Raw genomic sequence first — 121,027 nt, forward strand, 5'->3', positions numbered from 1 at the left:
TGTGCACATGCTTTAGTACTGAGCCTTGGTTCCATGGGTTTTTATTACCATGTAGATGTACCCCTAGTCACTTTGGGTTTGTCTACACATGGACATTCATGAAAATTAATCCGAATTAGTTAAAAGGTGTGAATTTGAAAATGGATTTATTAAACTACATTAATTCTGAATGAGAGTGTTTTCACAGGGACTTAAAGTGGCCTCAATTTGGTTTATTTTAATTCACTTTTGAATTCTAAATGAGGGTGTTTGCACAAGACCTAATGCGGTTGAACAAATCCACTTCAAACATTCACACCTTTCGTTAATTCAGATTAACTTTCCTGAATGTCCACATGTAGAAAAGACTCGTTTCTAATAGAGTGCATTGAAAAATCATCCCATTTAGAAATTAGCATTGAAATCCCATTTAGAAACAATTCACATAGATAAGACTACGTAATAGTAATGGGTATTTTTAGTAAAAGTCAAGAATAGGTCACAGGCAGTAAACAAAAATTCATGGCCCATGACCCGTGCGTGACTTGTACTATATACCCCTGACTAAATCTTGGGAGTGCTGCAGGTGCTAGTGGGGAAGCTGCGAGTGCTGCAGGGGGGACAGCCCAGGAGGTTCTGTGGGTGCTGGGGGGCTGTGGGTGCTTGAGGGGGACAGCATGGGGGGCACTGTGGATGCCATGGGTGCTGGGGGGGGGAAGTGCTCAGGGGGGTGGCCCAGAGGGCAGCATGAGTGCTAGGGGGAGCTGCAGGTGCTGAGGAGGTGGTCTGAGGGGCATCGTGAGTGCTTGGGTGGGAGCAGCCCGGGACCCCCACTGGTGCTGGGCAGGGGGGGAGAGTTGGCAGGGCTGGCAGGCTGCCTACCCAGCTCCTCAGAAGCGGCAACGTGTCCCTCCCTAAGCTCCTAGCTCCGCACGCTGCCAGCTCCGCAGCTCCTATTGGCTGGGAACCGTGGCCAATGGGAGCTGCGAAGGCAGTGCCTGCGAGCAGAGGCAGTGCACGGAACTGAGGGAGGAAGGGACATGTTTCTGCTTCCAGGAAGCCTCCCCCTCAAGTTAAGCATTGCCCATAGCCCTTAACCCCTCCTGCATCCCAACCCCCAGGCCTGAGCCCCCCCACACACACCCAAATGCCTCCTCCTGCTATTGGGGGGGGGAGGATGAGGGCAGTGGCCTGAGATTGTCCCAGCAGCAGCTGGTGTAACTGGCCCAGGGGCTGCCTGAGCTGTTCGGGCAGCCCCGGAGCCAGACGCACTGACCACTGCAAAAGTCACAGAATCCGTGACCTCTCTGACAGACTCGCAGCTTTACACAGAATGCCCTCCCTCTCTGCTGTGAAGGCTATGGGAGTGCCTGGGAAAGTGCATTGCCTCTAGATTCTAGGGCGTTGAGAGCTCTAGAAATACACTATTGAAGGTAACTATGCCCAGTAAAAGACACTCCGAAGGGGAGAAGCATTTCCTGGTCCTGAACCCTTTTAAGGCACTAAACCAACTCTGCAGCCTTGGAGTCAAATACCTGCATCATCTGTCCCAAGGGATACTCTGGCACCAATTCCTTCACAGAGCTTGATGCAGTCAGTTTTCTTGAGGCAGGAACCTGTCCTGCCTGCACACTAGGCCTTATGTCAAGGATACTTTGAAGCCTAAATCTAACACCCAGCCTGGGGTGGGCTTTGTAAGTGCTAGCCAGACAGAGTGTCATGCTGGCAAAGGGGGCTGCTCAGGGCAACTAAAACGCTCCGCTTGTCCCAGAACCTGAGCACAACAATGCTAAAGCCTCCATAGCTGCTGCAGGGAAGTCACCCCGGTTTAGAGGGAACCTCCACAGGCCTTAAGCAGGTGTAGCAGTTTCTCCCTCTTCCTGCTGCTAGTGGAGGGAGCATGGCTGAGGGAGAGAGAGAATGGTCAAGGCTTCCCTGAGCGCCTTGTAGCTGTCGGAAGCTGGCACAAGTTAGAGCAGCCTTCAGGGGATGATCCTGGGATAGCAGCGGGGTTGGAAGTGAGTGAAGAGGGATTGTAGAAGCATATTGTCAGAGACAAAGACATTACAAACAAAAAATCTGTGGGTTGCTACCCCTTGCCTACCCTTCGGGGACACTACCACGTGAGGGCAACTGTTCTGCCCATACACGGAGGCGGGGGACAATAGAATGAGGGTAGGCAAAACTAACACAGAGATAAGCTGATTGACACCAGGGAGCAGAGATCCTACTGGATCAGCCTCCAGTCAGCATAGGCAAAGCCTGACATGAGCCGCCTTAACAACATCTTGTGCAGATGCAGATTAAAAACCCTTTTAAGTGATCGTCCACAGTTCAGCTCCCAGGCAAATAAATGGGAAAGAGGGCATGACTTAGGTGTGCTGTATCAACGCCTGACTGCTACGCTGCTGATCACTTCAGCCTTGTGGGATGGAAGCCCCTTAAACTGTGGATGCTGCTAAGCAGAGCTCAATCTGCCTTTTGACACTTCAAAGCCCTTTGCAATGCTGAAGAACAAGCTATCTATTAAAAAACAGTTGCATTTATGGAAAGCAGTTTTTAAACAACAAACCCCAGACGTACAGCTCCTAATAAAGGCAACAAATCCTACTCACTCCAATGAGAGCAGGAAGGTGCCCTTTTTATGAGCAAGGAAAATGATTTTTAAAAAGCTTTGGATCAAATGTTACTTTAAAAAGAAGAAAAAAGGTTAGTCTTATCCCATCCAGTACGAGGCAGCACACAGCATTACACAATAGGTACCAGTCAAAAAACCAATTTCGTGGGAAGCAACATCAATTCAGCATGGTTCCCCCCACCCCCACAATTTAGAAGGTTCTCATTAAGTTTTAACGTTGGTAGAGATGAGCAGAAACAAAATGGGGCAGAGACCCAAGACACAATCCGGTTATCGATGCAAAAATAGCCAGCAGAACACTAATATTCATTCTGAGCCAATACTCAACTTGAAGACGGAATTGACTTTTAACAATAATTCTGGTTTGGAGGCCAATAAGCTGGCTGGTTTAGTCCCGTCCTTACTAGATGCAATCTATTAAAACATTCACCAGTGCATTTATTCATTCCTCTTGAATAACGTTAGTTCTGAACAGCATTGTTATTACTTTAACGTAGTGCCTTCTGCATGCGAGGTGATCTCTAAACAATCATAAAGGGAAATAGAGAAATCAGCAGTAGCTCCCAGAATGGGAAATCCACTCACAGCTTCTGCCCCCCCCCAGCCATGCTTCCCCAGAGCTCTGACAGAGAGGGGATGTCCCTGTGGTCTGGAGTTGAAATGCAGTGGACCAGCTCTTTTCTCTCCCCAAAATAGAAATTTGGAGGCTTCCTGAGTACATTGTTGTACCTTCTGCACTGTGCAGCCCGTGACCCAAGGTTAGTGAGTTGCTGCTGCAGTATAGTGGTCTCTGCTGTATGTTTAACTCCTCCTAATTATCCTCATTATAGCAACCCTTTATCACAGATATGGGCAGGAAGGTGCTCCAGCTAATGTATTTTATGTACAGAGATGAGCTCCCTGGCCAGTGTTAAACACCAAGTGAATTATAGAGCTGTCTCACCAAAAAGCCATTTATTGTAATGCTAATGGTCTCTGTCACTCACTGCCATTGAAGTGGATCATGCGCCCCTCCACCCCCTTTGTAATATGCAATTTGCTGGATAATGGATTTTTTTCAAAGAGTGTTTAGTGCCTGGTGGAAGGTACTGCACTGTCAGAGGAATTCAGGCTGCAGGGTTATATAGCAACAGGCCCCGTACAGCAATGCAAACCTCCACACCCCGCCCCACCAGTGCAATAAGTAACATTAAAACCTAATGCTTATTATCTCAAAGCACTTTACAAAGGAAAGTCAGTGTCATTATTCCTGATTTACAGATGGACAAACTGAGGCACAGAGAGCTGAAACAACTTGCCCAAGGTCTCCCACCAAGCCAATGACAGAAACAGGAACAGAACCCAAATCTTCTAAATCCCAGTCCGGTGGTCTGTCCACTGGCCACATTACATTATGCTGGAAGGCAATCTCCAAGGCCTCTTCAGTCTCTTCACAGAGACAGCCAACCAGGAGCCCAGCTGGCAGTAACAATTACAATATTTTTGAGGGTATGGACACTTGTCTACTAGTTACTAGACTAACACCAACAATTCATTTTCCATGCAGCAGTGACCAGCTACTAAGTGCTAACTGCTGGCTACTACTGGCCTGAACTAGCTTTAAACCTGTGACCTAGAGGTGAAAAGCCACCTAGCCCAGTATTAGCATGGTGAGCAACCTAGCCCTAGTCCTCCAGTGCTGGCTGGAATGGCTTTGGAAGCTCCTGGCTCACGCTCATTTCTTTCAGGGTCTCCTGGTGCCTGCATCATGTTTTGATAAAAACTAGACTAAGAATGAAACGCAGCAGAAAGCAACCAGGAAAACCCAGTCCAACCAACAGCTAGAGACTATTTGGGGTTGAAACAGCCAAGATATGGGCTGGAAATTAGAACTGGTTTCACTCCAAGCCTCCGAGTGCCTCAGGGCTGGATTTAGGCAAGTACCTGCAACTCACACGGACTTCAAATAGTTGTGGGTGCTCAGCCGTCCTCAAAACCCAACCTAAAGTGTTTCAAGTGAGCCCCCAAATAGAGTGGCCATTTTGAAAACCACAGGAGTAAGTCACTTAGAAACAGCCAAGTTACCTAACTATTTGGACCTATAATAGATTCTGTACTTTGCTGAGCTGTCTGCTGGACTGTTTGGAGAGGGAGGAATTCTAATTGCAGTATTACGTTTACAGTGTTTAGAATACATTTGTACAAGGCCTGTTGGCTCTTACTCTATGGGGTTTCTTGGTCACAATTCTGGCAAGGGTTGAGGAGAGGAAAGAAAAGAGAGGGACACAGGTCATCTGAATGCTGCATGGATTCTAGACACTTGGTTTTTGGGAAACTGGAGCTGAGGTGAAGTGACGTGCCCACATAGCTCTCAAGCGTGACTAAGGAGTTAATGTTTATAACGTGCTTTAAGGACGTAACAGACAGTGTATGCAACACGCAAGGCATCTTATGAGGTAAGAAAGAGAGGACGCTGCGAAGGAGTCAGAGATCTGGTCATCATTAAATACGGACGTGGGCTAAGCTGGCCTGTGGGGGTGTTTTAGCTGACTTGCAGGTTTCCTTTGATGTGATAAATTAGAACAATTTGTCATGTAGGTTTGTTTTTTCCCCCCTATTAAGTAAAGTGTTATGGGTGCATTATTGTTACAGCTTAGACAGCAACAAAAATACTTCGCCTCTGAAGGATACAAATGAGTGGGATAATAAACACTGCCCATTCATCTGCGGAAGGTGCCGCAGGTGAACAACAGAGCAGGGAAACAGCAACAAAAGTAGACAGAGATGCACATGGATCTCTTCACCAGCCAAGGCAGAGACATATGCCACGGGCTCCTGTCATGGAGAAGGATCACTGTTTACACCAGGGGTCAGCGACCTTTCAGAAGTGGTGTGCCGAGTCTTCTTTTATTCACTCTGATTTAAGGTTTCGTGTGCCAGTCATACATTTTAACGTTTTTAGAAGGTCTCTTTCTATAAGTCTATAATATATAACTAAACTTTTGTTGTATGTAAAGTAAATAAGGTTTGTAAAATGTTTAAGTAGCTTCATTTAAAATTAAATTAAAATGCAGAATCCCTGGACTGGAGGCCAGGACCCAGGCAGCGTGAGTGCTACTGAAAAATCAGCTTGTGTGCTGCCTTCGGCACACATGCCACAGGTTGCCTACCCCTGGTTTACACAAACAGCTGAATTCTTGTTTGCAAAGTTCAATTATAGCACAAGCTGCAGCCAAACAACAGGAGGCTCAGCTCCAAGGGAGACATGGGCAATGGCTCAAGGTGTTTCCATTCAGTCGAGCAGAGTCTCCTGGCCTTTTCAGTCCTGCTGTAATTGGAGCACGGTACTAATAAAGGGCTCCCAAGAGAGGAGGTAACCAACGTACTCGGCTATTTTGCCTCTTTGTGGTTTGATCCTTCTCGTGCAGATTTCTGTAGGAGTAGGATCTGGCTCAAATATCCAATCTTGGCTCACACAGTATCAAATACACCAGCCTCAAGGAGGAAGAAATGTTTTTTCCAGATAGAATCAGGGTTATTTATAAATAATCATGAATGAGACAGAGAGGCAATCCAGCAGTTAAAGAACATGGCAGTTCTTTGTATTGAGAGCTGTTTAGACCAGGGTGCTGAAGGGACATTTGCAATAGCTTTTCAAGTTCTCTTACAATTATTCCTAACATCACAATAATAATAATTATGACAATGGAACACTAAAATGAAGAATTTTAGTGGGTATTGGAGCAGGGCTGTATAGCAACTTCCAGTGAAGGATCTCAAAGCGCTCTACCAACACTGAATTGTCACAGATCTGCGCAACTTCATTCTAAGAGAGGGAGGATGATCTTCTGTTAAAGATCTAGGGGAAGGGAGTCAGAACCCATGGGTTCTTTCCCTAGCTCTGCTAGAGAATTCATGTGTCAAGTCACTTAACCTTTCTCTGCCTCAGTTTCCTCATCTATAAAATGGGACTAATATCACCTATCTCACAGGAGGTTGTGAAAAGTGATGGTATCTCCCAAATGTCACCCTATTTGTGGCACCAGAATGCAACTCCATAAATTGTTTAGGTCTGTGACAATTCATTAGTGTGTTTGTAAAGTGCTTTGAGATCCTTCATTGGAAGTCGATATACAGGCCTGATCCCATTCCCATTGAAAAATCACTAAGAGTCTTTCCATTGACTTCAAATGAGAGTTGGATGGACCATTAAGCGCAAAGAATTACTATAATCAGATTTGCAATGCACTGAAACAACTCAAGACTGTCACTACATCACTTCGCTATATCGGAGTTCCACTTTATTCATTTAACTCAGTAGACAGATGTAGTTTCTTTACAGGAGCTTGATGGTTTAAAACCCATAAAAGAAAGCAACTGATTAGGGAAACTGAACTTCATTTCTGGGACCACACATATGGAGTTTGCATTTTTATACCAGAATAGACCTATGGTAAGATTGGGTCTAAATGGATATCAAAGTTTTAGCGCCAGTGAATTGCATCCATGAAGTAATAATTAAAAACTCTCCAAATGCTTATTGTCTCATTGGAGAATCTAATTCTGGCAATATTAGCCCTAAAATTAGTAGTGACTTCTTAACAAACCCAGTGGGGGACAAATGCCAAGTGCTCCTCAGATCCAGGGACAGGATGAGATTCAGAAAGAACATTCACAGTCTTAGTTTCGATCATGTAAAGACGCCCTACACGCATGTGTAAGTCTTTGCAGGATCAGGACTTTAGACAGTAAGGTACTTATTGGCATTAATCACCAGAGCCATACTTGGACCAGTTAACAACGATGCTGTGATCAAATAAAATTAAGATGTAAAGAACTTCAAACCTATCCTAGAGAACTGCTTCAGTACAGAAATAAAGCCCTCTCAAACTGCAACCCTCTAGTTGTCACCTACCATTCCACATTGGAACCCACATAGAGTATCATTCTGTAATTACAACCCATGCTCAATGGGGATCACATACTGAAAGAAATCTGTTCTGAATCCCTTCTTCAAGCCTTCAAACAACAACAACAACAACAACCCCCCAACCTCTCCAAGCTCATCATCAGAAGCAAACTCCTCACAGTCCAGGGCACACCAACCCCAAAGCTGCACCAGACCTTGCCAGATCAGTAGATGCAAAAACTGCAGACATATCTCCACTGCTATGATGATCAACACCTCCACAACACACCTTTCAAGATCCGTGGGTCCTACACATGCCTATCAAAATGTATGGTGTACATCCAGTGAGTCAAATGCCTCAACAACAGCTATGTGGGTGAAACCAGACAATCACTACACTCTCAAAATGAACTCACAAAGGAAAAAGACAAAAACACCCTATCACCTGTAGGTGAACACTTTTCACAAAGTGATCATTCCATGTCTGACCTCTCAGTCTTCATCCTCACAGGAAGCCTGCACAACACCTTCAAAAGACAAGCCTGGGAGCTTAAATTCATAACTTTGCTAGACCCAAACTCATGGACTGAATAGAGACATTGAATTGATGGCTTATTACAACAATCTGTAACCCACCAACAGGCCACTTCACCTTGAATGGCCCTTTGAAATATGTGTTAACTACTTATGCTAAACAATCTGTTCCACCTTATATTTAGCTGTGACATTCTGAGTCTCTTTCCCAGACCTGAAGAAGAGGAGTTCTATGTAAGCTCGTAAGCTTGTCTCTTTCACCAACAGAAGCTGGTCCTATCAAATATATTACCTTGCCAAACTTGTCTCTCCAATGTTCTGGGACAAAGACAGCTACAATAACACTGCGTGCTATCTAATAAAGACACCTCAGAGAAAGGATCACTAATGAAGGATCCCATCACTTGAGAGAGAAAAGTGAGGACTACCCAACAATGTTGGCTCTCTTATTAATGTTACAGATTTTACAAAGATCAGAGGTTGGATTGGGATCTGGGAAAGGTGGTGGTCGGTCTACTTAAATTGCCAAAATGAGACACTATCTCCATGGCATATTGCACAGAAATTCAAAGTGTGATCATGTGGCCCAGTGAGCTCTACTTGGCTCCCCTTCATTGGGTTTGACTGCCCACGGGCTCTGCTAGGCTCCTGGAGTTGGTCTCCTTCTTGACTGGGGGGAAGAGTGGTGGTGCATCCTCAGACGCCACCCATTTGTGGCACAAGAATGGTGTTTGCTCCAGTGGTGCAAATAAGCTGGTATGGTCAGGTATGCTGTAACGGAAAGACACATTTTCAAGAATGAATTGTAGAGCCCTGCACGGATACAAATTTATACCTGTGGATGTGGATATCCATGGATAGAAATCAGTATCTGCTGAACCACAGGGCTCTCCTGGGAACTGCAGGGGTGAAAAGTGCAGAACGTGGGGCCACCACTCTGTGCTGTCAGCTCCTCCAGCACGGCTGTATCGCCCCAGCCCTTCCATGCAGCTACGTCTCCTGTCTGGGGTCTGTACAGCCCTGCCAGAGGACAGGGTTGGAGTGGTACAGCCACACCGGAGGAGCTGCGGGCGCAGAGCGCTGGCTCCTGAGAGTGGCGGCCCCACGTTCTGCTCCTTTTGCTGCTGTGGTTCCCGGGAGAGCCCTCAGGTTCAGTAGATGCTGATTTCTATCCACGGATATCCACATTCACAGGTATAAATTTGTAGCCGCACAGGGCTCTAGTCAAAGAACATTTTTTGTGAGAGGAGGCAGGGATCAGGGGGTCGATACCGTACCGGTAAGAGTTAAAATCTACTTGCACCACTGGTTCACTCATAGTAAATTGTGTAGTTCTGTGATGATCCTCCCTGTTTCCGAACATGAGGAAGGAAGTAGTTAACAACGTTGACATTTAAATTATCTTTCCTGGGCATTTGGGGTTTCACCTCCCTGAAGTGACTGAGTCAGTTCCTTCCCACTTGGAGCGATTGGTCCAGGTTCTCTGTAGATTCAAGAAACATAAGAACATATGAACAGCTAAAATGAGTTACACCAATGGGTTCATCTAGCCCAGTATCCTTTCTTCTGACAATTGGCCATATGCTTCAGAGAGAATGTAAAGAACAGGGTAATTCTAGACACTCATTCGGTGGCTTTGGTGAAACTGGAGCTGAGATGAGGTGATGTGTCCACCTAGTTCTCAAGCATGACTAAGGAGTTAATGTTCATAACTACTCTTTGGAACAGTTTTACAAGCAGTTATCAGTGGTTCATAGTCAAGCTGGAAGGGCATATCAAGTGGAGTCCCACAGAGATTGGTCCGGGTCTGGTTCTGTTCAATAATCTTCATACATGATTTGGATAATGGCATAGAAAGTACACTTATAAAGTTTGGGCATGATCACCAAACTGGGAGGGGTTGCAAGTGCTTTGGAGGATAGGATTAAAATTCACAGTGATCTGGACAAACTGGAGAAACAGCCTGAAGTAAATAGGATGAAATTCAATAAGGATAAATGCAAAGTACTCCACTGAGAAAGGAAAAATTAATTGCACACATACAAAATGGGAAATGATGGCCTAGAGAGGAGTACTGCAGAAAGGGATCTGGAGGTCATAGTGGATCATAAGCCAAATATGAGTCAGTGTTATACTGTTGCAAAAAAAAAGCAAACATCAAGTGTTGTAAGTAAGACACAAGAACTAATTCTTCCATTCTACTCCACACTAATAAAGCCTCAACCGGAGTATCGTGTCCAGTTCTAGGCACCGCATTTCAGAAAAAATGTGGAAAAATTGGAGAAAGACCAGAGGAGAGCAAACAAAAATGATTAAAAGGTCTAGAAAACATGACCTATGAGGGAAGATTGAAAAAAAATGGGCTTGTTTAGTTTGGAGAAGAGAAGACTGGGGGAGGGGGGCACGATAACAGTTTTCAAGTACATAAAAGGCTGTTACAAGGAGGAGAATAAAAATTGTTCTCCTTAACCTCTGACTCAGGATAGGACAAGAAGCAATGGGCTTAAATTGCAGCCAGGGCAGTTTAGGTTGGACATTAGGAAAAACTTCCTAACTGTCAGGGTGGTTAAGCACTGGAACAAATTGCCTAGGGAGGTTCTAGAATCTCCATCCTTGGAGATTTTTAAGAACAGGTTAGATAAACACCTGTCAGGGATGGTCTAGTTATTACATAATCTTGCCTTGAGTGCAGGGGACTGGGCCAGATGAACTCTGGAGGTCCCTTCCAGTCCTACAGTTCTATGATTATCTGCGGTGAAGACCAGTGCAAAGAATTTATTTAGCTTCTCAGAAACAGCCTTGTCTTCCTTGAGTGTGGCAAATTTCCAGCTTGTCATGTACTTAAAAACAAACAGCAATTTTGTTGTTGTGTCTATTGCTAATTGGTCTTCAAATTCTTTTTTGGCCTGCCTCATTGTACTTTTACACTTGACTTGCCAGAGTTTATGTTCCTGTCTATTTTCCTCAGTAGGATTTGACTTCCAATTTTTATTAAAGATGTTTTTTGTCTCCAACTACCTCTTTTACTCTATTGTTTAGCCATGGCGACATATTTTTCATCCTCTTCCTGTTTTTTATTAATTTTATTATTATTTGGGGTATACATATAGTTGAGCCTCTACTATGTGTTTTTTTTTATAGTTTCCATGCAGTCTGCAGACATTTCACTATCATGACTGTTCCTTCTACTTTCCATTTAACTAGCTTCGTCATTTTTGTGTAGTTCCCCTTTTTGAAGTTAAATGCTACTGTGGTGGGTTTCTTTGGTATTTTCCTTCCTCCAAGGAAGAGTTAGCAATTCCTCTTGGTTGGGAATTGTCCTGCAGTTCTGGGAGTATGAAACAGACCTATGAAAATTGAGAGTTGCTGGCAAATGTGGAGTGAGTGTCCACATTACCCAATATATTGGGCCAGGGGAGTTCTGTGGCGTTTTTCTTGCTAAGGAAAGGAGAACTTGAATTATTCAACAATTAATTTCTTCTGTTCACACACACGTAACTCTAGCAACAGAAACCAGGGCTGCCTTTACCTGCAGCTTGCAGCTTCCTGTTCTACCCTGCAGTCCAAACCTCTGCCTTCTAGTACGGAGGGTAGAACAGGCATGAGAGTGTGACAAGAATGAAATCACTTGGTTACTTGGTAACATGGGAGAGGAGGAAACCCCCGGCTATGTTTTTTTCTGTACCATTAATAGGCTTCTTAATGAAAGGAGAGTAGCTGAGGGGTAGTTTTACTCCTTTACATAATGATCTTTATTGGGGCTCAGACTGGCTTGTACCCAATGTCACAACAGAGCAGCATCTCTCTCAAGGAGCTATGTTCTTCTCAGCTTTCATTTAAAATCAAAACCAAAAAATCTTTCTAGCCATTATGGTTGGAGGTGGGAGGGGACACTACAAATGTGAACTAAGCATAGCAGTTACAGAGATGTCTACAAAGTGATGGGGTCTAAATAAGAAAGATTTTGGAGTCATCATGGACAGCTCCCCGAAAACATCTGCGCAGTGTGCAGCAGCAGTAAAACGGCTAACAGAATGTTAGGAACCATTAGACAAAGGACAGATAAGAAGACAGAAAAAATAGCATGATGTCACTATATAAATGCATGGTACACCCATCCCTTGAATGCTGTATGCAGTTCTGGTTGCCCCATCTCAAAAAAAGATATGAGAACTGGAAAAGCAATAAATATGATTTTGGGTATGGCACAGCTTCCATCTGAGGAGAGATTAAAAAGACTGGCACTTGTTAGCTAAGAAAAGAGACAACTAACAGAGGATGTGATGGAGTCTGTAGAAGCATGAATGGTGTTGAGACAAAGTTTATTTACCCCATCACATAACACAAGAATCAGGAGTCAACCAATGAAATTAATAGGCAGCAGGTTTAGAAGAAACATAAGGAAGAACTTCTTCACGAAAAGCACAGTCAACCTGTGGAACTGGTTGCCATGGGAAGTTGTGAAGGCCAAATGTATAACTGGGTTTAAAAAATAATTAGATAAGTTCATGGAAGATTGCCATAAGGTCTATCAGTGGCTATAACTGTAGCTTGTGTGTAGCCCATTACTTCATTACAAAGACATATGAAATCCTTGTCCATTTTTATACTCCTGTGATCTGCTCAGTCTACTTATCCCAGTCTCCAAATTTCCCTGCTCCAGCCAGTACAACCCCGTTTCCTCTCAATGTGCCACCACCAAAGAACCTGCAAGTTCCTTGTTGAGATGTTAGCTTGCAAATACATCTTGCCAATTGCCAGTTTGTGAATTGCATGCTTATCCCATTACGATATACCCAACTGTTGCCAAGGCAATGTCCAGCATTTGATATATAAGTCAACTAGACAAATCTCAGGGAAACCACATGCTCCAAACAGCCAACCCCACCTTTGTTGTCTCCGTCTCCTTCCCCTTCTGAGGATGCATGCAGGAGACTCCCATGGCATCAGGATTAAGCTTATCACTTTCTTGGCCCTCCACAGTTCTGCTCCTATCAGCCCATCTCTCTTACCCCACCTGCCACCCTGCCTGTGCTGCCAGCCTCAATGTCTCATTCCCCCATAGCCATCGCCTGTCCATGTCCATCCCCTACATGTGGAACTTGGCATGGGGTCACAACCCTTTAAACAATCAAATCCTGCCCTGACTCAGCTCAGCCATGGTGCCTATAAGCAGGGCCAGCTGTAGGCCTATTCCACCAATTCCCCCGAATTGGGCCCCAAGCCTAAAACGGCCCCGCACCCAGTGAGAATCCCTTCCCTGGCTAGAGGCGACTTTTTAATTTTTACTCACCCGGCGGCGCTCCGGGTCTTCGGCAGCACTTCGGTGGCGGGTCCTTCACTCGCTCCGGGTCTTCGGCAGCACTTCGGTGGCGGATCCTTCAGTGCCACCGAAGACCTGGAGTGAGTGAAGGACCCGCCGCCAAAGTAGCACCGAAGACTCGAGCACCGCCCAGTGAGTAAAAGTCCCATGTGTTTTTTTACGTTTTTTTTTCTTAGGTCATCCTTGCTGGGGCCCTGTCAAAACTGTTTGAATTGGGCCCCGCACTTCCTAAAGCCGGCCCTGCCTATAAGGGGGCATCTAAATAAGGCCAGGTAGAAAGCAACAGTGGGCGACAGGTCTACACACACACAAGCCCTGGCACTGATAAGCCACGTGCCTCGCATCCCAGGGTCACTTCCCTTAGATGCTGTGTCCATCCCCCCATCCTGGCCCTTTAGGCTGCAAGCTCTCCAGGGCAGGCTCTGTGCCTCTGTAGTGCCTCGCTTCGTGGGTGCTACGGGAACATAAGCAGCAGCGGCAGAAGCAGCAGCAAAGCTTTAATTCTGCCCGGGATCCCTGCAGGAACCGGCCTCCCCTCAGCTCGCTGAGCCGCTGCCTGGCCCAGCTGCTCCCCGCGCCGGGCTGCAGCCGCAGGCAGCTCAGCTCTGCCCATGAAAGGGCCGCCCCCCCCTCATCCCCCCCTGACAGAGGCGCCTGCTACCCAATCAGCTCTGCACGCGCCGCTCTCGCGCCCCACTTGCCCGGGGTTGCCGTGGCGACGCACTAAACCAGGGGCTGGCTACCGCTTGCAAAAGCCCAGTGAGGGTGGGGGGGATGCATCAGGCAAGGGACGGCGGTGGTGCTGCTGCTGGAGCCGCGCACAACAAAGGCACAAGGCGAAGCATCCCAGGGAGACACTGCAGCCGCCAGGTAAATAAAGCCTGGGCGCCGCAGGAGGGGAGGGGAACAAAGCAGCATGTACAAAGGAGGGAGGAGAGGGAAAAGCGGGTTTGCAAAAGCTGACGGGGTCTTGCAGTGGACGGTTGCAAGCGGTGGAGGGGGGTGTCACTTCGGTTTCCTTTCTGGGTTCAGTGAGGAAAGCAGCCGCTTTGTGCGCAAGCCACGCCAGTGAGCTATCCCCCACCCCAGCCACTGCCCGAGACCTGCCGTGTGTGCCTCCGGAGCAGGGCTGGGGGCCAGGAGCGTGCAGAGAAGCGGCCAAAGGCACAAAGTTGGGATTGAGTTTCTCCCGAGCGTGGCGGGGAAAGCGGAGAAGGGGGCTGGGTTGGAAGGAAAAGCGCAGGGGGGTTGTTTGGGAGTGAAAATGCCCCAGAGGCTGGACGCCTCTCCTGGGTTTCCCCGAAGGTGGCTGGGGGCTTTGCCAGGGTGGAAGGACTGGATGCGCCTTTCCTGGACGCCTTGATTACGAAGTTGCGATGCTAGTTTCCGTTAAATGCGTGAGCTCACCATGCTGTGAGCGAGGGGAGAAAACTGACAGCTGCCCACAGCAGACAATTAGTGACCAAAGCATGAATCCACTTAGTCTGTCACTTGCAAGTCTGTTTCCTCGCTGCTGGGTAAGTCATCCTCCTCCCACGGTGTGTTCTCCTTGCCTGCCTGAGAGGACTTGCAGCTAGGGTGAGCAGATGTCCGATTTACAGGGACAGTCCCGATTTTTGGGTCTTTTTCTTGTAGAGATTCCTATTACCCCCCACCCCCTCCTGATTTTTCACACTTGCTGTCTAGTCAGAGTACTTGCAGCAGGGGCGGATGGGTTAATGCCTTGTAACCCCCCTTCTTTTTCTGGGGTCTCTTCTCTTCAACCCCAGGGGGCTGATGTAGAAAGGATTGTTAAGAGCCTCTAGATTTGTACAGATTCTGGTTTAAAATTGTCTGGTTTGAAAGACATCCAGTACTTTATAGATAATCCATCTTCCCTATTCAGCACTGTTTTATTGACCATGCCTTGCTTGATGGTTGAGCCAGACAAATGCACCTTGCTCGGAGGAGGTCTGCAACAAAGGCGAATGGCTGCAAGAGGTGATACAGGGAGCTACAAGAGGTTTATAAGCAGACACGAGCATCCTTCACTGCCCTAGTCATTTGTCTGGCTTGAAATAGCAATTGGTAGGAGGTGTGTTGGCTTTTTCAAACATCAATTTAAATTTCTGCTTTCCATTGCCACTAGCTGTGCTTCCCCCTTCTCCGTTTTGGTCTCTCTCAGTTGCTCTTGGATGAAATAGCCATTACCAGCTACTTCTGCAGCCATCTCCTGGATTGTTTCACTGCTGGGGGGTGGGTACCTCTTCCAAAATACATTCACCTCTTTGCTGGCAAGCGTCTGATGCTCAAGTAGCTGTCTCATACCTGGGGAACCTGCATGCCAATTATGTACTTACTAGCTTTTTGTTACTGACAGTTAATAACAGTTCCCGTTGATGAATTAAAATGCATTGGTCTGGGGAGACTTTTCTCACACCACTCCTTTTCTGAAAGCTGATGCTGCACAACGATTTAAATGAACCCTCATCACCATTTTCTGCTTGTATGGATTGTTTAATAGCAGTAGTGGAGACAACTTTAAGAATTCACACATCAGCAGGGTAGAGAACACATCCAATTATAGAGGAATTGGTTCTATATGGAATAGATTATTTCTGCCATGTATGTGTACTAGTATTATTGTCAAAAAAGATTGAATAGCTTCCATCTAGCTCTTTAAATCTGCAGGATGCAAGTGAGTCATTTTTAATGAAATTTGCCATTCTGATTCATAACATCCTCATCTCCAGAATGCTTTATTTAATGTGTAGTGATGTCACACCCAAGAACTCTTGGCAAGGTTGTGCATTTGAGTCCATTCTGGTAGAAGTTTCAATGGATTATTGAAAAATGTCAGGTGCAACAAAATTCCCAAGAGGTTCTGTCAACAAAACAGGCAAAACCAGTCCTACCCCTGTTAGTTACACTGCAGCAATTCACAGGACTTGCTCCATTTCTCAGTTATACTTTCTCCCAAAAGCGTTACAAATAATAGCACAAAATATTCTTTAGTTGTATTACAATAGAGTCTGTAGGCCCATAGAGTGATTTCTTCCATTGACTGCTTTCAGAGTGCTTTACAAACACTAAAGCTCAGAGCACCCACATGCACCAGGAAAGTATTATTATTCCCATTCTACAGATAGAAAAACAGAAGTACAGGCAGCTTAACTGACTTGCAGAGAGAGAAAGAGAGGGAGGCAGACCAGAAATAGAGCCCAGAGGACTAGGCTCCTGAAGTCTGTGGTTTAGTCACTTGCCCCACTCCCTGCCATTGTTTCCAAAAGTAACTTGCCACAGTGATATTGTTGCTTGCTATCAGTGCCGTATGCCTGGAGCATTTGGGGGAAATGTTGCCGCACACATAGAGGACAGGGTTTTGTTGTTGTTGTGGTTTTAGTGTGATGATTAAGTGAGAAGGATGTTTTTGCAATTAAGACAGGACTGGGGCTCAGGAGATTAGTATTGTTGTCTGATCTTGGACAAGGCTCTAGAGTTCTCTGTTCAGTTTACCCAGCTCTAAAATGGTGATAGCAAATCTCTACTTGCCTGTGTAGCCTGCTTGGAGATCAGTGGTTATGTGCAAATGAGCACGATACAAGTGTTTGCCGGCAGTGGAATGCTATTTTATCAGCAGCAGTATCGCAGTAGCACCCGAGTGCCAGTCGTGGGCCACAGCCCCATTGTGCTAGGTGCTGGACAAACAAAACAAGGGGATGTTTGCCTCAAAGATAAGAGACAACAGGTGGAGACAGATGAGGGAGCCCCACAAAGAAATGAGACAGAATTGGTCAGGCAGTATTGGAACACTGACCAAATTCTCTCCTTGACATTGGAGAAAATCCAGAGTGACCTCATTGACTACAGCAGAATTGCATCATTATAATTGAGGAGAGAATTGGCCCCTACTTGAGATGAAAGGAATGTGTTTGCTTCCCTTCCCTAGGAAGTACTGAATGACATTTGGCACTTAGGCTACGTCTACACTACAGGATAAATTCGAATTAGCTTAAACCGATTTTATAAAACAGATATTATAAAGTCGATTGTGCGTGTCCACACTAGGCACATTAATTCGGTGGTGTGCATCCATGGTCCAAGGCTAGCGTCGATTTCTAGAGCGGTGCACTGTGGGTAGCTACTGTAAAATAATGAGGCCAATAACGTCGATTTGCGTCCACACTAACCCTAATCTGATATAGTAATATCGATTTTAGCGTTACTCCTCTCGTTTTGTAGGAGTACAGAAATCGATTTAAAGAGCCCTTTAAATCGATATAAAGAGCAGTGTAGTGTGGATGGGTGCAGCGTTAAATCGATTTAACGCTGTTAAAATCGGTTTAACAGCGTAGTGTAGACCAGGCCTACGTGAAAGGTTTCCTGCTTGTTGATCCTGCTCACTAGCCTCTCTGCATGATCAGGCTGGTGCTTTCCCTTAAGAGGCTCGTTTTCCTAATATCTGGGGGGCTTTTCAGCTAGTTTGACAGAAAGTTCATATTTTGCAGCTGTCTTACTGGAACAACCCACTCTCCCCTGCATGACTAATGGGGCCCCAGTTCTTGACCCTCCCAAGCTTCTGCGCAAAGAGAAAACAAGAGCAGATCATGCAGCCTTACACCAGCAGAGCACCACTGAGGACCTGACCTACTGGGTGAGGAGAAGATTGCTATGAGCTGCTAAGTGTAACTTGGGAGAAGAATGTTTGGCAGTCCTGTGATCATGTGTTGCCTGAGCCAGCGGGCAAGCAGGGGGAAGAGAGAGTGGGTTGGCCAGTGGTGGGTATATTAGGAAAACTGACCACTGTATAGAGAGCAGCATAAAGTACCACTTCAGTGGCATATAGCTCTTGTTCCAAACCTTTGCATGGGGTGGGGGTGAATTTAACCCATTTTGCATTAAACCATCATAAGTGAACCCTGACAGATGCATCAGCATCTCTCACATTGTCAAACATTTCACTGTTAGCAGGATAACTATATAACACTAGGGAGATACCACTGAGCTAGAGATCACAGGGATCCTGCAGGAATACACCTCTACCTCGATATAACATGACCCAATCTAACACGAATTCAGATATAATGCAGTAAAGCAGCGCTCCGGGGGGGCGGGGCTGCGCACTCCACAGATCAAAGCAAGTTCGACATAACATGGTTTCACCTATAACGCAGTAAGATTTTTTGGCTCCCGAGGACAGCGTTATATCGGGGTAGAGGTGTACTCTAGCTGCTAGCAAGAGTGATGTGTACAACAAGCAGCTTCTAAGAGGATAGTTTAGAGATGCCCAACACATAGCGGAGAAGGACATGTGGTTTAATCAATGTACATTTGGAAAATTACACCTTGTGAATTACAGTATTTTGGTAGGATCAGGAATAAGTCTGTTTTAAAATCTGCGTCATTGCACAAGTCATGAGGTTGTGTCCCTGCTTTGGAGTATGGGTTAGTTGCCAAGTGGCTTGGGGCTACCCAGAATTCACGTGTTATCTCATGCTCCTCTTCCATGCAGTAGTCAGTCTCTCTCTCTCTTTTCTAGGCTGTATTATTTTCATCTCTGCAACACAACATTGAACCACTGGATCAGCATCGAGTCCATCAGAATAGAAACAGGTCATTTTCCATAAAACCTTTAGCAGTCCCCTGTGAAGGCGGTTGGCACCAAAGATTAATTATACAGATACTAGGAGGAATTATAGGTGGAAAGCAATAAAACTAAAGGAAAGTTGAGGCTGAATCTGTCAAAACTTCCTGAAAGTGCAGTGTATTTGGCTACAGAAGTCCCTCCAGGAAAGTGGTGGAACCCCAGAGCTTAGCGCTTTCAAAGTTAGACTGAACAAAGAGTGATAAGTGTAGGGTAGGGTAGCATCCTGCCCTTGCAGAAGGGTTTCATAAATTACTTCTGGTTCCTATGAATCCAAGGAGCATGTGTCCCCTAAAAATGAGCTGCTGGGCCCTAGGAGTTCAAAGCATCAGTCATTGCTATCTTTTCTCAGCTCAAGCCATCTTCTCCACCGTGCTGAAAGCTGTTCTGGAAAAGTACAGAGCAAGCTTAGCTGTAGGGCTTCTACCATTGAGCGTTAGCCAATTGCTGTCATATCAGATTAGTTCAGTGTCACATTAGCACTCATTTATGTTAATGCAAATACAGCATGACTGCCCCGTAACACGATTGAATTACTGTATTTACAGCCTCATGATCGGGATAATTTAAAGGGAGGTTCTGATTATGAAACCATGGACTTCCCCAAGGTGACTCCTCTTGCTCTGGCTGCTGCTTCTGAAGAGTCTAACTAGGAATTTTTTGTCCATTTGGAGTTTGGGCAGCAGGGAAGAAAGATGGAGGGTGTTTGGTTTTAGTACAGTTATATGTAGTAAGCACTGATGCAGCTACGCAATTGTCCTTTATTGCACCACAGATTGTGTACAGTATGGGTAGCAACAGTGCAAGCTTCCCACACTTTGCCCCCCCAATGCACTCCAACCCCAGCCAGAATAGCTCTCTACATAGAGAGTTCTTGGCCTCTGAGGAGACTTCACACAAGGGTATCATTTCTGTGGACATTAGTCGAGTAAGGAGCTGGACTGAGACTCACCCAACCCATTCCACAGATACAGGGGAGGTTAAAAATTTTTTTTGCAGAGAATCTTATATACACATGGCCCAATGTATGACATGAATGTATTGATGACACTAAGATGGCATGATGCAGCCCAAAATGCTTATGCAAGCTAACAAACAAGTTCTGTTCAACAGCTCCATGCTGCCTGTTTTTCCTTAGGGTATCTGCAGATTTGAGGAGGAAAGTGTCTGTGTGGCCAGGATTCAAAAGTTACATTGGTCCAAGGGCCGTGATGTGTTAGAACAGGTCTTTGCTTAGGGTCAAGACAGCTCTGCTGCTCAGAGGAATCCCCGACTGTTGTAAGGTCTGATGGTTCATGAGCCAGTAATGGAAAGCTAGGAACCTCAGAAGTTTTGTGTAGCGGACATTCAGCACCCTTGAAACGTTAGGCAGCAGCCATGCTTTAGGACCTGTAGTCAGTGAGCAGTCATTGCTGGAGTCACTTTGACAGAACAGGGTTACACTTCCAAGGCCAGGAAAGGTTTCTGTCCCTAAGCCTGGAGCGGTGATCAGAAACAAGCACCATTTCGCCCAAGTGCATCACTACCAAGCTGAACTTAAAAAGGGGCGGGGGGGCAGAGAAAGGAGGGAGGTGTTTTCTCATGACTAACTCAAGTCATGGCTGGAATATTAATTGGCTATTTGATGAATCTAACAAATTAGAGATAGAAGAGACCAACTGGCTAGATGACCTCATTGTGGGGACAGTATATTTAGTCCAGTCCAGGTTTGATTCCGCTATAGAGCTTTATTCCAATAAACTACTAAACTTGTTTCTCTTTCCCCTTATCCTCTCCTCAAAGGTAACCCAAAGCCCTTTAGTCGCACGTCATGTATTTACATTTTGCAAATGAATCTTTCAGGGATTGAAAATGTGTCTAGCACCTAGATTTCTGTGCTCCCTGCATGCTTACGGAGCTGTCTGCCCTTCAGGAGACACATGCAACTGCAGCAGATGCTAGTGGGAGTTCCACATATGTATTGAGGGAAGAACCTGACCCTCTGGAACTGCCTTTTGAAGTGAATAGCAGTGGTGCCAATATGCAGAACACATTGTTAGAGCCATGCCAGGGAATGACACACTCATCTCTTGGCTTTTCAAGGATCCATGAGCAATTTTGGCAGTGCATCACATCAGGAGCCATTTGTTCACCAAACATTGACAAAGTGGAGTCGCTTTGTAATATAAAAAGACATTTAGCAATCCAAATAGTCAGTCATTAGGCAAAAGCTGACAATAGTTTTGACTGCAAGCGATTCATGTGATCATCAAGGCAGAACTCTTGCATTTCCATTCAGGGTGCCAGGTTCTTCCTTCAAGGAGAGAGGATGGTCCGGAGAAGGTTATTTGTGTAACTTAGTGTCTTTGAGCCAAGGTATCAATCACTCAGTAGAGGTGAGAGAACATAGCAGAAGACCCTCTGGCATAGCTCCTGTTTCCTAGACACTGGTTGTAAGTTTGCAGTGGTGTTGGACCCTGGACATCAGATAGACAAGGTGGTGAGGTAATGAAGAGCTCTGTGTAAGCTCGAAAGCTTGTCTCTTTCATCAACAGAAATTGGTCCAATAAAAGGGATTACTTCACTTATTGTCTCATTAGTTGAGAGTGTCATATCCAATCAGCAGATCTGTTGTGACAGATTTAGTCACAGAATTCGTAGTCTGATTAATTAAAGACAAGGTGAGTGAGGTAATATCGTCTTCTATTGGACCAACTTCTGTTGATGAAACAAGCTCTCTCTCTCTCACCAACGGAAGTTGGTCCAAGTTGGCCTCACTCACCTTGTCTCTCTAATAGCCTAGGACCAGTACAGCTATAGCTACACTGAATAGCCTGATTTATGAAAAACCAACAGCCAGAACTTGGTGGGGGAGGTTATGAATCACCGCAGGTTACAGCATGGCTTTGTAGAGAGGCATGCCCGAGAAATGGCACATGGGTAAGATGGCTGGGTTTAGAAGTGTGAGAAAAGTACTGATTGAGGAATATCTTCAACCAGACTTATGCAGATGGCCCAGAGCTGAGCTCGCCCCATCCCAGATGGGGAAGGCAAACTCATAGGAGTTATATATAGTAAATGGAACAGCTGGATTTTGTAGCAAGATTAAGGCTGGGTCCTTGGAATCCAGATGGCAGTGAATCAGTGACCAGACATCACAGCACATGGCTGATTGATAGTGTTCCCCTCATACTTGGCTTAGGCACTCCTCTGAAGAGGTCTCCTCATCCTCTCCCAACTGGCACTTGGTAAAATGTTGGTCTTGACCCTCAAAATATGTTAAGTTCTTGGTTTGATAGTGCCAGAGTTATGTCAGGGGGCAAAGGAGGAGTACAAATGCTTTTCCAACAGAAAAACAAACAAGTAGGTGAGCAACTACTTTACACGCACCACTTGAATCACTAATTACGTCTGGTGGTTAATCAGGGTATGGGAAGAACACAGCAGCGTCAGATTTGTTCTCAAATTGTATATCTCTAGATAATTTTTTTTCATAGGCACCAAGTACGCATGCTGTACAAAAACCAGGTGTAGACCAGGGAAGATTGGCCTGGCTCATTCCCTCTGCTTCTGCAAATGGAGGGGACTGAGATCTGGCAGATTGCCCTGCGGGAACAGGGAGTGGAGTAGAACGTCTGTAGCATCATCTCCTTCCCTTCCCCTAGGAGCCTGCAGAAATCCCTCCTCCTGGGCTCTGAATGAAGCAAAGTGGCTCCACAGAGTGTGAGGGAGGGTGCAGCCATGGACCATCCATTCTCTGCGGCATCATTCTCTGCTCAACTCCCAGATTTGCCAATGCTACTCTGGCTCCAAGGAAAGGGGCCACAGAATGGTGCAGAGGGGCTGATCTTTCACTATAGACATCCCCATGATTCTTTGGCTTTTCCCTACGGATCTGCAACACTGGGAGGCCTCACCCCCAGCTCACCCACCTGAGGAGACTATGAGGTGAGAATTGTTAGGCTCTGTTCCAGCAGATTATCCTTCCTAAATCCCTGTGTCACTCAGAGCTCTGCTGCATACAGACCTTCTGCTATTTCCCTGTTCCATCAACTCAAGGAGAAAGCATCAGCCTTCTGATGCAGAGTTCAAACCTTCTGCACACATGTGCAGGGTGCTGCCTGCAACAGGGAGATTTTTCCATGGCTATTAGCAGATAGCTGTCAGTATGATAGTACCATTGGGGCCGTGTTTGTTTTTGTCCCAGGACACAATCCGAATGCTTGGCATGTCAAGATGCCAAAAAAACAATGTAATGTATCTCCACTGTTATTCTTTTCTGTTGTAGTTTTAACCTTAATTGGCATGACCATGAATTGAACCACAGTCCTGATTGCAAACGAATCTGGAAGATAGCTTTTAGCTTTCCATACTGCTCCAGGAGATCCACACTGGAATCTTCATTGCTCATTTTGCATGAATCTGCTCTGGTTATGTCCGCAACCATGTTGCGACAGTTCAGTTGTACGCTGCTAGAGTGTGGTCACGGGGTTTTTTGATAGAGCAGCACTAGTCATAGAAGCTGTGTACTAGAACCCAGCGTTGCTTGTGGAAGCCATTTAAGGCTGGACCATATTTTTGGAAATAGTTGCTTTATGCTCTGAGGAGTTAGGTGCCCTCACAGCTTTCTTTATATCTGAAAGATTAGGATAGTGTCTTTAGGCAGACTGATGCACGTAAGCAAATATACAGGAGGCAGGGATGCTGGAACAATTTGTACAGTGGGGGTGCTGAGAGCCATTGAACCAAACTGTAAACCCTGTATATAATGGAAACCAGTTCAAGCCAGGGGGTGCAGCGGCTCCCCCAGCAGGGGCGGCTCCAGGCCCCAGCACATCAAGTGCGGGCTTGGGGCGGCAAGCCGCAGGGGGCGCTCTGCTGGCGCCGCGAGGGTGACAGGTAGACTGCCTTTCATGGCTTACCTGCAGAGAGTCCGCTGGTCCTGTGGCTCCGGCTGACCTCCTACAGGCGTCTGCCAGAGCCGCGGGACCAGCGGACCCTCCGCAGGCAAGCTGCCGAAAGCAGCCTGCCTGCCGTGCTTGGGGCGGCAAAATGCCTAGAGCTGCCCCTGTCCCCCAGCACCCTTAGTTCTTGCACCTATGCAGAAAGGGTTGGATTAACTGAGGGACATTCAAGTTTTTTTGCAGGGTGTGTGGAGGGGACGGGCGGGGAAGGACGGGCAACAGGACAGTGGAAGCCTTGCCAGTTAATAACACCTTTGATGATGATAAACAATTTTAAAAGTATAACTATGCAGTCTGCATTAAAGAGCTCAGAACACTTTTCATGTATAAAGGGGACTATTGAGAGGTCAGTTTAGGTTGCATGAAAACAACCCTATTAATCTAAAAAGTTTTCCATTACACTGGGGTTTTAGATTCAATGTAGTTTGACTTTTTGAATAGTTAACACTCACCCAGCCCTCTTGGTTTGCCCTACTTGCCCAGTTGTTTACTCTTTGTTTCTCATTAAGAGACTCACCGCCATGCTGTCCTTAGGAGGAGTCTGGAGCAGTATTGCCAGCTCTTGTGGCTTTATCACAAGTCTTAAACCCCAGCTCCTGGAATCAAGTGATGAGAGAATCTCTGCTTTCATTTTCAAATGAATGAAAGGTTCTAGTGCAGGGGTTCTCAGACTTTTGTACTGGTGACCCCTTTCACATAGCAAGCCTCTGAGTGTGACCCTCGCTTATACATTAAAAACACTTTTTTATATATTTAACACTATTATAAATGCTGGAGGCAAAGCAGGGTTTGGGGTGGAGGCAGACAGCTCGTGACCCCCCCATGTTATAACCTCGCAACCCCCGAGGGGTCCCAACCCCCAGTTTGAGAACCCCTGTTCTAGTGGTAGTGGAGAAAGCTTGAAAACCCAAATCCCAGTGGCTCAAAAAGCAGGAGGCAAATAGAAAACTTGGAATGTATTGTTATTTAAACATTTGTGAATTTTGAATACTTGAGGATAGTGATATCATTGGAGTCTCAGGCTGATTTACATTTGGACTCTAAAAACCCTCCCTTTTCAGAATGTCTGCCTCTTTCTCACCTCCCCACCACATGCAGCTGAGCCACCATTTTACAGGTTACTACTTTATGTTTAAAAAAAATATAAATAGAACACACACTATACAATGAAACCTTACAAAGTAAGGCAACCCTATGATATTGGCTACCAGACCCCTAACTGCACAGAGCATTTGTCATAGACGTAAATGTTTGTGACACAAAGTGGAATTCTTGTCAGATGGCATTTGGTGTTATGCTTAGCCAACTAGAATCACAACTGGACCTGAATAAAATTTTGCCACAGAAAACAGCCTTATATGAGGGTCAGCATAGATCAGGATTCCCTTTCATGAAGTGCATGGACTCACCGCTGATTTACAGGGTACACTTGTAACCTATTGGAGAGTGGGTTGTACGGGGTCTACCAGTGGCACAGGATAGCAATTTGTTACAACCCTACTTAGAGGGTGTTAACAGCTTGCATGTTTAACTCTGGAGATCTCCACTTTGATCCCAGGCATGTCAGCCCAGATGGTGACTGCCACACCGCCAAAAGAAAGGTTAACATCCAGCACCCGACCTTTTGTCTAGGGTTGGTAGCAGGATGACTTTCTAAAGCCAACTTCATCTTCACCAGAGTTCCACCGAGCTGTGTTCAGAAATATGAGTAGCAGCTCGAGGGCACTCCACGTTTATATAGGTGTAACAGCAGGGGTAGGCAACCTAAGGCATGTGTGCCAAAGGCAGGACGCGAGCTGATTTTCAGTGGCACTCATACTGCCTGGGTCCTGGCCACCAGTCCAGGGGGCTCTGCATTTTAATTTAATTGTAAATGAAGCTTCTTAAAACGTTTTAAAAACCTTATTTACTTTACATACAAAATAGTTTAGTTATATATTAGTTATATATTATAGACCTATAGAAAGAGACCTTCTAAAAACATTAAAATGTATTGCTGGCACAGGAAACTTTAAATTAAGAGTGAATAAATGTAGACTCGACACACCACTCCTGAAAGGTTGCCGACCCCTGTGTAACAGCAATGGCTCACCAGTAGCCAATGGAGTCCCTCCAGATTTACAGCAGTGTAACAGAGCAGAAGGTAGCTCGTGACTTTAGGAGGGTTATAAGGGAGAAATTTAGGTCCCTGGGGTTCATTTGGGTGTTCCTGGGCAGAGATGGGCCCAGAGAAGGCTTGTTCAGCAATCGGCTCCTTATTACACTCCTTGGGGTGGAATGGGGGAGGGAAAGCTCTTACTCAAGACAGTTTAGTAATAAGGATGAACTCCACTATGAGCACATGCAGAGTTGTGAATAATGACACCAAATGGCAGGTGCTACAGAAAGCTTGTGTATTAAGAGGGTCTCTTTGGCAGGACAGCAGGAAGGGGACATGAAGGTTTCAGCACCTCTATATAGGTGTCTGGGCAAAACACACAGATTATTTATTTGGGAGTGTGGGGGAGGGGAAGAGAGGGACACTTAAAGCCTTGGTGCAAGACATCAACCAGGGCTGGTTTTAACTGATGAGGGGCAGGTAGGACTCTTGTGAGGAAGCCACTCTCAAAGTTACTGATTATTTACCTGTCTGAGACAAGGCCGTATTGTGTAAAAGAAAATAAAGACACACTAACCCTCATTATACCCACAGCAGCCTGTACAGGTAAATAATCCCACACCTTGGTGTTGTTACCATCTGCCAATTTGTTTCCAGAGCTTTCAGTGGGAGAATCCTGCTCACTTCCAGAAAGGGTCTCACTCAGCATTGTCAAACAGCCTCCTCATTGACTGCCATGAGTCTGACCTCTCAGATGCAGTTAGCCAGGTTAAATCTTACTCTTAGGAAGTCATTTGGACACCTGGATCTCAAAGCTGCCTATGTAACACCTCTCCTGGCAGATGTGAGAGCAGCATACAGCATTAGGGCTGGTCTTCAGTACAGCAGCTATTGCTAGTTAGCACCTAAGCTAGCCTAGTGTGAGTGAGTGCCCTCATCAGCACCCCTCCCCTGGGCCAGCTAGCTCAAGTTGAAAGCACCACATAACTCCAGCTGGGGAATTGCATGCAGCTAGCAGTCAGGTTAGGGGAAACACTCCCATAAACACAGCAGCAAATACCAGCACTATAAAATAATCACTCACTGTAGCAGTTTCATCTGTAGATCCCAAAATGCTGTAGAAAGGAGGACAAAGTATATACAAAATAACACAATGCTGTATGCAGATAGTCTCCCCACCCTGCTCTGAGCATCCACACACAGAACATAGAGCCAAACTTACCCCCTTCCTAGGATGCAGATTTATCAGCTACTAAAACAACCATCACACCCAGCTGGCTATTTCTAGAGTGTCCCACAGCCCTGCCTTCATATTTGTTCTTCATAGTCTCCTAAAGGCTCCAAGCCCGTCTTATTCTCCCGTTGGTGTTAAGTGAATACACCTGCTTGTGTAAGTAAGCAGCAGTTTACCTTGCACCTTCATGTGGAGTTCAGGCAGCTGGTAAAGGGGTTTCACAGCAGACTCCTGCCTGTCTCTTCAGGGACCCAGTCTGCTGCCCTGTGATATCTGCATACAGGTTATCTCTTGGTGTGCTGGAGGATGGGCCTTGCTTGTACCACCAGACTCAGAAACTTCCTGGACTATGATCAGAAGAACTGGGTAACCCCACAGGGCTCAGCCAGAGCATGGGGCTGCCTGCCCTGCACGTCCTCTGTTGTGTGTTCCAAGCAGTAAGGGCAGCCTTCCCTCCTGCTTCTCTTGCTGTCCTCAGGTGGGTCCTGCAGGAGGGTGCACCCCATCCATCCCTCAACCCTGGCCCTCTAGTCACTGGATCCCTGTCCCAGGAGCCTTCCTGGCTACCTGTCATGCTGCCTGAGCCTGCACCACAACATCCACCTCAGAACCATGCCCTCATGTATGTGCTCGTGTTTCATATCATCCACTTCTTCACCCTCATGTCGTGCACCAACACCAAATGGTAGGACCTGTGACCACCTGAGGAGGGCAAGGAACCCCAATGGGCCAGCCCATACTCCACTCTGGTTCCAAGGCTGGCTGTGGATATTAGCTGGTGGCTCCTGCACAGAGCCATGAGTACAGGTGTGTACCTAGTGCAGTTCACAAACCCCTGCAAACACCAGGCTGCAGCCCCTCTTCCCGCTTCTCTAGAACCTCTTACTGAGGGTCTGGCTGCACTTCTCCCTGCACCTCCTGATTTATGCACACCCCATTCATGGCCCACAGAGTCACAGGACCTCCTCATCAACCTCCTCCTGGCACTGGTCAAGATGGCTGTCTATCACTCCAGGAGGAAGAAGCTGGAATGAGGGATGGGTGTGTGTGTCCTCTGCAGCTGTGTGCCTATTTCTGGTCCCTTGTCCGCTCACGTCTCCAGGCAAAGTTCTTCATGGCAGTGTCCGCTTACTTCTTAGATGCCTCTGAGGAGCCATAGGTGCTGTCTGGGGTTCTCTGCTCAGTGTCCTCCCCGGGTTCCCTCATTTTTAACCTTTGACTTCACTCCCAATCTTTTTTCTTTTTTGTTATCCCAAGTATCAACTTGTGTCCTGGGTTTAGTGGGTCCTCCCCATTAGTTGAGGGAGTGGGCCTTTTGTTTTGGGTGGGCCTAGACCTGCCTGTCCCAGTACTTGCAAATAGTAGGAAGGGGTCAGCGTTCCAAGTGCATCGCCCCCATAATGGGTCAGAGTATCAAAAGAGCTCAGCTGCCATATGGACACCAAAACAGGAGCCAGGTTTCCAAAGCCCCAAACACACTGAGCTGGTTTGAAAATTTGGCCTCTTATTTTGGTGTTGAAATAGGAGCAGAGCTTTTCTGAAAACGTGACCCCAGTTGTGGGTGCTGAGCCCTTTTAAAAATCCAGCTCATGTTGCTATTTGTTGGAGGATCTCAAAGTGCTTTGGAGAGGTATTATTAGACGTTGGTCCGTCAAGAGAAACTGAGGCACAGTGAAGTCGAGTGACTGCCAAATGCTACAGAGCATGACAGGGGCAGAACCAGAACCCAGGTCTGCTGACTCCCAGTCCTAGGTTCTATCCACTGGGCTCTGTCTCCTCTCATATATAATTATGCAGTAAAAATAACATAGATAATCTTCATTAGATTACCGACATATGAAAACATAGACATTGTGTTATAAATTATGCTAATGTGTAAAAATTCCCAGTAACAAAGTACATCCATGCACTGGCGTTTGCCACATACACAATTTAACAGCTGTCTAATTCCATTGACGTCAGTAGGAGTGCCACAGATGGAAGGAGTGCAGAATGTGTAATAAGAGAGGCACAGGATGGATTAGAGAGAATTGAGTACAGAGAATGGCTGGAACCTAAACTCATCCTTAAAAAAGAAGAACCTTATTTTACCCATGTGCAATTTACAGATGTCCAGCAACTCTGACCTATGTAAAAACAGCCAGTTGTAACCTGAAAGTTGAGAAAAGGATGGGTCCTAAAAGACTGTGGGCACTTAAAGGGCTGCTGTCACCACACTACTGGAGCATGTCAGACTTTTAAACATGTTTTCCCCACAGCCCTGGGAGTTAGGGCTATGCTACCATCCCCATTTTATAGATGGGAAACTGAGGTACAGAGAGACTTGCTAAAGGTCATATGGAAATCCATAGCAGAGCAGGGATTTGAACCCACACCTCCCCAATCCTAGGCTAGGCACATAATCACTGAACTGGACTGGACTGTCTTTCCACTTGTTGATGGGGGGAGATGCATCCCTACCTGGCTTTTTGTGGGGAGGGTTGGGCAATGTAATCACCCAGGGGAGGTGGGACTCCCCAGCACTGCCACATTCCCGCTGAAGTCTATGGCCAGATCTGCTTTGATTTCCCAGAGGGCTGGATCAGACCCTATATTACTATAGTAAGACACAGCATCTCCCAGTGCCTCCATTCACCCCTCTGTAAGCAACATTGGAAATCCCCCCTGAAGCTGCCACGGGGTGGGGATTACAGGCTAGGGGGCCCACCCCCAACAAGACAACTGCAGGGAGGGGAGGGGGCCTTCCTGAGTTCTGGTGGCTCAGCTGCATACTTCTTGAGGCCAGTTATTCCCATTAAGATCACGTAAAATCACCCAGGGTGCACATGCATTTTCCACCTCTTCCACTGTTGAGGCGGCTCCCAGTCTTTGCAGTACTGGGCCAGGCAGGAACATGGAGCTGGTGGCAGGTTGGGGTGGGGACGAGAGGTGAGCCCCTAGGTCCTGCCTGCTGATATGGCTCCAGGTGGAGGCATCTGAAATAGAAAACTTGCCCCTCCTCTCCTCCTTCACCTCCCAGAGCCATTTGTTTGTAACACACACACACTCTCTCTCTCTCTCTCTCTCTCTGCTGTGGTGGGCCCTGGAGGCAGCTCCTCCATCTCACTTGCCCCTGTCTTATCTGCAGTGCTGTCCTGCCCTCTCGCCGTCTGCTGTACCCTTCGCCCTTCAGCGCAGGCCTCTACATTCCTCTCACCAGAAGCGACTTGTGGGGAGGCATGTGAGCTCATGTGACTGCACCCCCCCCCCAATTTCTACCTTCCATTTAGCACAGAGGTTTTCAAACTGTGGGGCGCACCCCCCTTGTTTGAAAACCATCACCTCCTGCCAGGAGCTGGCAGATCAGAAGCTGGGTGGAGCTGTCCGGCCCAGTCGGGGCCCTGGCTCTTCGTGCTGTGGGAGCTGGAGTGCTGGCTGGCTGCCCAGCAGCCCTCCCTGTCCTGCTCCCCAAGCCGGGCCACCTCTGCATGGCCGGGCACTCCCCAGGCAGGGCGGGCAGCACAGCTCTGAGCTGCACCCCTCCCAGATGTGCTCTTGCCTCTCCCCTGAAGGAGCCCAGTGCTTGCTGGCGATGCCCCCGCAGCTGGCCCTGCCTGCCGAGACCAGCTGCCATGAGATGCTCCCTGAGGTGCTCACTCGCCACTGCCCTGGCGCTCCTGGCTCTGCTGCTGCTCCTCAGCCCAGAGGCGACACGTGGGGCAGTCACGTGCGCCCCTTTAAATTGTGCCCCCTCATCAAGAGTTACTCATCGTCTCTGCCTCTCACCTCCTCTCTGTGCCTGTGTTTGCTCATTAATCACCTCCCCAGGTACCCGTCCTACGGCTCCGCTCTCATCCCATGCTGGCGTGGCTGATTAGCTGGACACGGGGCCCCCGCAGTGAAGAAGGATGTGCTGTCTCTGTGCTTGACACAGCACTTCTTCCGTTTGATTGGAGGGCACCTCTGAGCCCAGCTGAGCTGCTTCAGAGTGCGGTGTTGGCACCTCAGAGGAAGGCCTGGCATGGAGGCAGGTGGTTCTGAACAAAGATTGTTCCTGAAAGAGGTGCCCAAGTCCAGCCATACTTTGAATCAGGTATCACACCTAAACAGTCAGACCCCTGCGAGGTTACTCTCCAGGAGTGTCTGTGGGAGCAATGGAGACTAACCCTTACCCACCCACTGTGTTTTTGGCAGGCTCTGGTCTTTTCGTGGTCTGTTCCCTTGCGGGTGTGTAGCAGGGTCTGGGGGTAGGTGCGTTTGTAGGAGCACAGCAGAGAGCATGCTGAAGGGGTGGGTGTGTAGCACAGAGGGGAAGGTGAGTGCATAGCAGAGGTGGGTGGGAGGCGCATTGTGGGGTTTGTAGCAGAGAGGGGAGCTGGCAGAGGTCCAGCAGCCCCAAAGAACGGGGCAATGGCAAGAGCGTGTGCTTTGCTCAGAAAGGGCAAATGGATTCCACAAGTGCTCCTGGGTGACTGGCGGAGGGGCCCTGCATAGAAATGCCGGGAGCTTTTGAGACTGGCAGCAGGCCAGCGGCACCATTCCATGTGACAAAGAGTCAGGAAGAAAAAGCCTCACTCCTAAATAGATTTTTCCCCTCTTTGTTATTGCTGCGGCTATTCGTTGCCATGGCACCACAATTATTAGAAGGGGCCAATGGGTTTAACTGCCCTGGCTTCAGTGGAGTTATGCCTGGGTTGAATTTGGCCCATAGATTTTAATTACCATCCACTAAGGACAAGATCCGATGGGGCTGCACTGATTTTATTTTCTCTTAATTTATTACAATGCTCTGGGTGTAGACTAATTTTTCCAGCTCAATGTTTATTATTGATTCACTCTGCCTTGCAACAGGAAGAGCGAGCGCCATGATAAACAGACTGCGGGGGTGGCAGGTGTCAGTGCAACTGGTGTCCTACGCTGGAACGTTGGGTCTGATTCTCCTCTCGCTCATGCTAGGGTGACTCCATTGACTTCAGCAGTTATTTACACCCGGGGAAGTGAGAGGAGAATCCAGGCCCATTGTGCTGCAGCTGCTTATGGAAGCTTCCCACTGTTATCCCTAGATGCCTTGCAGCAGCAGCAATACACACTGCCTTTCCTCCCTCTCCATTATCCCTGGGCGCAAAGCTGTGATGCGTGCCGGCAAGATAGAGGCTCATGCGGCCATAATTCCAGCAGCTCCTGAACCAGATGTGGAGCCTCAGCAATAAAAGGAACCAGAGGGTTTGGTGAGTATCCCATCTGTTATGGGATACTTGCCGTGCAGCTAGGGTCAAAGAGCTTCAGTTCCTGCATGTTGCTTTGGAGCGTTATAGAGAGCAACAGGCCAGCTGCCAGGTCCGGACCTGCACACCCACAAGGCCTGGGCACGCTCTGATCTGGAGGCTTTGGCCCCACCTTTAATTCATACACTTACTAGGATCCAGGGGCCCCCTTCACCTTCTCACATCTGCAGCAGGAATTCTGTTGGCCCATGGGACTGGCTTTTAGCCAGCTGAGTGGGGTGGCCACTTGATGATCGTACTTGCCTTCTCCCCTGCCCAGCCCCAGACTTGGTTTGCTAGAGCAGAGGCAGCTGGGAAAGCAATTTATTTTCAGTCATTACCTTAAGCCAGCTCTGAGCTGGAGCAGCCATGGCCCTGAGCCTAGCCCTTTTAATTACAGGCGTGGGAGCTAAGGAGACTAAGAAAGATGAAATGGAGCATCCCAGCAGAACTGCAGGGCAGTTCTGCACAAGGACCATTAATGAAACATCTTGGTTGCTGTGTCATGCTCTGTTGTGGGGCCACAACACTCAAGAAAATCGGTTGCTATGTTTCTGTGCCACTCACACGGATCAGGTGCTGATGTTATACCAGTTTACACTGGCCGTTGGTGCATCACTGTTAAAACAATGGGCTCTCCACCAGCAGAGCCATGGGCCTCTCTGTTTCTCTTGCCAGTCATATGCCAAACTAGGACGCCTCAGCAGCAGGGGAGAGAGATGACAACCATAAACCCTTCTGATAGACAAAGGGTCACCTTTACTCCTGGTGCAAAAGGGTAACACTCCATTGAAATCAATATCAGTGTCCATTTGCCTCAATAGAGAATTTGGCCCCAAAGGCGCACGCTCTGTTGGTAGTGGTAAAGCGGGAACTCTGCTAAGAGCCAGGACTCCCACTAAATGGCTTGCAGGGCAGAGAATTGAACTGTAGCGCTAGCAGTAATGTGCAGCGCACATTTCATCATGAAGAATCACAGAACGGATCATTCCCCCACCACCAAAAAGCAGCTGCCTCCGTGGAATAGGAACAGGCACCAGCAGAGAACTGGAGATGACAGAGCTGAGTTCTCATTATTTGGGACTGCAAATAATCCCGCCTCACATTCTCCCCCACTTTCTTCTTTCAAATAGGCCCTAGACTGCAGAGAGGCCTTTCGTATCTTTCACCAATACTATTTCATGGGCCCCCTTCTCTTGAAGGCCAAGGAAGATTGGATGGAAGACCAACCAACTGAATTGGAGACCATCAATGCTGTTCCTTTAGGGTCCAGAGAGGTCGCTGTTTCATGACCGAGCACTTTCTACTCCGTCCACTCCACTCCTGCATATCAGGGCAGAGCTTTCACAGCCCCTGGGCCAGCCCTTTCAGCATATGACGCACGGGTTACTTTCGTAACCGACGTGGGTTCCTTCTAACTAATGTGATTACAGGGCAGAATGTAGTTTGTGGGGAAATGGGGGAGGTTACAGCCCTCTTGCTGAGCAGAAGTTTTTCCACGGTTGCCTGTCCTCATCATCGCAGGGCTTGCTGTCTTAGGAACCGAGACAGGAGAAAGCAGGGAGTGCAGGTCACTGAAACTCTCTGGGTCTCTCAAGCAATTGCTATAAAATGGGCTTACATACAACAGGGCTTTCCCACCCTTGTGAGGTGCCTTAAGATTCTTGAATGAACATTGCTGTAGTATGCAAAATAGCATGGGGGGGGGGCGTTCCCAGCTGGGTCTAACTGCTTTGTTAGGGAGGGAAGTGAAGAATTGTAATAAGGGAAAGCATTGCTACATTACCCTTTCTTAGAGGGCTCTGGAGAGCTGTGATGTTGCTCCAGCTGGGCCAGTGGCAGACTCTCGCTGTGAAAACCCTTTTTTGCTTCCTTGAACTCTGACTGCGAGTGGCCCTTTTGGTTTGGGATTTGGGCTCTGGAAGGCTTTGGGGTTCAACCCGGATCAATAAGAGGCTGCATCACTTCCTGCCCTGCAACTCTCAATGCTTTAAATGCTGTGCTGCTGTGGTTCCAGCCCTGACACCAATGGCCACCATGCAAACATGCAGGTCACACCTGGCTTCCACAGCCCAGTTACTCTTTGCAGGGGTCACCCAACACCCTGCCGTCCTGAATTTCCCCCAAACTGCTTGCCCTGTCGTGTCCAGCCCTCTCACTGAACACTTACAGAAGTTATTAAGTTCCCTGCTCCTTTCAAGGGACAGTACCCACCAGCTTATTACCTTAACTGGGGTTAACAAACCCTCTGTTTTAATCAAAGCACTGAATTGGTTTATAGTAAAAGTAAAACAAGTTTATTAAACAAGAAGTCTTAGGTATAAATAATACCAAGTATAAGGAATAAAGAGAGAAGGGGTTGCAAGCAAAGAAAAGTAAGAATAGGCATCTAAGACTAAAACCTGATTTAACAAACTAGAGTCTCTTGTTCAAAGGAGTGTTTCTCACCAAGTCTCTTTTCCAGCATGGATGACCAGACTCTCTACCTTCACAGATCCTAAAGTGCTCAGTTCCTTTGTCTCCTCAAGTGAAGAAAACCAAAATGATTTTCTCTCTCGCCTTATGTCTTTCTAAGTTCATTGATTCTGCTTCAAGAGGCAGGAAGGCTTCCTGGGGTACAGTCTCCATCCCCCATTGAGATGGTTAAGTGATCACCTTTCCCCACTTGCTCTCCTGACGGTTCTGTTTACCTTGCATGTTTGTCTTCGGGCACGCTTTGCGTAATTTACATTGGAGACACACAGAAGCAGAGGGAACCACGTTGCTTTGTCTGGAACAGGCCTGACTTATGCACCGCTTTCCAAATACATTTTAAGAATATATTTCTAGCATGTATCTATGAAGTCCTTTGTACATACATCACACATGAATATTAATGCTTGGTGAGTTTTCCAGTGATATATTACATGCCACCTTTTGAGTACATATCATGACAACAGTGTGCCAGGCAGCACTGGGGTGCTCTTACGCTCACAACAGCCCTCTGTTCCTACATTCGTGGGCTATTCCTCATTTGCTTGGCTCTGCCCAGCCTCAAATTCTCATCTTTTCAGTGCATTTTATTACTTTGCTGAAAGCTGTTATTGAATACATCCGGGTGATCACTGCAAGCTTACTTGGCGGGTTATCTCTGAAAAAAAGACTCATTTCTAAATGGTGAGACATGAGAAGTGATGAGTCCATTGCAACCGTCTGGCTAGCAGAGGTGCCGGCACTTCATACCTCATTGACTGGGAAATCTTTCTTTGGCACCAGAGTTGTAAACAAAGAGACAGGGAGAAGACTGAATCGTCAGGGTTTGCAGGGAGAAATATACAGGAGTATGACTCTCAGAGCTCCAAATGACTGAGGATTAGGGAGGGGCCGATGCAGAGCCTACTGAAATCAGTGGAAAGACTCGTGTTCACTTCAGTGGGGTTTGGATCACATCCTAAAAGCCGTTGCAGCCACCTGTGCAGTGAGAAAGGAAACCAAAGACAAGAAAAAGGAGAAATACTAGCAAAGCCCTTAAAAATACATTGAGTTTCTGAGCATGGAAGGAGGCAGGGATGGGGGGAATTAATCCCAAAGGCAGCTCAGATCTAACCTACTCATTTGAATCTCAGGTCTTCTTTGAAGAAGATAAAAGATTTGCAGTTGAGATTTATGCAGCGGAGATAATGCTGTAATTCAGACACTATAATCAGTTCTATATCAAAACCCAGCATATTGAATCCTACCTTTCGGGTACCCTAATATTTCCATCCCACACGATCCTGCCTTATAAGACGTGTCAGTTAAGCAAACCTGCTCTGCATAGGTTCCTTCTGAACATTAGATAAACACCCACAGATACTTTGTAATGAAGAGGCTTGTTGCTGAGCCCCCTTGCCTGGAGCTAGAGCAGCCCATACCAGCGCTGTCACATGCCAGCTGGCTGCCAACCTCAGACCTCTGTTTCAGCCGGCTTGCAGGATGGCTGGGGAAACGCTTCCCAGCCTGGATTCAGTGAACCATTCCTATTTGATGCAGCACTTCAGCATGTGCTTAAAGCTAAGCACATCTGCCTACATGCTGTGCTGAACTGGTGCCTCTGTGCTGAAGGCCAAACTGTGCCCATCCTCCCTTTGTGCCGCACAGCTCCCGTTGACACCCACTGAATTTGTGCACGCCAATCGGGGGAGGGGTGTGTGTGTCAGTTTAAGGCTGGTGAAGGAATATACCCGGCTTGACAGACAGCCTTAAAGCCTGAAGGTCTCTAACCACAAAACACAGACCGGATGAGCAGTGCTAACAGAATTTTCCCCTCAGTGCCGTGCCAGTGGGCCTGATTCACCATTCCAGTTTTACTCCATGGCTTCATTAGCGTTACTCCTGATTTACACCAGTGCAAAAACATTGAATGATGACATAATAGCCATTAGATAGTCATATAATTTGCATTCTCCTAGCAAAAGCCCTTTGCAAACATTAGCTACTCCTCCCTTTACCCCTCAGAGGTCAGGAAGTGTGATTATCCCTGCCAGATAAGCAGGCAGAGGGAAGGTTTGCCGAAGCCGCAGAAGGAGTCAGTGGCGGAGCTGGGATTAGATCTCAGGAGTTCTTGACTTGCACTTTTGTGCTGCCAACTCCTTAGCAAAAGGCTGTTTGACCTGTCACAGCCGCCTGTCCCCTCCCCCCAGCCAGCCAGAGCAAGAGAGGATGGAAGCAGTAGTTGCTTCCTTTTGTTAATAAATTGTCTAGTCAATTGCTTGACCACATTCTGGTTCATTATGAAATCTATTCAAGAGACCAAATAATGTCAGGTCCGATTTATTGCTATAAGCCAATAATAACATAGTTCTGTACCAGTGATACTCAGATCTCAGGAGCCAAATTAGCAAACAACATTACTCAACAGAGCCATAGTAGTCTGAATTCAGTGTTTCATGACTGTAGTATTATATAGTCATATTTAAACAGTATGACGGGAAATAGTTTTCATATATATATTTATTATTCTCACTGCAAAGTGATTGGCCAGTGTTATTATTTTATAAACTGCAATTGGTTAATAACATAGTAAAAGCATCCTGATTGGTTAATAACTATCACACAGTGTTTTAATGTGCTGCAAAGAGCCGCAGGAGAAACATTAAAGAGCCTCTTGTGGCTTGTGAGTCTGAGTATGACTGGTCTGTATGGTAGTAGTCTCTGGGAAGCCATCTCATGCAGCGTTGTTCCATTCACCTTACACAGAAGGGGAGCTCCCCAAAGGTATGCCCCTAAAGCCATCTGTTAAAACCCTCATCTGAAACTAGGTTTAGCCAATCAGCTTTCTACCTTGTTTTTCTGGTACCATAGGGTACCTCTTATTTCTTGGTTCTGCATTTCAGGTACCAAAGGGCATGAAGACACCACCTAGGTTGGTACTAGGGTAGAACGATCATACACGTTGTCCTCTTCCTATGTGACATTCCAGTACGGGCCCTTGAGAGTAACTCCCTTTCTGTTGCTATGCTAAAGCACTCATCTGTCCTGATCTTGACAGCTTCCCTATTTGCAAGGGGTTATGGGATACTTAGCATAAGTGAGCAGGATTATATAAAAATCATAGGCCAATTTAGGCTGTATAACTGCTATAATATTTGTGCTTAAAGCAGACTAACATCTATTGTGGGGATAATACATATTATTAATATGATATATATATATATGCTAGCCAGCATATATTAGTCAGCACTTTTCTGTGATGGGAGCCTGTACCTGTCCCTTCCTCACAATCCTAGCAGGGGAGCAGCGATCTCAGAGGTGCAATGGGCCAGCAAGCTCTATCCATTCACATACAAGAAGGGCTGCAAGATTTCTTGGTAGCATGTGGGAGCACCAGATTTATTTCTAGCAGGTCCTCCCTCTCTCCTGGCACTGATGAGCTGGGGTTGGTGGTGTGTTAGTGGGGGGAAGGGCTTGGAGCCAGCCAGCGTGGGGCTGACCGCCCTCAAACCTCCTGTGATAATCTATAGCAAGAGGAGACGGCATGGTTGCTCCCACTGGATCTCTGCACAACAGCACAGGGCAGAGTCAAGATGGAGGCTTCTTCAACAAAAAGACTGGAATTAGATTCTGCTTTTGCTAGACCATCTGAGCTGGAATGTAAGGGCCAGATCCTCAATGGGAGTTAGGCACCAAAGTACCTTTGAGGGTCTGAACCTAAATGCTTCTGCTGAGAGCAAAGCAAGCTCCTGCCTTGACTTCATTTGAGCAGATGGCACTTATGAGTATCAGTAACGATGAGGTCATTAACAATACGCCTTGGGATCAGGCAGTGTAATCCTGACATTTACTAAATTATACTTCATTGTAAACCTCCAAAATGAACCCACGAGGCGGTGGCCTGTGTTTTAATAAAATACCAGTGGAACTGCAGCGTTCCAGCTGCATCTTTTGTAGATATCCCATCATTTAGGAACTGCCAGACTGGATCAGAACAATTGTCCAGTCCTGGTCACTGATAGTGGCCAGAACCAGATGCTACAGAGAAAAGGGTAAGAACCCCACAGGAGGCAAATGTGGGAGAATTTGCCTCTAACCTAGCTCTCATTCTGCTCTCTTGTAGTTAGAGATTGGCTCAAGCCCCAAAACTCAAGGTTTAATATCCCATCTGAAGTGTCTCTCGTTATTAGAGGTGATAACTCTGGCTGCTCTTGACAGCCATATAAATATCCAGTCTCTCTTGACTGGAAACTGCTCTTAACACAAACCCCATTGAGGTCACTTAGCGTAAGTGAAAGTTGCCTCGATTTTCAGTCACCTCAGAAATGTCAGTTTGGCTCACCACCTCCCAGGAGCTGGGCTGTAGGATTGCCATGGGTTGTGGAAACATAAGATTGAAATGCTTCATAAAACACAGATGAGGCATCGTCTGCTCTACATAGCTGAGTGATGTAAGTATCACTCAGCTGCCCACTGGTGTGTCTGAGTCCCTTTATTATAATGATTTTTAACCCCACAGCCTCAGTGATTACTATCCAGTTACTGCTGTTGCTCACTGATGCCTTGGAGGCAGAGGCAGTCATTGGATCAGAGGATAAAGCGAGTCAGTAGTCACGTCTCTTCACTTTACTTCGTGTCTCTTCATTTTACTTCGCAAAGGGCCAGAGCTGTTATTTAAAACTTAAAATATTGCTTATGGCACACAAGCTCAACAGACAAATCTGACGTGCGGACGCCAGGTACGTCATGTCACAAAATTGTTGGGGTGTACAAAGCTGTCTCAGCATGTAGAACATTATACATGATCATATTATATCCTGCAAAGTCAGGGGTGGGGGAAATGGAAAACATGAAGACCTATGAAAAGTCAGATGTAAACCAAGGTCTGGCAGTGGCGGTGGCGGGGGGGAAGCAGGGCATAACTGTCCCCCTTGCCCCACATCAAAACAGTCCCCTGGAAGACATGGTCAATATGTTCCTGAGCTGGCTGAGATAAAGGAGGTGAAGTGTAAATAATATTGGCTTCTCGTGTTTAGCTTGTTGACTCCATTGCACAATTGACTTTAGGGCTTCGAGTTCTTTATCTAATTAAATCAGCCTTGGCAATTACTGAATTTAAAATTAAAACAGTTGGGTCAGATCTTCAGCTTGGCATAGGTATACGGACTTCAATGAAGCTAAGCAGATTGACACCAACTGAGGATCTGGCCCAGTTATGTTCAGGTCCTTCTCACCCTTTGTCTTTCAAGTTCTTGTTACCAAGCCCAGCAGCCACTTTTATTTCTTTAACTTCTTTTGCTAAGACAGTTAGCCATTTACAGGTCTGATTATCCTCTGACTTAGCAGTATCTACATAGCAACACAGTGGTGGAGATCTTCCACCTCCTCCAAAGCCTCCGGCTTGCATGACTGCCAGGACATCTAGAGCATCCCATTCATATGGTGAGGGCCAGGACTGCAGTCCTCAGCTGTGCTTCCTCCATGCTACCTTTGAAACTGAAACAAAGTAGTGCATGCTATAGAAAACCAGACGAGTTATGGAATCCGGCGGAAAGAATCACGGGAATTTGACCTCAAGGCCCAGAATTCTGGTAGGTTCCATTAGGTGTCTCACAGTCCACCACTATAAACAACCCATAATGCACTGAGCTAAGTGGCAGAACATTGCATCCTGTCATACCTGCCCAGAAGTCGGTGTGCTTATTTCAGAAAAGCACTTTAATGTGTGGATGTAGTGATTGACAAGGAAAATAGCTGCTGTAGATGGAGCCATGTAGCTTTGTTCTATCTGTATAATTATAGGGGGGAAACTTTCCTGGGTAGACAAGGCCTTCCCCAGGTTTCATATTCTTTTGGGCTCCATTCTCAGGGTATGTCTACACTACGGGATTATTCCAATTTTACATAAACCGGTTTTGTAAAACAGATTGTATAAAGTCGAGTGCACACGGCCACACTAAGCACATTAATTCGGCGGTGTGTGTCCATGTACCGAGGCTAGCGTCGATTTCTGGAGCGTTGCACCGTGGGTAGCTATCCCGTAGCTATCCCATAGTTCCCACAGTCTCCCCCGCCCCTTGGAATTCTGGGTTGAGATCCCAGTGCCTGATGGGGCAAAAAACATTGTCGCAGGTGGTTCTGGGTACAGCCTCACCGCTCCCTCCGTGAAAGCAGCAGACAATCGTTTCGCGCCTTTTTTCCTGGGTGAACTGTGAAAACGCCATAGCACAGCAAGCATGGACCCTGCTCAGATCAAGACCACAATTGTGGACATTGTAAACACCTTGCACATTCTCGTGCAGTCTATGCTGAACCAGGACCTGCAAAACCAGGCGAGGAGGAGGCGGCTATGGCAGAGCGGCGACGAGAGTGATGAGGACATGGACATGGAATTCTCTCAAACCACGGACCTCTGCGCTTTGGAGATCCTGCTGGTAATGGGGCAGGTTCTAGCCATTGAACGCCGATTTTGGGCCCGGGAAACAAGCACAGACTGGTGGGACCACATAGTTTTGCAGATTTGAGATGATTCGCAGTGGCTGCGAAACTTTCGCATGCGTAAGGGCATGTTCATGGAACTTTGTGACTTGCTTTCCCCTGCCCTGAAACGCCATAATACCAAGATGAGAGCAGCCCTCACAGTTGAGAAATGAGTGGCAATAGCCCTGTGGAAGCTTGCAATGCCAGATAGCTACCGGTCAGTCAGGAATCAATTTGAAGTGGGAAAATCTACTGTGGGGGCTGCTGTGATGCAAGTAGCCAAAGCAATCATTAAGCTGCTGCTACGAAAGGTTGTGACTCTGGGAAAAGTGCAGGTCATAGTGGATGGCTTTGCTGCAATGGGATTCCCTAACTGTGGGGGGGCGATAGACGGAACCCATATCCCTATCTTGGCACCGGAGCACCAGGGCACCCAGTACGTAAACCGCAAGGGGTACTTTTCAATGGTGCTGCAAGCACTGGTGGATCACAAGGGACGTTTCACCAACATCCACGTGGGATGGCCAGGCTGGGTTCATGACGCTCGCATCTTCAGGAACACTACTCTGTTTAAACGGCTGCAGCAAGGGAATTACTTCCCAGACCAGAAAATAACAGTTGGGGATGTTGAAATGCCTGTAGTTATCCTGGGGGACCCAGCCTATCCCTTGATGCCATGGCTTATGAAGCCATACACAGGCAGCCTGGACAATAGTCAGGAGCTGTTCAACTACAGGCCGTTTAAAGGCGCGCTGGCGCACATTACTGACTCGCTCAGACCTCAGCCAAACCAATGTCCCCATTGTCATTGCTGCTTGCTGTGTGCTCCACAATCTCTGTGAGAGTAAGGGGGAGACCTTTATGGCGGGGTGGGAGGCTGAGGCAAATCACCTGGCCGCTGATTACGCGCAGCCAGACACCAGGGTGATTAGAAGAGCACACCACAAAGTGGTGCTCATCAGAGAAGCTTTGAAAACGAGTTTCATCACGGGCCAGGGTACAGTGTGACTGTTGTGTTTGTTTTCCCTTGATGACCCCGCCCCCCGATTGACTCATTCCCTGTAAGCAACCCACCCTCCCCCTTCGATTACAGCTCGCTTAAGGAAATAAAGTCACTATAGTTTAAAAATCATGTATTCTTTATTAAAAAGTCATTATAAAAAGAGGGAGAGAACTGACAAGGTATCCTGGGTGTGGTTTGGGAGGAGGATAGGAAGGAAGGAAAAGGCCACTAAAAATATTTCAAAGTAATGACAGCCTTTTGGTTGGGCTGTCCACGGGGGTGGAGTGGGCGGGTGCACAAAGCCTTCCCCCACGCATTGTTACACGTCTGGGTGAGGAAGATGTGGAACATGGTGAGTGGAGAGGGTGGTTACCCAGGGGCTGCAGCGGCACTCTGTGACCCTGCTGCTGTTCCTGAAGCTCCACCAGACGTCGGAGGATGTCAGTTTGATCATGCAGCAGCCCCAGCGTTGCATCCTGCCACCGCTGATCTTCCTGCCTACACCTCTGATCTTCCTGGCGCCACCTCTCATCTCGAGCGTCCCTCCTGTCCTCACGTTCACTGGCATCTTTCCTGTAATTTGATACCACGTCCTTCCACTCATTCAGATGAGCTCTTTCATTGTGGGTTACTTCCATGATTTCCGAGAACATTTCGTCTCGCGTCTTTTTTTTCCTCCACCTTATCTGAGATAGCCTTCGGGATGGAGTAGGGAGGCTTGAAAAATGTGCAGCTGCATGAAGGAGGTAAAAAAGGGAGAGAAGTATTTAAAAAGATACATTTTACAGAACAATGGTTATACTCTTTCACAGTGAACAACACTATTCACCTTACATAGCACATGTGATTTCACTACAAGGTCGCATTTTGCATCTTAATATTGAGTGCCTGTGGCTCTGGTGTTAGAGATCTCACAGACGCAGGTCCGGGCAGCAGAATTCAGCTTGCATATGGCCATGGTAAGCCATTGTCTTTCGGCTTCTGCAGCCTTCATATATACAGTGCCCTCCTTTCCCAAATACGAAGCAACTCCCATTCAGTGCTGCTTCTTTCCTGTTAACATGCAGCAGCAGAAACCACCCCCCCCATCCAATTCTCTGGGATGATCGCTTTACCCCTCCCCCCACTGCGTGGCTGGTAGCAGGGAAGATCACTGCTAATCACCCCCCTTGCCCCCCACCGCGTGGCTGGTAGCAGGGAAGATCCCTGCTAGCCAAATGCGAAAAAGCTCAGCGCCATTCCCCCTCCCTCCCCTCCCCCCGCTTGGCTACCTGCAAGGAAGGATTTCTTTTAAGCAACAGGCAAACAGCCTGGTAGGAATGGCCATCTCTGTCCCCTTAATTAAATTCCTGAATTTCAACCAGGTTACCATGAATGATATCATTCTCCTGAGGATAACACAGCGAGATAAAGAACGGATGTTACTTGAATGTCAGCAATCACTGGGACTATACGCAGCTAGGCTTTGTCATGCAATGATACCAGATTACTTGCTACATGCATAGCGTGGTCAAGTGTCCTACCATGGTGGACGGAATAAGGCTGCCTTGCCCAGAAACCTTCTGCAAAGGCTTTTGGAGTACCTCCAGGAGAACTTCATGGAGATGTCCCTGGAAGATTTCCGCTCCATCCCCAGACATGTTAACAAACTTTTCCGATAACTGTACTGGCCGCGAATGCATCCCAAGTCCTCAGGGCAAATCAATCATTAAAAAACGCTTGCTTTTAAACCATGTTTTATATTTACAAAGGTACACTCACCAGAGGTTGCTTCCATGGTTTCATTGTCTGGGCTAGTGGCTTGGGAGGGCTGGGAGGGTAATTCCATCTGGGTGAGAAAAAGCTCCTGGCTGTTGGGGAGAACGGAGTGCTGTGTGCTCTCTGCAAGCTCGTCCTCCTCCTCATCTTCCCCGTCCGCAGAATCCTCAGCCATGGCTGAGACTACCACCCCCACCTCGGAATCCATGGACAGGGGTGGGGTAGTGGTGGCGGACCCCCCTAGAATTGCATGCAGCTCAGCGTAGAAGCGGCATGTTTTCGGCCTTGCCCCAGACCTTCCGTTTGCTTCTTTGGTTTTCTGGTAGGCTTGTCTGAGCTACTTAACTTTCACTCTGCACTGCACTGAGTCCCTGGTGTGGCCTCTCTCCATCACGGCCTTGGAAATTTTTTCAAATGTTTTTTCATTTCGTTTTTTGGAATGGAGTTCTGTTAGCACTGAATCCTCTCCCCATACAGCGATCAGATCCAGTACCTCCCGTGCGGTCCATGCTGGAGCTCTTTTTCGATTCTCAGGAGACTGCATTGTTACCTGTGCTGATGAGCTCTGCGTGGCCACCTGTGCTGGTAAGCTCTCCACGCTGGCCAAACAGGAAATGAAATTCCAAAGTTCATGGGGCTTTTCCTGTCTACCTGGCCAGTGCATCTGAGTTCAGATAGCTGTCCAGAGCGGTCACAGTGGTGCACTGTGGGATACCGTCTGGAGGCCAATACCATCGATTTGTGGCCACACTAACCCTAATCCGATATGGTAATACCGATTTCAGCGCTACTCCTCTCGTCGGGGAGTACAGAAACCAGTTTAAAGAGCCCTTTATATCGATATAAAGGGCCTCGTGTGGACGGGTGTGGCATTAAATCGGTTTAACTCTGCTAAAATCGGTATAAACGCGTAGTGTAGACCAGGCCTCAGATGCACAGAGTTTATGCTTCGCACAGCTCTGCAGAGGGGAGTGGGAGGTTGTTGAGGAAAGTCTGTAGCTCCTGGTCAGGGGGAATCCGTATTTGCTCCTTTGGCACAACACTCTGTTTGCTTTGTGGTTGTGATGCAGTACAGAACAACCAGATCTGGACCCTGGGAACCCTGTACATTTCATTTTTTAAAAAGTCTTTACCTATTTTTCTTAGATTAATAAAACTGAACATAGAAATCTGATTATTATTATTTTTTTTTACTATTCACTGCTACTGTTAATTCACAATGTTTAGCATTTCTCTCAGCTAGAAATACAGGAAAACATATTAGTCAGTGTTGCCTTTGTTTCTAGTCAGTGTCCCATTTTAACTCTGATGCAATGAGAATTATGAAAGGAGAAATATGCAATCTCATGCAAGTGTTCTCTAGAACAATGTTTGGGCTGGAAAAACCACAGGGTGAACATTTAAATCCAACCTTCTCCCAAAAAACGGTTTTTATTCTGTTTTAAAAAAAAATAATGAAAAAAAATTCTATTACTATTAGTTTTTGCAAAACTCTTCCCCCCTGCTTTAAATGGAGGTCCTAAACTACCTTTTAAAGTAATAGCTTCTAACCCATTTGGGGTGAGGTGTGTGTCAAGATTTGTTTTTTGTATGATCAAATCCTTTGTTGTCTTCCCCAAACTCTAATTCCCATGAGTGTTGCATCATGCCCACGATTCGAGGGATGATGCCATATCACTCACAGGAAGTGCAGTAAATATTTGATGACTTCCTACTGGAACAAAAAAATTAAACCATGTAACTGGTAGCATTACAGCCTCGCAGGATTGATGGGCTCAGTCCCTTATAAAAATGGTACGGTCATAGTGCAGATCACTATTGGCCAAGTTTACCTTTGATCCTTACTATAAAGCACCTTTGGACTTACTATCAACCACCATCATTGCTTTAAAAAATAAAATAGATGAAGACCAGAAAACAAACCTTAAAAAACTTCCCAGAAGCAGCTGACCTGGTTACTATGAGCAAGTTTGGTTTCTTGGGAGCTGATCCTGCAAATACTCACTCACACAACCAGACCTTATACGCATGATTGGCCCCACTGGCTTTCAATAGGACTGCTCCTGTAAGGACTGTTACTCATGTAAGCAGGAGTTGCAGAATTAGGTCTTTACTATGCGTGAATGTAAATTCCTGGGGCAAATATCATTCTTGTGTGTCTTGAAATTCAAATTTCAGTTGATCCTAAATAATAATACTTAGCTCTTCTAGGGCCTAATCCAGCTTCCACTAAAACCTGAAGCAAGAATTAATACAGGGAATGTCTACGGCCTGTGATATTCAGGAGGTTAGACTAGATCATCCCAATAGTCCCTTCTGGCCTTAAAATCTGTGAAGATATTGGAAAGTCCCCTTTGACTACAAAGGGGGCTGGATACAGCCCTTATAACCCTTTTCTATCCATAAATGTGAAAGCCCTTTATAAAAGAGGGTAAGTATTAATGTCTCTATTTTACAGAGGGGGAAACTGAGGCACACAGCAGCAAAGTGACTTGTCTAAGATCATCTAGCAAGTGAGCAGCAGAGCTAGGACAAGAACATGTCTTTCCACATCTCAGTCTAATGTTCTACCTACTGGACCATGCTGTCCAGCACATTGGGTGGAGTTGTCCAAATGTGTTCCCCTAGGTGCCATAAGATTTGTTTAATTCATATATTTCCAATTTAGAAATCGTAAAATCAGTCAGAGGCTTTTTCAAATATTCTAAAGCCAGGCTTTGGTGCAGAATTTGCTAAAGTGTATTTCAGAGCTTTGCAATCCCACTTAGAATCCTGTCAGGGTGGCCTGGATAAAATCATCACCTCAGTTCTGTGCTTCAAGAAGGGCTTGGATTTAATTTTTAAAACCGTGGAACAAGTGATTGATGAAGCGTTATTTTTGGAAAGGAGCAGAACAAGAGGAAATTGACTTACTTCTCTCACAACCTAGCTCAAATGCCCCTTGAGGCAAATTTGCTATGTCAGTATATCTTGCCGATCCTTTTTGAACAGACCCTTTCAGCCTGGCTTGCTTTTGAAGCAGGTTCAAAAAAGGCTGCTCTTTGTGAAATCAGGATTGGATCTGAAAATAAAGGTAGAGTTTGGAGGCAATCTGGGAGGAGGGGGAATCCTGCTCCCTAGTCAGGTACTTGAGCTGAAGCCCACCCAGTTTGTGTAACGTTGCCTGAGGTCAGTCTATCCTACTGTTAATTGAATTGTCTCGTTAGGCTGACCTCCTACTTGGTAAGGCAACTCTCATCTTTTCATGTGCTGTGTATTTACACCTGCCACTGTATTTTCCACTCCATGCATCTGATGAAGTGGATTCTAGCCCACAAAAGCTTATGCTCAAATAAATGTGTTAGTCTCTAAGGAGCCACAAGGACTCCTCGTTGTTTTAGTCTGTGTTGTGTGTGTGTGTGAGGGGTGTGTGCCTCCAGGCAGAGCTGTGTCACAGTTATGGCTTGTTTGCACAGCCACTGCTATGCGTTACCTGTCCTCTGGCTAACCAGAGAGCTTCCATCTCCACGGTTGCTAATCTAGCACCATATTCTCCTACTTTAAACTGTTTGGATAAATTCTTACCAAAGCTGTATGGGCCTAGAGACAGAAAGAGCATGTTGTGTAGCTACTGGGCCAAACCCTGAACTAGTGTAAATGAGCCTGGAAGCGCCATTGAGGATCCATGCCCACTGAACACACAGAACACACCCACCACAAAGTGTTTCAGGATCTAGCCAGCATCGTTCTTAGTTCTGTTTAAAGATTTTTAGACTTAGGGTATGTCTACACTACCTGCCAGATTGGCAGGTAGTGATTGATCTGTTGGGGATCGATTTATTGGGTCTAGTGTAGACACGATAAAATCAATCCCCGATTGCTCTGCCATCGACTCCGGAACGCACCATGTGCGAGAGGCGGAAGCGGAGTCGATGAGGGAGTGGCAGCGGTTTACTCGCCGCCATCCTTGCGGCCAGGTAAATCGACCTAAGATACGCTGACTTGCGTATCTTAGGTCGACTCCCTCCCCAGTGTAGACCTAGCCTTAGTGCAACACTGAATCATGTCTTGACGTGATGTCTTGCTGAGCTCTTATTACCTCAGCAGCAGCTGATAGGCAATGAATTATTTAGGAACAGCTGGCTCCTTCATTAATTTTAATAAACCTAGTGTTTTCCATAGTGGCCTCTTAGACAGGGCAGTGCCACTTGCTGAAGTATAAGGTGGGCCTGTTATTTGATGGATCTTCTAGGTGGTTTTTGCTCTCTTCTTTTGGATTCAGTTTTAGTTATGTAGTTGGAGCCCAGGCCAGTGAGGACAGTCACTGTTGGATCAGTTCTTCACACAGATTAACAAACAGTGTTCTCTGAGATTGGTAATAAACAAGACTTTGGGCCAGGACCTCAGATGGTGTAAATCGATGTAGCTCTGTTGAAGCCACTGTTGCAATGTGGATTTATACTAGATGAGACTCGAGCCCTTTTCCTTTATTTTAGGCCTTTCATCCCAAAGGATCCCAAAGCACTGTATGAATTGTGGGTCACTTTCTGCTCTCACTGATGTAAGGCAGGAGAAAGTAGCTCCACTGGCATCAGTGTACCCTGATGTGAGATCACAATCAGGCTCTGCACATACAGGAATTGCTTGGTTCACTAAAAAAACATGGGTTCTGCAGGATGGAGGGAGGACCCCAGCAGCCAATCTGCACATCACACACTCCACAGCAGCTGTGGTAGGGAACACTCAACCATTGACACACACCTTCTCTTATGAAAACTGCTATTGGATCTTTAATACCCATCCAGAGCAGTGGGGACTGTGGCATTTGAGATCCCACCCCTCGTGGTGCATATATATTGGGTGATATATACACACACCTTTTCATGTAGTATTGCTAATGCATATGTGTGCCAATGCTGCACAGACATTCTACCCAATCATCCTCTTTATATCATGATGGTAAACTTCTTCATATTGTACAGTAGTTCACACCATAACCTGAAAGCTGATACACATTTACAATCCTCTGGAGCAGCTTTTGGTCAAACTTAGTGATGGAGAGTATTTTCTGACCCCAGAGCAATATGAGCCGGTTCTAAGCTTTCAGAATACACTGAGAATCCATAATCTATATTAATTCCCTTTAACAGCATCAGAATCACTCGGGGCTGATTTCTATGTCCCTGCTTCAGCCATATTTGCCATGTTACAAATGATTCCATAATGTAGCCAAATGGCCTCTTTTGTATGTTTCCCCTAATTTTATCACATTGTGCCAGGCACTATAGATCATATTCATTTCTCTGTGCCCCTTTCCCCTCTCACCCTATTTAGACTGTAAGTTCTTCAGGGCAGGGACTGTCTCTCCCATAGGGTTTGGACAGTGTCAGAGCCTAATCTTGGTTACTACGTGCTACTTATTACCACTACTAAGAATGCTAAAACCTAGCTTTCATATAGCATTCTTCCTAAGTAGATCTCAAAGAGCTTTACAAAAGGTCAGTATTTTGATCTGAAACTGAGGCCTGGTCTACACTACACGTTTATACCGATTTTAGCAGCGTTAAACCGATTTAACGCTGCACCCGTCCACACAACGAGGCCCTTTATATCAATATAAAGGGCTCTTTAAATCGGTTTCTGTACTCTTACCCAACGAGAGTAGTAGCGCCGAAATCGGTATTACCATACCGGATTAGGGTTAGTGTGGCCGCAAATCCGACGGTATTGGCCTCCAGGCGGTATCCCACAGTGCACCACTGTGACCGCTCTGGAAAGCAATCTGAACTCATATGCACTGGCCAGGTAGACAGGAAAAGCCCCGTGAACTTTTGAATTGCATTTCCTGTTTGCCCAGTGTGGAGCTCTGATCAGCATGGGTGGCGATGCAGTCCCAAATCCAAAAAGAGCTCCAGCATGGACCGTACGGGAGATACTGGATCTGATCGCTGTATGGGGAGACAAATCTGTTCTATCAGAGCTCTGTTACAGAAGATGAAATGCCAAAGCATTTGAAAAAAATCTCCAGGCTATGATACAGAGTCCACAGCACAGTGCTGTGTGACAAGTGTAACGGAAAGCCAAAGAATCAAATGGACGCTCATGGAGGAAGGGAGGGGGGGGCTGAGGACTCCAGCTATCCCACAGTCCCCGCAGTCTCCGAAAAGCATTTGCATTCTTGGCTGAGCTCCCAATGCCTGTAGGGTCAAACACATTGTCCAGGGTGGTTCAGGATATATCTCGTCAATTTATTCCCCCTCCCCTGCCCGTGAAAGAAAAGGGAAAAAAATCATTTCTTGACTTTTTTCAATGTCACTGTATGTCTACTGCATGCTGCTGGTAGACGCGGTGCTGGGGCACTGAACAGCAGCATCCTTTCCCCTCCCTTCCCCGGTGGCAGACAGTACAGTGCAGTAGGACTGGTAGCTGTCCTCGTCATCATGCCATGAGTGCTCCTGGCTGGCCTCAGGTGAGGTCGGCTGGCGGCGCCTGGGTAAAAATAGGAATGATTCCCGGTTATTCCCAGCAGATGGTACAGAACGGCTGGTAACTGTCCTCATCATAGCAACTGAGGGCTGAACTCCATCAGCCCCCACCCTTTCATGTCTAAAGAAAAGATTCTGTACTGCCTGGACTATCAAAGCAGTGGGATGCTGGGCTCCTCTCCCCCCCACCGTTTAATGTCCTGCCTGGACTATCATAGCAGCTGGAGACTGCCTCCCTCTCATTTTATCTCACTAAAAAGTCAGTGTTTCTTATTCCTGCATTCTTTATTACTTCATCACACAAATGAGGGGACACTGCAGCGGTAGCCCAGAAGGGTTGGGGAAGGAGGGAAGCAACAGGTGGAGTTGTTGCAGGGGCACCCCCTAGAATGGCATGCAGCTCATCATTTCTGTGGGATCTGACACGGAGCAGCTGTGCTCTCTGGTTCTCTGGTACACTAGTTCTCTAGTACACTTGCCCCATATTCTAGGCAGGACTGACTCTATTTTTAGATACAACATAAAGGAGGGAATGACCCAGGAGGTCATTCCCATTTTTGTCTTTGCGCTCCCAGCTGACCTCAGCAAGGCCAGCTGGGAGCACTCATGACAGCAGCAGATGGTACAGAACGACTGATGACTGTCATCTCATTACCAATTTACAATGGCATGGCAGACGGTACAATAGGGATGGTAACCATCTCTGCTACCTTGCAAAGGCCAATGAATGTTGCTGTGTAGCACTGAAGTACCGCCTCTGTCAGCATCATCCAGTACACATACGGTGACAATGACAAAAGGCAAAATGGGCTCCATGGTTGCCACGCTATGGCGTCTGCCAGGGCAATCCAGGGAAAAAGAGCATGAAATGATTGTCTGCCGTTGCTTTCGCGGAGGAAGGAATGAGTGATGACATTTACCCAGAATCACCCGCGACACTGTTTTTGCACCATCAGGCATTGGGATCTCAACCCAGAATGCCAATGGGCGGGGGAGACTGCGGGAACTATGGGATAGCTACGGGATAGCTACCCACAGTGCAACGCTCCAGAAATCGACGCTAGCCTTGGTACATGGACGCACACCACCGAATTATTGTGCTTAGTGTGGCTGCGTGCACTCGACTTTATACAATCTGTTTTACAAAACTGGTTTATGTAAAATCGGAATAATCCTGTAGTGTAGACGTACCCTGAGGCACCAACTGTGACAGAAGTGACCTGATCAAGCTCACCCAACTGGTCAAAAGCAGAACCAGGAATAGAACCCACTTCTTGTAAGTCTCAGGCCACTGCTCTATCCACTAGACTACACAAAATACCTACCATGCCTACACTTAAGTTATTCAGATATACCACAGCCATGGTGTAGTCACACTAGTAAGCACAAATCTTCTAGTGGAGGATAATAATTTGCTACATTTTCCATAAGTATCGGGGTGCAGAAATGAACTACTGCTGAGGTTCAGGGAATAGAGACTCTGGATGTAAAACATTTAGGGAGATTTAAGCCCTATTAATAGAAGCTTTCAAATCCAGTCTGCAAATTTCCATATGAATATTTAACCCGCAGGCATGTAAGTGGTGTGGGGCCTAATGAATATGTCATCAATAAGCTACCCAAAGCAGAGCAGCTCATCCGTAGATCTGCCACTGACAGTCTGTTTGATTGATAGATCAAAGACAGACTTTGCTAAAGGGAATTCTGGCCAAAGGACTTTCTCTCAAAGCACCTAATGGAGAGAAATAGCAATCTCCTATAGTCAATTAAGTAGATATGTAAAGAATAAGGAAGAGTCACAGATTGTAAAGCCAGAAGAGACCATTTTGCACACCTAGTACGACGTCCTGCATAGCACAGGTCATAGAAGTTCCCTGAATTAATTCCTGTTCGAACTAGAGCAGATCTTTCAGAAAAACATTCAATCAATTAAAAAATGTCCAGCGCTGGATAATCCATCACAACCCTTGGTAAATTGTTCCAGTGTTTAATTACTCACAGTTACAAGTTCGGGTATCATTTAGGTTTGTCTACATTTAAACTGCTATAGCAGCGCAGCTGTAGCACTTCCACATAGTCACTCATTACAGCGACCAAGAGGTGGTAGATAAATTGACGGAAGAATTATTTCAGCGACCTAGCGCTGTCTACACCAGAGATTAGGTCGGCTTAATTACATTGCTCAGGGGTGTGGATTCTTAGCTGGGTTGACTCAATTTTTTAGTACAGACCTAGCCTTAGAGTCTACCTTCAGCTTCTAATCATTAGGTCTTGCTGGACCTTTATCTGCTAGATTAAAGAGCCCTCTTCTGTTTCCCATGTAGGTACATATAGATTGTGATCATTTCACCTCTTAACCTTCTCTTTTAGAAATTAAATAGATTGAGCTCTTTGAGTCTATAACTCTAAGGCAGGAGTGGCCAACCTGTGGCTCCAGAACCACATGCGGCTCTTCAGAAGTTAATATGCAGCTCCTTGCATAGGTGCTGGCTCTGGGACTGGAGCTGTAGGTGCCAACTTTCACTGCTCAACCCCCGACTTCGCCCCCACTCCATCCCTTACCCCAAAGCCCCTGCCCCTTCCCACCTCCTCCCCTGAGCCTGCTGCGCCCTTCCTCCTCCGCCCTCCACCCCAGAGCCTCCTGTACACTGTAAAACAGCTGATCACGGCAGGCAGGAGGCAGAGGGAGGGAGGGGGAAGCCCTGATCGGCAGGGCTGCCAGTGGGCAGGAGGTGCTGGGGGAGGGCAGGCTGATGGGGGCTGCTGACGTGTCTCTTTGGCAATGTACTTTGGTAAATTCTGGCTCCTTCTCAGGTTAAGATTGGCCACCCCTGCTCTAAGGCATGTTTTCTATTCCTTTAATCATTGTCATGACTCTTCTCTGAACCCTCTTCAATTTATCAATATCCTTCTTGTATTGTGAACACCAGACCTGGACACAGTATTCTAGCAGTAGTCACACCAGTGCCAAATACAGAGGTAAAATAACGACTCTACTGTTACTCAATATGACCTTGTTTGTGCATCCAAGCATGGCACTGGGAACTCATGTTCAGCTGATGATCTATCATGACCCTTAATTCTTTTCAGAGGCACTGGGCCCCAGGATGGGGTCCCTTATCCTGTAACTATGGCCTATATTCTTTGTTCTTAGATGTATGACTTTACATTTAGCTGTATTAAAACACATATTGCACCCAGTTTACCAAAGGATCCAGATCTCTCTGTGGCAGCAACCCGTCCTCTTCATGATTTACGACTTCCACAATCTTTGTGTCATCCACAAACTTTATCAGTGATGATTTTACGTTCTCTTCCAGGTCATTGATAAAAATGTTATATAGCATAGGGACAAGAACCGATGCCTGCAGGACTCCAGCAGAGCCACACCTGCTTGATGATGATTTCCCATTTATAATTACATATCCATCAGCCAGTTTTTAAACCGTTCAATGTGTGTCATGTTGATTTTGTATCATTCTAGTTTGTTAATTAAAATATTGTGTGGTACCTAGTCAAATGCTTTAAAGATGTCTATTACATCAAAACTACAGTAGAACCTCAGAGTTACTAACATCAGAGTTACGAACTCACCAGTCAACCACACATTTCATTTGGAACGAGAAGTACGCAATCAGGCAACAGCAGAGACACACAAAAAAGCAAATACAGTACAGGACTGTGTTAAACATATACAGCTAAAAAAATAAAAGGAACACAGCATTTTTCTTCTGCACAGTAAAGTTTCAAAGCTGTATTAAGTCAATGTTCAGTTGTAAACTTTTGTAAGAACAACCATAATGTTTTGTTCAGAGTTACGAACATTTCAGAGTTAAGAACAACCTCCATTCCCAAGATGTTTGTAACTCTGAGGTTCTACTGTAGTTCTAAATGAGTGCTCATTAGTTGCTCCTTTTATCCCACTCTTCTTGTTAGTTTAACATCCTCCTGACTACTCTAGCCAGCCTGTTCCCTAGAAGATTGGTTCCCCTTCAGCTGAGATGGCCATCCAAACTTTACACACACACCTTGCCACCATAGAAGGTGGACCAATGTTCCACCTAACCAAAACCCTCTACTTTACACCCTTTACCTAACCAATGGTTCATTTCCAGAATCTTCTACCTTCTATCTTCCTTTGTTTGTGGGACAGGAATGCCCCCTGAGAAGATCACTTGGACATTCGTTCAGCACCCTTCCGAGTTCCGTGAAATTATCAATAATATGTGAGGTATCCTGTGAAGCAGTGTCTCAGTGTCCAATCATAGAGTGACATCTCATGTTTTGGCTCCAGGAACCAGGGCCGGCTCCAGGGTTTTTGCTGCCCTAGGCGGCGGGGAAAAGAAAAAGAAGCCACGATCGCGATCGGCGGTAGCTCCACCGCGCCACTTTCTTCTTCAGCGGCAATTCGGTGGCAGGTCCTTCCCTCCAAGAGGGACTGAGGGACCTGCCGCCGAATTCGCGCCGAAGAGCCGGATGTGCCACTCCTTCCCCTTGGCCACCCCAAGCACCTGCTTGCTGAGCTGGTGCCTGGAGCCAGCCCTGCTAGGAACACAGCCCTGTTTTCCACCTGTCCTTTGCAGAATGTTCTTTCCATTCTTCTTGGTATGGAATCCCCAAGAAGGACTGTCTGTCTTCACTGGACATTTGAAGATCTCTTTGTGGGCACACTTGATTGTTTTGTGGGGTGGGCTGGGCAGCCATCCACAGGCACATCTCATATAGCTCTGTGTTTCACTCGGCCTCTGTGGCCCCAGCCCTGCCCCATCTCTTCCCCCTAGGCTCCGCCCCCCAGCCAAGCTGGAAGCCAGAGACCAGCTGGGTAGCCACAGACCCCCCACCTGCCTGGGGGCGAGGGGGTCAAGAGCAGCCGCCACCCCTTGTCCCCACCCCCCAGGCCCTCTGGTGGAGGGTCTGTGGCTCCCCAGAGCTGCCTGTGCAGAACTTATCATGACACAGATCCAGCCTGGCCTGGGAGCGGGGATAAGGGGGCCAAGGAGCTGTAGCTGGGTCATGGTAAGAGCTGCCAAGTGGACCCTCCATCTGCCCCAGGGTGGGGGGCCTAGGAGGTTGGGTCACAGGCCAGGGACTGCTCTCATGTCCCCCCCACTCCAGGTAGGTGGAGGGTCCGCGGCTCTCCACACCTGCCTGGGCTCCCTGGGCCAGCCTCCAGCTTCTGGCCTGGCCAGGGAGTGGGGCCTTGGGGGGAAAAGGAGGAGCAGGGGGCTGAGCCCGTGGCGAAAAGTGGACAGGACAGGCCCATCCACGTTCAACAGTGGGAGGGCCATGGCCCCTTGCCCCCCCGTTCTGGCGTCCCTGTCTTCAGAGCTATTTTCTGTAGTTTCCATAATGAGAACATGCTAACGACTGAAAACTTCTAGCTGTGTGGAATTCTTCCTGGTGGTTACAACCTGTCCATCCTCTTCTGCCTGCAGCCATATAGAATGCCTCCTGGTCCTCTTGTCTCTCATGGTGATGAACTGCCAAGCCTCTGTTCTAGTAATTGGGACTGCAAATTTATCCTGGTTGTAAGTCTAACTGTGGGATAGTGGATAAACGTCAATTAAATGTCACAATAACCTGTAACAATAAATGTTGATGGGAAAAAGATAAAAAAGGAGACAGGAAGACTAAATTAGTCTAAACAAAAAATACTCCTGATATAACTTGAGAACTGTGTTAAAGTCATGCCCGGTAAACGAGAAGAGTGTGGGACTGGAAATCAATGAACCACAGTTGGTTTGTTGGAAATGAGGCCTAATTGGTGGACAAAATAATGAGGGGATGGGTTATTCCACCCAGCATTCCCACCAGGGGTCCTCAAAAAGAGGCGTTGGGGGGGAAATTAGCAGATGCAAATGCAACGATTGCTGGCTGAGAGAAGGGGAAAGAATGAGCTCCACAATCATGGCTGTCACCCCTATAGTCTCTGGGGACACCAGGAGCCGCTGTAACACCATTGGGCCTTCATTATCCTAATTGTGAAGGATGTCCTGACCAGACCAAGCCAGAGAGAGGGAGCCAGGTGACATCACTGTCTCCAATGGCGCCAGCTGAATTCCAAATACCAGTTGGGATGTGAGACTTTGTTACCCTCCTCTTGTGTGTCCTTTTCCTTCCTCACTATTTCTTCTCTTTCCTATTGCTCTCTTTTTAACCTTCTGTTTAAGAAGACTCTGGCTTAGCTGACCAAGATTATATTTTGCAACACTGCTGTGAGCACGTACTAGAAAAGCAGCTAAAAGCAACCCCCCTAAATAGGCCAACACTCGTACAGGTTTGCAGGTCTCAGAGCAGCTGACAGGGTCATGTGTTCCTCTAGCAGCGAGGTTGCAAGTGAGCGTCAACACCCGAGAGAGAAGCTGCATTTTCCATCTGTGCTGTTCTTTTCTCTCTCCTTTGCATGTGTTTGTCTTGGCATCTAAGAAACAGGATTGGACGTGAGCAACAGCAACAACAGCAGGTTCAGCCCATCTCAGTGAACCTTTTCTCTTCCCTCCTACAAAAGGACAGTTATTACTGGGAGGGGTCTTGGGGTATCCAAGATTGTGAGTCACCATTGTTACTCCTCTGCTTCAAGAGAGTGAGTCTTTCTTGCGGTAACTGACTGTCATCTCCCAGGCACTGCCCACTCTCACCAGTCAAGCACTCTCCTTATGCCAGCCCTTCCTTCACCTGGCAGGTTAACAGTAGATTCACCCCAATCTCTGAATCCTTTTGAATCATACCCCTCTGATATCCAGCCTCAGACACTGGCTACTCACAGAAATTCCAGATCCTCTGCACTCAAAGGTGCAGAGTACCCCAGTTTAACCTTAAATCACCGCTCCTGTAAACCGCACAGCGCTGTGAGCATTTATAATAAAACAAAAGAAGGCTTATTTAAGAAAGAATGAAGATTTAACTAGAAACAAGAGAGAGTGTAAAGCAAAATCATAAAATGCAAACTAGGTCTATGCTTATCAATAGTTACCTTTCCTAGCTAATGAAGTACATTTCCCACCCCCCAAAGTTCAGACCATTGCAGAGCTGACTGGTTCCTCAGGAATCAGGATCCAAATGTTCATGAAAGCACCCCCCTCTGCCAGGGGTTCCCCTCAGGGAATGGCTCCAGAGTGCCTTTCCTGACTCTCTGTTATACTGGAAGCAGTCTCGTTTCTATTCACAGGCAGGGCGAACCCCAACCTTCTTGCAGACTTTCTTTTCTACCTTTAAGTGGTTTCAATTGTTTACCGTTATCTCTGATGGTTTTCCATTGACTGTGGCAAGGGTAGACATAAGAGCCTTGCATTACCTTGCTGGCTGACTAGAAAGGCCTCTTGCTTGAATGGGTCCTCACTGAGACACATCACATTCTAGTGACTAATTTCTACCCCAAGTCCATAACGCATACTTTTAAAATACATATATTATTTAATATTACCCATTCATACATCTCACAATGATCATGAGTCTTGACAAATTATGAGCTTTCCATAGATATCTTACATGTTACTCTGTATGTATAAATACCCTGTAAGACATGTTTGGTGTAATAAGTTTGTTGGGTCTGAGGTGAGAGCTGTTTGCAAAGAACAGGGGGCCCTTTGCCACAGGGATCTCTGTGTCACAATTCCCATCTTCTACAAACAACTGTTAAACAGAGGGTTTCCTTCAAAAAACTCTCTCTGACTGAGGGAAGAGGGAGAAAAAGGGATGTTGTTAAAATAAAAGCCTTACTTAATACCTTACATTTCAAATGCTTTAACTGTTTTTCTGTCTCTTTAATGGAGGGTTTAAAGGATTTTTAATTATATGCATGCCATGATGCCTGGCTGCCCCAGAACACCCTCTACTGGTCAAGTGAGGCACTGCCAGCACCTGCTGCCTCAGTTTCCTTCCCCAACGTTGGTCTCCTTGGCTCTCCACACACCAGTCTGTGCTGGAGATGTGGCTTATCCCTCCAGCCAAGTCACAAACAAATCTAATCCCTTCCAGGGTGGTGAACACATTAACTAAAACGTACCAACAAACAAAAAAGTTCTTCTGCCCTTCGTGGGGTTTTTCTTCAACCCACACTCGGAACTCTTTCTGAGCTACCTCTGGCTCTGAGGTAAAGCACTCAGCCTTATAAACTGGCTCACCTGAAGTACCATTCTCAGCCCCTTCTGGGCTTTATTCCTTGCCTCCTTCCCTGCTCCAGTATAGATCACTGATTCCCCTGGAGTACCCAACCTCCTGCAGACCTTGGCTCATGACCTTACACAGGGGACTATCCACTTCTTGTGGTTCCACTCCTCAGACTGGTGTCTCCCAACTCTTTTATAAGGTCCAGGTGTCCATTAAGCGATGACTTCACCCCCTTAGGTCCCATCCCCTCAGGCTGGGAATGAAGTAATTAATTATGGCACAGGTGTGACTGGCCCCATCTCCCCTTAAAGGGGCCAGTCCTCCTGTGACAGTTGGACAGTGATGGGGTCATGTTAATAGCTTTCTTGTGCCCATTTATTCCACTGCAATTAATTCCTCACCTCCTCTTTGGTTTCCAGTCTCTCTGGTTCTTTGTCACCAGCTCCTTTCTTTCTTCAATCAGGGTGGTGCTGCTTCCCAAACCCGGTTGTCCCAAAGCTCTTCAGTCTCTCTGAGGCACCGTACAGTCTGTACTTGCCCTTCTAGATCATGAATCTTTTCTCTCAGCACAGCCATTGGCTTGCTGATGGGGAAGAAGGGAAGCTTCCGAGTTTGGGCAGGAATAAAAACATGACACATCCATTGCCGATCACAACCACCGTTCCATCACTGGCCACCACACCAGTGAGCGTAGAAGTGTACCGAGAGCGACAGCCTCACAAATTCCCTTTCCAAACTATCTCTGAAACTTCCCCGTTTGTTGAAAGGAGCCAGAGAAATGTTATTACATAAATGCTAGTACTTTTGAATATTGAGAAGTGATATACAGGAACTAGGACGTGATTGTTGTTCAGGTCACATAAGGAAGCTTAGTGGAGTCAGGTGCTTTAGTGGATTAGTGAACGAGCTTCATGCATCTAGAGCCCTGGGTTTAAATTATGACTGGGCTGCTAATGCCTGTACTTAGGTACTGTGGTGATGAGTGCTTTATTAACACCACTGGGCAGATGTGAAAAGGAGCCTGGCCGTTTCAGCCTTACCCTTAGTACAGAACAGCCTAAAAAAAGGTGACATGGTTGGTGGTGGTGTGCTGCTGAAGGTTGGGCAATCACACCACTCCATAGAAGCTGCTGGGCATGAGAGTCATGCTAAATGATGGAACGACAGGATGTCCGTTTGCTAGTGATGGCTGAAACAATGGAAAACCACTACCCAAGGTCTAGACTGTATTCAAGCCTGGGCATTACTGGGCCATGCGGTCCAAGGCATTTCCCTGGAGTCTGATAACAAAACGCAGATTGTGTGTATAAGTGGGTGGGAATTGATTTGATTGCAGCCGTGTTTCTGTGCTGGTGAGAGAAAAGAAGAAGCAGAAGAAACACCACAGAAGCAGCCAGAGAAAGCAGCAAGAAAGCTCCAGAGACAGCCAGAGACGTACTTGTAGCATGATCTGAGAAAAAACTGAGAGAGAGATTTTGGGTAGAGTACTGGCTGGGAATAGGCTTAGAATGGTGAGCAAAGAAACTGGCTCCTGCTGTTTGATTCCTCCAGTGTTCAGGGAAAGAGAAGTTTATGTACATCTTTTGTAAATAGCCAGGACTGAGTCAAAGAAATACTTGACCCCATCATCACTTTATCCTAATGGAAAACAACCCACAGGACCCCCAAATCAGCTAACCTCTTGGGTAACAGTGTTCTGTGCTTGAGAGGCCCAGTACTGAATTAGCAATAGGGGTTGCAATTCAGATCTGAGAGATTAAACCAGCTGTGATCTTGTCTGATCTCAGCCTTAAGAGATGTGAGGTCTGGTCGGTGATGAACAGGAAGCCTCCAAGGAGAAACCAGAAAGCTGTTGGTGATTCAGCAGGTGGCATCTTCCGTCAGCACTGAAGCAGTGCCCCAGACATGTTGCTGGGAGCCACTGTACTACTGGAGCTGCCACCTTTAGGCCGCAAACCAAGGCCCTGACCAATGGTAATCATGAAAATATTTTTATTCTCCAGTTTTCACAGAAGAAGGGATGTTTGTCTCTGAGTCCTGGTCAAATTCCAATTTGCCTGCTTAAAAATCCCCTTGCAGCTGCAATTGGATATGGTATTCTTCCTCACCTCTCATCCTAAACAGTTGCAGTGTTGTTGTGTACCCCTAGGCAGAGGCCATGTGGCTGCATTTCAGTAGGTGATATGATGTCTAATGTTTACATAGGGCCAAACCAGTGGGGGGATGCAGATGCTCATGGGGCTTGGCCTGTGATGCAGAAGGTGCTCTGAGATCTTTCAGGATGAGAGGTGGTGTAGACACGTAAATGGCTGGTAGAGTTGTGGTTGAGAGACTACAACGCCGGCTCACGCAATATGTCAGATTCCTCGTATTGTCTGAAGCCTTGCCAACTGCTTGACGACACTTGCAATTCAGTATTAAAACATTCAAGAGACCAAATACCCAAGCTTAGCCAATGTATTGTCTGAGCAGTACAATATGCAAAGGAGGCACATGTACTGCTCTGTACAGGCAGTGCTTCTCCACCGTGCAGTGCACCTCACACAGATGTGCTCCCAAGTAGGCGTTCACATTAGCCATATTTCTAGTATGGCCATTTACAAGCTAAAAGCACTTGCTGCATCACCCATAGAACCCACTAGTCAGCTTTTTACTTTGTTCTCCTGTATCAACTTTTTCCTTCTTTGTTTGCTTGGGGCACCACGTTCCAAGTGGTAAGGGCCAGGAAGACAGTCCTTATCTGTACCAACACACAGCACAGATGCACCTTGCCTTTGACAGGTTTCATATTTGCCAGTGTCAAAGCTGACTTCAGCTTTGCAGAGTGTTGTGGGATACTTGGCATAGGTGAACAGCATTATGGGAAGAACATGCTATAAGTCAGTTAGCATAACTACCCAACTTTCATATTTAACCTAATATATACAATATTAGTACCATGCGCATAATACCTGTTAATATGGTGTGTCTGCATATACCATATATGGGTTGGCTAGCACCCTCTAGCGGCTATTCCACAGTGAATAGCAACCTACTACTGCTACCAACTAATAGCATGTCTCTTTCAAGTCAAGATCTGTCCTGTGATGCAGAAGGTCCTGGGCTCAAACCCTGCTGATGAGAGCTGTGGGGAGTTAGTACAATATTGGCATTTGAATAGGGACTTTAATAGCTAGAGAGTTCAGCCACTCATAAAGAGCTTCCTCTGTCAGGGACAGTATGTACAGCACTTTGTCACTTCCTCCTCCAGTGGCTGGTTCTGGTGGAGGCAGAGCTGTCAGCTACCACCTCAGAGTTATTCCTTTAGCTCAAGTGATAGATATTTGTGCTCTGCCCTTGAAGACCTGTATTCAATCCCTTGCATGGGTTTACAGCTGCACAGAACCTGGTCATATTAAACATTCTCCCACTTAAGTGAACTTTATTATTATTTTTAAGACATTAGGGAATTTAATCTTAAAAGCCTAGAAGATGGGAGAAACTCAGGAGACAGGCATGGAGATTGGAATCTCTTCCACAGCTGAAAATGATGCATCTCATTTGGTGGCAATACCCTAATTTCATCTGCACCAATTAAAAGCTCAACTTGATTTAAAGTATTTATACATGAAGGTAAAACAGACAGCGGCTTGACAGATTTTCCTAACCGCCCAGGGATCGGTTGCCAGCAAACCCATTGTGGTCATTACTTTCCTTGCCTCTTTAACAGACGCCTCTTGTTTATAACTGCAACATTAAATTGCAGCCATAAAGCATTTCACTATGGGCCCGGCCAGCTGATGAGCCAATTTAAAAGCATGCGGACTCCTTTGCATGCATTTCTGCCTGCATAGGGAAGTAGAGGGGTTTGAATGTCACCTAGCCCTACAGAGGGGAAGCAGGAAGATGGATTATGCTGGCAGCAATCCAGCCATCTGTTCATTTGCCAGAACTAATGTTTAGTTTCTCAGCCTCTCACTTGTCTTAAATAATGCCGACCTACAGCATACGGGATGAGAGAGGTCATGCGGCTCATTCTTCCCGCCATTCCTCAAGCTGAAATTAAGCTCTCCGAGGTGTTATAACTACATGTAGTTAGTGGTGATAGGAAATATGTACAAACTCTAGGCAGAATCCTTCCCTGATGTGCAAGAAGATGCTCTGGGGGGAAACTTCTTTCCTCCCCACAAGCAGCAGCAGCAGCAGCACAATCTCTCTGCAGCTACCAGTGAGGGAGCACCCCAGCCCCAACAGGGTCTGAAGCACGTGGCCAGTTAGTGCATGTGTTACCATCAGCAGTGAGCCTTGGCTAGGAGCCACATGCTCCTCTCATCCAGAGAAACAGCAAATGTCACCCCCACAGCACTTCTAGCAAGGAGGCCCGGGGTAATAGCTCTCCTTCCCACCACTGTGCTCAGTGAAGGCAGGGTATTCCTTCCCTTGTTAGGTTTGGGAAAGCTCAACCAGTGGATAAGGCAGTTGGTTGGGTTTCTCCGTGTGGAGCTCTATTGCTGTGCTATATTCCTTTTCAGGGCAGAGGACAGGTATATATAGGGTGACCAGATAGTAAGTGTGAAAAATCAGGACAGGGGATGGGGGGTAATTGGCACCTATATAAGAAAAAGCCCCAAATATCAGGACTGTCCCTATAAAATTGGGACATCTGGTCACCCTAGGTATATAGCAAGTCCAAGTGCATTGAGGCAGTGCCTGGTGACAAAGTCAGCAGACTTTCAGGGCTCTGGAGAAGCCCCAGTAGGGTTATTAGAAGAAGGGTGGCTGTTGTGCGTGAAGCACAGTGGTGGGAACCAGGTGAGGTGGCTTCTATTCCCAGTGCTATCTCCAGTTTGACTAAGTCAGTTTCCTTAATTTCTGTGCTTCAGTTTCCACATTTGTAAAAGAGGGTTACCAATAATACTTAGCTCCTGTTAGGAGCTCAAACCACTTTACCAAAGGGATAAGTAATGTTATCCCTATTTTACTGTTAGCACTTGAGGAGGGGTGTGTTAAGTGATTCACCCAAGGCCATGCAGCAAGTTGGTGTCAGAGGCAGAAACAATATGGGTCTCTTGAGTCCCATTCCAGTGGCATATCCAGGGAATCCCTCTGCTTTACTCAAAGCTAACACTTCCTTAGCTCACAGAGAGATTCTGAGGCTTAATTAATATCCAGGAAGTGCTGGGAGATCCTTGGACAGAAGGAGCTATAGAAATGCTGGGTTTTATTATTTCTTTTCTTTCATTCAGTGGCTGTATTAGTCCCAGTCTGCACTGGAGCCCCAGGAAGGTGGCCGTTACAGTTTGCCTGCATGAGGCATCATTTGTATTTGAGAAAACAAGCCTTCCAGTCGCAACCGACCCCACCTACAAGAACCGATCCTATGATCTGAGCCTCTTGTGGTGCATACTGGGAGCTGTCTGATCACCAAAAACAGCTCGGTGCTAGCTCAGTCTCCCTGCAATATTTATATGCTGAAATATTCAGGCTATGGAGATGAGCATCCCTGGGGCCTATTCTCTGCAATTAGCTAATTGAGTGCTTTGACAAGAGTCATCTTTGCTGTTTCCTGGATCTCCTTTTTAATAATCCAACTTTACATTAACATCAAATTGTGGGGGAGGGAGGAACAGGGAGTTTAATCAAAGATGTTCCTATCTGGCCCTGGTCATGCAGTGGACTTGCCTTTTGGTGCCCCAGGCATACCCTGTGGCCTTCCTAGGGGCTAATGCCCAACCACAGTTCAGAGGCAGTTCAGGGGGAAACTTCCAGCCCTGGACACTGGAGTTTACTTAGGCTCGGTACCTTGACAGAAGGGAGCTGCCCTTGGGAGGGCGACACAGGGGGGACAGGACCTGTGGTGACCAGTTCAGGGCAGCGAGCTCCGGGGAAGTCGTCCTTTGTGGGTCCTGCTTTTTGTTCGGCATTTTGGGGCTTGCTGTATGTATGGAACATGCAGCTAGAGACATTCGCCAAAAAGAGGCCAGTCGGAACATATGCAGAATCTCTACCACAGAAGTCAACCCAGAGAGGGCACCTTGTGTTAAGCCCTGAGCCTCTGGTGAGCTGCTCTCTGGCCCTGGGGCATCTCTGTGTTAGATTTCAGTCTCCTGTGATAGAGCTGCTGGCTGACAAAAATAGCTAGCGGGGGCCTCCTCCCCTGAAAGAAGAGCACAGCTTCTTTGATGGGAATGAAGCAACACGTGGGGGCTTCCAGCAAACAGCTGGCGTAGTAGTGGCTTGGGTTGACTTAGCTCTCCAGCATGTAGTTTTCCTCCTTGGGCTAGATAGTTGAGCCCACATCCCATTGCCTGCTAATTCCCCACTTTCTAGGGGGAAGTCCAAAGTCTCCCATCAGTGCAGGGCTCACCCCTTTGTCTAGGAGCTCACAAGGCTTTTTCCTCAGTCCTTTAGCAGAAACCCACATGCAGCTCCCGGTTTTCCCCTCCAGTGTCTGGCTTTCTAGAGCAAAACACCACCATCTCCCTGGGATACTTTCCCCAGCTGTTTGGCTGACTCTTCAGACTTCTTCCCAGGCACTTGCAATGCCCCTTCTGAACTGTTTGCCCGGAGAGTCTCAACAGCAGGCCCCGTTCTCTTCCAATAAAGGAATCCACACTAGATCTTATGTCTTCCATACATGGATGGTCACTCTCTTACAGGGAAAAAGAAGCTATTTTATCTCTCTTTCATTTTCCCCAGCATGTATTTCAGCCAGCCTAGACCTCCCAAATCCCTCTGGACTACAGAAGGTTTAGTTCTGGGCTGAACTGGGAACAGGACCAGAGCTGGGCCTTGAACCCCTCTTACAGGGCCGGCACTTCCATTTAGGCAGCCTAGGCAATCGCCTAGGGTGCCAGGATTATTGGTGGGCGGCATTTTGCCGGAGGGGGCAGCAGGCAGCTCCGGTGGACCTGCCTCAGTCGTGCCTGTGGAGGATCAGCTGATCCCACGTCTCTGGTGGACCTCCCGCAGGCACCACTGTGGCAGCTCCACCGGAGCCGCGGACCAGCGGACCCTCTGCAGGCACGACTGCGGCAGCTCGACCGGAGCCGCGGGACCAGGGCGCGGGGCGGCGAAATTGCCGTGCGTTTAGGGTGCTAAAACCATAGCACCAGTCCTGCCCTCTTACCCACTTACCCTTTAACAGACGGGAGAAGAAATATCCTGCTTCTCCTACCCCCACTTCAGGAAGGAGAGAGACAAATCCTGGTCCCAGCTGCTAATCCATGCAAGAGTAACCATGCTCATTAAGATTTTACACTGGATTAAAAATAGCTCAGTTTTAAACTTCCACTTTGTGAACTCTGGAACTGCAGGAAAATCATAGAATATCAGGGTTGGAAGGGACCTCAGGAGGTCAGTTAGTCCAACCCCCTGCTCAATGCAGGACCAATCCCCAACTAAATTATCCCAGCCAGGGCTTCGTCAAGCCGGGCCACCTCTAAGGAAGGAGATTCCACCACCTCCCTAGGTAACCCATTCCAGTGCTTCACCACCCTCCTAGTGAAAAAGTTTTTCCTAATATCCAACCTAGACCTCCCCCACTGCAACTTGAGACCATTACTCCTTGTTCTGTCATCTGGTACCACTGAGAACAGTCTAGATCCATCCTCTTTGGAACCCCCTTTCAGGTAGTTGAAAGCAGTTATCAAATCCCTCCTCATTCTCCTCTTCTGCAGACTAAACAATCCCAATTCCTCAGCCTCTTCTCATAAGTCATGTGCTCCAGCCCCCTAATAATTTTTCCTGCTCTCCGCTGGACTCTTTCCAATTTTTCTACATCCTTTTTGTAGTGTGTGGCCCAAAACTGGACACAGTACTCCAGATGAGGCCTCACCAATGTCAAATATAGGTGCATGAATTAAATAAGGGTAACCCAGGGCTACTTACCTATTTATAGAGCGACTAATCTCCTTTCTTGCTTCATGAATCCTGGTATGCCCCTTCTGTTAGAGTCCTACAGAATATTATGGTTCTATGATAACAAACACTAATACAGTTAATAGCAATTCAACTCCCAGTAGGGTTCTACAGAAACCACTCTGAAAGCCTGTAAAATCTGAGACAGTAAAATCCTCTCTAGCTTTTTTTTTTTAATGTCCTATAGGTTTTAATAAAGACCAAATCCCTGATATTGACATCTGTAGGATGGTCCAGAAAACCTACAGAAATTATCTTATGCTCTGCTAAGTTCACTAGTTCAAAGTTCAAGCAATACCAATGGCGTTGGATTGGAAGTGAGGAGGGACAGGCTGAGGAGGGATCAGGGAGGGGCATAGTGCATTACAGAGCATCTTGGAGGAAAAAAGATCAGATTGTTTAATTTTAAAATGAAAAGATCAAACTGAACCCTGCCCCAATTCTGCCATAATCAGTGGAGTGGCCCCTGCTAACACTAGACCGACAGTGTCCATTCTGTGAAATGCAGCAAAGATGGAACACGTGGTAAATTGACAGTGGACCACCCCCATCTCTAATTATCAGGAAAATTGTAGCCAGAGCAATCATTCTGTGCTGCAGATCATGGCACAAAGCAACAGTGGCCTGGTATGGTAGGGAAAGGGCCTCTGGCCTTTCTATTCCATTCAGTGTACATTCTTATTCCGTGCTTATCACTATCGTACCTGAATGGCTTCCAGGAGTGCAAGGTGACTAACATCTGTAACATTTGCCTGAGCAGGTACCAGGATAATAGTCTTGGGGTGACTCCCTCCCAGTCACAGACCCTGCAGAAAGAGCCCTTCATGGCCTAACATGCTGTACAGAATAACTTGCTAATGTCTCTGACTCTGAGCAATAACCACATTGATATTCTCCTCACTCTGTATTAACCAGGAGGTTGGTGGGCTGCTTGCTGGGGTGATGCAACCAGACACCAAGAGTGTGTCTACACAGCAATTAAACATCTATGGCTAGCCTGGGTCAGCAGATTCAGGCTGTTGGACTGTAAAATTGGGGTCTAGGATGAAGCCTGGGCTCTGGGATCCCCACCAGTGGAGACGGTCCAAGAGCCCAGGCTCCAGACCAAGCCTTAACGTCTACACTGCAATTTAAAACCTCTGCTGCCCGAGCCCCATGAGCCCGAGCCAGCTGACCTGGTCTCGCCGTGGCTGTTCAGTTGCTGTGTAGACGTACCCAAAGAGCATTGGGAAACTGAGGCTGAAGTGCTGCTGAAGAGAGGCAGGATTGGGAATCACTTCATTTTCTGCCCTTATTCCACATCATCATGGCAGCCCTGGGTCATGGCAACTCCCCCTCCAGCCACCCATTCTGCTTTTCAAAGGGTCTCATCAAGTAAGGGCTGCAAACAGGCCCCTCTAGAGCCCATGGCACCAGGGGCCAAAATTGCCGGTTTTCCCTAACAGTGGTGCCCTCCCCTTCCCTTCTTCACTGCCACCTCTGTTCACCGGGGGTGGTGACTCACTTCACATCTGGAGAAGAGCTAGGAGCAAAGAGATGATATTACGCAAAGTAAAATTTAGGCTGCATTAAACCAGTGAGCCCTACTGCCAGGGAGACCTCTGAGGCTGGGGGATTGTCCCTAGCCCAGGAAAGCGGTGGAAGCACTGAACTGTGGGACTTCGAACCCAGACTGGACAAAACACTGGAGAACATACTGTAAGGAGCATCCTGCACTGGCAGGGGGATGGACAGGGGCCCTAGCAGGTCTCTTCCATCTCTTAACTTCTGTATCCAACCACGCTGGATGTTCCTGCTGAAATAAGCACTGAAATAGTTAGCCATGTTCAGATTTAAATAGCTGTTCGGCTTCAGGGTTAACACCCAGTGAGGTGAATGAGGATAGCTCACACGCCTCCTAGCACTATTGCTTCAGGCTGTGTGTCTGCAGACTCACTCAGGAGCACCACATCTCTTCCTCCTTTGCAAGGGTTCCTTCACAGGTAAGGACTGAAAACTCAAGTTGTACAGAAAGCCAGGGCGCTGCTGGAGAAGTGCCAGAACCTGGCCTATTCCTCCTTGCATGGAGTCCTGAACATCACTCAGAACAGTAGATGTCCTCCCCCCTCAGCCTGCATGGCCTGATGTCATGAAAGAGGAGGACAGAGCTGCCTAACAGCTCAAAGGACTTCCAACCAACTCTCTCATCCTGAGCCTTGTCTCACTTTGGCCCAGGTCTTTTTGGGTTCCGTTAGCCTGGTGAGCAGGGAATGCTCAGGAAGGAGAATATGGCTGACAGGCGGTGGTTACAGCAGATTGAAACAGGAGGAGGCATTCTCCTGCTTTTAGCTATGCTTCCCCTTACTGTAATCCTTGCAGCTGTGAGGGAATTGATAAGATCCAGGCTTCCAGCTCCTTGGATAGTCAAGCAGTTGCCCTTGCAAGAGGCAGGAGAGTCAAGTGGTTAGGACTCTAACCTAGGATTTGGAAGAGCCGGGTTCAACTTGCTGCTCTGTCACAGACTTCCTGTATGACCTTGGGAAGGCATGTAGCTTTTCTGTGCCTCAATTTCCCATCTGTAAAATGGGGAGAATAGCACTGCCCAACCTCACATGGGTGGTAGGAGAGCAAAAACGTTAAAGATTGCGAAGGGCTGTATAAGTCCCATGTATCGATAGTGCAGAGTGGTGGCATGGCAAATGCCTTCTAAAATCCCCTCTCTTTGTTCTGTGGTTCTTCCAAGGCTGATTTGTACATTTGCTCTCTAGGGTTTGGGTGGAATCTGAGCTTTGTCCTGCTGGCCCCTGCCTTACAAATCCTCTTCATTTCGAGCTAGAGTCCACACCTCCAAAGACAATGAGAGTTTTGCCATTGACTTCCCTTGGTGCAGAATTAGGCTCTTTCTGTCCACAGAGCCCCATTGATTATCATCTTAACCAGACAGCGTGAGACCAATAGCTTGGCTTGACCATCCCTTTGACTGGAATAGAAGTGGAGGGAGCTCAGCATCATGTTTTCCCCTCCCAATCATAGGACGTAGCCGTACCTTAACCTTACATGCCTACGGTAGTCTGTGGTGGGGAATGATTGAACTCTTGGCCTCAACAAAATGTAACGAAGTCTGGTTACATTTCATCTATGTATTTGTTACATTCGGTAGCATCTATTACCATGGCAGCTAGGCACAGATTGACTGTTTCCTGACTTAATGAGATACACACATCTACACATGTCCTGGCTCCTTCCACCTCTATGCACCAGCCCTTCTCTCCAACCACATTGATATTGACTCTGTCCGCCAGCACCTAGCGCAGCCCAGAAATGTACGCAAACAACACCATTCTCTCCCCCTGGCTCAAAGGAGAGCTCTGCCCCTGGGAAGGCTCCACTCCCTTCCTCTCTTCCACGAGGGTCTAGCAGTCAAATTCAGACACTTTCCTGCACAGGATACTCATTTGACGTGTTCATTTTATGAACATACCCATTGCATGAAAATGAACATTGTATGAAACATGCCTCATTGCAGGCTGGGGCCACCCCGTGGAGACAGTGGGGAAAGGCCAAACCTAGTCAGTGTGACCAAAGAGTGGGATCCCGAGCCCTCAGGCTGCATTACTCCCCATCACAGACCCATGCATTGAAATGACCCCAATTTCACATTCTGAGTCGACCCTGCTTTTCCCCAGCCTCTTGGGGATTTGATGCAAGAGGAGAGTGTGTGACCAATTTAAATGGCTTTGCCTCCTATTTCTCCTCCTCGGGCTATTTTCCACACTGACTGAGTTTCTTTATTTCTTTCTTTATTTCTTTCTCTCTGAGGCTGTCCCTGATTCCACAGCCTTTGTTATTGACTTAAAAGAAAATTAAGATTTCCCTGCTGCAGGTGAGAGTTTACAGATAAAAAAGGGGAGGCTATTTAAGACCTATATTAAGGAATAGGATTTGAAACACAATACCTGCCCCATGTGCTCCTGTTAGCCACTGGGAACACGCCACCTTTCTGGGGAGGACCATGCAGACTCAGTACATGCACAAAATAAACCCTTTGAACCCCAAAGATAAACCCCCCAGGATTGTAAGGGATGGGAGTTAAGAGAGGAAAGAGGCAGATCCCAAGTTATCAGACTTTTTGTCCTACTTTTCACTCTGAAGGCATCAGCTTTAGGAAGAAATCCTGGCCCTAGTGAAATCAATGTCAGAACTTGCATTGACTTCAGAAGGGCCAAGATTTCACCCTTAGGGTGCTTATGGGGCCCAATCCTGCAAAGTTCTGAGCAAACTCTTAATATTTAATAATAAGATAGCACCTAAGGGGCCCTGAACCCATGGGGGGCTCCATTGCAATGTGCAAACAGAGAAAAGAGACAAGATTGTGGTCCTGAAGGTCTTGCAATCTAACGACACAGCCAGATGGAGGGCAGGGAATGGGGTTAGAGCATACAGGGAAGTGGCTCTGTGAAAAAATGGGCCTGATTTGGTTAATTATATAGTGGTAGGGTTTTTTAAGTGGCATTAGAAGTAGGGAGGGGGGACAAAAAAGAGGGTGAAGAGAAACAGTCAGAGTTCATCACCTGTCTGGCCATAACCAGCAAGGTGGGAGTTGTAGGGCTCCTGAGAGGTGAGTCTTAAGAAGGGATTGGATGGGCAGGAAGAGAAGGTAGTGGATGTTTGGGTTTTCTCAGGGAGTTTTTCCAGGCAGCAGGAGCAGAAGGAGAGAAGGCTCTTCTCCCACTGATTTCAGGATCTCATAGCTCAAGGTTAAGGCTACAATGTTGTCAGGGAGGTCACAGAATCTGTGACTTCCAAAGACCTCGGTGACTTCAGCCCCAGGGGCTGGGAGCTGCAGGGTCCTGCCACCTCACACAGCGGCAGGGAGCTCTGAGGTACCCACGCCACCTGAGGCAGTGGGCCTCCAAGCTCCGGGCTGCCATGGGCAGCAGGGGGACCCCGCAGCTCCCAGCCGCTGTGGGTGACAGGGAGACCCCAGCAGCTCCCCGCCTCCAGGGAAGGGGGACCCTGGTAGCTCTCACTATCGTTGCAGCACGGGGTATCCCCACAGCTCCCCACCTCTGGGAAGGGGGCAGGGGGACCCTGGAGCTTCCTGCCACCATGGGGAGCTCTGAGCCCACATGGGTGGTGGGGGCCCTGGAGCTCCCAGCCACTCCGTAGCTGCCCAGTCCCTTCCCATTTTATCATGGATATTTTTAGTAGAAGTCAGGGACAGGTCACGGGCTTCTGTGAATGTTTCTTTATTGCCCGTGACCTGTCCGTGGCTTTTTCTAAAAATATCCATGCCAAAATCTTAGCCGTTCTCATGGTTAGTAAAGCGACTGTAAAACATTGCACCTTCCGATTGTGCAGATCAGCCTCCTGATTGTAGTCAGAGTCACATCTGCTGACTTAGGTCATTCAATATACATTGTTACTTCTTTTATGCCCATTTGCCCTGCAGAGTCAGCTCAGCTAATGAATCTGGTCCGGAACTGAATTCTAGTTTGGCTAACATATCAATGCAACTGTTAAATAAATGTGAACTGCAAAATCTTTCTGACTAGTGAAGATGCTTCTGCCCAACATGACTTTCAGATCCCTGAGAATTTGCAGGGCTGGCAGTAAAAACCCATCTTTTTACTTATAAAGTGATTGGCTTTGATGTTGGGTATGTCTATACTGCAGTCAGGACAGTAAGAGCTCGTTTTGATTGAGCTAACTCCCTAAAACCAGCAGCATCGCTGCACAGACATGAGCGGTAGCTTGGACTAGCCACCTGAGTACGTACGTAGGGCCCAGGGTGGGACTGTACTTGTGCATCTAGCCTGTGCTGCCATGACAACGTTGCTATTTTTAAACGAGCTAGCTTGACCAGCCTTACGTGAACATGGAGGTCTGCCTACTTGTACTGCAGTCATGCCTCTTGACTGCTGAATGGACACAGCCTTCTCAGAGAGAAGAGGAAAGATAAAAGCCCATAGGTACAGGAGGATGCAAGTTATTCTAAAATTGTTTTTGTCCCTTGATTTTTTGCATTTTGTTAATTAAAGGCTGTACAACCTGTTCTCCTGCTAATTATGGCAGTTCCACCTAGCAAACACCATTTTTTTCCCCTGTCTGAGCCCTGTGTTTCGAACAGGACTCAAATGCTTATAGAGGTTTTTTTTGCAGCAACTTAAACTGCACCTTACCTCAGACCCTTTCCCCTTGCGAGCCAGCATCAGCCTGCGTCTGCAGAGAGAAATCTGCCAGTGAACTGATGCTCTGGGACCCTTGTCTGTGTAGTTTGGGTGCTTGTCTGTGCACCTTTTTAAAATGTGGGAATGCCATCACACACCTTAAATCCTCACCCCAAGCTCACAGACCCAGCAGGCACTTTGAGCATAGCTAGGAACAGGCCTGAACTGCACACCAGACCAAAACCCTGCCATATGTTGGGGAACTCCACACCTGGTCTGAATCCCAGGGCTCAGGCCCGTCTCTAAGGTGGAGCAGAGTCAGAATATCTCACCCCAGCCCCCAGCTTAGCTTTGGGGCTGTTTGGCTCCAGAGCTGAACTCAGCCACCCAGCCCCATTCCACAGCATGACATATCTGTAAACGTGGGACAACCGTCCTCCCCGCGCACACATCAGCTGCATTCCCAGACAATAAAACTTGCCTCTGTACTAATGACAACAAATGGCCAAGCAATAGATACGAGCAGATTTATTAGTCCCTTAGGGTGGCCATAAAGGGCTAGATTGTCACTTCAGGCAAGCCCTGAGCAAACTACAACAGCCCAAGGAGTAGCCCTAGACACAACTCCTCCCCTGCTTCCCCTTGGCCCGTACTGCCAATGAAGGACCACTTGCCCCATCCCCTGTGCTCGGTTAGCTATGCAGGCTAGTGCGTAGCGGTTTGGGCAATCAAGGCTTTCCCGCTCTCTGCCCCTTCTCGCCTACCCCCTGCCCACCTGCTCCAGGACGAAAGCAAATAATCTAGCTTATGCTCACAAACCTGGATCAGAGTGTAGCCCCTGTAAGGGCATCGGGGAGCTTCTTACTCCCTTGTGTGAGCGTCTAGCCCTTTGCAAACACACCATGCCAGTGAGTGGGTGAGATTAGAGAGCTGGTAAATTATTTTAACTGGATAAAAATCCAGATCAGAGGTTCCCGTTTTCCTCTGCTGCTCCAGTGGGAAATCTGTGCTGTGTGTTTGTAAATCTCTAGCCCAGGGGCTAGGTGGATAGCGGGTTACTGTACTTGTTCTTCTGGAGAAAGCGACATGGGGCCTGATTCTGATCTCACCGGTTGTGGGAGGGACCCCATGTGACTTTGCATTAGGGATCTGATCTACTGCCCACTGAAGCTAACAGGAGAATCTCTGGTGACATTAGTTGTGTTGGATCAGGCCCTAAGTGAGACGGAGGCTGGGCCCGCGGAGGGAGTCGCAGGTCACAGGGTGAGTGACTGGACGATTTCTTCCCAAACCCTGTTTGGTCACATCACAAAGCCATCACACTCATTGGCATATTGATCATGCTGGCAGCCTCTGTTCTCGGCGGCCAGGGTCCCAACAGTAGCAGTGCTACAGGTTAGGAGGGAGGTGCCTGGGCTGAGGCTCGCAGGGGAAGGAGTGAACTGCAAGAGTGTGCTCTGTGTCCCTGATTCTCATGAGCACCAAAGTCACTTAACGATGCTTTTAAAGAAAACTTGCTGCAGTGTTATATGTAAATTGTATTACATCTACGTAGCTGATTTATCAAAATGTGCAACCCCAAAGAACCTGATAATGGCGACATCTTTTGGGTCCCTAGTTGCCTGCCAAAGGCAGTAGAAGGAAAATCCTGATATATACAAATGTGGGCCTGCTCCCACTTCCTTTGTCTTGGCCCTAAATACATTATAAATCCCAAGCCCTGTGTCCATGATTAATACCAGTTTTTTCAGTCATGTGGAACAATATCAGAAACAACAGAGCGAGAGTGGCTAGGCCATCTTATCCAACCCTCCTCCTAATGCAGGATCGATTCCCCACGCTGCTGAAACAGCCAGAGTATGCTAGCTTTAAATGACTCAAGCGATGAGAATTTCCACCACGTCCCTTGGGAGAGAATACGTCACGGTCAAACTGAGGTTAGGAAATTTTTCTTGCTGTTAAGCCTGAAATTTCCTTTGCTCCATTTCCTCTCCGTTCCCCCTCGTTAAGTCCTCAATGGCCACTCTAAATAGCTCTCCTCCCTTCCTGATACATTTGCCTTTCCAGTGCTTACCCTTTGGGCCTGATCCTCAGCCTGGTGTCAATCGGTGTAGCTCCATGGATGTCGATTTACACCAGCTGAGGATTTGCCCATTATCGTATCGTCCTCAGATGTCATTTAGTCCAGTTACACATAGCTAGTTCTCAGAAGTTAGCCCTGCGTCCTCTCCCTGCCGTCTCAGTCCTAAATGATTTCTGTTGCTCTGCTTTGAATCCCCTCCACTTTGCTGGCTAAATCAGTTATTTACAATGTGACATGTCTCTTGGTGCCAGGCCCTACTGTAAAAAACCACGTTGGTGGAACAGTGTAACATTTATTCCCTCTGAGGAAAAAATACTGCCCTGGCAATTGCTAGTGGCATCCCCTCATTAGCACGCATGCTCCTGTGTTACACATGCTTGCCTTGCTTGGGGGGTTTCTTTATTACTGCTGAGTGATGCAGGGTCGTGGGGCCTGATCCTGCTGAGGTTCTGAGCCTGCTCCGCTTTCCCTGAAGCCAGTCAGAGTGGAAGGCGCTCAGCATTTTGCAGGATGTACTGAGCATCTCACAGGATCTGGCTCTCAGTGGGCAAAAGCCCATTAAATGACTCCTTGTTGCCATGACAATATTGACTGAGAGCCCCTGGAGTTGTGGGAATTCAAGGGAAGCCAGCAAAAATAAAATCAGAACAGCAGATCCCTTGGGGAAGTGTGAGTTTGCCCATAAGTGAGCAGTGTGTGACATTCTGAACGCCTCTGATGGCACTTGGAACTTTCCAACCCATTATCCCTTCAAAGGAATACTACGGTATTCTACAGGAATGGTCCAAACATTTCATCTGACAGAAGGGGGAGTTCAGAGACATGGGATTGATTGTTACTAGGTTCTCTTTCTAGAATGGATTTATTTCTTTTTGTGGATTCACTTTGACAATTCTTTTCACATGGAGGGTGAGATCCTGGCCCCTATGAAGTCTCTAGAAGTTTTGGCATTTACTTCAAGAGGGCCAGAATTTCACCCATGCTCTCCAGCTGCTTGTGTTGCTAGGGCCAATTGAAAATGGCCACTAATGTGTCAGCTGGAAAGTCCCTGCCTTCCCAGATCCACTTCAAGGCTGGAGAAGCTGCTGTTATATATAATCTGTCACTTCAGTTTCCAGAGACTTTGATTTTTTAATACATGTGAAAACTACAAACTATCTTGTCTTCATGAGGATTTTACTTCATGGTAGTTAACATGAGTTAACTACCTTTTTTCATAGCAAAGATGCACCCTTTGTTCATCCTTGTGGGTGTCAGGGGGAGGTGTCAGTGTGGGTAAGGTCTCGTTTACTTGGGGAAATCTATCTTCAGAACTATACTGATAAGTTATACTGCTGTTCCCAAATAAGAAATTCTGCTTGGGAGTTATACAATACAACTAGGGCACTATAATTATACCGATACAGTTCTGTCAGTAAATTTTCCTGTGTAGACAAGCCCTAGCTGATGTGTTTGCTTTACTATCACTATATATTTTCAGACCGTTCTGTACCCCGTGGACATAGACACAGGGAGTTTTTGTCTCCAGTTCCTATCTTATACGGATCTTGCAGCCAGAGATAAATGTGTTCTTAATGTACTATTGAGTCTGAAAGCACTGTACATTAAGGGCAAATCCCAGGAGCAAAATTAGTCAGTTTCTGCTACATTACATGTGGTTATTAATCAAATTTATTGCGTAATCAATGTCCAGAGTTCCCAAAGGTGAGTATTCTCCCTCAGGTGTGGAAGAGACTGCCTTGCTCATTGCATCCTTTCCAACAGCTGGTCAGTTTTTATCTCTTTGCTCTAGTTTAAAACCCTGCACCAATCAAGTTAGTTACTTTTCCTAGTTGATCACCAGCTGAGGAAACTGCTCTTCTAATCCAGAGGCTTTGCATCCTCTTCCTGCATCTCTATCCCAATTAGCCATAAAGTTGGTTTTTCCTTCATAGCTGCTATAATCAGGACCTCATGGATAGTTTAAAGTGGTCCTTTGCTGTGCGGGAGGTCTATTAATTGCTTTCTTTTTGACAGCCTGTAAGCCGTAATGTCTAATTTGTAGGTATTGATAAAATGGGAATGTTGGATACTTATATTTAATTTTAGCCACTAGCATGTCTTGGAGTCAGCTGTTTTTATAGCCTGAAACCTGGAAAAACTAAACACATCCTCCATGGGTGCCCTTAGCAGGTTGAACTTCCCCACTCACAAGCACTCCAGGACTGTGTACAAACAAGGACAAAGGGAACACAGTCATGAATCTGGGAAAACCCACCAGCTGAACAGATATGCATATAAGGAGTCAAACACCCTCCGCCCCACTTTCCTGTAACTTTGGCAACAGTCCATCCAACTGTCTGCCCACCCACTGGTGAGAATGTCCCACAGTCCCTTGGCTGCACCACCTCACCCATCCACCAAACTCCACTCATGGTTAGGATCAGCAAGTACTAGTCATCCAAGTGTCTCTTTGCAGGTCTGTCTCCAGTCCCTGGGGAGCTGCTTGCCTGGTCCTGCCTGGAGAGACCACCACCTAACCCAGTCTAATGAGGTAGCTCATTAAGGTGCTAGATAAGCAGAACTCTGGGTCATTTTTCACAACAAAGTCCCCACAGAAAAGGAGACAAAACACTTAGGACCCTTCAGCAGAATCCTGACTGCTGAGAAATAAACTCTTTAAACTGATTTAGGAGCCAACTTCTCCCAAAATCCATGGTGACTCCTTATGTGTCACAAGAGGAATTGTGGGTGGGTAGTCTATGCAAAGGAAGACCTCTGTGGCAGCACTTTTTCCTTTTCACCAGCAGAGGCAGTAGAGAATTTCCCTCTGGAGCTTCTGGCGTACATTGGTTGTATCCTTCCAGCCTTGGACTCTAGGAAGCAATGGCAATAGGAGGGGAAGGATTGTGGCTCTGATCTGGAATGTGTTCCTGTTACCATCTGACACCACAACTGGATAATTGAGCTGTATATGGAAAGATAGTGAAGGGGAGAGACAGAGGAATGAAGAAAGGAAAGAGATGGAGCAAGAGATGGAAAAGGAGACAAACAGACAAGGAGAAGTAGCTAAGAAAGCAACTTGTTTCTGGATCTGGGGAGCGTGCTCGGGACATTTCTGCGGAGTCTAGTACCTAATGTTCACCGTCTTTCTGGGCTCCTGGATGCTGTCAAATTGAGTTAACTAGCTTGGGGATGTCAGCATCAAAGGGGAATGCATGCAAAGAGAGCCAGAAGAGTGTCTGTAGAGGAGGTGTGGGAGCCAGTGGATGGGAGCTCCAGCAAATGAAAAGAGCTAGGGAAGCTCAGCTGGAAGTTTTGCAGTGTAGCCTGTGCCTCCAGACAGGACCCTCCTGGTCACAGATGCACAAAGCTTAAAGCAGACATAATTCTAGGGGCAGCTGAGGATGAGTTGATGATGCTGTTGGCAAAGGCTACATTTTCCCATCGGATCCGTGGCACAAATCTCAGATAAACAGCTTAAGGGGAAACCGCAGTGGTTAGTACAATATATAATAATGTGCCCACTGATGTACAAAGTCTCCTGGTAATTTTCAGAAATACCTGTCACCGTTTCACTATCTCCACTAGGACGAATGGTCTCTGTGGAAGCAGCCTAGCAAGAGCTGCATGCTGACAGCATACAGTAAGATGCAGAGACCCCAGCTCTCATTGGAATACATGGGAAATCGGGGCCTTCCATTGCTGTTGTAAGATTTTTTATTTCTTCTGAGCGCTTATTTTCACTTTGGTAAACCTCTATGAAAATGAACTTTAAAAGTAGTATTTGCTCTGTAGCAACTCTAAACATCCCCCATTTCTCATGTATCCGCATGGCTGGATGCCTTCCCTGATTCTTACTCTAGTGTACATCATCAGACTGTAAAAGGGATGGGTGAATAGATTCTGTGCTTGGACTGGCTTATGTAGTGAGATGTTTGCTTGCAGCATATTATTCACCCACTAGTGCTGCATAAGGTTTCAGAGAGGGTGTCTCCCACGGTAAACCAAGGAGACAAAGTTGGAATGCAAGCTGTGTGAAAGCCTGTTTGTGTCTGTTGCTGTAGTTATTTTCTTTGATAAATGCATGCTATTTAAGAAGATCCATAATTCTACATATCATGACATTTTATAGACCGTATAGATTATTAAGATGATGAGGCCCCTGCTGTAATGTAGAGAGGTGGTGCAACAAAATATTGACTAGGGACTGTGGTGGGTATGGTTTTCTCTGCATTGTCTGATTTAGAGATCAGTTTAATAACTGTTCTACTACATGTAAGCAATCCTTATTCATGAGAATGATCCCATTGAAGTGAGAGCTTGGAGAAGTTAAGGGATTGCTCACGTGTGCAAGTGTTACACAGATTCATAGATTCATAGACTCCAGGACTGGAAGGGAGGTCATCGAGTCCAGTCCCCTGCCCTCATGGCAGGACCAAATACTGTCTAGACCATCCCTGATAGACATTTATCTAACCTACTCTTAAATATCTCCAGAGATGGAGATTCCACAACCTCCCTAGGCAATTTATTCCAGGGTTTAACTACCCTGACAGTTAGGAACTTTTTCCTAATGTCCAACCTAAATCTCACTTGCTGCAGTTTAAGCCCACTGCTTCTTGTTCTATCATTAGAGGCTAAGGTGAACAAGTTTTCTCCCTCCTCCCGATGACACCCTTTTAGATACCTGAAAACTGCTATCATGTCCTCTCTCAGTCTTCTCTTTTCCAAACTAAATAAACCCAATTCTTTCAGCCTTCCTTTGTAGGTCATGTTCTCAAGACCTTTAATCATTCTTGTTGCTCTTCTCTGGACCCTCTCCAATTTCTCCACATCTTTCTTGAAATGTGGTGCCCAGAACTGGACACAATACTCCAGTTGAGGCCTAACCAGTGCAGAGTAGAGCAGAAGAATGACTTCTCGTGTCTTGTTTACAATACACCTGTTAATGCATCCCAGAATCACATTTGCTTTTTTTGCAACAGTATCACACTGTTGACTCATATTTAGCTTGTGGTCCACTATGACCCCTAGATCTCTTTCTGACATACTCCTTCCTAGACAGTCTCTTCCCATTCTGTATGTGTGAAAGTGATTGTTCCTTCCTAAGTGGAGCACTTTGCATTTGTCTTTATTGAACTTCATCCGGTTTACCTCAGACCATTTCTCCAATTTGTCCAGATCGTTTTGAATTTTGACCCTGTCCTCCAAAGCAGTTGCAATCCCTCCCAGTTTGGTATCGTCTGCAAACTTAATAAGCGTACTTTCTATGCCAACATCTAAGTCGTTGATGAAGATATTGAACAGAGCTGGTCCCAAAACAGACCCCTGCGGAACCCCACTTGTTATACCTTTCCAGCAGGATTGGGAGCCATTAATAACTACTCTCTGAGTATGGTTATCCAGCCAGTTATGCACCTGCCTTATAGTAGCCCCATCTAAATTGTATTTGCCTAGTTTATCGATAAGGATATTGTGCGAGACTGTATCAAATGCCTTACTAAAGTCTAGGTATACCACATCCACCGCTTCTCCCTTATCCACAAGACTTGTTATCCTATCAAAGAAAGCTATCAGATTGGTTTGACATGATTTGTTCTTTACAAATCCATGCTGGCTATTCCCTATCACCTTACCACCTTCCAAGTGTTTGCAGATGATTTCTTTAATTACTTGCTTCATTATCTTCCCTGGCACAGAAGTTAAACTAACATCTGTAGTTTCCTGGTTTGTTTTTATTTCCCTTTTTATAGATGGGCACTATATTTGCCCTTTTCCAGTCTTCTGGAATCTCTCCCGTCTCCCATGACTTTCCAAAGATAATAACTAGAGGCTCAGATACCTCCTCTATTAACTCCTTGAGTATTCTAGATGAGTTAAGGGTTGCAGGATTAGGCTCATCAATGGTAATATGTTTGTGGCAGGGACTAGATCTGCTTGTATGGCTGTAAAAGCCCCTAATACCACACTCTGCTGAGATAACCACAGCAATAAAGTACAGTAGAAACAATAAATTCACAATTGCTGCCTGTTACCCATAAAGCCTGAAAGTCAATGAAGCTTTTATAAAATACAAACAAGTCTGGGATACACACCTTAACACACTCTAAACTGCCTTCACTGAACAAGGACACTCTGCCAGAGAAGTAGATCAACTAATGCAATGGGCCATTCAAATATCCCAAGAGAACCTGGACCCACTGACTGCACACCACTAGCTGTCACCTACCACCCCACACTAGAACCCCTACCAGCTATCAAACAATTACAAGCCACACTTGATGGGCACCTGTTAGAACCTTACAGGGCTGGGGTTCTGGGCTGCTGACACCTCTGTATCATCACAGGAGGCTTAGGCTAAGCACCTATCGGAGGAGACTGAGAAGCTGAGCTCGGCAGGAAGTACTGCCCAGCAGGACCCAAGTGGCAGCCCCTTACAGCCCCCTATTGGTCTATACCTACCAGCACTTAACCCAGGAAGCCACAAAGGGGAGCTGTCTGAGTAACAGCACAGACTGCTTTGCCCGTCTCTGCTCCAGACCCTGCTTGCAATAGACCCTAGACTCTGGCTTCCAATTCTGGTTTGTCCTCAATGTCCCTATTCAATTGCTGTCTGTAACCTGGTACCCGATCCTGGTCTCCTGGTAACCTGACTCTGCCTGCCTCCTAAGGCCTGACTCTCCGTTCACCCTCTGGCCTGCCTTGGACTCTGACCTCACAGCATCTGACTTAGCCTGACTCCCAACTCCTGTTCCGACCTCTAGGTTTGACTGTCCTCATCCCGGTCATGACAGGACTTCATCTTGAAAGTAATCTTTCCCAAACCCCCTCTTCTGGCCTTCAGACAACCCCCAGCCTCTCCACGCTCATCAGCAGAAGCAAGCTCTCCACAGACCAGGACACAACAACTCAAAGCGGCACCAGATCCTGCCAGAACAACAGATGCAAAACCTACTGACATATCTCCACTGCAACAATGAACAATACCCCCCACAACAACCTTTCAAGAGCCATGGGTCCTATACATGCCTGTATTAACATGTGGTGTATCTCCTCCAGTGCACGAAATGCCACAGTAACAACTATGTGGGTGAAACCAGATAATCACTATGCTCTCAAACGGACTCACACAGGAAAATGATAAAAGACAAAAACCCCATATCACCTATGAGTGAATCCATTTCATAAAATGGTCACTCCATATCTGACCTCTCAGTCCTCATTCTCAAAGGAAACCTGTGTGACACCTTCAAATGATGAGCCTGAGAGCTTAAATTGATAACTTTGCTAGACACCAAAAATCATGACTCAATAGAGATTCATTACATGAATCTATAACACATTAACTCTCCTTTGTCCAATGACTGCAGAGGTATTAATTGCCCACATCGTTTTGAATGGTTTCTTGCAACATGTGTTACCTCCATATATTTAACAATCGGTTCCACTTTGTATTCAGCTGTGACACTCTGATTATCTTTCCCAGACCTGAAAAAGCACTGTGAATCTTGAAAGCTTGTCTCTTTCACCAACAGAAGTTGGTCCAATAAAATATATTACTTCCTCCACCTTGTCTCTCTCATAAAATAAATCTACCTTTTGAAAATTGGTTGCTTTAGTTGTGCTGATTTTGAAGCTTGTTGTTAATATACGAGGCTTCTGTTGCCTGTTTGCATTGCAGAATTAGATTGCTCTGTGTGTTTGTTTCATTCAGATCTTTTTTGATGAAGACTACATACACATTTTCAAAAACTAATTGAAACATTTGAAAGTACAAAGGGACACAGAGCAGGCACAAGCAACAGTGTTGACAGTACAAACTCAGAAACTTTCACCTCATCAATTTCCTCTCAGAACAAAAGGAAACCCATAGAGCAGTGCTGGATTAGCTGCAACAGCTGAACCTCATCTTCTATAATTAAAAAAACACCAGTGAGGCGCTACTGCTCTTTCAGTTATCTTAGGAGGAAAATCCACCAGAAATCTCACAAGCAGTACAAGAAATATATCTGCATCTACCTATCCCTACTCCAGTATCAAACTGGCTCTCACAGCTCGGCTCTGGCTAAGCAAATACAGTCAAGGCATCTCTATTTTTTGTTACCTTTTACATGAAAAATAGAGATACATGACATTTCCTCCCCGATATCTCTGGTTATCAACTAAGCAACCAAAACATACTTGACAGAAGAAGATTTCAGATGCACAAGAGCAATCCATGTTGACAGTGGAGTGACAGATAGTGCTGTCGGTAAGGGGATGTGTTGTCTCAGTTGTCACGGAACTCACTGTGACATAGCAGCTTGCTAAAATCCAATGTGCAGTTTTTTTTTAAAATGTGCTTTTCCATTTATGCTAGCTGGTTAGATCTCTAGAAGGGACTGGGGGGCATCTGCAGGATGCTCCTGGTGATGCCACAAGACACTCAATTTTCTGCTGAGCTTCTCAGTCATAGAAATCAGAGACAGGAAAGACCCATTAGCTCATTTCATCCTTCCTCTGGGGCTAGGGAAAGATGGCTTCTTGCAGTTTGTGCTCCAGCTCTTCCCTGCTGCAAGAACTTTGCACCACAGGGTCAGTTTGGCTTTATGGCATGAGTCACAAGTTATTTTCTTCTTGGCTAATGGAGATGAATGGAGAGCAGATGTGCTCTGCAAGAGATGTTCCTTCCTCCTTCTGCACCCCAGGGGTGAGGGCCACTGAAGTAGGATCTCTCCGTTCAGAGGTAGCAGAGAGGTCTGTCATCCAAGGACGTTCAAAAGCAGCTCTCCACAGGCTCATGGAACAAGCTTCCCCCCATGACAGGTCTATTAATCAAATCTCTTGAGGAGCCAACACCACTGATTCCCTTCCCCACTGGAGTGGAGCTAACTCCCCAGCTCTTCTTTGTCATGATTTGTTGCATCTTTTACTGACACCTCATAATGCATACTTCCTCCCAGTCTCCACATCCCAGGAGCTCTTGGGCCTGCATTACTACGTTACTGAGGCTACCTATAATGCTTTTCACCAGTGTCCAAATGTTTATTCCTGTGCTTGTCTGTTTTATCCTCTTGCCGTTTTCTCTACTGCTCCTCTGGGAGGGTCAACCAGGCAGGATGGCTCTTAGGTGTTTGGGAGGTAATAATTCATCCTCAAGCCTTAATCCTCTAGAAATACATCATATGCTTTGGGAGGATTTTGCAGGAAAATGAAGGTTAACAGTGGGTCTCCGAGGTGACACATAACAGAATTTCATTGAAATAAAAGTTGATAAACTGACTTGGATGATGCATAAAATGAGCCGCGGCATCAGAATATGCCTTTAGTCTGATGGCTGGGTCCTATTACTCATGTATTGGCCTGAGGCTGATAATGACCAGGAGCTTTTTAATCCCTGAGGCAGGAAACTAGCAAGCGTTGTGCAGACAACATGAGCAAAGAGCAAAGATGTACTTAGTGTCACTCTGAGGCTCCCGCAGTCCCCTGACTGATCCAGTTCAGATGGAAGCACTAAACTCTGTCATTGCTGGGGTGAAGCATTACAGAACTGAAGGCAGCCTAAGCAAAGAGCTAGGGTGGCGGTGCTGCAGAGTGGCATACGGTACACTCTGGAAGTGCACAAGTCACGCAGTTAAAGGTTGTGCTTCTGTGATCAGACCACTGAGCACAAGGACTGAGGCCAAAGACTCCACACTTACCTCTGTATAACTACATCGCTCGGGGGTGTGAAAAATCCACACCCTTGAGCGACGCAGTTATACTGACCATAACCCCTCTCCCCTCCTCCATGTACACAGTGAGCTTCCCCCACCAACATAGCTACTGCCTCTCAGGGAGGTGGAGTAACTAAGCCAATGTGAGAGCTTTCTCTGTCGGCTTACAGTGTCTTCATCAAAGCGGTACAGCGGCAAGGCTGTATCAGTGCAGCTCTGCCAGTGCCGCGTTTGTAGCGTAGACCTGCCCTGAGAGCAGAAGACTCCTGAGTCCAACACCCAGCTCTGCTAGTGGCAACCTTTGGCAAGTCACTGCAAAGCGATTCATAAAAATTGAGCTTGTGCCCTTTGTAGCTTCTGTTGATTTACAAGGAGGCCAGGAAGAGGTTTGGGGGGAGGGTTGGTTGGTTGGGGGTGGGGAAGTGTTATTACTTGCTTTCTGCCTTAAAAAAGAAGAGAGTTCTTGCTGAGTGGCGAGAAGAATCGGAAAGAGCTGGGAGGCACCAGTAAGGAATCTTTCGTCTTGGGCTATCAGCCACATGCTAAGAGAAGCAAAAGCAGAGTAATCAGAGAACAGGATGCATTGACAAATGGGCTCCCTTAGGGAAGCAGCTGCAATATGCTTGTTGGAAAGGATGTAGTTATGACACTGGACTGGGACTCAGGAGATCTGGGTTGAGTTCCCAGCTCTGGCATTGATTCCCTCAGTCTATTTAGGTTGTAAGTAGCTCTTCAGAGCAGGGACTGTCTACTATTCTGTGTGTTTGTACAGTGCCTGGCACAATGGGGCCTCGATCTTAGGTGCACTTTAGGCACTACAGTAATAAATGTAACAATCCTGGTGTTCATGAAATTACAAACCAGTGAATAAGAAAAGAGTAAGCACATAGCAATGTGGTCTTCCCAACCCCCGCCTCTTGGGCGCCTCTCAGACCCTATGCCACCAGCACTCCCAGCTATCTCCGTGACACCACTGATTTCCTGAGGAAACTACAACGCATTGGTGACCTCCCAGAAAACACCATCCTAGCCACCATGGATGTAGAGGCTCTCTACACGAACATCCCACACACAGATGGAATACAAGCTGTCAGGAACAGTATCCCTGATGATGCCACAGCACAACTGGCTGCTGAGCTCTGTGCCTTTATCCTCACACACAACTATTTCAAATTTAATGACAATATATATCTCCAGTTCAGTGGCACAGCTATGGGCACCCGCATGGCCCCACAATAGACCTATATTTTTATGGCCGACCTGGAACAACGCTTCCTCAGCTCTCGTCCACTCACGCCCCTTCTCTACCTACGCTACATTGATGACATCTTTATCAACTGGACCCATGGGAAGGAGTCTGTGGAAAAATTCCACCATGATTTCAACAGCTTCCACCCCACCATCAACCTCAGCCTGGACCAATCTACACAGGAGGTCCACTTCCTAGACACCACAGTGCAAATAAGTGATGGTCACATTACCACCACCCTATACCGAAAACCTACCGACCACTATGCCTACCTTTATGCCTCCAGCTTCCATCCCGGGCACATCACACGATCCATTGTTTACAGCCAAGCACTGAGGCATCTGCTCTAACCCCTCAGACAGAGACCAACACCTACAAAATCTCCACCAAGCATTCTCAAAACTACAATACCCACGAGGAAATAAGGAAACAGATCAACAGAGCCAGACGTGTACCCAGAAGCCTTCTACTGCAAGACAAACCCAAGAAAGAAACCAACAGGACTCCACTGGCCATCACATACAGTCCCCAGCTAAAACCTCTCCAACACATCATCAGGGACCTACAACCCATCCTGGACAATGATCCCACACTTTCACAGGCCTTGGGTGGCAGGCCAGTCCTCGCCCACAGGCAACCTGCCAACCTGAAACATATTCTCATCAGTAACTGCACACCGCACCATAGTAACTCTAGCTCAGGAACCAATCCATGCAACAAACCTCGATGCCAACTCTGCCCACATATCTACACCAGCGACACCATCACAGGACCTAACCAGATCAGCCACACCATCACCAGTTCATTCACCTGCACGTCCACCAATGTAATATACGCCATCATATGCCAGCAATGCCCCTCTGCTATGTACATCGGCCAAACTGGACAGTCGCTACGGAAAAGGATAAACAGACACAAATAAGATATTGGGAATGGCAATATACAAAAACCTGTAGGAGAACACTTCAACCTCCCTGGCCACACTATAGCAGACCTTAAGGTGGCCATCCTGCAGCAAAAAAACTTCAGGACCAGACTTCAAAGAGAAACTGCTGAGCTTCAGTTCATCTGCAGATTTGACACCATCAGCTCAGGATTAAACAAAGACTGTGAATGGCTTGCCAATTACAGAACCAGTTTCTCCTCCCTTGGTTTTCACACCTCAACTGCTAGAACAGGGCCTCATCCTCCCTGATTGAACTACCTCATTATCTCTAGCTTGCCTGCATATATATACCTGCCCCTGGAAATTTCCACTACATGCATCTGACGAAGTGGGTATTCACTCACGAAAGCTCATGCTCCAAAACGTCTGTTAGTCTATAAGGTGCCACAGGACTCTTTGCTGCTTCTCCAAATTCCCACACCCACAGCACAGTCCCTTATGAGGGTACGTCTCCAAAAACACAATCTTTCATAAACATCTCTACAATAAACATTATTGATAATAATAAGCACACAGACAGCTTCTGAGGGCACACTGAAAGACACAAAGGTATATTCTTTGGAGCAATCCTGCTTATTTACAGAGAAAGGACAAAGTCCTGTTCTCCTGAACACAACAGAAACAGACACCAGCCAGCCGTTTCCTTATTTGCAATATCCACATCTGTCCCTCCAGTTCTGTGCCCCAAGAAGCTCTGTTTCTGCTCCCTCTCCAGGCCATGCTCACAACTCCATTTCTCCCTGATTGCTGGCTTTCTCCCATACACTCAGCTTGCCAAACAATCCCCTTGCCCCGATCAGCAGTGCCATGCAAACCATTATCCCGGGCCTTGGCTTCTGCTGTTTCTAGTTGTCACTACATAAAGGAATATAATTGCTCCTTCCATTGAGCCAGAAAGGAGGACACTTAGCATACCCACAGGCTTTAACCATGTCTGTGATTGTCTGTAGAGCAAGAATGCATTGCCGGGAGCCATTAACATCTTCCAGCATAACAGTACTTTCTCACAATACCTTGTAAATCCTTTATCTCTGCTATTTCAAGATGAGAAGGCCTGTTCCCTACATGACACTTATGTTGTGTTTTTCTCTCTCTTTCCTGGCAGAACAAATGACTAAATAGCCGTTGATCACAGAACATCCTGATCATCCTATTTCTTTGCTATTACCTGTGGGCTTCCCGAGAGAGAAATGTGGAGGAGGGACACCTGAAGAAAACAAGGAATTCCAGCACTGAGATGAGGAGACGGGGAGGATGGGGTGAGTGGACATGCTGGTTTCTGGGGAAGCGGAGACACATTGTGAATGGTTTATGTAGTGGTTAGCATTCAGCATTGTATTGCACATTAATACACTCAGTAAACAGGGTGGCTGCAGTGATATTCTACATCCAGTAATGATCAGGTCATAAGCCGCATGAATAACAGAGCCCGATTCTGCCCTCAGTTACTGGGATATCTAACCTAGGTAACCCATTCCAGTGCTTCACCATCCTCCTAGTGAAAAAGTTTTTTCTAATATCCAACCTAAACCTCCCCCACTGCAACTTGAGACCATTACTTGTTCTGTCACCTGTTCTCCTTGAACCACTGAGAACAGTCTAGATCATTCCTCTTTGGAACCCCCTTTCAGTTAGTTGAAAGCAGCTATCAAATCCCCCATCAGTCTTCTCTTCTGCAGACTAAACAATCCCAGTTCCCTCAGCCTTTCCTCATAAGTCATGTGTTCCAGCCCCCTAATCATTTTTGTTGCCCTCCGCTGGACTCTCTCCAATTTTTCCACATCCTTCTTGTAGTGTGGGGCCCAAAACAGGACACAGTGCTCCAGATGAGGCCTCACTAATGTCAAATAGAGGGGAATGATCACGTCCCTCGATCTGCTGGCAATGCCCCTACTTATACAGCCCAAAATGCCACTAGCCTTCTTGGCAGCAAGGGCACACTGTTGACTCATATCTAGCTTCTTGTCCACTGTAACCCCTAGGTCCTTTTCTGCATAAAGGATTTGTACATTCCCTGTACCAGGGAGGCAGCTAAACCTGGTGCCAGTGGGGCTGAGGCCTAACCCCCTTATAGGGCCAGCCCGCCTGTGACAGGCTGGAAGGGAGCATGGGAAGAGTGCCTCCACTGCCTGCTTCCTTGGAGCGCCTCCTCCCTCACTCCATGGGGAGAAGGGAGTGGGATGGGGCAGGGGAGCAGCCCCTTAGAGCTCCCCCAGTCTCCAGGCAGATATCTGCACTGAACATTGATTCCTGCTTTACACTTGCAGCTCCCCGGCGGAGGGGGCTGCTTTGGCAGAGGAGCTCATGGCAGCCCATAGCCCTAAAGGGATGGGAAGAGGAGGCAGACCCCCCCACCCCAGGGCTAACGCTTCCTCTCCTCTTGGCTCTGCTCCCTCAAACCTGTGGTCCCTGCGAGGACCATTAACCAGACAGTGGGAGGTTCCTTGCACACTTTCCTGGGTCCTGCCGCCCCCGGCCGTGGAGGTTGCTACAGTCTGGCTCAGGGCAGAATGGTGCAGAGAGAGGGAGGGCGGGCACGTGGGTGAAGCGCTGAGCTGCCACTAACACCTGTGTGACCACAGGCAAGTCACTGGGGCCCAAGTTTCTAAAGGTGTTTAGGTGTAGCTCCACGTTGCAGGGACTAGGTAGATTGGATGGCTGAATCCCTCTCACTGAGGCTTAGTCTCCTAAGTCACTTTTGAAAATCGGACTTAGCTGTCTAAATCACATAGGCCTTGCAATGCATAACACCTGAATACCTTTAAAAATATGGTTCTCTCTATGCCTCAGCTCCCATATGTAGAACCAGGATAACAGCACTGCCCTGCCTCAGGGGGGCTGAAAGGATAAATCCAGGAATGGCTGTGAGGTGCTCAGATGCTACCATGAGGCAGGTCATAGAACCCAGACAGGCCCAGATCCTCAAAGGGATTTAGGTGCCTAACTCCTATTGAAATCCTCAAAAGGAGTTAGGCACCTGAATCCCTTGGAGCAGGGGTCCCGAACGTGGCGCCCACGTACTGGCCGGAGGATGAGCATCTGCGGAAATGCCGCTGACAAGCAGCGCCATGCAGAGGTGTCACTGCCTCTGGATGATGATGCTTGTCGACAGTAATTCGGTGGCGACACCTACTGACGTTGCCGCTTGTCAGCGGCATTTTGGCGGATGCTTGTCCGCCACCACAGTCCTCCATTGCTCGTCTGTTGGGGACCACTGCCTTGGAGGATCTGGCCTGTAGAGTTTGATTTCTGATCACTAGGACACACCCATCCCCACAGTGGGTCAATCAGAGCCTTAAGGAACCACACTAGCATGAGCTGCCTTATTTATACATCTCTCTCAGGTACAAAAAATGAAACCAAACAACCTTCTTCATTCCCCTCTATACCTGTGCATGGACATTCTAAGAGACTGGAGAATCATATTACCCATTCCCTTAGTCAGTACTCATGGCAGGACTAAATATTATCTAGACTATTCCTGACAGGTGTTTGTCTAACCTGCTCTTAAAAATCTCCAATGATGGAGATTCCACAACCTCCCTAGGCAATTTATTCCAGAGCTTAACCACCCAGACAGTTAGGGAGTTTTTCCTAATGTCCAATCTAAACCTCCCTTGCTGCAATTTAAGCCCATTGCTTCATGTTCTACCCTCAGAGGTTAAGAAAAACAATTTTTCTTCCTCCTCCTTGCAACAACCTTTTACATACTTGAAAACTATTATGTTCCTCATAGACTCATAGACTTTAGGGTCAGAAGGGAGCAATATGATCATCTAGTCTGACCTCCTGCACAAAGCAGGCCACAGAATCCTACCCATCCACTTCTATAACAAACCCCTAACCTATGTCCGAGTTACTGAAGTCTTCAAATTGTGGTTTGAAGACCTCAAGCTGCAGAGAATCCACCAGCAAGTGACCCATGCCCCATGCTGCAGAGGAAGGCGAAAAACCTCCAGGCCCTCTGCCAATCTGCCCCGGAAGAAAATTCCTTCCCGACCCCAAATATGGCGATCAGCTAAACCCTGAGCATGTGGGCAAGACTCACCAGCCAGCACTCAGGAAGGAATTCTCTGCAGTAACTCAGATCCCATCCCATCTAACATCCCATCACAGACCACTGGGCATACTTACCTGCTGATAATCAAAGATCAATTGCCAAAATTAAGCTATCCCATAATACCATCCCTTCCATAAACTTATCAAGCTTAGCCTTAAAGCCAGATATGTCTTTTGCCCCCACTACTCCCCTTGGAAGGCTGTTCCAGAACTTCACTCCTCTAATGGTTAGAAACCTTCATCTAATTTCAAGTCTAAACTTCCTAGTGTCCAGTTTATACCCATTTGTTCTTGTGTCTACATTGGTACTAAGCTTAAATAATTCCTCTCCCTCCCTAATATTAATCCCTCTGATATATTTATAAAGAGCAATCATATCCCCCCTCAACCTTCTTTTGGCCAGGCTAAACAAGCCAAGCTCTTTGAGTCTCCTTTCATAAGACAGGTTTTCCATTCCTTGGATCATCCTAGTAGCCCGTCTCTGAACCTGTTCCAGTTTGAATTCATCCTTCTTAAACATGGGAGACCAGAACTGCACACAGTATTCCAGATGAGGTCTCACCAGGGCCTTATATAATGGTACTAACACCTCCTTATCTTTGCTGGAAATACCTCGCCTGATGCATCCTAAAACTGCATTTGCTTTTTTAACGGCCATACCACATTGGCGGCTCATAGTCATCCTGTGATCAACCAATACTCCAAGGTCCTTCTCCTCCTCTGTTGCTTCCAACTGATGTGTCCCCAAGTTGTAACTAAAATTCTTATTATTAATCCCTAAGTGCATGACCTTGCACTTTTCACTATTAAATTTCATCCTATTACTATTACTCCAGTTTACAAGGTCATCCAGATCTTCCTGTATGATATCCTGGTCCTTCTGTGTTAGCAATACCTCCCAGCTTTGTGTCATCCGCAAACTTTATTAGCACATTCCCACTTTTTGTGCCAAGGTCAGTAATAAAAAGGTTAAATAAGATTGGTCCCAAAACTGATCCTTGAGGAACTCCACTAGTAACCTCCTTCCAGCCTGACAGTTCACCCTTCAGTACGACCCGTTGTAGTCTCCCCTTTAACCAGTTCCTTATCCACCTTTCAGTTTTCATATTGATCCCCATCTTTTCCAATTTAACTAATAATTCCCAATGTGGAACCATGTCAAATGCCTTACTGAAATCGAGGTAAATTAGATCTACTGCATTTCCTTTGTCTAAATAATCTGTCACCTTCTCAAAGAAGGCGATCAGGTTGGTTTGGCATGATCTACCTTTTGTAAAACCATGTTGTAATTTGTCCCCTCTCCGTTTTCTCTTTTCCAGACTAACCAAACCCAGTTTTTTCAATCTTTCCTCATAGGTCATGTTTTCTAGACCTTTAATCATTTTTGTTGCTCTTCTCTGGACTCTCCAATTTGTCTACATCCTTCCTGAAATGTGGCACCCAGAACTGGACACAATACTCCAGTTGAGGCCTAATCAGAGCGGAGTAGAGCAGAAGAATTACTTCTCATGTCTTGCTTACAACACTCCTGCAACATCCCAGAATGATGTTTGCTTTTTTTGCAAGTGTTACACTGTTGACTCATATTTAGCTTGTGATCCACTATGACCCCCAGATCCCTTTCTGCAGTACTCCTTCCGAGGCAGTCATTTCCCATTTTGTATGTGTGCAACAGATTGTTCCATCCTAAGTGGAGTACTTTGTATTTGTCCTTATTGAATTTCATCTCATTTACTTCAGACCATTTCTTCAGTTTGTCCAGATCATTTTGAATTTTAATCCGATCCTCCAAAGCACTTGCAACCCCTCCCAGCTTGGTATCATCCGCAAACTTTATAAGTGTATTCTCTATGCCATTATTTAAATCATGTATGAAGATATTGAACAGAACTGGACCCAGAACTGATCCCTGCGGGACCCCACTTGTTATGCCCTTCCAGCCTGACTGAACCACCGATAACTACTCTCTGGGAATGGTTTTCCAAACAGTTCTGCAGCCACCTTATAGTAGCTCCATCTAGATTGCATTTCCCTAGTTTGTTTATGAGAAGGTCATGTGAGACAGTATCAAAAGCTTTACTAAAGTCAAGATATAGCACGTCTACCGCTTCCCCCCATCCAGAAGGCTTGTTACCCTGTCAAAGAAAGCTATCAGGTTGGTTTGACATTTTTTTTTTTAAGAAATCCATGCTCACTGTCACTTATCACCTTATTATCCTCTAGATGTTTGCAAACTGATTGCTTAATTATTCGCTCCATTATCTTTCTGGGTACAGAAGTTAAGCTGACTGGTCTGTAATTCCCTGGGTTGTCCTTATTTCCCTTTTTATAGATGGGCACTCTATTTGCCCTTTTCCAGGGCAGTGAAGTTAATAATAATCCAATTATTGAACTCCAAAAAACCAGAACCCTATCTACCATCTGCAGTAACAGCAGGTATTTCTAAGGTGTCTGTTGCCATGATATCTAAGCACCCGCCATTGGATTCAGCAGGAAGGTGAAATAAACCTCTCCAAAACGCTCTAGTTGCAGCAGTCAGTGGACTAGCTAGAGATGGCATAGCCCAATTAGACCAAACAGTCCACCACCCAGGGACACAGCTGTGTTTGTGGCTTCTGGATGCCCTGGAGGCACAGCTGCTATTGTACTGTTGTCAGTATCAGCACTCAGCCACGTCAGTAATGTGTCTCTCCTTGTGTTAACAGGTTTCCCTCTGTGCCTGGGCATACAATGGCGATTCTACCAGTGTGAGAGCTCTCTAATGTGAGTACCCAGCAACAGGCTTCTGCTGTCTGTGGTCTGGACTTTGACTATCATCAAAGTGATCTGCCAGCTCCCCCTCGTCTCCCCGTAAAGGCCAGCGTGTTAGACCATCCATGTACATTTGCTATGACATACATCAGTATTGATGAGAGACAGGAATGCTGCCGGGTGATTTTGAGCTGCCGGAATAATCAGGTGTATGCACAACATGGCCTAAAGGATTTTTCAATTAGCAGCATGCATCCACTAAAGAACTTAGACACTCAGATTCTTGCTGGGGACTTCAACCACGTAGACTCATGTTGCATAGACAAGACAACCTTCGCCAGTGCTGCAGAAACCCGGCTGTATCGGAGTGTGGAGAATCTACATTGGGCGACAGCAGCAGACTCCAATCTGTATTCTCACGGCCGGAGCATGGACAATGAGCTCCTTTTCCACTCTAAAGGTGCCAGTTACTGGTCTGAAGGCTCTGCAGAGAGCGCCCCAGCACAGAGCACTGCAGACACTTGCGGGCACCTGCCCCTCCGCCCCAAGCAAACGTCACCATCTGTGCAAAACGTTCCCCTTCCTCCTTTTGCCAAAGTGCCTCAGTGGCTTTTCCCTTCCACGGAGGAGAGAACCCTACACGGGGATGCCAAAAAAGAACTGAAGGAGAAGCTGAGGATTCACAGCACCAAGGTGGCGGTGGACCCCTGCAAGCCCGTGCGTCCCCAAGCGCCTTTGACCGACAGGGTGGCGAGGGAGTTCTCAGAATGCCGGATGTGCCAGCAGTACAAAAACAGGTGCGCTGTACACTGCTGTGCGGTATTTGTGGAACACGCTCCCCTCAGTCATGGCCCCATAGCAGCGCCGGGGAGACAAAGGCCATGTTTGGCATGCAGGATAACCAGTCCAGAAGACATCAAGCAGGAAGCTCAGAGGAGGTTGCAGCTGAGAAGACAGAACAGCTCTCCCAGCCTGACTCTCCATCATGCCAGGGAAAACCAAGAGATAGTCAAATCCAGAACCACTGGATCCCTGAAGGCTTGTGATGGGGACACTGATGCCAAAGGGCCGGCAGAGCTGAGCAGAAAAGGACACTACAAAGGGAGGCTCTACATCCCTACCTTTGAGGAGTTCAAGAGAATGAGAAGCAAGGAGATGCGTTTATCTGCGGGTACCAATGGGCCAACAAAGTGCCGGAGTGAGAGGTCTCTGGCAAGTCAGACTCTGGAAAGGGAAAGCAGTAAGAACATCTGCTCAGCTGTGCCACGAGAACTCCCCAGTGATTCCACATCAACAGCGGACGACTACGATGATGTGTTTCATGAAAGCCACATTGCTGCCGGCTCTGGCCATTATCACGACATTCCAGCTGCCTGGGGCAGCTTCAGTTTGCTCAGCACAGCTGAGGCTACCCAGTGCTTGCTGAAAGACAGTACCTACCAGCTGTCATGTGCAGATAGGTCCCCGGTCCCTATTTGCTCTAGCCCGATTCCAAGGTCACCTTTGCAGGCAATAGCAATCCACAGGGATGGGGAGGAGGTCTGCAGTGATGAGCAGCAGGGATTAGACTCAAGACAACTGAGTGGAGTCCTGCACTTTACTGGGCAGGCACTGGCTTCTGAAGCCCATTCTTCTTGCTGTCCATCGCTGCTGTTAGAAGCTACAGACCTATCCAGCTATGGAGCTAAGCTGCAAAAAATGAAGGATGAATTCATAGGCTCAGCACTGGATCTTATTAAGAAAAGGTAACATACTCTATTGGGACACTGAAAGCAGTCCTGGTTTGAGGGGTCTACGTCTTCCTCCCAATATGTACGTGTCACTCCCATTGGCATCGGTACTCTGCATTTATACAGAGTCTTTCAGCTTAGGATCTCAGAGTTCCAAAACCTAACCAATAGAAATGGCTTTTTATAGTTATATTATCACAGCACCTAGGAACCCTAGTCATGGATCGGACCCCCATGTTTCCATATTTTTTTAATTCTAATGGAAGTAGGTGTTTGACACAAACATTCCCCTTTAGCATTTGTAACCCAAGCATGGCACCATCCTGCTAGTACCGGAGAACCTGGAGAGGAAATTGACTAGAAACTGATCAGCAAAACGTTTTAAGGGACTTGTCTATTTTGATCCTTCAAGCTGACTGAATGAAGCCCAGAAAGCACAAAGAATGAACAGTAGATTGGAATTTTAAAAATATAAGGTGCTAACAAAACAAAGAGGAACTTATATTTTAAAAAACCTGAGTTTTAAAGTGACGGGGATTCTTTTACTGGGATTTCTCCTGGGGAACCAACCTAGCCAAATACTACCAAGTAATAGTAGTAATGAATGGTAAAGGCTGTTGCTTAATCTGGATAGTGTTAGAAACATTTCCCTTTGGCTAGAACCAAGGAGTGCTGTTTAACTCCTATTTACAGCTTTGAGTGTAATTCCATATGATTTCCATTCAAATTGGCCTAAGATTTGTTTCTAATTCAGCCCAAACTTTGCTCCAGAGGCTTATGACTCTGTAGGAATCTAGCTGGAGTTTCAGGCTTGTAACAATACCCAAACTCACCACCATGAACGGTGCGTGAAGCTTCCCCTGGGGAGGCTAGCTCCCTGTCCCGCCTTTTCCGCCTGTGGGCCCACCCATGCTGCAGCCTCGCTCTGCCCCAGGGCCCACCCCTGATCCACCCCCAGCCCTGCCCGCCCCCACAGCTTGCAGCATCCCTCCTCACTCCCCCACCTGGTGCGAGACGGAGTGGGAAGAGGCGAGGGCCACGACAGCCCTGGTGTCTGGTGGCAGGGCGATGGCAGCGGCATACCTGCTACCCACTTTTATTTCCTCGTCACCTAAGATGACACAACAGATACACTTGGGACATGCTCTTGCTCCCGTTGCAAAGAGCGAGGCCCAGATGGCATTTAGGCTCCTAACATCCATTGAAATCAAAGTTCGGAGCTTAAATACCTCTGTGGATTTGGACTGTCCTTGGCTCCAACAGGAGCAGGAGTGGGCCTTTAATAAAGTTGTGCTGATGAACACATTGGTGAGAACTGTGTATCTCCTGGCTTTGTTAACTGCCCACAGTTACAGTTCTACCAAGCAATTTTGTCTTGTACCATTAATTCCCTCCCTGGTAGCTTGCAATTATTTACTTTATTTGATTTGTGACTTTGGGATGATGGAAACCTTTAAGTGCCTCATGAATCATTTAATCCATCTGGCTCACATAAGAGTCCCTGCTGGGAAGAGACACACTGGTCTACCAGTGGAAATCAAACGTAGGCTTTTAAACCAAGTTGCAGTTTCTGAGCTGTCTAAATGATGTGGGATCACTGTCCGGGGCCAGGACATATAAGGAACTGGGGACTCTCATACTGTTCAGCTTTGAATTTGGGAGGATGAGAAGGAAATGAGGACATCTGTGTAATGAAATAGGAACTGATTGGACAGGAAAGGGCTTGTGGGGCAAGTGCTACTAGGGGAGATGGTTAAGGAGAAAGACACTCCAAGATAAAATATCTTCTGGATGACATAAGGATGGTAGATGAAAGAGCTGTTGTCAAGGGCAAAGAAAACTAAGGTCACCAAGATCAGGGGAAGTGTGAAAAGATGAAAAGCAGGCAGAAAAGCCCATCTAGCTAGAAGAAGAGAGGAAGGGACATGGATGGCACACAGGAGCTCGTACAGACCACACCCGCTATGGTGGTTTTGCAGAAGACTGAAGGAAGGCACTGTGCACAGATGCAGTCCTGGCTGTATAGAGCCAGACAGGGTGGGACTAGAGCATTTTTTTCTAGAAGATTCAGGGAGAAGAAATGGCTCCACAGGTTCAGAGGAAAACAGCACACTCACATGGAACTGCTCACTCCCCTGCATAGTTCCCTGCCAGCCTGAAAACTTGGTGTGAAGGAGAAGTGATGTGAAGGATCAACAAAACTCAACCCACCAAAACACCGTACGCAATAAATAGCCCAAGAGATTTTACCCTGCAGGTGGAGGAGTGCCAGAGACTCCATTAAGTCCACTAGGGACTTTGCTACTGCTATCAGTTTGATGTGAAAGATGCTCAAACACTATGGTGATGGATGGCAGGATAATACCCTATGACTGAGAGACAGACAGAAAGTTCTGCTGCAGCTTTGTTGGGTCCTAGTAGTATATTTCTTCCCAGCTGAATTCTCTTGTGCTCTGGCCTGCAAAGGAGTGTGGGAACTTCAAGTCTCAAACTACCCAAGGCTAGGATGGGGAGAACTCCAGGCTCCAAGCCTCACAACTGCTCAGCTAGGAAGTACTGTACTGGAGTCCAGAACAGAGGCAGCTGGGTCCTAAGCTTGGTAATGTGGTAGAAAGTGGGTGGTGCTTGGGAAAGGGCTCGCAACATGGTGTCCAGCGTGGCACATACTGGATCCACTACAAACTGCACAGTCTTGCCTACAGTCCACCGGCAGGCCATGACTAACAGAGAGCATAGACTATCTTAGAGAATACAGTGAACACCTGGCAGGAAGAGTATCAAGGGAATACAGCTAGCGTATGGCTAGAGGAAGGAAAGTGAGATGGGGTTAGTATAAATGGGAAGATCTAATGGAGGAAGCTGAGAGGGAAGATGAATAACCCAGAAGATGCAAAAGGGAATGAAGTCCTGAGGCCTGGAGAAGAGAAAATAAACTAGGTATAGCGCTTTGTCTGTGTGCCAAGCATGACAGCACTGATTTACACCTGTTACCCTAAGTGAAGGAGCTGGCAGAGAGCTTGGTGTCCTGGCAAGAAGCTCTTCAGAAGAGGAAACGACCGTCGCTCGGGATCCTGGTGGGAGCTAGAACGATGGAGGGAACTCTGGAATAACTAAAAGTACATTCAGTGAAAGGGAACAGGAAGGCGAGTGGAGTTGGTGGAGGGAAGAGTTCCACTATCGAGGAGATGTTGTGGCAGACTCCACGGTCTCTGGCCATGGTTAGGGTAGGGTCTGAAGGAGGCAAGTGTGTGAGGAAGCCAGATTTTTAGATTCTGTGGGGAAGACCTGGTGAGAGAGGAAGGAAGAGCCCTGTGGAAGTGGTGGCAGGTGGGTCAAATGGGGAGAAAGATCACCTCAGAAGCACTGGCTAGAGATGGGCAGGGGTAAACCCCTCAACATAATATTCACCTGTATTCGTATTAAAATGAGCACATATAGACACCGATCTTCACCCCTAAGGATCCCAAGGCAGTTTACAAACTTCCTTTCTTTACAGAGGGAATCACTTCCCCCACCACTGAAATGCAGCCACATCTGGTGTGAACAGGGCAGTCCTGTAACAGTCCACAGTGACACTGCACAGCAACTTAGAGTGAGAAGTGCAGAGCAGCGTATGGAATTGAGATTCCAGGGGGGCATTTTTAAAGAGGCGGCATGAATTAAGAGCAGGATCAGGTGACCACATCCTACCAGGGGCAGACTGATCCTGAAGCCTACAAGAGCTGTCCTGGTATGGCGCTCACAAAGGAACATGATTTAGACAAAAATAAGATATTTGTGGATCCTGTTAGCGGATCTGAAGACAAACAGCGGAGCCAGTCTGCACTAGTTATGGTGTCAGTTACATTATCCGTCAGCTTTCCAGCCACAGCCTTATTTCAAACAATAACTGCTTTTAAGAAGAAAAAAAAAAAGGATGTTTATGCCGTGGAAACATCACAGAGGTCAAATTTAAAGAGTCAGGAAGCAAGGGGCCAGGCCCTGGGATGCCACTGCACGGCAACAAGTGCTGTACAGGCATGTGAGAGACAGCAAAAATGCCTTCCCTTTGCACTCCCCTGATCCCGCTGCAGCGTGTGCAAAGCTGGCTCCCCCTGCACAGGTTAGAGCCAAGGGGCCAAAATATCAGCCAAGGAGGAATCCCAGCCACACATCTCTTGCAGCAGAGAGAAGGAATGGCATGAGAGCTCCCACTTCAGCTCTACTCTGCTGAAGGATCATCCTTGCACTAGGAAGAGCCTCCTGGGGCTGGTTAAACCAGACAGATGACATCCATGGTGCAGGACAAATCGGTCTCAGTGGGGAAATCTGCATTAACTGTGGCATGTTGCACAGCCAGTATATTTTGTGGTATAGATCTAACCCAAAGCTAATAATCCAGGTTTTCTCAGACTAGGGTCTGCAGACCTGTGGGGGTCTGTGAGGGTACTCCAGCAGGTCCACGAGTCTTGTCCAGGACCACCGGCCCCACTGATCAATTCTTCCCCCTCCCTCCCAATGCCTTCTGCATGCCGTGGATCAGCTGTTCAGCAGCGTGCAGGAGGCGCTGGGAGGGTGGGGGAGGAGCAGGGATGGGGCGCGCTTGAGGGGGCAGAAAGAGGCGGAGAAGAGGAGGGGCAGGGTGGAGCGAGGGTGGGAAGAGGAGGGGCAGGGTGGGGCTTGGAGGAAGGGGTGGAGTGGGGGCAGGGCCTGGGGCTGAGCAGGGGGTCCATGAAAATGTTTAAATCAAAATGGAGATCCTTGGATTGCTAAAGTTTGAGAGCTGCTGCAATAATCTGTTTAGCATGTGAAGCAGGTCTAAAGAAAGCTCCATTCATACAGCATGGACACTGCTGTAGGAATCCTAGCTTTTGCCTTTCTTACCTGTAACTGACCAACCCTAGTGCAGATTTAATTTCTTGACTCTAAAATAGTCTATTTTTTCCACTCTTTCCTTTTCAAAACCACCTGGACACAACTGGTTCCCATTCCCCAGGGAGGGTCGCCTTTGGAAATGTTTAGGAGAGTCAACAAAATGTAGAAAAGCCTCAAAAATGAACTCTGTGAGGGAGCTCCCCAGACATCATTCCCAGAGAAGTGCTCCCACATCTTCCCTTTTAGTAATAATTCTCTGCTCTTAGAGCAGGTAACACGTCATGAGAAAAGCTCAAAGCACTAGACAAACATAAATGATCACTTCCTTGCAAATTAGGTCTGTACGATCTTGTGCCTAAGGCCCTGCATGGGGAATCAGGAGACCTGGGTTCTATTCCTGGTTCAGCTGCTGGGTGGCCTTGGGCAAGTCACTTCACCATCTTGGGCCTCAGTTTCCCCTCCCACTCTTTGTATATTTAGATTGGGGCAGGACAGTCTCTTACTTCACATCTCTGCAGTTCCTAGCACAGTGGGTCCCTGGTCTCAGTAGTGGATTCTAGATGTCACTGTAACACAAACAGCAGTCATAATTTTGTTATTCCCATTCTACAGAGGAGACAATAGAGGCATAAAGAGTGAAGTGGCATAACAAGACCCACATAGCTGGTCCCTGGAAGAGCCAGAAATAGAACCCAAGGGGTCCTGATTCCCAGCCTTCTCCTAGCATTACACAGTGACACTGGTGTTGTCAATCAGACTCTAATTGTAAAAATCCTCTGCTAGTCCCAGCTGGGATCTAGAAGCACAGAAGTGTGTGAACATGAAAATATTCATTTAAAAACCAACCTTTTCAGGCATAATAACAGATTCACTCTGAGTTTGGAAGGAAGATTTGGGTCTATTCTGAACCCAACTCAGTTTGGGGTCTGTACTCATTCACTTTAGCTGAGCCAGTTCACCTATCCCTAGTTATAAAGGGAGTAACTATATACCTTGATATGTGACAGTACTGGGAGCTACCGTTTAGCAACTCTCAGGCATCAGTGGTAGCCTAGGAATTAAAAGCTATGCAAAGGAGCAGTCATTATAATAGGTGTTGGTTAGTCACAGACACTGATTGTATTCCAGTCCCCTGCGTCTCTCTGCTCAGTTACACCAAAGTTGTCTGTATACAGTCCTGACAGACCTTTTTGTTAAAAGAATTTGAACCAAGGGAAATGAAACTTCCTCTTAACAGAGTGCCTGGTGATATAAACCCAAAGCAGAAGGCGAATCAGTATCCTCATGATCACTTCCCTCTTATTCTTCACCCATTGATTGGCCGCTAATCTATCAATATTGCACCAAATCCTGTTCCCATCTTCCCTGGAAATCACTTGTTTTATTAGAGACACTGGCCATTTAAATTGAGTATGCTTTTTAAAAATGAGTTCAAAGCAGTGCCAGGCACTACAGTATCCCTCTGGGCCAGTTTTTATAGCTTTATAGCCACTTTTCCCTATTGTAAAAGTCCCTTGTGGCTGAGTGTTTCCCACAAAGAGGGGAGAACTGACAGGCACAGAATGAAAACAGTGGACTACGGTGATACTTTAAATGCTATCAAGTGAGTTCAACGGGTTTTTGATCAGGCCCGTATTAAACAAGCTGAAAAAAAATAAGAGTAAAATATTTTCCTCTAATCTGTTTAATTTATAGCAATTTTAGGGGTTGCTTGTCCCAATAGAAGGTAACATTTTTCAGGTACAGACTATGATTTCTATGTTGACAGTCTCTTTGAGTAACAGCTACTTAAAAAGATGTTTTGTGGTCTGCACTGGGGATACTTCATAATTTATAAACAAAAAATGTACCATGAGCATATGAGACTTGAATAGTTACTCTGCATTTGCACTGCTGTAACTGAGATTGCCAGGTCTGAGCTGATTTTAGACTCCTTAAACCACACACAAGTGTATTATTGAAACAAGGACTGGACCGAAGCCTTCCAGTCGGGATCCTTCTCTGAACAGATGGGTGTTGCTCAGACCTGGGTACCCTGTCTAAACCCATCTCTGTCAACAATTTCAGGTTACCTCCTAACTCCTAGTGATGGCTGCACCTTTGCACAGATATGGTGTTGATTGGCTTCTGCTCCTTCCCTTGCAGCTGCAGTGCCGAGACTGCCTCGGAGTCCCCATCCATGGGATCATGTGACTCTAGGAAAGCTGATCTCTCTTCTCCAGAGGAGGACAGTGATCAATGTACAGTCATTTCCATGGCAACACGGACCTTGAAGAACAAGCCAAATAATGAGACACCTAGTGACACTCAACCTGCAGGAAACGTAAGGAAAAATTCCCATTTCGCCTCAGACAGGTGGTTTTTGCCAGGTGCTAGCCACCAATAGCGTTTAATTAGTTAGAGTGTTTGGAAAGACACGGGGGATACGAACAAGGCTGATTTTTGACCCCGGGAATGGATGTAGAAAGGAAATCTGCGAATCAATTCAGTTTTGTTAAATGAAGTTTTTCTGTTCATTATTTTTAATTGAATGGTTTTTTTCCTGGAAAGTTTTAGTGTAATAGGGACTAGTTCTTCCCTCGCCCCTGTACAGACCGCTCCTGGCTTGCTGGGATTGGAACACCACTTGGTGTGTGTGTAACCCCCAAAATAACCCCCACGAACCCCATAAGGATTTCATTCCACCCACCCCTGCCCAGACAGCCAATGTGAAAAATCGAGACAGGAGGTTGGAGGTAAAAGGAGCCTATATAAGAAAAAGACACAAAAATGGGACTGTCCCTATAAAATCGGGACATCTGGTCACCCTACCTACCCAGCACAGACACTCGCTGTGTAACCAACTGATCATATATTCGCGCTCTTTTCAACAATTAGGTTTCATTTTTTTAAAATATGGCTGCAACTACAACATTGAACTGTTCAGTGACTGGTGATGCTGATCCATCTGTGAATGGAAGAGACAATGAGTTCAGTCTTACTTCTCTTGATGCTGTTATTTGTTTTACAGTAGTGCCTAGATCAGGACCCATTGTACAAACCCAGAGAAAGAGATAGCCCCTGCCCTAGAGAGCAGAAGAGGAACAGAGGTGAAGTGATCTGCTCACGACTCCACAACAGATCTGGGTTTAGAACCCAGGTCTCCTGACTCCTTTGCAGTTGCCCTAGCCCCAGAGCACACAGCCTGCCCCCAGGAGTGGGAGTTTTGCCATTGACTTCAGTGGCAGCAGGATCAGAGTCTGTCATTGCACGCAGCAGCCTGCAGAGCCCTGGCTGGCTCCATCACTGTTTTCAGTTATGACAGAGCTTTTAAATACACCTCGATATAACGCTGTCCTTGGGAGCCAAAAAATCTTACCGCGTTATAAGTGAAACCATGTTATATCAAACTTGCTTTGATCCACCGGAGTGCGCAGCCCCACCCCCCCTGAGCACTGCTTTACCGCGTTATATCCACATTCGTGTTATATCAGGTGGCGTTGTATTGAGGTAGCGGTGTACCTCTTGGCCCCCACCCTAACACCACTTGCCTTTGTTGCAGAATTCCAGCCCGAGCTGCCGCAGATCCAGCTCTGACATCGCCCAGGAGACTGCGGACTGTGTCAAGGCCCAGCGGGAGTGCCGTCTGCGGCCTCATTTCAGTGACCCGATGCCAACAGATGCTGTGAAGAGAAAACAGCTGGAGCTGAAGATTGCGGCAGCAGCCCGGCAACACACGCAGAAGCGACGGCAGGAGAGAGACCCCGGTACCTGCACAATTCTTGCATGGGCCTGGATGGACTGTTTGTGTCATTCCTTAGTTTAATTGTAACTGGAGATTCTGCTCCCTCGACGAGGGCACTTTAGAATTCAGAGTGGCGATGATCCAGATCCTAATCTCAGGCTTTCCTATGGCCTGGCTATTCCTGGCCGCCCCAAGGGCCAAGAGCGGCTGCAGGCAGCTGGGCTCAAGTTAGGGCAACCCCTGCTCTAATCCCCAGAAGGGACCAAACTGGCTCCTGGCAGCCCCCCACATATGGGAGGCAGGAGGACGGCATAAAGTCACTGTGCCCGAGTCCATCTGTGGCACAGGGATGGACTGGCCCCACTAGACTCCAAATTTTCCCTGGCTTAAGTGAGAGGAGATTCAGCCCAAAGTCCCTGGGCTATAAGGCCTGGAACTGTCCTGCACTGAAGAGAGGGTGGAGGACACTGATAAGATGAGCTAATTGGTGTGTAGCCGCACGCCCTCCTGCCTGCCCATTTACGCCAGGGCACAGTAGTGGCTCTGCCTCTGCTCCCCTCCTAGGCTTTTGCTGCTCCCTCCAGCACCTTCCAGGCTGAGGTGACTCAGCCCTCCCTGGCTAGGCCCCTAACAGTTCTGGGCCCCCAAACTCCGCAATAAACACAAAGAAATGAACTCTTCCTTTCCCTCGGGGAGGCCCTGACAGGGGCTGTCCACAGACATCCTACCTGCCCACAGCAAGAGCCCCAGGTCTGTGAGCTGGGCTCTCCCCTTTTAGCCCCCCCACAAAGCCTGACACCTGCTTCCCGTGTCACAGGGTAGGGTGGATTGGGCCCGCAGCAGCCCATTAACCTTTCCCTGCCTCCTGTGGGGTTTACACTCCCCCTCACAAGATGTTTTCTGTGATTCATAACAGAGGGGTTCCTGCACTCAAAGGTTCATCTGGCAACTGGCTCCCTCTAGGTGTATGTTCTAAATAACCCCATCCCCCACCACTGCCGGGTTTATTTTTTAGCCATACTGGATTACGGCCTTGAAACATCAGTCCCTGGGGGCAGAAGGACGTATTATTTGCCTGGCACGAGGCATCATACTGAGCACTGCAGAATAAATGGTAGGAAGAGAGAACAAGCCTTTTCACGTAACAACACAAAGCGCAGCAATGTCTGTGCTGTAGTTCCCAGGTCGAATCCCTGCGGGAGAGATGATTTTTTTCAAGGTCCATCGTAAGGGTCAGATCTCCAGCTGGTGGGAGTGCTGCATCGACTTTGCTGAGTTGCACCTGCTGAGGCAAGTGAGCAGTGGATTGGGGCTGTGTGATTTCAGAGTCCACTGACATGGGCACTCACAGGCTGGCTCAAGCCCCCTTAGCAGTGGGACTGGTGGAGGAGCTCCACTCTGGCTTCTTCATCCAGCAGCAGAAGAAGGGTGGGAGATAATGTGCAGCCCTGTTTTCCCCCAGTCCTTTCCCTTAGGCTCCTAGTTCCCAAGGCTGCCCCAGCCTGGAGGCTGTTGAGTGACCTCTTCCCAGTCAGCAGTGCACGTCCTGAGCGTTGTTCGTGTCTGTACTTTGCTCAGGTCCGGTGGTGGCTAAAGCCAACATCCCCCATGGCTGCAGCTTTGACGAGAACACCCATTCCCTGCGCAGCTCCCTGCAATCCAAGCACCGCTGGAGCAACGTCAGCAGCCTGAGTGCGGACAGCGGCATTGTCGGCGTAACCGACGAGAGGGATGATGCTGAGGCCGGCGGCGCAACCAGAACCAGATCGGCGGAGGTGGAGAGGGCGGACAGCGGCATCGGCCAGGCATTGGCCAGGAAGTGGAAAAACAGGGCCTCTGAAACGCTGACTTCCTTGCAGGCCTGGGAGGCACATCGGCCCTGCACGGACTGCGGTGAGAGAGATTTCCCAGTGGAGACAGACGCACAGAACCAGAACAAGAGAAGAGCCAACCTGTGTGCGAAGTGCCAGAAGCGCAGGACAGAGCGAAAGGAGTCAATCCTGGAGTTCGTCAACACAGAAGCCAGCTATGGTGAGGACCTGCGGATCATCAAGGAGGAGTTCTACCTCCCGATGCAGTCGGCTGGGCTACTGACGCAGGAACAGCTGCTGGTGGTGTTCAGCAATATCCAGGAGCTGATTGACCTCAATGAAAATTTTCTGGAGTATCTCCAAGAAGAAATTGACCAGGCCTTTGATCAGGTACGGTCCCTCAGCTTTGCTTTCTGCCCATAGCAACAGTAGCTGGGTCAGTCACAGGGCCACATCATAGCACTAATTGAGAGGCAGCATTGTTTAGTGGTTAGAGCAGGGGGGCTGAGAATAGGGCTCCTGGGTTCTGTTTCCCAGTTCTCAGCCTCTTACCGGTCAGCACTCTGTCCAAAAGTCTCTCTCCCTTAGCTTTTTCTCAGGGTCATGCTACGAGTGCTTCTCTGGCTGTCTCTGGGGCTTCCCTGATGCCTCCTCTAGCTGCTTCTGGGGTGTTTTTCCTGCTTCTCTCTCTCACGAACATGACTCCATCAAAGGATACCAAACCTCCTGCTTTTGCATCCAGCCCCCAGTCAAACCCCTTCACCCACATAGCTCAGATTCCTGACCAGTCTTGCATGAGGTCTGTGTTTTGGGTGGTGGCTCCTACTTTTTCAGTTGTCTGTTCCATCAAGGAGTTGAATTGCTTCTTACATTTATCCTGAATGAAGGGCAGCTGATACACCAACCAGCTTCAGTGAGGTTTCACCTAATCACCCGCATAACATTACCTTGTAAACAGGCAGCAATCTCAAATGGTGAGAACAGTCACACTGGCAGTAGCATGCAATACAAAAATTATATTAGAGAATGGGGCCACTAGGAATGTAGCCAGATGTGGGAGGATCACCGGAGCCTAGGAGGACCCTCCAGAGCTAGCATAACATGCGTAGGTCCCACAATGTCCAATTCCAATCAAACTACTCACTCCCACTATGGTACGAAGCCCCAACATGTAGAAAGCTGGCAATAATCCATGAGCATAGAAGTCAGCTGGAGCACAGGACCAGTGTTCAGGGGGTCAGGTACGTGCCGTGTTTTTAATATGTTATGTGCTTTGGCAAGGTATCTCAAATGAAAAATATTAAACCTTTGCAAAACCACATTGTGTTTGAAAAGCAAAACAACTTCCTGAGGAACTAAAGGCTGGCTCCAGTGGGGTTCTGCAGCCACTGTCACTTTATCAGCCGAATTCAAGATGGGGCAGTGCCGTGTAAATGAGTCTGGAATCAGAAAGGAGAAAAGGGGCATGTGAAAATGTGGTTCTGTGCTCAAAGGGGACTGTAAAACTGACATTAGGGGGCACCATCTTTATTGTCTTTCCATCACAGGTGCTCAGTTTACATGTAAAAAGAAGCTTCTTGTAAATTGTCAGCTCTGCAAACTCAGCCTTGTATCAGGGAGTCAAAGTGGGATTTTTCCTTCTCATACACCATCACCAATCAAGATTCTTCAAGCCAGATTAAACTCTTATCTATGCATGTGCGACCCCATTAGTAGAGCTGGTGGAAAACAAAATTTCTGTCCTGTGGAAAAATACTCCATTTCAGTTCCAATCATTTGACATTTTTTCCACTGAACATTTCCTGCAAAACATTTTGACTTCTACAAAACACCATTTTCCAGTGGAAAACTATCCATGAAAAATGTTTTGCCCAGTTCTGTCCATTAGCCGCACAGAGAAACTGATCAGAATTTGGTACACAGAGTTGTTGATGCAGCAGAAGGAACAGACTCCAGCTGATTTGCCCTTAGCCACATTGGCCCCGCCGGGCTAACAGAAAAAAAACCACTAAAAAAGTTGCAGATATGACACTGAAATCCCAGGAGAAGATCTGTTAAGTCAGAAGGTGCCATTTTTACATAGTCATTTTTCATTAGAGAACCTCACTTGAAACCAACCGGGCCAGATTCTGATCAGTTACACAACTGCATTTCTGGAATATCAACAGATGTGGGGGGTTTAACCCCAGATTTACATCAGTGTAACTGAGAATCAAAGATGACCCCGTGATGTGCCAAGTTCCCCTTTTAGCCTGGCTGCTGGGGGCTTTCAGCAAACATTGCTTACAGCTGAGGGCATTTTGTAAAAACAATTTCCCGGTCACCTTTAAATGTTCAACATTGTATGACAACCACCTCATCTGACTATATCCCACAGCATTGCACAATGCAATCACGACCACGTGGCTACAGGGCTCCTTTCCCAAAATACCCATCCCACTGATACAGAGATTCTGTGGCAGAGTGAAACATAAGCCTAGGCCAGCAGGAGTATACGGGTGATAACTTCAAGCTCACACTTCCCACTTTCTTCGAAGGGAACACAATCCATTAGCTGCAATATCAGTACAAGCTAGAAGTTTTTGTACTTTGGAGAGAGAGAGAGAGACAGACAGACAGACAGACACACACACACTCACAGAAGACCATGCCACATGCATGTCTTTGATTGCAATGACCTTGACACAGCAGCCGTGGCATCAGCTTCCTAGTATCTTGCACAGGAAAGACATACGTGTGCCAAGGTCAGAATTGCCCTTCAACAATTTCTCAAGCAGCTGAACACTGAAAGCAGCTGTTTGTTTTGCTGGTCCCTCTCCCTCTGTCTTCAACCTTCTTTGCCACCATACTGGATTCCTGCACTAAAAGGCACCAGAGCACTAACTCCAGGCTGCTTGTTACGCAATCCCCTACGCAAAGCCAGTGGCCTTACCTGGCACCGTATTCTTATTATGTATCTTATTTTATTACATGCATGGAAAGAAAACAGGAATTTACCAGGAAATTTGTTTTTACAAAGCATCGCAGAGTCCTGTCTAGCCCAAAGGAGAGCCATTAAAAGCACCTTGGCACACCAGCCAGCCCCGATAGCTCAGAACAAAGACAAGGCAATCCCTAATCTGTAGCTGAGTTACACTTCACCCCTGCCCATTTTTCTCGAACACTACCTGTGTCATTTACAAGCCCTGGTGTCAGGCCTCCCTGGCAATTCTTTTTGGCAAATCGGCTGGCAATAACAACTCTGGATCACTCTGTTGGGGAGAACGCTCAGAGCCTAGGTTTTGCGATCTAGGCCAGTGGTGGCAGGAGGAGAGGGTGCTTTGCATGGCTCCACAGTAACCTCTGTTGCACTGATAGCCGAAGACCCCTGTTTGTCCACAGACCAGTGAGTCGTGCAAGCTTGCCTTCACCATCCCCACACTCTGCCTCACCCTAACCTGCAGGGGTGTAATCCATATCGGCCAGCCAATTCCATCATTGATCTCCACTGGTGCTGACCTGGTTAAGTGATACCCTGGGGAGGAGACCAAGATCAGCTCTTCATTTCCTATAGGTCACCTAGCCACTTTCAGATGGGGACTGCTTTCACTTGAGCTGCATTTGAGCCAGCCACCTAGAGGGGGAAAGTTCCATGACAGAACAGGGAGCAATAGTCTCAAGTTGCAGTGGGGGAGTTCTAGGTTGGATATTAGGAAACACTGTTTCACTAGGAGGGTGGTGAAGCACTGGAATGGGTTACCTAGGGAGGTGGTGGAATCTCCACCCTTAGCGGTTTTTAAAGCCCAGCTTGACAAAGCCCTGGCTAGGATGATTTAGTTGGGGTTGGTCCTGCTTTGAGCAGGGGGTTGGACTATATGACCTCCTGAGCTCTCTTTCAACCCTGATATTCTATGATTCTATGTTCCACTGCCAGCCCCTGGAAACAGATAAGTCGCCCTAAGACAGGGGATGGAGATGGGCTCTAGAAGGAGCCCTAAATGGAGACTCTTCAGTCGGAAAAGGATAACCGTGGTACAGAGCATAAAGGGGAATAGAGTAGGGGGGAATCCCTCCACAAGAAGAGAAGATTGGGCAAGTTTCCAAGAAATATGGGGATGAGTTTCCTTGCAGGTAGATTCAGACCTCCAGCGAGTTCATTAACAGGTTTCAGGGGTCATGACCTGCCTGCCCTTGGGAGGGAGAATCTAAGCTAGAAGGGAGGGGGCTCCTGATGGGCCACTGCCCTGACAAAAAAAAAAAAATCCATTAAGCTGACAAATTCTGGCAAGTCCAAAGAACCTAACAAACAGCCCAGCAACTCTGCACGCTGCTCTCTATCACCTACGTTGAAAATGCTGTCAGCAGTAATTGGAGGAAAGCAGTTCAGCCCACAGAGCAGTACCAGAGGAGATCAGAGTGCCATTCTCAGCTCTAAAACAACAAGGAGTCTGGTGGCATCTTAAAGACTAACAGATTTATTTGGGCATAAGCTTTCGTGAGTAAAAAATCTCATTTCTTCAGATGCATGGAATGAAAGTTACAGATGCAGGCGTTATATACTGACAAGAGAAGGGAGTTACCTCCATAGTGGAGAACCAGTGTTGACAGAGCCAGTTCGATCAGGGTGGATGTAGTCCACCCCCAATAACAGAGGAGGAAGTGTCAATTCCAGGAGAGGCAAAGCTGCTTTTGTAATGAGCCATCCGCTCCCAGTTCCTATTCAAGCCCAAATTAATGGTGTTAAATTTGCAAATGAATTTTAGTTCTGCTGTTTCTCATTGAAGTCTGTTTCTGAAATGGTTTTGTTCAAGAACAGTTACTTTTAAATCTGTTATAGAGATTGAAGTGGGAGGTTGAAGTATTCTCCTGCTGGCTTTTGTATGTTACCATTCCTGATGTCCAATTTGTGTCCATTTATTATTTTATGTAGGGACATGCCATTGACATGCTGTGTGACCTTGGGTGAGTCACTTAGGCACAGATCAGCAAAGGTAGTTTGGCACCTAACTCCGATTGACATCAATGGGAGTTTGGAGTCTAAATGCCTTAGAGGATCTGGACCTTAGCCTTTGCAGCTCAGTTTCCCTATCTCTGAAAATGGGGACATTAATACCCATTTGTAAAGTGCATTGAGTCCTTGAGTGAAAAAGTGGGAAGGATGGTTTGGATTACATTAGCCCTGAGTGCTCCTCGCTGGCTCGAACAGTGCAACTTCACCCCCTTTCATTCATAGGGCCAAGCCCTGTGGTCAGGCAGAACTCCCATGAAGGCAATGTAGTCATGTCATTGAGTTCAGCGAATGAAGATCAGGCTGGATTTGAGCCTGAGTGCATTGATGTGACGTGTGTGTGTCTCCCCTGAGGTTTCTTTTCCTGCTTAGGGTGCTATATAGTTGAGAAAAGTGGGGCTAGGTTTTCAAGCTCCCACCCCCAACGGGATTTCTTAGCGTAGCAAGTGCTCTGCCCAGCAGGAAGCATTCCTAGGATTGGGCCCGTGGTTTGGGATTTCTTAGCGTAGCAAGTGCTCTGCCCAGCTGGAAGCATTCCTAGGATTGGGCCCGTGGTTTGGGATTTCTTAGCGTAGCAAGTGCTCTGCCCAGCTGGAAGCATTCCTAGGATTGGGCCCGTGGTTTGGGATTTCTTAGCGTAGCAAGTGCTCTGCCCAGCAGGAAGCATTCCTAGGATTGGGCCCATGGTTTGGGATTTCTTAGCGTAGCAAGTGCTCTGCCCAGCTGGAAGCATTCCTAGGATTGGGCCCGTGGTTTGGGATCACCCCTGGTGAGCCCCTGTCTCTCCTTGATTGACTGCAGTAGTTACCGGGTTCTGTGTTTACAGGACGACGAGGACCTGATGACTGTGTGCATTGGAGAGATCTTTTTGGAGTTTGTCAATATGCTGCCGGCCTTTCAGACCTACTGTCTTCAGCAGTCCTCTTCAGTGAACATGCTCAATGCCCTGGAGAAGGAGAAAGAGCTACTCAGGTAACATGGGCTGAGTGTGTCTATTATGGCCTATGGGGACTGGAGAGATCCAGAAAAGCACCAACCCTGGAGCCTAGAAACTGAAGCCATGTATGTGGGAAAGGGGCAGTTCAGGCTTCCTAGGGTGTGTCTATCCTGGCCTGATGGGACCCCCTCTAGGAGCAAGACGGTAATTCACCCTCCTTAGCCCATTAGGTCTTTGGCCTTTCTGCTGGGGTAGCCCACAGGGATTTTGTGATACCAATGCTTGCCACTCGGAACTGGACTGAGACCCAACAAACTAATTTCATACGGGTCATCAAATGGTCCACAGATGAGAACAGCACTCAGTCACTGCTGACCTGTGCCAGATTTTCCACTGGAAGGGTAGACTCCTCAGTGGGAGGCAGAGTTGCCTTGTATGTAGAGCACGGGCATGGGACTCAGGAGCCCTGGGTTCTACTCCCAGGTCTGCTGCTGGGTGACTTTGAGTAAGTCACCTCACTTCTCTGTGCCTCAGTTTCCCCATCTGTAAAATGGGGATAATGATACTGATCTCCTTTGCAAAGTGCTTTGCGATCTACTGATGAACAGTACTGTATAAGAGCTAGGTATTAGTAGTAGAGGGTCCTGTCTCAGCGGTGCAGGGTGATGGTCTAGAGATGATCTCTTGAGGGCCTTTCTAGCCCTGCATTTCTATAATTAAGATCTGATGTAAATCGGTATTGCTGTATGGAAGCCAATGAGGCTAGACCAGTTCAATCCAGCTGAGGATCTGGCCCTAAACACTTTAGTGGAGAACTGTAATAAAGTGATGTGATCTGTCCCATAATGTGGTACATTCCTCAGGTGCTGGTAACAAGCCTGATCTTAGGAAATGCCGAGCGCCTGAAGCCTGTGAAAGCCAATGGGAATCACAGGTGTTCAGCTCCTCCAGCATCACGCCTTTGTAATGCCCAGTGGGCTTGGGGAAGTCCAGAGCAGTAGCCAGGTGTGCATGGGTGGTCGAAGCAATCTGCATTGGAAGCAGCCTAGGGCAAAAGTCAGAGTTCTTGCAGGGGTCAGTAACTGGAAGATCCGATGCAAGGGGCCGGATCAATGGGTTAAGGAAGGGCTAGGTGGCAAGGCAAGGTCAGGCGAGGCAATAGTCTGTTGCTTAGAAAGCTTCCTCTTCCTGTTGGGGTCTTTATGTAGTCAGAGTACCCAATGAGAGTGCTGCCTGATCATCTAGTCAGGGACCTGGGCGTGCTGCTGTGGGCTTGTAGGCCTTTAGCACTTTGGCTGTCAGACTGGGCTGGCCGGTCGCAGTGGCACAGTGGCTAAGGATGCTGCCTAAGGAGCTGGGTTCAATACCAGCATCCTGAAAGCCCTTCATTTGCATTTTATTTTCATTGTCTGCTAGCAGAATAACCAACCCTGAGTTTATTCCCTTTTTAAATCCCCGCAGAATATTCCTCAACGTTTCCCAGAACGACAACACGGTGCTCCGGCGCATGAATCTAAGATCCTTCCTGATGGCCCCCTTGCAGAGAGTCACCAAGTACCCGCTTCTACTCAGCAGGATCATCAAAGCCACCATTGAGTACCACCCAGATCATGGCAGCCTGCGGGAAGCCAAGAGCCGCATCGAGTCCCACCTGGAGCACATCAACATGAAAACCAAGCAGGAGGGGAATTCGTGGACGCTGCGCTCCTTCCGCCAAGACAGCAAGAAGAACAGGGAAGTCATCAACATTGAGATGAGGGAAACCGCCATCAAAACCGTGGGATGGCTGCGGGAGGAGACACGCTTTGTGATGGAAGGGCTCCTGCAACTTGCTCAGCCGCCTGATGGCCAGTGGGTGAAGAAGGGCAGCAAGACCTTGAAATTTCAGAACATGCAGGTGCTGCTCATGGTCAACATAAAGCGAGCATCTGAGTCTAGCCCCGAGGCTGCTGAGGCAGGACCTGTGAAAGATGCAGTCCTGGTGTTGATCAGGGACAAAAACAATGGGAAGTTCAGTTTGCTCAGGGAGCCCCTGAGGCTGAGTAACTGCATCGTCTCCGCAGACCCCGACTGCAGTGATACTTTTGAACTCATAGAGATCAGGCGGGAGGCATTCGTGTTCCGGGATGGCGACAGGGCACGGACTCACCACTGGTTCCGGCAGATCAGGAGGTACTCCAGGGAGCTGGGCTCTTGGAAGAAGCGGCGGAACGCTCTGCCCAACATCATGATAAGCACATCCCATAACAGGTCTTGAAATCTAGGGAGAGGATCATGTTGGAAAAGACTGGGCTAAGCCAGTGAGACCTGCACAGAACCATCACTAGACTCAATGGGTTGAATTGACCACTGGCATAACTCCATCAACAACTGTGCAGTTACACCAGGAATGAGTCTGGCCCAATGAGGGTGATAATTTACTGGCAGCGTTGCAACCAGCTGTTGCAGCCTCACTTTGGATTTCAGCAGGAAGGACTTACATCCTATTTGTGACTCATTTACCTATGATGATTAGGCTTCTTATGAGGAGCAGGTCTCTGGAAAGAAAATAATGAGCTTCAGTTGTTAATATTGCACTGAGGGCTAATGGTGTCAGGCTCGATATTACACGGCTGTGATAAAGAGCTAATCTTGATTGTGAGTGAGGTGTCATTGTTGCACATATTTCATCACCGTTAAATAAAGCCAAGGTCAAAGCTAGGTGCAGTATTACCAAATGAAGGAGGAAGTTTGGACAGGATAAGTCTGTAGTTTGACTGTTTTCCGTCCTCTCTCCCGAGAAATACATTTCATTATATGATTCCTGATAGGTTCAATGAAACATGTTGTTGGGGGGCAGGAGGGAATCAAACTTTCACCTTTAAACCAAACAAAGTAGATACAGATTTGCTCAGATTTAATCAGCGTTGTATGCATGTAACAAATCCAAAAAGCAGAAGAAATGTACACAGCATTCTCTCTCTTTTTCGCCCCCCAAAATGCCCGTAGAACACTGTGGAAGAGCAATATCCCCTACATTTAAAATCATCAGGTTTTTAACTGGCTTAAAGACATGTCAGAAGACTGGAAAATAATGATACATCTGAAATATTTCAGAACTGTGGGTCTGTAAATAAGGGTCTGTTACCACTTCTAGTGAACCTTAAAGTCTGTGATTATTTAAAGATGTAATCTAGTGTATTTCAAAAGTTTAAAAGAGAAACAGTTTACATTATACTGTAGTTTAAAAACATAAAATGTTTTAATAATTATGTTTCAATGACTCTAGATGGGTGTTTTGTTTATTTTGGGATCCACCTGTTTTCTAGGGTTAGAATTTCATTGATTGCAGATAACATAAAGGTGAACAGGGAAGCACACAGCGCTGTTGTTTGTGCTCACTGAGCAAAATTTTGAAGTGAGTCCAAGTGGGTTTATGGGAAATATAGTTGGTGTAACACACACCTTCTTCTAGGCTCAGTAACCACGTTCCCCTAATCCTTACGAGACAACCTGACATCAGTGTAGACTCTGACACTGGGGAAGGACTATTTTTGATTGATTCTGACTAATAGGGAGGAACTGATTGAGAATATGAAGGTAGAAGGCAGCTTTGGTGAAAATTACCACAAAACGATAAGAGTTCATAATTCTAAAGAAAGGAAAGGAAAGAGAGAGCAGCAAAATAAAGAAAACGGACATAAAAAAAGCAGATTTCCTCAAAGTCAGAGAATTGATAAGTATGGTCCCATTGGAAGGATCTCTAAAGGAAAAAGGAGTTGAGGACACCTGGCAATTTCTAAAAGAGACAATATTAAAGGCACAACTGCCAATTATCCCAACGTGGAGGAAAGAAAGGAAGAATAGTACAAAACTAAGATGGCTCCATCAGGAACTCTTAATGACCTGAAAATCGAAAAAGAATCATACAAAAAGTGGAAATCAGGACAAATTGCTAAGGATGAGTATAAAAGAATAGTGCAAGCTGGTAGGGACAAAATGAGAAAGGCTAAGGCACAAAGTGAGGCACACCTAGCAAGGGTAGAAAAGACAAAGAGGTTCAATAAACACATTAGAAGTAAGAGAAGGCTGAAGGTAAGCATCGGCCCATTAGTTAATGGGGAAGACGACCAAATAAAGGATGACACAGAGAGAGAAGGCTGAAATGTTTATTTTTTTGCTTCAGTTGTCAATAAAAATGTTAATTGTAACCAGATGATTAACACAATTAAAATAAACAAGAAGGAAGAAAGATCTCCAGGTAGAATAGGGAAAAGAACAGGCTAAAGAATATTTAGATAAGGTATTCAAGTTGGCAGGGCCTACTGAAATTCACCCTAGAGTATTAAGGAACTGAAGCAATCTCTGACCCATTAGCGATTATCTTTGAGAACTCATGGATGACAGATGAAACCTCATAGGGCTAGAGAAGAGCAAACATAGCACCTATTTTTTAAAAGAGGGGAAAGGAGGACATGGTGAATTATAGACCAGTCAGCCTAACTTCAGTGCCTGGAAAGATACTGGACAAGTTATTAAACAATCAAAATGAGAAGGGCTAAGGACAGTATCCTCTGTTGACCCACACACATTTCTCTGAGTTGCCTGTGCCCTCCAAGAATTGCTTTCACCGTTCATTTTGTTTTGGGGGAAGGGAGGACATTTGCTGAGATCTCAGACATGACAAACGCATGTCCCAGGATAGGTGTACACATCTTCCACTTTCAGTGCTTCTTATTCTCTTGTGGACCCAATGGAGCTCTGCTGGTACCTATGATAGAGGAGAAACATTTTCTCCATTCTTTCCTCACCCCAGCTATTAAGTTTTAAAGTTTCTTGTTTCAGTGCTGCTATTAATTTCACATTAAGAAAGATACAAGTGCATTGGACAGTCCTATAAAGAAGAAATATCTAGGGAACATATCTCCTAGTAGCATTAACACCCGCTTTATAATTGACCAGATAGCTCTGTCTAACCCCGAGTTTCCATATACTCTGCAATCATGTTGGCTTGGTTTTGAGGTGATAGAAAATAGAATGTTTTCCAGTTGACAGGATAGTGATTTCCAGTCATTCATTAAAAACCCAAGGCTATGCTCTGGGACCCTCTGCTCTTTTGCCACTATGGGACAAAGCTTTAGATGCTGATAGCCTTTAACATGCACATACCTCTCAATTTAAGTGCTAGAGGCTTGCTCTGGGTTCTGTCCTTGCAGGTAACAATGGTTATCTGTACACGAGTGCCTGTGGCTCTTGGAAGTGCCAGTGCCCCCTTCTTCACCAAGACTAGTCAGTGTAATAGTTTATTTGAGTCAGGGCTGCAATGTGAAGGAAAAGGCCCTGTCCGTCGAACAGAATTTGCTAGCATCCTACTCTCAAACACCATCCTTAACTCCTTTCCTTCTCATTTTGCAGAAAAGATGATTTGCATCTCACTCTTTCACCTGGAAAGCAGCAGTGAGCAGACTAAACCGGTGCTGCTGATGCAAATGATAGTATTGTGATGATTGATATTGGGCAGAATGCCCCTCGCTCCTCTTCAATGGTAGCCATTATTTAAAGTTCAGTTAGGCAACAATTTGTATGTTTCCAAAGGCACAGAAAATGTTTGGTGACCCTCTCGGTGCTTTTCTTTCATGTGTTTCTTGATGGGGGTGTTTTTTAGAAAATAAATTGGCAGCCTGAGCCCACCATGTGCTGGTTAAAGATTCTTCTGAAGTGCCAAGCACTCACAATAGATCCACAGCTAGATCAGTCTGAAACTGTCAGACCCCACACACAGGAGAAAGCAATAGGATGCTGGCAGGTTCATTTTCTCTCCAGTGAAGGAAATGGTTAGACTCTTCCTTTACTTCATTGCCTCCAGTGGAAGTTCTCTTAAGAAAAGACATGAGTTTAGTGATCCTAATAGCTCCCTACGGTCCAATACTTGATATCACTATAAACACTATAATCTAACAGCTTTGACTTCCACTGCTGGGAAAAGCTCTAGACCCTGTAAGGCTTTAAACAAATTTTCTGATCTGATCATTTTGCTCCACAGCAAACTGGAAATCAAACCCAACAGGGATGCTGTCCCTAGCCTTTGTTTGGCAGAAGCTGGAAATGAGTGACGGGATGATGACCTGCTCTGTTCATTCCCTCTGAAGCACCTGGCATTGGCCACTGTCAGAAGACTGGATACTGGACCATCGGCTGACCCAGCCTGGCCGTTCTTATGTTCTTACTAGTGGCTGTTTGAATAACTGGGCGTCTTTAAATTGAGACGTCTCAGTTCTCTGAGACTGAGAGAACGAGCCGTTTCAGAAGAGGCTTTCACCTGAACTAGACAGGGCCTGCCAGCTAGTGCAAGTCCTGTTGATCTTACTCTGTACAACTGCTTCGATATCAACATTTGTCAGATTCCAGATATTCCTAGATTTCATGGGAAAAGTCCATTCTACCCAATTCTTAGTAAAACAGGCACATTCCCTCTAGAGAAGACAAATGGAGGCTCCCATTCAGAAGCCCAATAACAGATCATGAGTATATTATTATTTACTGAGCAGAAACAATGCACTGTAGACTCGTGGATATAATTTTTTGAGCAGAAACAATGTGCTCAGTACTGTAAAACCATTTAAGGACTGAATTGTTATACTAAAAAGCTTACAGTCATAGAGCTACAAGTCTTTGCCTAGGACAATCTGCAACAACCAACAGCTCAATTGTGAAGCCTGTCTAACTTGACAGGGTCTAGTTATGTTTTAAACATTATTTGCCTTTAATGGATCCTCCATATACTCAGCTGCTCATGTCCTTTTAATTTACAGCTGTTGAAAGGGAATCTGCGTATGGACTAATTTCCAGGGTATTGAATGTTTCAATTCTATGTAGCGAGTACACAAAGCAAGGAAGATGAAAGACTCATCACAATTAACAAGGCAGGAGATTTTCCATTCTTGCTAGACACTTTATAAAGCCAAATCTGGACCATCCATCTGCAGGGAGGTATGAACTAACAGCATCATGTGCAGTGTGACTTACTCCACAGCCTTGGAGATTACAGATATGGGAAAAATATAGCACCAATATTTCAGAAACCTGGACAAAAAGCATTATAAGCTGTTATAAGCATCCTGAGGGAGCAGGATGAATACAAGTCAGCCACGCAGATGTGTGTTCAAAGCTGTTCTCAAGCCCTTTAAATGACTTCTCAGAGGTGTGACAATCTGCATAGCAACATTCCGGATATTGTCTGTTCTTTCACAAATGGACCATTCTTAGCACTGTCCTTTGCTCTTTTAAAAGGGAGGGTGCTGCTATTTTATTCAGTCAGAAATCTTGCTTCGGGAAATAACACAGCAACAAGTCACCTAGCAAACCTCCAGTGCAAGAGTTTTAATTGTCCTTAATAAGCAGAGAGAAGCAAATGAGCAGCAAGGGAACCTGCAATTACAGACTGTCCTCAATTAATTAGTGCTTGGTCCTGAACACAAGCTAGGGGAGATATTAAACAGCACAATAGGCTCATTGCTTCAAAAAACCACACACCTGCCCACAGCCGTAAATCCAGCCCAACAAGCTGCTCTGGTCTCCAGACAGCTCTTCTTTTAGCTCTCTATTAAGCCGCAGTATCTAGCTGCAGGCAGCACCTTAATGAAAGGAAATGGAATACGTTGGTGCCTTAAGAGTCAAAGTCTGTGTGAATGCCCTGGGGATCTGATGCAGTTACTTTCCATCCCTGCTAATGTACCTAGCCCATAGTCACTCTCCCAGCTGAAAAGGCTTGTATAGCCCTTCTACGCAGAACCATATTTTAGCAGCATGGAGAAGGCAAGTTATTTGTCCACAGAGGGAACTCAGGGCAAGTCTATCAGAAGTGAAAGCAGTTGGGAGAGAAAAGTTACAATTTTCCAACTTTCCTGCAGATTCACTTAAAATCTACAACTGCAACAGATGGAGTTGAAACTAACCAAGACAGCCCTTCTGGCATCCATAGCCACTTCACCTCTGTGTCCCTGTTCACTCCTATTTCCTGAAAGCTTTTAACAAGAGCTGGAAGCATTGGCTCTTAGGTCAGCACTTTCACTCCTCCCCGAGGACTGAGTCACTGCTTGTTCTTATACTGCACACAATCAACTTGAACTGCCCTTTATACCGAGGCAAGGGAGAGGTGGAGGAGTGACTTTAGGAAGAGCAGGGCAAAACACAAAGCATGGAAAGGTTACCCTGGAGCGCTCTCTCTGGAATGTCAACTCTGGCATAAGCGCTTCAGAAAATACCTTCGGTGCAGTGATTTCCCTACACTCCCCCTGAATTTCCCCAACACCCCCCCTCCCCAGTTTTGTGAGCTAGTTTCATACCAATTTAGTGACTGTTTGGAAATCTGAATTTAAACTGAAACATTAATACACACTTTAAAAGCTTATACAGTGTATGATAAAATATGTGTATCTGAAAAAGGATAATAGATTTGAAAAGTATGAACATAGACTAGCTTCCTTGCTTCCTTATATAGCTGTTGTTTTTTATGATGTCAGTGCATTCATTTCGGTGATGTTGGCCATGATTTGTAAGCGAAGTCTAAGTGAGCTCTCCCTGACAGCTAGTGATGAGCTGGGGCTGTGGGGAAAGGCTTCAGGGCGATTATATTTACATTCACACCTGATCTACCTAAGGTATCCAACAAACAGAGCTGTATTGTCCAAGTGATAGATTTTGGCTGGGGTTGGGTTACAAACCACTTGAATGTGTGTGTGTGGCGGGAAATGGGGGATGAAATGTTCTTATTGTATGAGTAAAGGGCAGTTGGACTGTACTTAGCCTGTGGTGATTTGAAGGGATCAAGAGAGAAGGTGGGGACCTGTCCCTCTCCACTGTTTAAAGACAGAGCTGATTAGGCTCCATAGAGAGTCTTTTGTTCTGTTAAGTGACCACCACAGCTGAAATCACTGACAATCAGGTCTAAGTGCTTAGTCCTGTTGTGGGGACAGTGTTTTTGTGTAAGAGACAGCCCAGACTGCACTAGCAGCGAGCGAGGTTCCCACACTGAAAGCTTAGCTGAAATCACTGAGAGCTAGTGGAACCTCAAGAGACCAACTCGCAGAGGTCACAGTGGCAGGTGGAAGCAGAAGATGACTGTGCAGGGCCATTGGCAACAGAGCGGCGAGTGAAAGATGGCACAATGAACAGACGTGGCCAGAGCGAACAATGAGCAGCCTGGAAGAACAAGCAAGGTGCCTTCTTGTCCCCCACCTGGGAGGTGTACTCACGTGAAAGCACCTCTGAACTCTGAGTCTCCACTGACCAAGGACAACACCGGCGAGTGGAGTGCGGTGGAGGGAAAAGTGAGGGGCATGTTAAATAAACATTTGTTTGTTGGACTATATTTTAGTCACTTTGCTCTGGAATGCTAGATTTGTGCCTGAGAATGGAAACTTAT

General features: G+C 46.9%; 1 protein-coding gene across 2 annotated transcripts; it reads left to right on the plus strand.

Annotated features, from left to right (window-relative positions):
• The first annotated feature begins 14,117 nt into the window (after positions 1-14,117).
• Positions 14,118-114,817, plus strand: LOC115659983 (myosin-M heavy chain-like). 2 transcript variants are annotated; one of them, XM_030580842.1, is made up of 8 exons: positions 14,118-14,232; positions 87,877-88,030; positions 93,536-95,326; positions 102,311-102,488; positions 103,707-103,911; positions 105,468-106,090; positions 111,514-111,659; positions 113,086-114,817. In XM_030580842.1, exons 3-8 carry the CDS (start codon positions 93,720-93,722, stop codon positions 113,879-113,881), a joined length of 3,555 nt encoding a protein of 1,184 aa, XP_030436702.1. In that variant the 5' UTR covers positions 14,118-14,232; positions 87,877-88,030; positions 93,536-93,719; the 3' UTR covers positions 113,882-114,817. The 2 variants fall into 2 exon arrangements, with proteins under 2 accessions (XP_030436702.1, XP_030436703.1); XM_030580843.1 differs by lacking the exons at positions 87,877-88,030; positions 93,536-95,326.
• The last annotated feature ends 6,210 nt before the right edge of the window (positions 114,818-121,027 follow it).

The sequence above is a fragment of the Gopherus evgoodei genome, chromosome 11 (genome assembly GCF_007399415.2).
Source record: "Gopherus evgoodei ecotype Sinaloan lineage chromosome 11, rGopEvg1_v1.p, whole genome shotgun sequence".
NCBI lineage: Eukaryota > Metazoa > Chordata > Testudines > Testudinidae > Gopherus > Gopherus evgoodei.

Coding starts and splice junctions, on each gene's coding strand:
- LOC115659983 (XM_030580842.1), top strand. CDS start 93,720: ATGACATACATCAGTATTGATGAGAGACAGGAATGCTGCCGGGTGATT. Junction 103,912..105,467: donor ACGGCAGGAGAGAGACCCCG/GTACCTGCACAA, acceptor TACTTTGCTCAG/GTCCGGTGGTGGCTAAAGCC. Junction 106,091..111,513: donor TTGACCAGGCCTTTGATCAG/GTACGGTCCCTC, acceptor CTGTGTTTACAG/GACGACGAGGACCTGATGAC.